This window comes from Nelumbo lutea, chromosome 6 (genome assembly GCF_056320005.1).
Source record: "Nelumbo lutea isolate HS-2025 chromosome 6, American lotus-T2T, whole genome shotgun sequence".
NCBI lineage: Eukaryota > Viridiplantae > Streptophyta > Magnoliopsida > Proteales > Nelumbonaceae > Nelumbo > Nelumbo lutea.
Window position 1 is genome coordinate 59,936,376 of NC_142689.1, and position 144,179 is coordinate 60,080,554.

At 42.0% G+C, this 144,179-nt stretch overlaps 1 protein-coding gene, 2 long non-coding RNA genes and 1 pseudogene across 4 annotated transcripts; 2 read left to right on the plus strand and 2 right to left on the minus strand.

The window, feature by feature from the left end:
* Positions 1 to 21,116: 21,116 nt before the first annotated feature.
* Positions 21,117 to 55,435, plus strand: LOC148849122 (SH3 domain-containing protein 2-like; annotated as a pseudogene). Its single transcript, XR_016101412.1, has 10 exons — positions 21,117 to 21,313; positions 34,297 to 34,416; positions 34,502 to 34,571; positions 34,677 to 34,828; positions 49,254 to 49,355; positions 52,916 to 53,116; positions 53,229 to 53,291; positions 53,438 to 53,590; positions 53,690 to 53,764; positions 55,182 to 55,435. The product of XR_016101412.1 is annotated as an SH3 domain-containing protein 2-like (transcript).
* A 612-nt stretch (positions 55,436 to 56,047) lies between these two features.
* Positions 56,048 to 81,625, plus strand: LOC148849123 (uncharacterized). The gene is made up of 3 exons (XR_016100330.1): positions 56,048 to 56,257; positions 56,447 to 56,579; positions 81,394 to 81,625. It is a non-coding gene; the product is annotated as an uncharacterized LOC148849123 (long non-coding RNA).
* A 1,830-nt stretch (positions 81,626 to 83,455) lies between these two features.
* On the minus strand, positions 83,456 to 112,364 carry LOC148849124 (squalene synthase 2-like). Its single transcript, XM_088948307.1, has 14 exons — positions 111,598 to 112,364; positions 111,328 to 111,370; positions 108,907 to 108,996; positions 108,568 to 108,643; positions 105,398 to 105,467; positions 98,197 to 98,340; positions 98,011 to 98,115; positions 97,695 to 97,841; positions 88,216 to 88,291; positions 86,506 to 86,594; positions 84,084 to 84,175; positions 83,954 to 83,999; positions 83,771 to 83,846; positions 83,456 to 83,666 (listed from the first exon to the last, which is right to left on the minus strand). Exons 1-13 carry the CDS (start codon positions 111,790 to 111,792, stop codon positions 83,772 to 83,774), a joined length of 1,248 nt encoding a protein of 415 aa, XP_088804433.1. The 5' UTR covers positions 111,793 to 112,364; the 3' UTR covers positions 83,456 to 83,666; position 83,771.
* A 28,170-nt stretch (positions 112,365 to 140,534) lies between these two features.
* Positions 140,535 to 141,211, minus strand: LOC148849125 (uncharacterized). The gene is made up of 2 exons (XR_016100554.1): positions 141,023 to 141,211; positions 140,535 to 140,904 (listed from the first exon to the last, which is right to left on the minus strand). It is a non-coding gene; the product is annotated as an uncharacterized LOC148849125 (long non-coding RNA).
* Between the last annotated feature and the right edge of the window lie 2,968 nt (positions 141,212 to 144,179).

Below are 144,179 nucleotides of genomic sequence, written 5' to 3' on the forward strand. Positions count from 1 at the left end.
TCAGTTATGAATCTTAATATTGTTTTTCTTTGCCACCAATTGGAAAATGGCAATTGCTTTCATATTGATAAATGATAATTTTTGTTATGGATATTATATTATTGATGATTTTTCTTTTTGTAATGATATATTTTTTTTTCATTAAATCTGAACCTCTTAAATCTTAAGGTATGAAAATATATTTCTGTTTTGATTAGTGAATGTTAGATGGTTTGCAATTTTATGTTTTTATTTTGTATTTTATGTATTATATATCGTAAATTTTAGACTTTTTAGCTACTTATACAAGTGTATATATTATATTTTATTTTAAATTATTTTAATTATGACATCATGGTTTTACTTATTTGACCCACACGGTCAAACCAATGACCCATGACCTAGAGGCAAAAAGTTTAACCTCCAAATCAATTTTGAATACATTGGGAAGTGATACTACCTTGAGCACATGACCGCAAGAGAAGACACTATAATGGCAGCTAAGTATTTAGGGCACAATAGCCCGAGTAATGAATCGTAGAATACTACAGAACATGTTTAACACTATGCCTGCGATAGTCTGTGTGCTATCACATCTACTTCACTGCCCAATCAAACATTGCAAAAGACCACTAAGGTGACACCCAATGCAATTGCGATACTCATGGTGCTATTCTTAGACAGACCCAATGCAACACGTAACCACATGTGAGAACTCTTGATCCTAAGAGATCCTCATGGACTCGTGGCAAAACCCTAAATCGTTTACTTATTTTAGACCTAACAAACTCTAAATGCCTTTCCAAAGTGGGAAAGTTTCCCTCCATTGTATTCCTCATTTCCTCTTATAGCTGGTCCCTCTTCCTCTATAAATAAGAGAGGCTCAAAGCCCTCCACACGAGATCATCCTGAGGTCGCTAGAGAGCTCTAGCACTCTAGGCCCTGCTTGGCAATGTTCTCACATGTTTATGTTCTTTTAGAAATTCCTGCTATAAAACAAGAATTTTATTTCTTGCTCTTTGGGAATAACAGATGTGTTTGGTAATTTGTTCTTTGAGAATGGATTTTTGTTCTATAGAAACAGAAACAACATTGGGATAACAAAACTATTTCTTAACATTAGTTATGCAAATCCATCCCCATTAAGCCTAAAATTAACAAAAAGAACAAGTGTAAAATGAACCATAAATACCCCAAATTCACAATGCTCTTAACTATCAAATGAACCTGGAAAAAAGAAGACCATAAATTCACATAAAAAATTCGGCCATTTATTAGCCAATGAACAACATAACTATCAAATTCACAGTGCTCTTTCTTTTTTTGTAGGAGAGGTTACTAAGGGGAATTTCACACAAAAATTTGAGATTGTTCCAAGTTTTACAAAGAGTTGTAATGCAATCTATATAATCTCAGAGTAGCTCTTCCTTTCTATTCTCTTACTATCTTTTTAGAATACTGTTTCTTTCAGATTCAAATATAATGAAACAACTTTTGGATTCATTCAGAAAAATTGGGCAAAAATTCATAAAAAATAAAAGAAAGATGGGTAAAGAATTTCTAAGCTTAAATCCTATATGTTTGATGAAAATCCACAACTCAACTGTGGAGTCAATAAATATTGTAATTTTGGTTAGAGTAAAAAATCAGTAAGTTAAGGACATCCAATATTTTGCAGCATCCACACAAAAAAAAAAAAGGAAAAAAAAATCAGTGAAAATCCACCTCTTTTTTTTGTAGCATCAAGAAGAAATTTTAACTTTTCTATCAAGGAGATTCATCAAAATCACCCTTTTCTCGGTTGGATCTAGTGAATGTAAATACCAATTGTTGTAAAGTCTGAACCATTCAGTCTTTCCCTATTGTTATTTCATTAGCCTACTAAATCATCCAAAAAATAAAATTTGAGATTTTACTTGGTTGATATTATAAACTAGAAATAATGTTGACCAGTACCAGAGAAAGCTATCAAGGAGTTTGCAATATGATGGTAATATTCGGGTGGTGTCCGAGCTGGCCTAGGATGTCAAGTTTTGTGGCCGCCCTCTTTGGTGTGTATCAACACTGCCATCTGAGACTACATGACAGAAGAGTGCACTCAAGAGAAAAGTTTCACATGGTTAAGGAAACTGATTCCATCGAAGAAAGGGGAACTCGCCAAGGACCTCAATAGATAACCTCACCCCAACAACTCCAAAAGCCCAATCCGGCTATGACATGGATGCTCGATTATATATAGGCACCTCTCACTCAAGGTAAGGACTTTGGACTCTCGACTCACCTTTGCTCCCCTTTATCCATCACATTGGCTTGGACCAATGTTGTTTTACTTTGCTTGACCTGACTGACCACTTTCTCTTACTAACTTGAGTGTTGGAGTACCTACCCGGGGAATAACTCCTCGGCCCTCTGACCCCTTCTGTGGTTGCAGATCTCTTTGGTTTATGGCTTCATCCTTCCACCTCAACTTCGTCCAGTTGGTAGGATTAGTTGAGGACGTCCTTGGTTCAAGCCACTTCTGATCGGACAACATTAGGTACAACAATGAGATTCATGGGTATATTGACGTTGGGTATCAGTTCCAACACGAAAACAAAACCCCACATTTCAATTCAATACAACAAACTAAAAACAAAATCCCACTTTTCGTATTTTTCAACAAAAAAAACAAAAATACTATGAAGGAAGGAATCTAGATCAAATAGGATCGAAGCTCAGCCATAGGTAGAGAAGAGAGGGTTGTCGGAGAACTCAGGTTGGTAGAAACAAATGAAACAATCACAAAATAGAGCCTCAACATGTCTAAAAAGAAGAAACATCAAGAAGGAAGACAACCCTACTTGTGTAAGTGATTATGGCTAGTCGGAGATGTGTTTCTAGTCATTCGCCATCCAGACTAATGAAGGGTGATTTGGCACGACCTAACAAGAAGGGGACACGTAAGCACGATCTGATTGAAGGATGAAGCCTCATCCACGTACCACCCTCCTCCAAAAACAGAACCAACCTTATCTCTACAACCCGGAGAACCCAGAGCTCTTTCGTGAAGCCCATGTCTACTCCAGTATATAAAGACACAAAACCTCAAGGAAAAGGTATGCATGATTACTCTACTCTATAGCACTCAAAGTCCCAAGCATTCAGCTCGCATTTACAGCATACTTATTGACTTAAGCATCGGAGCGACTTCATCGGGTTAGCTACCGTGGGTTCTTTGATAGACTGTTTTGTAGATCAATCCAGCTCGCCATCCATCTAGAGTCTGGATCGTCTGTGGGAGTTCGATCAAAAGGTCATTCCTATCTCTTTGCAGTTTCAAGTTCAACTTCAACTTCAATGGCATCCTCCAGCCCACCGAGAAAAGCATCGAGATGAACACCACCGGGGGGCAAGCCCAGCAGCCAACCTTCCCCCAAGCTCCTATGGTGTGCATCATTCAGTTCACCATTCCACTCACAACGTTTGGAGTCCCATCGCTGACTACACCACCGAACACCACATAGGTGAGCGCCCCAATTCCCCCAGTGGCAGGCGCAACTTTCTCTGAGCCCTTCGTGGTTCCTCCCAGAGTGGGGCATTTCTAGTTCCACAACCTCGTTCAATGTGTTCGGGCTATTCAAATCCAGATGCAGCAGGTCCAATAGTATTACTTCTACCAGCAATATCAACACTAGTTCCCTCCACTACAGCCAAACCAGCAGTTGGTTCCACCTTGGCAACTAGGGCCCCATCACGGTTAGAACCCGAACTGCCTTGGGATTAACCAAAACATCAGACAATCCCCCCATCAAGGCGAAGAGAACTCACAAGCACTGATTCCTCTCAGGAGTCAGGTCTCACCCCAAGGGAGGAGAGACGGTCAACACACTTCGCCAGCCTCACAAGGAAATGTCAGAAGTAGGTCCAGGGATAGTCAACCTAATCCGCCTCGGTACTCACAATGAGAGAATGACAGCTCGCGAGCAGACAACCAGGTTGGGGTTCGAGGTGCGAACTCGAGACAAGGCCTCTCCGCCCCTCATGATAGCCAACCCCAAAATCCCTCGAGAAACCAGGACCTGCCTCATGACAGGGCCACAGTACTAGATCAAACTGAAGTCAGTAGCACTAATGCTGAGCTGGTAAAAAAGCAGCAATAGAGACGTCGCAAGACACGCCGTACCTCGGTCAAGAACAGTGCGCCAACAAAGCCAAGCCAACGAGAAGAGCAAATCAAAGGGAAGGAAGAAGCGATTTCGGTGGCTACAAAGACCGCACCTCCACTACTTTGCAGTCATCTCCTCTATCTCCCGAGCTCTTGGTGACCCCGATGCCAAAAGACTTCAAGATGCCCTTGTTAGACAAGTACGACGGGTCCTTCGGTCCTAATGACCATGTGGACTCTTTCTACTCCAGACACTTTCTAGTCCCAGATGCACCTAGCTAGGGCTGATGAGTCTTGCATGTGTGTAGCCTTCTCTACTACCTTTAAAGGGATAGTTCGAACTTGGTACCGAAACCTCGCGTCAGGCTCAACCAAAAGCTTGTCGCAGTTCACTGACTTTTTCACTACACATTTCATCACCAGCAAAACGTGTTTGAAGTCCTAGGAAAGCCTTCTCAATGTGGTTCAGAGGGAAGGAGAATCGATCAGGAGCTATATCAAACACTTCAACGACACTTGCCTGTAGATACCAGACCTCAACCCTACAGTAAGACTCACTATAGCCAAGAAGGGAATTACCCACAAGGAGTTTAAATGGCATGTTGTAGCAAACAAACTGAAGAATATTACTGAGTTCCTTAAGCTAGCAGATCAGTTCATTAGCACCGAGGAGGAGATCAATCAAAAGGTCAATAACCCACCACCAGAGAAGAGAAGAGAGAAAGTGAAGGAATGAGCAGTGGCGGATAGAAGAGGAAGAAAAACAAGTCCCCGAGTAGGGGAAGAAACAACTCTAGAAGTTGGTCCCCCTCGTGGTCTCGTAAATCAGATCAGCGCTCCAGGACCCCACCTGTGGAGAGAACAAACTACACATCCTTGAATTCTAAAAGAGGAGAGATCCTAATGGCCATTAAGGACTCCTCCTTCGTCAAATGGCCTCCCAGGCTAAGGGGAGACCCAACAACAAGGAACCTGAATGTTTATTGCCACTTTCATCGAGATCACGAACATAGTATAGAGAACTGTAGGAACTTTCACGATGAGATCGAGGAACTCATCCGACACGAATACGCGAACAAGGGAGACACACAAATCAGCAGCCAGACCGACAGAGAGACCAAAGGAGGAATGCCCCAAAATCTAGCAGGTAGAATGAGCAACCGCCACGACAGTTGCCAAAAGAGAGACCAATCCGTGGGGTAATTAAGATGATTATCGGCGGGTCCATCACCGCGGGGTGTACATTGGCAGCCGAGAGGACCTCGGTCTGTGAGCTAGAAAATGAAGAGGAAAACCCGCCAAAGCAACCTCGACTTGAAGGACCGATATACTTCACTGAGGACAATGCACACGGGATCCAGTATCCTCACAATGATGCTTTAGTAGTAAAGCTGTGGATCAATGAATTCTAAGTAAAGTGGATATTGGTAGACTCGAGCAGCTTGGTCGACATACTCTTCAAGGAAATGTTTGATAAATTATAGCTACAGCAGAGCGATCTAAAACTGGCAAACACCCCTTTAGTAGGGTTTAGTGGCGAGGAGGTCAGACCTCTTGGACGAGTCACAGTACCTGTAGAGACCGGCACGTGGCCAATTATTGTGCGGTTTGAGCACATCTTCATGGTAGTCACGACTCCCTCCCCCTATAATGCCATAGTAGGTTGGCCCATCACGCATATTCTACGCGCAGTAGTATCCACCTACTATTTGGTGATGAAGTTCCCAACTGATTACGGGGTGGGAGTCGTGCGAGGTGATCAACTCGAATCGCACAAATGCTACGTAGTTGCTCTTAAAGGGAAGGTGAAGCTAGTAGAAGATGTCGAGCTCGAATGACCTGTAGAGTACACTGACGAGCGAGCTACTCCGACAGAGAAGATGGTCCATATACCGATCTTTGTTGATGAATCGACCAATATTCTCTAGATCGGTGCCTCGATCAACGAACCACTCTGCTCCCAACTAGTAAGTTTCTTACTCAAAAACTTAGATATTTTTGCTTGGTCCACGAAAAAAAAGCCCGGAATTGATTCAAAAGTTATAACTCACAAATTGAACACCGACCCTTTAGTTAGGCCAGTAAGGTAGAAGAAGCGCAACCTCACCCCGAAACATTGGAGGGTAGTTGATGAAGAGGTTGAGAAGTTCTTACCGGCAGACTTCATCAGGGAAGTCCACTACCCGAGTTGGGTGGCCAATCCGGTTCTGATGAAAAAGGCCAATGAGAAGTGGTGCATGTGCATCGATTACAGCGACTTGAATAGATCCTACCCAAAAGATTGCTTCCCGCTACCCAAGATCGACCGCCTGGTGGACACGACCTCAGGGCATGAGTTGTTGAGCTTCCTGGATGCCTATTCCGGTTACAACCAGATTAGGATGGACCTTGCTAATGAAGAGAAGACCGCCTTCATAACTAAACTCGGGTTATACTGTTACAAGGTCATGCCCTTCCGATTAAAAAATGCTAGGGAACCTTTCAGTGGCTTGTAAATCAGATTTTTTAGCCATTAATCAGTAATAAAATAGAGTGTTATGTTGATGACATGGTCGTGAAGACCCAGTTTTTGAATTTTTTATTGAATGATTTAAAAAGTGTTTTCCAAATTTTGCGAAGCTATAACATGAAGCTAAATCCAAATAAGTGCGTTTTCAAAGTCACCTCGAGCAAATTTCTAGGCTATATAATCAATCGACATGGCATCGAGGCCAACCTGGATAAAATAAAAGCCATTCTAGATATGAGACTACCCCAAAAAATAAAAGAGGTTTAGAGGTTGACTGGTCGAATAGTCACCCTAAGTCGCTTCATGTCCAAGTTGGCAGATCGCTGCCTACCCTTTTTCAAAGCGATAAAAAAGATTAAAGATTTTGAATGGATTGAAGAATGCCAGCTCACCTTTGACAAGCTAAAAAGATATCTAGGTACCGCCCCGGTTTTAACATGACCCGAAGAAGGGAACGTGTTAAAACTATACCTCTCTGCAAGCGATGAGGTGGTCAGCTCAGTGCTAATCAAAGAAGTAGAAGGGGTCCAACGACCCATCTACTATGTTAGTAAATTTTTGCAGGAAGCAGAAACCAGGTATCCATAAAATCGAGAAATTAGCGTATGCACTGTCATAGTAGCCCGCAAGCTTCATCCGTACTTTCAGGCCCACACTATCATCATTCTCACCAACAACCCTTGAGGCAAATCTTGCTCAAACTTGAGGTATCTAGGAGATTGACGAAGTGGTCCACCGAACTCAGCGAATACGATATCCGATATGAGCCTCGTTCAGCAATCAAACCTCAAGTCTTGGCCAATTTTGTAGCAGAGCGCACGTTCAGCGCAGCAACCCTCGAGCTGACCGAGCTCGACCACACGATGTGAGCTTCGACCAGTGTGGCACCATTCCCAATTAGATCAGTTTACGTACAATTGTACAGGAAGTCTTTCACACTCCCTTACCTGTGCTGCTTGCGACCTTCAGAAGCCAAGCATGTACTTCGCGACATCCATGAAGGCTTGTACGATGGACACTTGGGGGGGCAAAGATCTCGCACAGAAAGCATTAAAGTAAGGCTACTTCTGATCCACAATGAAGGCAGATGCACTCGAGCTCGTCAAAAAATGTGACAGGTGCCAATGACATGCCAACATTCACCATCAACCTGTCATCGATCTAAAATACCTCACTAGCTCATGGCCCTTTGCATAGTAGGGAATCGACATCTTCGGTACTTTTCCCCCAGCAACAGGGTAGATGATGTGTGGCTCATTGTGACACTAGCAAGTGCACTAGCCGTTCAAGTAATAAAGTAGTGAGTGAAGTATCGTTCCCACGAGGATTTAGGAAACAATTACCAATACTAAATTGAGCACTTCTTATCTGATCAACAAATAAATCAAAACTCTAATGAAAGCTAAGAAATCCTAAATTAAAATCTATCTAAATCATTGGCCCAATTGCCTTCAATTCAGGTTAGAAGAGTAAGCAGTAAATGTCAATCTCAGAATTCAGCAATCTATCAATTTGGATCATTCGAATGAATCATGATTGAGCCTTGGTTTGGTGAAACCCCAAGGTCATGAACAGCCTCTCTCAAGTGCATGTTTGATGAACCTACAATTTATCTATATTTTATGAGGTTTTTGCATGAAATTTTATGATGGTTTAATTAAATTTTGCCCTATTTTAACTTGATTGCAAGAAAGATTTCAGGGGGAGCCAAATCAACAAAAAGAAGGCAAAAGCAAGAAAAGAAAACCCAAAATTTATCAAGTTCAGCCCGGCCCAGCCATGAAAGCAAGAGAATTTCATTCGGCCCAAGAAGAGCAAGTGAAACTCTTTGGAAAATCCAAGGGAAGAAGCCTAGCAAGAAGGAAATTTTGGCCCAGCCCATTTTTAGCCCAAATAACAGCCTAGAGTGTAGCCCACATGAGCTCAAAAGCAAGCTAAGTTGTAGCCCAAATAGCAGCCCAAAGGGAGCTAGGGGCGGCAACTTCTAGGAGTTTCTTGAAGAGAAGGAGGGAGCACTCTAGAAGGTTCATGAGGGGTGTAATACACCCCATTCTAGAGGCTTCAAGAAGGGGCAAGAGCCCCCTTGAAAAACTATATAAGGAGGCCTCTAGGAAGGGAGAAAGTTGTTCAATTGCTTGAGAGAAAGGCTCTCCCACTCTTAGAGGTTCAGCCACCTTGAGAGAAGAGAAGAGAAGAAGGCTAGGCGCAAGGAAGAAGAAGAAGAAGGGCTGAAGGAAGTTCAAGACAAGCAAGCTAGAAGAAGAAGGTGAGTTCGAATTGAGGGATTGTGATTCAAAGATTTTTTGTAATAAATCATTTGTAGTTTCATTCTCTTTTGATTTGAATTCAGTTTCTTAGTTATATGTTCTTTCTTCTTTCTCCTTGTTTCCATTCTTCCTTGATGTATTTCAGCTTGTAAAATTTCAGCTCAGCAATCTAATTCTTTTTGATTCATTCAAATGATCATGCATTGTACTTGAAGTTTCTTGAATAAGGGTGTGATTGCAGATCAATTCGGCCAACTAACCTTCAAAACTCAGATCTGAATTCTCAGATCTGAGATTGCAAGATCTGAATTGCTTGAAAGAGAATTCAGATCTGCAAATTTCAGATTGGGCGAATTAATCTACAGCTTGGAATTCCTAGAGTGCTTGAGAGAGACTCTAGGAATTCAGATCTACTATTCAAGAACTGAATTGAGTGCAAGGTTAGAGATAACTTGCACAATTCAGTTGGTGATCAATTCAGATTTGAATTGATGCCTTAGAAGTGTTTGAAGAAATGCATGCATGGGGATTAGATTCTTGCTAGAGATAGAAGAACCGTCACTCATGCATAGGATGAACATGCGCTTGAGAGAGGCTGTTCATGACCTTGGGGTTTCACCAAACCAAGGATCAATCATGATTCATTCGAATGATCCAAATTGATAGATTGCTGAATTCTGAGATTGACATTTACTGCTTACTCTTCTAACCTGAATTGAAGGCAATTGGACCAATGATTTAGATAGATTTTAATTTAGGATTTCTTAGCTTTCATTAGAGTTTTGATTTATTTGTTGATCAGATAAGAAATGTTCAATTTAGTATTGGTAATTGTTTCCTAAATCCTCGTGGGAACGATACTTCACTCACTACTTTATTACTTGAACGGCTAGTGCACTTGCTAGTGTCACAATGAGCCACACATCAAGTTTTTGGCGCCGTTGCCGGGGATTTAGAGAAGCAATATTAGGAAACATTGAGCATTCTTAATCTGATCTCATTCAGCATTGCATTCATAGTTGGGTTAATTTGCTAACTTTTTCATTTCAGCTTGGACTGCAACTGCTGTACTCATGTAGTTATGTTTCTTCTTTCTTAAGTAGATTACTCTCTTTTTCTGGTTTCAGTTTCATTTTAATAAAGGCATATTTGATTTCTATTCAATCTTGATGTTGTTCCCTTCAAAAAGAAAAAAAAAAGAAAAAAAAATTTCACAAAAAACATGAGTGTTGCAGATCTGAGTTGCATTCGGCACTCAGATCAGCAGATTTCAGATCTGCAGCACTCAGCTGAAAAGAATTGCTTGTGTTTCAGAATTTTATTTCTTTTTCCATTACAAAAAAAAATATATATATATATATATATAAAATGAAAAGAAAAAAAAGGGGGAGATCTTTTGAACAACCAGAGGAGCAATTGAGAATTCGGATCAGAACTCAGATCTGAGTTCAGATCTGAATTCTGCTATTGCAGATCTGCAACAGTTCAGATCTGAGTTCCTCTGAACTCAGACCTGAACTGATGAAATTTTGAGGGGAATTGGGTGTCATCACCACCCCAATTCACCCTAGGGCACTTCTGCTATTCCCCAAAAACAATTTGGTAGCAATAACTGAAGGTAAGGCAATTGAGAATTCAGATCCAAACTCAGACTTGAGTTCAGATCTGAATTCTGCTGTTACAGATCTACTCAGTTCAGATCTGAATTCCTCTGAACTCAGATCTGAACCGATGCAAGTTTGAGGTGAATTGGGTGCCATCACTACCCCAATCCACCCTATGATACATCCAACCTGCCTCAAGGGTGAATGGATAGCAAAGAATGAGAGAAATTCAAATCTGAAATGCAGTTGATATGATGTGAGGACTGAACTGATACAGAGCATTCTATGAATTCTGGGTGGACTGAATTCTTGGCTTTACCCACTTGTACCCAATCTAAATTTGGTGAGGATGTGTGTTTGGATTGAATAATTGTGATGCCTCACATATTCAATAAAAGCAGCAGTGCATTCCACTAGCATTCAGAGCTGTAGCAGGGCTGCTACAGTACAGCAATTAGCATGAAACTCCACTGCTGATCTAGTTAGCTCTCTTTCCCATTGTTGACCTACTTCATATTTGATTGTTGATTTAGTGTAGCTGGTAGATGTAGTTCTTCAGCATTGCATTCATAGTTGGTTTAATTTGCTTAATTTTTCATTTTTGTTTTGAATGCAACTGTTGTATTACTGTAGTTATGCTTCTTTTCTCTTTAGTAGATTACTTTATTTTCCTTGTTTCAGTTTAATTTTAATAAAAGGAGACCTGTTTTGCTTTCTATCTTGAAGTTATTACCCTCTAAAAGAAAAAAATCACAAAATCATGAGTGTTGCAGATCTGAGTTGCATTCGGCACTCAGATCTGCTATAGCAGAACTGCAGCACTCAACCGAAAAAAAAAAAAATTTAAAATGAGTTCAGATCTGAATTGCATTCATCAATCAGACCTGCACTCATCCAAAAAGATTTTGGTTGCATTGCTGTATTTTGTTTTAGATTTATAAAAAAAAAAAAGAAAAAAAAAATAGATAAAGAAAATAAAAAGAAAACAATGAAAAAATAGCATGTGAGTTTTCAAATCTGAAACTCAGATTTGAAGTTCAGATCTGAGTTCAGCCAGTTGCAGGACTGCATTCTGCTAGGTTCAGATTTGAGTTCATCTGAACTCAGACCTGAACCCACTCTATTTTGATGTGAATTCGGGTAGTGACAGCACCCAATTCACAATTTGATGCATCAGACTTGCCTCATTGATGAAAATTTAAGCCATGAATGGTAAAATCAGTTCTGAAGTGCATGAGAATCAGAGGCAGTATGAGTACATGATCTGAAATTTCTTTGAACTTGATGTTTTGTTATCTTTTAAATCACTTGCACCCAATCTGAATTGGTTGTATTGGATTAGGACTAATGTTTGTGAGGTCCAAAAAGAGCTTCATATTTTTGATGTAATGGTATTCAGATCTGAATCAAGGCTGCTTTCATTATAAAATTGCAGATCTGATTTCAGGTCTGAGGCATACAAGACATTTAAGTTGGGACTTGAAAGAGAAGTCTTAAGCTCTTGGGATCAAACTTATTTCAGTCTTAAGCTTTCATTATAAACTTATTTAAGTTGGGACAGATTTTAGACCTACTTATTGATATTAGGTTTGGAGTTTTTGTAAGTGACTGTTCTCAAAAGTCAAGTTCTAACCAAAAAAAAAAAAAAAAAATCAAAAACTTTGGTAGTGTGCTGATTTCAAGAACTCTTAGACTTCTAGGCTAGTTTCAATCTTGTAAATCACTTGTTTATCACTTGCATATCAGATTCCAAGAGATATTTATATTGGCTTTTGATCTTGTTTTTTTTTTTTTTTTTAATTTATTTATTTATTTATTTTGTTAGATAGAATTCAAACTTCTTGGCCTTGTAAGTTTCTGTTGTGTATTACAGACTGGTTAAATTATTTACATTGTTTGGAATTTTGTATAGTAGTCTTTTTATTATTTGGTTTAAATTATTTTTAGTTAGAACAAAGCTCTTGATCTCTCTTGCAAGTAAATTCTAGCAGAAGAGGCTCCCACCAAAAGAACTCTTGCATATCTGGAAATTAATCTTCAGGAAGTCCTCTATACACCTTTCTCTTTACTTGGTATTTCTCTTGTTTTTTTTTTGTGATCCCCTAACAATAGGAACATTGAGGACAATGTTCATCTTAAGTGTGGGGGAGTGAGCCCGAGGCTAGGGTATGGGGGCTGAAACCATGCACCTCATGCACCCCAACACACATATGCAGGCAATGACATAACAAAAAAAAAAGACTGGAACCCCTCAAGTTCATTACTATTTATTTGATGATTATTTTTAGGAAGGAATTCAATGAGTTGAGGGAGACTGATGTACTTGTTAAGTTTTTATTCTTGTGAATGACCCAATTTGATATATGCATGAGAAAAGGGGAGCTGAATATGCTTTTCAGCATGACTAGCCCTAACTATCTTCATGTGTATGGAAGCCCTTGATTTCATGGTTAATGGTCAAGAAATCTAGTGCACATCTGAAGTGTTGATTCTTGAGGTTCAATAATTGCAAAGAAGGTTCAAAAGCCCAAATTGACTCTGCTATTCTGAGCTGAATAGTAAAACTAGCAGCTTAGAACATGAGCCCTATTTACCTACCTCAAGCAAGTGACCAGTGTGAGATGGAGCATAAGATGCACTCACACCAAAAAAAAAAAAGAGAGAAAAGTGTGTGAGATGGAGCATAAAATGCACTCACACCGAAAAAAAAAAAAAAAAAAAAAAAAAAAAAAAAGAAAAGGGTGAGATGGAGCATAAGATGCACTCACCCCTAGAATTAAGAAATTGTGGTGATAGCTAAGGTTCAAAGGGGCACTCTAAAGTTGAACTCTCATTGAGATTCAGTTACAAATGTGAAACTTAGTGAAATTTGATTATTAACCTTGACAATTAAGGAGCTGATTTATATATGAATTAGGAGTGAAGGCTAGACTATGATGAAATTCATATTCTCCTTTCCTTGGATCTGATACATATCTTAATTGGTAATTTACAAGAATAAGAGTTGAGCACTTACAAAAGTTCCCCGACTACTCAATGCATTTCTATCTTAAAAAGTTCACCAGGTAAATGGTGAGAATAGAAGGGGGGAATGTTAAGTTTATGGCTGATGTCTTTGCTTGAGGACAAGCAAAAGCTTAAGTGTGGGGGTATTTGATGAACCTACAATTTATCTATATTTTATGAGGTTTTTGCATGAAATTTTATGATGGTTTAATTAAATTTTGCCCTATTTTAACTTGATTGCAAGAAAGATTTCAGGGGGAGCCAAATCAACAAAAAGAAGGCAAAAGCAAGAAAAGAAAACCCAAAATTTATCAAGTTCAGCCCGGCCCAGCCATGAAAGCAAGAGAATTTCATTCGGCCCAAGAAGAGCAAGTGAAACTCTTTGGAAAATCCAAGGGAAGAAGCCTAGCAAGAAGGAAATTTTGGCCCAGCCCATTTTTAGCCCAAATAACAGCCTAGAGTGTAGCCCACATGAGCTCAAAAGCAAGCTAAGTTGTAGCCCAAATAGCAGCCCAAAGGGAGCTAGGGGCGGCAACTTCTAGGAGTTTCTTGAAGAGAAGGAGGGAGCACTCTAGAAGGTTCATGAGGGGTGTAATACACCCCATTCTAGAGGCTTCAAGAAGGTTAGTTGGCCGAATTACTCTACAATCACACCCTTATTCAAGAAACTTCAAATACAATGCATGATCATTTGAATGAATAAAAAAGAATTAGATTGCTGAACTGAAATTTTACAAGCTGAAATACATCAAGGAAGAATGGAAACAAGGAGAAAGAAAAAAGAAAATGTAACTAAGAAACTGAATTCAAATCAAAAGAGAATGAAAGTACAAATGATTTATTACAAAAGATCTTTGAATCACAAACCCTCAACTCGAACTCACCTTCTTCTTCTAGCTTGCTTGTCTTGAACTTCCTTCAGCCCTTCTTCTTCTTCTTCCTTGCACCTAGCCTTCTTCTCTTCTCTTCTCTCAAGGTGGCCGAACCTCTAAGAGTGGGAGAGCCTTCCTCTCAAGCAATTGAACACTTTCTCCCCTCCTAGAGGCCTCCTTATATAGTTTTTCAAGGGGGCTCTTGCCCCTTCTTGAAGCCTCTAGAATGGGGTGTATTACACCCCTCATGAACCTTCTAGAGTGCTCCCTCCTTCTCTTCAAGAAACTCCTAGAAGTTGCCGCCCCTAGCTCCCTTTGGGCTGCTATTTGGGCTACAACTTAGCTTGCTTTTGAGATCATGTGGGCTACACTCTAGGCTGTTATTTGGGCTAAAAATGGGCCTTCCTTGCTGGGCCGAATTCTCCTCATAGCTAGGCTTTATTTTCTTGGGTTTTCTGAAGGAATTCACTTGCTCTTTTTGGGCCGAAGTGCTCTCTCTTGCTTCCACGACCGGGCTGGACTGAAATTGGTCTTTTTGAACCTTCTTTTCTTGTCTTTTTCCTTCCTTTTCTTGGATTGATTATCCCTGAACTTATTCTTAGCATTAAGCTAAATTAAGGCAAAAATTAATAAAACCGGCATAAAAATCCATGCTAAAGTCCTCAAAAATTATAGATAAATTGTAAGTTCATCAGTAGAGGAGGTTCATGGTCATAGCGGTAGATTACTTCATGAAGTGGGTAAAATCTGAGCCCTTGGTAGCAATCACAGCCCGCAATGTACAAAACTTATTCTGAAAAAATATAGTATGTCACTTCGGATACCTCGAGTGCTGATATCCAACAATGGGAAACAGTTTGAAGATATTAAGTTCCCAAGCTGGTGTTCCGAAATGGGGATCCAACAGAATTTTACCTTGATGGTACACCCCTCAGGGAACGGGCAAGCAGATGTCACTAACAGAGTGATACTTCGCAGACTGAAAGCTCTCTTAGCTCTAGCCAAGGGGTTGTGGGTGGACGAACTACCTAGTGTCCTTTGGGCCTATCGAACTACCATTAAGACTGTCAAGGTGCCCACACTATGGTTGGAGGCTTACGACAAGGAAACGAACGATGACGAGCTTCATACCAAACTAGACCTGATATAAGAGGTACGAGACCCAGTTTACATTTGAATTGCAACTTACCAACAAAGAGTAGCTCGGTACTAAAACGTCTGGGTCAGAAAATGACACATTCGCGTTGGCGACCTGGTTCTTCAGAAAGTTATGGTAGTAGAGCCTGGCATTAGCAAGCTTGGACCGAACTAGAAGGGACCATACTGAGTCAAACAGGTATTCGGGGGAGGTATGTATGAGCTCAAAACCTTAGAAGGGAAGCAGGTACCACAAGCATGGAATATTGATAACCTAAGAAGGTACTACTCATGAACTTGCAACCCAAAGATGACGGACTATTGAGAGGACTACGAGTCACTCCCAAAAAGCTATGAACTACGGTGCCGAGCTGACAGAAGACCTCGACACCGAGACAAGTCCTAGTCGCCTCCTCGTCATAGGCAGACAAGTCCTAGTCGCCTCCTCGTCATAGGCAAATAAGTACTAGTTGCTTCTTTCGCATAGGCAAACGAGTCTTAGTCACCTATGAGGCATAGACAGCTTGGGTATAAACCTTATGGTGTCTAATTTACCTCAGCGTAGAGTAACATAAGGTTAATCCCACATGGAGCCGAGCTTGTTAGCTCGACACTTAGGGATAACCAACACTTAGACAAATAAGTGACCCAGGCATAGACAGTTCGGGTATGTACCCTAGAGTGTCCAATCGTCCTGGCATGCAATGGTAATTATATCATTCTTAATAGTGTCGAGCTCACCAGCTTGGTAGCAACCTATACTTACGAAAAGTTCACTCCTATTTGGTTTAGCTCGATAGCTTGGGAGTAATCTACTCTTAGAAAATTTTTTACACAAGAAGATTGCCAAAACACATATTTCATTAACGTAGAATTCTGAGTACAAAAAAAAGAAACTACTATAACCGAGCTCGGAGGCCCGGGATAAACATTACATACAAAGAAGTCCAAGAAAAGAGGCAAGGTTATGCGTCCGAACTACTAGGTAGGTCAATTTTCATGCAATCCTCCTCCGTGTCCTCTAGGCCTACCTCTCCTGACGGCCCCACTTTAGGGACTTCATCATCGCTTTCCTCTTCGGAGGAGTTGGGTTCTTCGTTAGCCGCTTTTGCCTTCTCAGGAGTAACATCTGACATGGAAACAGTTCCGAGGTCGAGCTCGGGAAACTTCTGTCGCATCAGCCACTTGAAACAGGACCGATACAAGCTTGATCCGTACTCAACCTGGAAATTGTGAAACTCCGGAGACTCATTGAAATCTTCGATGGTGCACTCTCTCTCTTCAGCCCACGCCTCTTGGATGGCAGTTTTGAAAATCTCGGTGTGCTCTTTGATCATTGCATCGAGGTTCTTGTTCTCGCACTTGAGTTTCTCCTTCTCCTCCGTCAGTACCATGATTAGCTCCTGCTGGCTCGGAGCTCCCTTTTAGCTCGAAGAACCTCACCCCGAGCTAAATCCAGCTTGCGGTAAAGTTTCTGAATGTTCTCCTCGGCTTCCCGAGCTCACTTCAGGTGGATCTCAGACTGGTAGACAAGTGAATGATTGACAGAGTTCACCTGGCGAATAGAAAGCTGATGTAAGTACCATTAATAAATGAATAAGGAAATAGAATAAAAAGGCGAGGTACTCACCACCATGTAGTAACTGGAAGCCCTGCCCTCGAGCTGACTTGTGGGCATGTTAGCCCATTCCGCAACTTCAGCAGGAAAAATGGCGTCTTTACTTTTGAGGAGCCCGAGCCACGGGGTCATTATGCTCTCCTTCAAGAGCTAAGGCTCAGGCACTGAAGCACTCTTGGGCTCTTGAGGTGGAGCTCCCTCGTCCTGGTCTTCGTCCATGTCCACTACAAGAGGTTGGGGATGGATCTCCTCCTCCGGAAGCTCGGCCGAGATCGGCTCTGGCACAACGACCTCGGGTGGGGCGGGAATTGAAGGACCGGCCTCCCGATGATACTTCTTCCCTCTCTAGAAGCTGCTTAGAAGATTTTCTACATCAACGTCCGGCATAGCTTGTGCAAGAGAAAAAGGAAGGGGTTAGTCACGAACTGAAGTAAGTACAAAATGAGAGAGTAATATGAGCGCCAAGGTGGAGGCCTACCAGGAGGACTCAGCCCAGCTCGTACAAGCTTCTCCTCGGCCAATAAATCTTTCATTTTCAGGTCGAGGTTTTTCCAAGAGATAGCGATCGCCCTGGTCTCTGCATCTAGCCTCACCCCGGGGTCCTTGATGGCCACTCGCCAATGAGTTAGGAGGAGCCACCTCTCAGGGTTCCGAACAGAAAAGTACCTCCTCTTCCAGGCTGATACTTTGTTCGAGTTGCCGAACATGATTTTGAACCCAAGGCGGGGGGAGATGTAGTAACTCTTTTGGGTATCCCCACGCAGGCAAGTGAAGTTCTTCTTGATCGAACATATTGAACTAAAAGTGTCTAAGGAAAGAGGTTGGTTATACTAGTGGAACAAAGAGATCGTGCCAACTATGGTTCGGATGGAGTTCGGGTGTAACTAGTTGATGGTAATGTTAAAGAACTTAATAATTTCTATTATGAATGGGTGGAGCAGGAAGCGCAACCCAACTACGAGTTGCTCTTCAAAAACTACAAGCTCATGGTGACCATGAACCGAAGGGTACCGACCCAAAGGAATACTAAAAGTAAGCACGATCTGATTGAAGGATGGCAACTCAGTCGGGCAAGCCCTGTTTGCAACATTCGCAGTTCAGGTACCTAGCCACCTCGACTCCAAACCCGCCTCGGCGTAGAGGCACCTCAGGTATCCAGTCCAGTTCGGGACTGAAGAATCAGAGTTCCAACTCAGAGCTAACGGACCAAAGCATCGTATAACCAACTTTGAAGGCCTTCCCAACAAATCTCGAAGCTCTTGGGATCACGATGAGCCACCAAATCCCAAATCTCCCAAGGTCACGATAAGAACTTATCCCAGTTCTGGCTGAATCGGAGCTGGACGTACTACCCTCCTCTAAAAACGGAACCAACCTTATCTCTACAGCCTAGAGAACCCAGATCTTTTTTGTGAAGCCCACGGCTACTCCAATATATAAAGACTTGAAACCTCAAGGCAAAGGTACATGTGATTACTCTACTCTCTAGCACTCACGCTCCCAAGCATTCAGCTCACATTTACAGCATACTTACTGACTTAAGAATTGGAGCGACCTTGCCGGGTTTGCTACCCTGGGTTCTCTAATAGATTGTTTTGCAGATCGATCCAGCTTTCCGTCCATTTGGAGTCCAGATTGCCCTCCAGGTAGGAGTAGTTAGATCGCGTACCATCACAGTCCTTAACAATAGCAACATTCAACACTCTAGATTGTGCAATGGTAGGGTTGAGGTTGAACGAATGAAGAATCTTGTTCTAGAGCTTGAGTTTATCATTTTTTGTGAAAAATAACAAAATTGCAAATTCTCTCTTGTGGGAACGTCGCACATGTTTTCATAACTTACTAGGGACGTTGTGGGAACCGCACATTCTCTTTCTTTGGGTGTTGTTATCACGCGAGAATTACTCATTTTTCTCGCTTTTTTTTTTGCAAAATGCATTTCTATTCTGTGAAAATGGTAGGAAGAGGAGAAACACTCACATAATGTTACCAAATGGGGCCCTAACTTCCTACCTCTTTCAGTGTTCCCTTCTTTCCACTCTAGTCTTTGCCTTCGCCTCCTCACCCAACCCTCTAGTCATCTATTGCCTTTCTGGTAAACCCCTCACTGATTGCCTTACCCTTCAACCTATAGTATCCATAAACTTTTAACTAAAAAAAACTCTTAAACCTTTCTTTAGCCAAAAATGGATTTGTTATGCCATAAAAAATGAAATATTAATCTTAACTTAATAGGTCTAGGAATTAATATGGACATAATAGACATTCTATTCATCCCAAAAATGAGAGGAGATTTAAGGGCAGGCCAAAGTTGAGGGGAGATGAGGTTGAAGGTTAAAGATTTACCCTCATTTTATATGGATATATAGTATTTGATGATTGCAATGGCGTTCGGGGGGCTACACTATAGTGTGGATAGTTTGTGGGAAAGATTCGGTTTAACACACCTATGTTACATTGGTCAAACTACTCTTATTTTATTTAATCCTTTAATATATTAGAATTTATATAAAAATTATTATTTTTAATTATTTATTGATGATTAATGACAAATATATTTATTAATAATCATGTATTGTTGTTTTATTTTATCTGTTATTATTTTATATTATTATTTCAAATTATTTTTAGCTTAAATTATGGGTCTTTTTCATTCATGATCGTACGAATGCAAATGGGTCGGATCATGACCCGATCTCACCCGATCATATTTTTTCCATATTTGGGTAACCATACGTCATATTTTTGGATTAGATTGGTTCCGATTGAAAATTGGATCTGATTTAGATCACCCTATCCAATATGACATGATCAATTATATAAAATTATCTCACAAGTTGTACATAAGATGTATCCAATATGAAATATTTTTGCCATATTTGGGTAACCATCCATCATATTTTTAGATTAGATTGGCTCCGATTGAAAATCAAATTTGATTTAGATCGCCCTATCCAATATGACATGATTAATTGTATAAAATTATCTCACAAGTTGTACATGAGATGTATGGAATCAATTAGAGGTGTAAAACACCGTATCATGCCGTGGGCCAGGCTGGTCCGTGGGCCAAGCCTTGGGCTAGGCCAGGCTATCGACTGGGCCAAAGTTATTTATTTAAAAAAATTGAAAAAAAACTTAAAATTTTAATTTTATATAATATTTGATGTATGCAATTATTTATATGTACAATAATTAAATAACTTAGTATAATAAAATTGAAAACAATTATTTATTTTATTAATATATTATATACTATATATTATTATATAATTATAATTTATATAATATATTATATAAATATATTTACAAATATATAAATATATTTACATGATCAATTGAAAACAATTGCCTACGGCCCCATTTACACCTCTAGGTGTACAAGGAGTTGGTTGGGAACAAAGAAAAGAGATGAGAGGGATAGGGTGTAACATATCATGTTCATGCACATTTGGGCTTTGAAACACAGTTTTAGGCCCTGTTTAGATAGACTTTTATAAATTTTTTCATACTTTTGAAAGTATAAAAGTATGAAAAGTATGTATAGTATTTTTATATACCTTGTGCTTCTCCTTTTATATATTTCTAAAGTACAACTCCCCCTCCCCCCAAATCATGAACATACGTTTTATATTTCGTGCTTTCGTACGAATGGAAGGTGACATATGACCACCTTTTGATACAACTCTCGGCCCTGCCTCCGTTTGCCGCCACTGGTTGCACCATCATATCTGGTTTCAGCCACCAAACCATTGGAAACCGTTAAAAGTACGGACGAACGTGCAAAGCCAAATAGGAAATGGTTATTTTTGTTCATATTTTACAAAAATTTTTTATCTAAAACGGTTTTTAAAGCAAAAGCACCAAAGTAAAAATATTTTTGTACTTTATACTTTGGTACTGTTAAAACTTGAAAGTACAAAAAAAAGTCTGCCCAAACAGCGCCTTAATAACAAGTGCCACCAACCCGGTTAAACCCCATTTCATTTGAAAACCCCCTCCCCTTCTTTCGTGGATTCATCTCTATTTTACTCTCTCTGTCTCTGTCTCTCTGTTTCTTTTCAAACTTTCCTCTGTTTCTGATACCGAAACTCGAAACTCTCAGAGCCATACGTGGATGGAAGCAATCAGGAAACAAGCCACCAGACTTAGAGAACAGGTCGCCAAACAACAACAGGTGCGAAACCCTGGTCTTCTTCCTTCAGAAAACTTTAATTGCGCCTAATCTTATTGTCTCTAGGCCTATGCGATAGATCTCTCTTCCACCTTATTTTCCTTGAAAAAGACTTGTAATTTGTGTTGTCTCCTTCTCTCTCGTTAAATCGATTGGCTTTCGTTCGTCGATAATGTAGTCTGAGTGATCAGACAATTAGGAGTCTCTCTTTTATCCAGGTTTAGATATTGTTTGATCGATGGGTTTCGTTCGAGATTTAAATCCTGTGAATTTTCCCTCTTTTTTTGTTTCTATTTTACCAATCGTATTGATCATAATACAAAGGTACTATTAGTTTTCTTCTCATCTATTTCGTTTTGAAGGCGACAAGGGAGGTAAATTGGTTTTGTCAGCTTGTTGGTTTTACCAGTGAACTTTCGAACTAATTGACATGTTCAAGGTTCAAACAATACTCAGCGGGGATGGGCGTTTTGGGAAACTGGAGCACATTTGTAATTTCTGGCATGTGAAGAAAAACCAGAAGAAACAAACAAATCTGAGAATGAACCGAATAGATAAGTGAATCCGATTATAATGTGGGTATTGAAGCGGTAAATAAAAAAGCGTCCAAAATGGTGCCAATGAAACAAGAGTAGTTTGACTTTTCCATCATAAAGGAAACGGAAGGGTTGTGCTTAAAATAGAATTCTTTTTCGTGCCCTTGTTCTCGTGTAATGAGAATTAAGTGGGTGAATTGTTAAACTGTCCTTTGAAAAGGATAAAGTTGCCATCTTGTGCCAGGTTTTGCCCAAATCCTGGGCTTTATATTCTGACTGAGCAGTTTACAAGGATGAGTCTCAATTTCAGCTTGACCTCCTTTCTGGGTGGGTACCCATCCTAAAAACACCCTAGAGCATGGTCTTGAGAATAAAAAGCTAGAATGTGCTCAGTGGTTTCTGAGCTCGATGTCTAACTCTACCTCTGACAGAGACCAAACATTTATTAGACAAAACAAAAAGGTTAATAGAAGGAAAAGGACTTTACAGAAAAAAAAATATTTGTCTTTTAATGAGGTTGTGTTGCCTACCATTTGAAAGTGGTTTTGCCAACAAAAAGGAAGTTAAGAAGTGAGTTGTCTTCTTATTCCTTCAGAAAATTGCAAAGATGTTAGCATGTTCAAATATCATCAACTTCCTTTGGTTGCCAATGATTGGATATCAGGTGCATGTAGTGCATGAATCAAATGTTTAAATGATATTTTTTACAGCTTTTAGTGAGTAATCTATTTTGGTATTGGATGTGGAGGATGTAATCCATGTAGTGCCTGAGGAAAATAAACAGTTATGACCTCCTCCAGAAGAAGAACAAATGCAGCTTTATATCTCTCATCTCATGCTTGTAGTTTGTATCTTAGTGATGGGGAATCAGCTAATCATCTCCTTCTCCATTGCTAGGTGATGGAGCGCGATCCGGCCGGTCTTAGCTGTCCGCTGCCTTGCTTCCGAACGGGGTAGCAGGGAACCTGAAACGGAGGAGATGGGGAAGCTCCGGGGGGAACCCGGTGTAGAGGCTCCGAAGCTCAAGTTAGAATCCTTCAAAAGCAAGGTAATACCAGATAGCGCAAAGTTTGCATCCCTCTGTTGTCGGGGGGCAGGGGGCTCTTATAGTCACTTCGTGCACTCGTCCCGGGGCCCTTGTCAGGTCAAGTATGATTACCCTTGTGCTTGTCAATTCGGCCGTCGTCCTTTCTGCTGAGACAGAACCGTCACTGGCTAACCGTCATCTAACCGGAGATGGCGGTGTTAGTGGCGGTGGCAGGTGGCCGTTTAGGGTGCTCCCGCCAAACGTCAGATCTCAGTCAGGCACAGCGCCCTTGGGCACGAAATTCCTTAGTGTCAGGCGTGGTACGACTTGTTTGGTTTTGGTGCCAAGTGATGCGAAGTGCTGAGCGAGGCGGTCTTGAGCTCGGAGGTATCTATAGGGCAGGTCAGTTCGGCGAAGTGTATGCCGAGCTGTTACAAGGTAGGTCAGTTCGGCGAAGTGTATCCCGAGCTGTTACAAGGTGGGTCAGTTTGGCGAAGTGTGTCCCGAGCGGTTACAATGTTAGTTTGGCAAGTATAACCCAAGCTGTTACAAGGTGGGTCAGTTCGGCGAAATGTATCCCGAGCTGTTACAAGGTTGGTCAGTTCGGGCCCCCGGTAGGGAGTTCAGTCCGCTCGTGTCCCCTTGTTCTCGCCTAGGCTTGGCCCCTTTTGTCGAGCTGTTGTTTCTGCCACGTGCCACGTAATAGAGAGGTCGGGCCAAATCTTCCTTCATCAATTGCCCCCCACTCCTTGCGCCGGGGGTCTTGCCATGGTGCAGGGAGTTTTTGCGAGGTAGCAGGTGGATTTGTCCCGTCCTTCGAACCTTCACTGCACGAGATGCTTTTGCTAGGGTTCTTTCGGTTTCCGAGAAGGCTGGAAACGTGCTTACTCAAGAACGCTGGTGGTTGTGACAGTGCGCGTTTTAAATTTCAAACCAATTCGCGCCGCTAGGACATGATAGCGGGTCGTTTCAAAAATGCGCACCACTGCTGTACGTGCGCGGGCAGTCAGGGAGACGTGTGGCGCGCCAGTTTCGGAAAAGACGCGTGTCAAAGCGACGTCGGTTTCAAAAAGACGTGCGCTGACGTTTTGCTTTTTTCGGAAAGACGTGCGCCAATCACGTCTCGACCTTAAGGGTTGTGCGGTCGGTAAGAACGTGGGCCGTCGGATCGTCTTCGGCCTGCGCGGCCGATTCTTGGTTACTGTAGCTATAAATAGTGGGGGGCCCCAGTTGGTTTGTCACTTCTGCGGTTTGTCTACTAAGTTCGCGTCCAACCTTTCAGCTCGCGTCCAAGTCTTTTCCAGCTCGCGTCAAGGCTGGTTATACAGTCTTCACGATTCTTTGGCTTGTTCTTCAAACTTTCCGGTGAGTACTTTCTTGAATCCATCTTTTCCCCAATGTCTAGCTTTGATAGCTCAGACGATTCTTCGAGTAGGGCCGACGTAGGTTCCACCAACCGAGCCGTGTCCCCAGACTGCCTCAGTGATCCTGAGGTGGAGCTTGAGGACTATGAACCAGTGGGCCGAGTCGCTTCGGGCAGTTTGGCGTCTACCTCCCGCCGAGGTCGGATGCTAGACAGGTTTGGTCATTCGACCATGACGCCTGAGGGGCTTCAATCCATACTTCTGTCTTACAATCTTCCTGTGGGGTACACATATTTTATTCCTTCGGGTAGCTTTCCTTGGGAACACGGTCCCGACGAGATCGTGATTTTTCGAGAGCAGCTCGTTGCAGGGTTACGACTTCCTTTTCATCCCCTTCTCGTCGAAGTCATAAACCACTTCGGTGTCACCATTGGCCAGCTTCATCCGAACTCTATTCGGAACCTGGTGGGGACAGTTTCCCTTTTTTGCGAGCAGAACTTCCCCTTAGACTTAGAGATATTCTCCTCTATCTTGATGCTCAAGAGACAGGCGGGTTCTCTTCCTGGGGGAGACGAGCGTATTACCTTTCTCCTCGCCAGGGTTTTAAGCTTCTGCACGATCTTCCTAATAAGGTCCCGGCTTGGAAGCGGGACTACTTCGGCGTGCGAAGTGCACAAGGATGGCCCTTTCAGACCGGGTGGGGTGAGGTCGCTCCTGACTTGGGCGTAACTCTCGATAAAGAGACGGTGAAGGGTCTCCGGCAATGGGCACGACAAGGCTTAAAGTGCCACCACTACTTAACGGAGGCCAAGCTTATTGCAGCCGGCCTGAGTTCGGGTAGGTTTCTAGCTATGCGGTTTCTTGCTTGCTTTGTTATTTCATTTTTTCTGATGTCGAACTCGTTTCTACAGGTGTGATGGACGCGGAGAGAACTCGTGGGGGGCGTTTGTTCCAAGGTATGAAGAGGAGGAAGTGGGTCGCCAAGCGAACTCGTACCGAGCTACCCCTGGATGAGAGCCCCAAGCTCCAGACCATACGCTGGAGGATCTGCCCAGGGAGCCCGAAGTGACTCCACCGGTGCACGAAACTGCCGGGACGCCTTACGCTGAGACCACTCATACGGGTGCTCCTGCGTACTCAAGTGCTCCTGCTCACTCCGGGTCTGCTCATATGTGGGCTGGGCCCTCAGGCTTGGGAGCTCAAGGGGAGTTTAGGAGCGTGTTGTCGCCGAACTACGCTCTTCAGAAGAGTAGGGACGCTACTTTCCCCGAGGAGGTCGCGGCGTGGACCGATCTTCCCTTGAATCAGGTTGCTTGCCGCGCCGTAACACATGCCATGGTGGTAAGTTAGGTTCTGTCTTCCTTCTTTATTCTGTTGCTTCTGTTGTTATTTGCTCACTTGTTTCTTTTGGTCGGTGAATTCTTCAATTCATGCCTTGGCGGCCCAAGTGGAGAGGAGCTCGCGACAGGCGCGAGCTGCTGAGGCTGCTGCTCATGCTGCTGAAGAAGCTTTCCGTGCTGCAGAGGCAAATACCCGGGCTGTTGAGGCGGATGCTTACGCTGCTGAAGAGGCTGCTCGCGTCGCGATGGCCAGGCAGGCGAGGTCTCAGCGTGACGCCGAGACCATGGGGGTAGTTGTCAAGCATATGGCGGACTTGAAGTTGGATTTGCAACATCAAGTCGAATATCTTCAAGGGGACATCAGGGAAAGAACACAGATTTTTTCCCAAGGCATTGAAGACGCCAAGAAGAAGGCAGTTGAAGATTACATAGCCTCTCCGCGTTTTGACTATCTGATGGTGGACTCTTACAGGAGGGGGTTCAAGTTGAGCCGGTGGATGATCCGGAATACGTACCCCGACATCGATGTAAGTGCCATAACCATTTCGCGTACAACTCAGGAGATGGCCCATGCCGCCGATGGCGAGCCGGACTCTGAAGGAGAGGCAGGGCTTTTGGGTGTTGTTGAAGTGCCTTCCGATGGCGAAGTGGCTCCGGGCATGTAAATTTTTTTTTTTTTGCTAATGTACTGTTTCTTGCAATGGAGTGTCTTTTTCCCCTTGCTCATATTCCCCGAACTGTTTCTTTGCCGGGTTATTAAATTTTCGCGGTCTTTTATGCTGCGAACTGATTTTTTGCCAAGCTGATAATGTGCTCCTTTGTTTGTCTACGCCGAAGTTCATCTTGGCTTGCCTTGTGGCACATAGGGCCTGATTTCGTCCACTTCGCTTGGTGGTTTATAGGTAGTATCGCCTTAAGTTCACGATGTTCCACGTTCGAGGTACTCGTTTGCCTTCCAAAGTTTCGAGTTCGTATGTGCCCCGAGCGCTCTTTTTACTTTATAGGGCCCTTCCCAATTAGGTCCAAGCTTGCTCATGCTGGGTTCGGGCACCATAATCTTACGAAGGACCAGGTTGCCGACTCGGAAGCTTCGTTGCTTAACTCTACTATTGTAGTAGCGAGCTACCTGCTGCTGGTATGCCGCAGTTCGGATGTGCGCGAGGTCCCTTACCTCGTCCAGTAGGTCGAGGTTGGTACGTAGCTCGTCTCCGTTCGTCCGATCGTCGTATGTTTCTTATCGCAACGTTGGTATTTCGATTTCGGCCGGGATCACTGCTTCAGTGCCGTAGGTGAGGTTGAAGGGGGTTTCTCCCGTTGCTGCTTTTTCGATAGTTCGGTGAGCCCATAAGACACTTGGTAGCTCTTCGGCCCACAATCCCTTAGCTCGATCCAGACGTGCTTTCAGTCCGCGCAAGATGGCTCTGTTCATTACTTCAGTCTGACCGTTTGCCTGCGGGTGCACGACTGACGTGAAATTTTGCCGAATCCCCATGTTCTAGCACCACTCTTGGAACTTGATATCTTCGAACTGTTTGCCGTTGTCGGAGATTAGTACCCGAGGTAACCCGAACCGACATACTATGTTCTTCCAAAAGAAGTTCTGTATGTTTCGAGCCGTAACAGTTGCCAGAGGTTCGGCTTCTATCCACTTCGTAAAGTAATCTACTGCAACAACTAAGAATTTTCTTACGCCTGTTGTTGGTGGGAATGGCCCTAGGAGGTCGATGCCCCATTGTGCAAAGGGCCAGGGGTTGGCGAGGTATTTGAGGTCGGAGGCAGGTTGATGGTGGATGTTAGCGTGCTTCTGACACTTGTCGCATTTTCTGACGAGCTCGAAAAATTCTGCCTTCATCGTTGGCCAGTAGTATCCTTGTCGAAGTGCCTTTTGGGCGAGTGCTCTGCCCCCCAAGTGTCCGCCGCACAGGCCTTCATGAGTGTCGCGGAGTACGAACTCGGCTTCGGTAGGTCGCAGGCAACGCAAATAGGGGAGCGTGTACGACCGTCGGTATAACCGTTCGTCTATTATGACGTATTTGGCCGCCTGGCGCTGCACCCTCTTGGCCGCATTGCGTTCTGTAGGGAGGGTTCCGACTATCAAGAAGCTCGCGAGTGGATCGATCCAGCTCGGCTCTGCTTCTAAGACGGAAGCGACCTCCTCTGTCCCCCCGAGAATACTAGGCCAAGGTAAGTCCTCTATGTACACAGTTCTCATGTTGTTGTGACTCGTACTGGCTAACCGGGACAGGGCGTCGGCCTCAGTGTTTTCTGACCTCGGGATTTGCCTGATGATGTGTGACCGGAAGTTGAGCAGGGCTTCTTTTACTTTGTCCAAATATGCGATCATGGAGAGATCGCGTGCTTCGTACTCACCGGTAACTTGGTTCACTACGAGCTGAGAATCGCTGCAGATGACCAAGTGTTTTGCCTTTACCTTTCGCGCTAGGTCCATTCCGGCGATCAGTGCTTCGTACTCTGCCTCGTTGTTGGATGCCGCGAACTCAAAGCGTAGTGCGTATTCTATCTTTGTGCCGCTCGGGCCGCACAAGACTATTCCAGCTCCGTTGCCTTGCCGGTTCGAGGAACCGTCCACGTGAAGGATCCAGGGCTCCTCATCCCAGTTCGCGCTTCGCTTGACTAGGAGAGATGCCACACTGGCTGCTACTTCACGGGGTTCGGACTCTATGGGCTCAGGAGCTCTGGGTTCGCCCGAACTGGGGACCTCGGGCTCGACCTGTGGGGCTTCGTGGCTGAAAGTGCACTTGGCGATAAAATCAGCCAAAGATTGGGCCTTGATAGCGGTTCTCGGTTTGTACTAGAGGTCGTACTCCCTGAGTTCGATGGCCCATTTTGTCAGTCGACCGGAGACCTCGGGTTTGAGTAAAACTTGTCTAAGAGGTTTGTCAGTTAGGACGATGACGGTGTGAGCCTGGAAGTATGGGCGGAGTTTCCGAGCTGCTATTACTAGGGCGTATGCTAGTTTTTCTATCTCCGGGTACCTCGCCTCTGCTCCCTGCAAAATTTTACTAACATAATAGATGGGTCATTGGACCCGGTCTGTTTCTTTTATCAGTACCGAACTGACCGCCTCGTCGCTCGCCGAGAGGTACAATTCTAAGACCTCGCTCACCTCGGGCCAGGCTAAGGTTGGCACACTAGCGAGGTAACTTTTCAGTTCGTCGAATGCGAACTGGCAGTCCAGGGTCCACTCGAACCCTTTGCCTTTGATTGCCTTGAAGAAGGGTAGGCAGCGATCTGCTGACTTAGACAAGAAGCGGCTTAAAGCGGCTATGCGGCCGTTTAGCCTCTGAACCTCTTTTACTTTCCGAGGTGGTTTCATATCTAGAATGGCTTTTATTTTGTCCGGGTTGGCCTCAATACCGCGCCGATTGACAATGTAGCCTAGGAATTTGCCCGAGGTGACACCGAAGACACACTTGTTGGGGTTCAACTTCATGCTAAACTGACGCAGGATTTGGAAAACAGAATCTAAGTCTTGTATTAATTCTTGTGAAAACTGAGTCTTGACGACCATGTCGTCTACATAGCACTCTATCTTCGTACCAATCAGGGGCCGAAATAGCCTATTTACAAGTCTTTGGAAAGTCGCTCCGGCATTTTTTAGTCCGAAGGGCATGACTTTGTAGCAATACAGGCCGAACTTTGTTATGAAGCTGGTTTTTTCCTCATCGGATGGGTCCATCCTAACTTGGTTGTAGCCCGAGTAGGCGTCCAGGAAGCTTAGCAACTCGTTTCCCGAGGTCGCGACCACTAGGCGGTCAATTCTGGGGAGGGGGAAGCAATCTTTCGGGCAAGCTCGGTTCAGGTCGGTATAGTCGACGCACATGCGCCACTTGCCGCTTGCCTTTTTTACCAACACCGGGTTGGCCACCCAGCTCGGGTAATGGACTTCCCTTATGAAGTTTGCTGCGAGGAGCTTCTCGACCTCCTCGTCGACCGCTCTCCAGCGTTCTGGGGCTAAGTTGCGTTTCTTCTGTCTAACGGGTCTGACTACAGGGTCAGTATTAAGTTTGTGAGTTATCAGTCCGGGGTTAATGCCGGGCATGTCAGCCGCGGACTAGGCAAAAATATCTAAAATTTGAAGTAAAAAACTCACCAGTTCGGCTCATAGGGGGTCTTCGATGGAAGCTCCGATGCTTAGTGTGCGAGCTGGGTCCGTAGCTGAAGTCGGGATTGCGACAGTTTCCTCCGTGGGCGAAGCTCGTTCCTCACCTTGCTCCGCAGGCCGCTCCAGTTCGAGGTCGTCGGCCGCCTTGGTTTTCCCTTTAGGGCGGCAACGTAGCACTTGCGGGACTCGAGCTGGTCGCCCCGCGCTACCCCTATACCGAAGTTCGTAGGGAACTTCATGGCCAAATAGTAGGTGGAGACCGCCGCCCGTAGGATATGCGTGATCGGCCGCCCTATTATGGCATTGTATGGGGAGGGGGTCGCGACTACCAAGAAATCATGGTTGAGTCTGACCGCATAAGGCCATGTGTCGACTTCCACAGAGACAGTTACTTTTCCGAGGGGCTTGACTTCCTCTCCGTTGAAACCCACCAGGGGAGTGTTCGCGGGCTTCAGCTCGCTCCTCTGTAACTGCAGCTGGTCAAATGCTGATTTGAAGAGGATGTCCGCTGAGCTGCCCGAATCTACGAGTACGCGCCTGACCTCGAAGTCGCTGATCCTTAGTTTAATGACAAGTGCGTCATCATGGGGGTAGTGGACTCCTCGCGCGTCGTCCTCCGTGAAAAAGATTGGTTCTTCGGTCTTTGGTCTCTTTGGGGGGCTTCGTTCTTCAAGGGCCGCTTCGCGAACTGAAGTCCGGGCTGCTGCCGAGGTACACCCCACTACCACCGAACCTCCCACTATTACATGGATGGTTCCCCGAACTGGCCTCTCTTCCGGAGGCTGCTTCTGCAACGGTTCGGCAGGTCTGTTGCTAGACTCGGGGGCATCCTTTTCGTGCTCCCCTTGCCGACCTGCTTTATTGTTATTGTTGTGCTGTACAAAGTTTCTCAAGTATCCGCGACGGATGAGCCCCTCTATCTCGTCCCGGAGGTTATTACACTGTTCGGTGCTATGACCATGGTCTCTATGGAAACTACAATACAAATTCTTATTTCTCTCGTTCGGATTTCCCTTTAGGCGAGGTGGCCACTTAACGTACGGAGCGTTTTTGATCGTCATTAAGATCTCTGTCCGCCTCGTGTTTAACGGCGTGTAGTCCGTCCGAACTGTTAGGGAGGCCCGGAATGACTGGTTCGGCTTTGGCTCCCGGGTCGGAGAGCTCACCTTCTCTCTTTCTTTTCTCGTTCCCGCCTTCGGTTCGTTGGTTGATTTCTTCCTCTGTCCTCATGAAATTATCCGCGAGTTTGAGGAATTCGGCCACGGTTGCGGGCTGGTTGGCCACCATGTGCCATTTGAATTCTTTGTGCGTCACCCCTCTTTTCGCCGCCGCGAGCTGCACTGCAGGGTCCAACCGCGGTATCTGCAAGCATGCTTCGTTGAATCGCTTGATGTAGCCCCGAATAGATTCTCCTTCTCTTTGGACTACTCCGAAGATGCTTTCCTCTGTTCTGGGGCACCGTTGGCTGGTGACGAAATGTGTGGTGAAGACTTGCACGAACTGGGCCCAGCACTTTATCGACCCGGGGGCCAGGTTCCTGTACCAAGTGCGGGCTACCCCCCTGAGGGTGGTGGTAAAGGCCACGCACATGCACGATTCGCTGGCCCTGGCGAGGTGCATTTGCGACTGAAAGGCGTCAACGTGGTCGTTGGGGTCGAAGGACCCGTCGTACTTGTCCAGAGGTGGGAGCTTGAAGACTCTAGGTAAGGGGACCGCCAGGAGTTCCGATGCGAGGGGGGAAGGAACGGAGAGAGCCGGGGCAGCCCCTACCTCGTCCGAGCTCATGTCTTTGCCTCTGAATTCCGACAAGGTGGGGGTGGTGGTTCGGCGACTTCGGCGGCGCCTTCGCCGTTGAGCGGGCTTTGTACTGGCGCTGCTGGCCTCCGTGTTACCGAGCTCGATGGGCCCGGAATGCTGGTAGTCTGCCGCCAGGGCGCTGAATCGGTTTTCGGTGAGCGGGAGCTCGGGCTCGGAGCGCCGGGGTGCCGACCTCGTGGGCGAGGTTCCCGACCCGCCCGCGGGTTGCGAGGCGGGGATGACATTTTTCTCTCTTCGGCCTGGGGACGAGGCCTGGCTATTGGGGTGGTTTTGGGGCCGGGAGGCCTTCGCCTGGTGGGGGCGCCCATCCTGCGGGGAGGCCTTGACCGGTCTCGGAGCGGGGTGGCGAGGCGGAAGTAGTGGTTGGTTCACTGGCAGTTGGGGGAACTGCTGTTGATAGTGATACTGGGAGATGTTGTGTAGTACTTGGTGCTGGTGAAGCTGGTGCTGCTGGAATTGTTGCATTTGGGCTTGCATTGCCCGCATGCACTGCATCAGGTCCTCCAACCGGTTTTGGCTAGCTGCCAGGGGGACGGCAGCCGGTTCAGTGAAGGTTGTCTTAATGGGGAGAGGAAAGGGGATGCTTGTGATAGGAGGGTTTACGGGTGCCACTGCTTGTGGCACGTTCAAGCTGGGGATCCCATCCGCCGAAAGGGGGATGGTGAACTGTCCAACGCACACCACGGGGACTTGAAGTTGTTCCCCGGTGGCGTTTGTTTCTGTGCCACGTCCGGTGTTGCTGGAGGAGGCCATGAGTGTTGGGTTTTTTGAAGAAAAGGGGTTATCGAAGTTTGGAGGGAGGCTTTTTGAAGCGTTTTCCCACAGACGGCACCAATTGATGGAGCGCGATCCGGCCGGTCTTAGCTGTTCGCTGCCTTGCTTCCGAACGGGGTAGCAGGGAACCTGAAACGGAGGAGATGGGGAAGCTCCGGGGGGAACCCGGTGTAGAGGCTCCGAAGCTCAAGTTAGAATCCTTCAAAAGCAAGGTAATACCAGATAGCGCAAAGTTTGCATCCCTCTGTTGTCGGGGGGCAGGGGGCTCTTATAATCACTTCGTGCACTCGTCCCGGGGCCCTTGTCAGGTCAAGTATGATTACCCTTGTGCTTGTCAATTCAGCCGTCGTCTTTTCTACTGAGACAGAACCGTCACTGCCTAACCGTCATCTAACCGGAGATGGCGGTGTTAGTGGCGGTGGCAGGTGGCCGTTTAGGGTGCTACCGCCAAACGTCAGATCTCAGTCAGGCGCAACGCTCTTGGGCACGAACTTCCTTAGTGTCAGGCGTGGTACGACTTGTTTGGTTTTGGTGCCAAGTGATGCGAAGTGCTGAGCGAGGCGGTCTTGAGCTCGGAGGTATCTATAGGGCAGGTCAGTTCGACGAAGTGTATCCCGAGCTGTTACAAGGTGGGTCAGTTCGGCGAAGTGTATCCCGAGCTGTTACAAGGTGGGTCAGTTCGGCGAAGTGTATCCCGAGCTGTTACAATGTTAGTTTGGCAAGTATAACCCGAGCTGTTACAAGGTGGGTCAGTTCGGCGAAGTGTATCCCGAGCTGTTACAAGGTTGGTCAGTTCGGGCCTCCGGTAGGGAGTTCAGTCCGCTCGTGTCCCCTTGTTCCCGCCTAGGCTTGGCCCCTTTTGCCGAGCTGTTGTTTCTGCCACGTGTCACGTAATAGAGGTCGGGCCAAATCTTCCTTCATCACTAGGTAACTAGGAAGATTTGGCACCACTTTCTCAACTTGATTGAGTATAGTTGTGTTACTGCTGAGCAGATTGTAGATTTTTTATGGCAGTGGCAAGGTAGTGGGCTTAGCAAAAGAGGTCGATTTTTTTGGCAAACAGTTAGTCATACTGTGATGTGGGCAGTTTGGGGAGAGAGATATAACAGAATATTTGAAAACATGCCCAGATCTCAGGAGGATTTGATTTCACACATTACCCATAGATGCTTTTTGTGGATCACCAACTCCGAGTACTTCAAGGGCATCTCAGTTAATGGGAAGGGGTGATGACTCTTAATTTTGATGAAGTGCTCTTGGTAATCCAGGTGCCGTGGGAATTGGAAAAGTAATCAGCAGGGGGACAGGAGCTTATGTTGGGCTTTTTAGTGGACTGCTTGGGATTTCCAACTCTACAAAACGAAAAAATGTTGGCTGCTCACTGGCGTACATGCTGCTAGAGACTTGGGTTTATTGTGTCAAGCATTAGAGGAGATTCTGCAAACACTATCAAGTGGCTGGGAGGAAAAGAGGGCAGATCGTGGAGACTAGTTCATTTCCTGTCTGAACTCTGAAGCCAGGGATATTCTGGATCCCTAGGGAACAAAATTCAATTGCAGATGGTCTAGCTAAATCTGGTGCTCAATGGGGCTAATTTATATGGTGATAGATTACTGCCTGTGTAGCTTATGTGTTGTGGTTGTTCTATTTCTGTTCCCCTATTGTACATCACCTCTTGTACTTCTTCCTTTAATTGAAATACAGTTATTTTTTATTTTTTCAAAAAATAAAGGATTTATTCCATGTTGCATTTCTTATGGCTGCATGCAAATGTTGAACACATTGTCTACTGTCACCATGTGTATTTATTTGCTTAATTTTATTTTGATCTTGTACTTTTGAGTAATCAGTTTATTTCCAAATGCTTCTGTTTTCAAACTGCTCTACCTGACTATTATAAAAATGGCGCATGCATTTCAATCATGAAATCAAGTTTTTGATTTCACATTACTTTGGCCTTGCTGGGATCATGCTTGTTTCTTCTGTTGAATTTTGCTTCAGGCTGTCTTCAAGCAATTTGGTGGAGGATATGGAGGTTCAGATAATATAGTTACTGATGAGGCAGAACTCCAGCAGCATCAAAAGCTTGAGAAGCTTTACATATCAACTCGTGCTGGCAAGGTCGTTCACCTTTCTTTAGCTTTACAATTTTATGAATTCATTTCCTTCTTTCTTAACCAATAAATTCTGCTGTCTTCTTTACCAGCATTTCCAAAGGGATATAGTTCGTGGTGTAGAAGGTTATATTGTCACTGGATCCAAACAAGTTGAAATAGGTTAGATTGCGGCTTTGATACGTTTCTACTGTTATTTCATTTTCACTTCTTATGGCTGCCATTCTGCTTTTACTAAAACAAACTTAAATCCCAAAATCTTGATAGGTACAAAGTTATCAGATGATAGCAGGAAATATGGTGCTGAAAATAATTGTACCAGTGGCAGTACATTATCAAAAGCAGCATTAAGTTATGGACGTGCTCATGCTCAAATAGAAAAGGAACGTGGAAATTTACTGAAAGCCCTTGGTACACAGGTTTAATCAATCTTATGTCTCAATGGTGCCAAAACAGAAATCACTAATCCTTTGCAATATGAATCTTTATAAATTCTGAATGAATGAACAGTAGCTAGTATCCAGATGTTTCTAGCTTTTATCCTTCATTGGGCTTCAGTTGGAACTACATCCACTAGCTTTACCAGATGAGCCAGATGGAACCTTCATATGCAAATGTTACTACTTCCTGAACTGCAAGTGGCCTCCTTGGTTTCCTGATCTCATGTAATGATTATAAGAACAACAGCAACAAGGCTGCCAAATCAGTGGATAGCTAAAAGCCTCGACCAAAAACAGCAACTGCAACCAATAACACAAATAAGTCAAAAGGGACTCTTGCCCATTATCCAGTATAAATCTGGTGTCTTAGTCTCATGTTGAGACTGGAATAGAATTAGATAGTGGAGCAAGATGTTCAATTTGGAGGCCGAAGCACTAGCCTTTCTAATGGAGGGTGATTTGGCCCGACCTCGTAGCTCAGGTACATGTAGGCGTGACCTAGCTCAAACAGTGACTCAGCGTGACAGCACAACGGACAAGAGCACAACTCAGTGGGGAAGTCCCACCGAGTTCAGCACGGCAACTCGGCAGGTAAACTACTCGCCTAAAGCTGCCTCGCCCGCACCTCCTCCCCGGAGTCAAGGGACTTCGGGCGGTCCCGAGTTCGGGGCACCTTGACCCCTTTTGAGACCCGAGCTCCTCTCAATGGACCTTGGGCCACTCCCAAGCGAGAATGCACCGATCCTTCTTTGGACGATCTGAGGCACAAAGACCTCGGGTCGGCTAGCTCGGCATAACCGCAGCCCGCCACTTAAGGGACGGCCCAGCTCAGGGCAATTCGCAGGAGAACAGCTCGGTATACCATAGGAGGGCTTCCTGCCCGACCACCGTACCTGAGAAACCTGTGAATTGCAGGCATGTCCCCTCGCCGCGCTTGCCACCTTTAGGAAGGCGTTCCACACCTGACAGCCCTGACTGTAGTGGCTGTGGCAGACTGACAGTGGCGGTTATACCTGCCCTGTCAGAAGTTAGAGGGCTGGGAGCAACGAAATTCAGCTATAAGGAACTTACCCTCAAGGAACAAGGTATCTGAAAATCAGTAGCGCAACCAACACTCTTAGCCTTCGTTCTCTCTTTGCTTCCTGTATGCAATACTAACTTAAGCATCGGAGTGTTTCCGCCGGGAAACCCCCCGGGAGTTCTTCCTCCTTCCTCTCGTTTCAGGTACATCTCAGGAGCCACGCGAGTGCCAGCTAGGAGCGACCGAATTGTGCTACATCATTTGGCGCCGTCTGTGGGAATCACTTCAAAAAGCCTCTCTCTCTAAACATTTCCAGTTCCTTCTTCTTCCTTGAAACAATCCAAAGCTCATGGCTTCCTCTAGCAATGTCGGACGAAGCATGGAGATAATAACTCCAGGGAACAACCCCAGCTTCCTACTGTCTGTATCGGACAGTTCACCGTGCCCCTCTCAGCGGGCGGAATCCCCAGCTTGAACGTGCCTCTCACAATGGCACCTGTCATCGCCCCACTCCTTGCTACAGTCGGAACGACGTTCACCGAGCCTTCGGTTGTGCCCCCAACGGTCAGCCCGAACCAGTTGGAGAACCTGGTGCAGTGCATGAGGGCCATGCAGGCTCAAATGCAACAGTTCCAACAGCTTCCACTTTACCAACAACACGTACTGCACCAGGTCTCCCAGTATCAGTATCAGTAGTAGTTCCCCTAGTTGCCCCAACCTCCGCTTCAGTAGCCTCAGCTCTCGCCTCAGCACTTAGCTTTGCAGCAAGCCAAATCTCGCCGCCAGAGCGAGCACTCCGGCCGAGGACAGGCCCCCCAAAATCTCCCAAAAAGCCAAGCCTACCCCCACGGCAGACGAGAGAGACTGGCTATCTCGATCTCGCTGCGAGCGGACAGGTCGGGAGGACCCCGGCTCGGCAGGTCTACGTCGCCTCGACAGTCGAAGTTTGGAACCCCGATCCTTAAAAACCAGTTTGTAGCCATCACCAGCGAACCGGGCTACTCCCGGTGCAAACCATTCTGGATAGTGCGTAGGTGAGCAGCACGAACGCCGAGCCCATCAAGAAGCAGAGACGCTGCCGCCAAGCTCGCCGATCTGTCACCCGCGATTTGCCCGAGCCTATGGGCAAAGAAGAGGTAGGCTCGGCCAAAGCCAAAGCTCCCCTCCTATCGGTTCCGACCCCCTTGTCTTCCGAACTTCTAGCAGTCCCGATGCCCAAGGATTTCAAGCTCCCCCCTCTTGATAAGTATGACAGGTCATTTGACCCGAATGATCATGTAGATGCTTTTCAGTCACAGATGCACCTAGCGTGAGCCAGCAAGTCGTGCATGTGCGTGGCCTTCACTACTTTTAGGGGAGCAGCCCGCACGTGGTACTGAAACTTGGTGCTCGGGTCAATAAGAAGTTGGGCGCAGTTCGCACAAACTTTCACGTCCCACTTCGTCACCAGCAAACGCTGCCCACGAACTGAAGAAAGCATCTTCAACGTAGCACAAAGAGAGGGAGAGTCCATTCGGAGCTATATCAAGCGGTTCAACGACGCTTGTATGCAGATATCGCGCCTGGACCCCGCCGTACGCCTTGCTGCAGCCAAGAAGGGCATGATGCACAAAGAGTTCAAGTGGCACATGGTCGTCAACCAGAAGGGCGAAGGCGCACCTGAAAAAAGAAAGAGAGAAGGAGAGCCTTCTAGTCAAGGGGACACCCGAAGAAAAAAGGAAACAGTTCGGGGAGCAAAGCCGGGTCAGCTGTTCCGAGCTCCTGCTCCGGACCGAGCTGATTACACTCCACTAAACGCAAAGTGGGCCGAAATTCTGATGGTGATCAAGGATGCCCTGTGCGTGAAGTGGCCACCCTGTCTGAGGGGGAATCCCAATGATAGAAATAAGAATTTGTATTGCAGTTTTCACAAAGACCACGGTCACAGTACCGAGAGTTCTTAAAACCTCCGCGACGAGATAGAGGAGCTCATCCGTCACGGATATTTGAGAAACTTTGTACATAATAATAATAATAATAATAATAATAATAATAATAATAATAGAACAGGTCGGCAAAGGGAGCATGGTAGAGACGCTTCGGAGTCCAGCAGTAGGTCGGCCGAACAACCGCAAAAGCAGCCTCCGGAGGAGAGGCCAGTTCGGGGGACCATCCACATGATAGTGGGAGTTCGATCGTTGTGGGTTGCACCTCAGCAGCAGCTCGGACGTCAGTTCGTGAGGCTGCCCGGGAAGAGCAGAACACCCCAAAGCGGCCGAAGAAGGGAGATCCAATTTTCTTCACAGAAGACGATGTGCGAGGGGTCCACTACCTCCATGATGACGCACTCGTGATAAAGCTAAAGATCAACGACTTCGATGTAAGGTGCGTACTCGTGGACTCAGGCAGCTCAGCCGACATCCTCTTTAAAGCCGCGTTTGACTAGCTTCAGTTGTAGAGAGCGATCTGAGGCCTACGGACACCCCTTTAGTGGGCTCTAACGGAGAGGAAGTTCGCCCCCTTGGGAAAATAACAGTACCTGTAGAGATCGGCACATGGCCTTGTGTGGTCAGATTCGAACACAACTTTCTAGTGGTAGCGACCCCCTCTCCCTACAATGCCATAATAGGTCGACTGATCACCAATGTCCTACGGGCGGTGGTCTCCACTTACAACTTGGCTATGAAGTTCCCAACAGATTTCGGTGTGGGAGTAGCGCGGGGCGACCAACTCGAGTCCCGCAAGTGCTACGTTGCCACCCTAAAGGGGAAAACCAAGGTGGTCGATGACCTCGAATTGGAACGACTCACGGAGCAAGGCGAAGAGCGAGCTGCGCCCACAGAAGAAACAATCACGGTCCTGACCTCAACGGCAGACCCAGCTCGAACACTTCAGATCGGCGCTTTCGTCTAGGAGCCCCTGCGATCCGAACTGGTAAGTTTTTTACTTCAAAATTTAGATATTTTTGCATTGTCCGCGGCAGAAATGCCCGGTATAGACCCCGAAATCATAACTCACAAGCTAAACACTGATTCTGTAGTTAGGCCCGCTAGACAAAAGAAACGCAATCTAGCCCCGGAATGTTGGAAAGCGATCGACGAGGAAGTCGAGAAGCTCCTCGCAGCGGACTTCATAAGAGAAGTCCACTACCCGAGCTAGGTAGCCAACCCCGTCCTGGTAAAGAAGGCCAGCGGCAAGTGGCACATGTGCGTCGACTACACCGACTTGAACCGGGCTTGCCCGAAAGACTTCTTCCCGCTTCCCAGAATCGACCGTTTGGTGGACGCGACCTCAGGGCATGAGTTGCTAAGTTTCTTGGATGCCTATTCGGGCTATAATTAGATCAAGATGGACCCGACAGACGAAGAAAAGACTGCCTTCATCACGGAGTTCGGCCTATACTGTTACAAGGTTATGCCCTTCAGGTTGAAAAACGCAGGGGCAACCTTTCAAAGGCTTGTAAATAAATTGTTTGCGCTGTTAATTGGCAGAAAAGTAGAATGCTATGTAGACGATATGGTCGTCAAAACTCAATTCTCACATGAATTAATACAAGACTTGCATTCTGTTTTTGAAATTTTGCGTAAGTTTAACATGAGATTAAATCTGAACAAGTGTGTGTTCGGTGTGACCTCAAGTAAGTTCCTGGGATACATTGTTAACCGGCACGACATTGAAGCCAACCCGGATAAGGTTAAGGCCATCTTAGACATGAGATCACCCTTAAGTTAAAGGAGGTTCAGAGGTTGAATGGCCGCATAGCCGCCCTGAGCCGCTTCATGTCCAAATCGGCGGACCGCTGTTTGCTGTTCTTTAAGGCAATCAAGAGCAAAGGGTTCGAGTGGACCCGAGACTATCAGCTCGCATTTGACGAGCTCAAGAATTACCTCGCTAGTGTGCCGATCTTAACCCGGCCCGAGGAGGGCGACGTTTTGGAACTGTACCTCTCGGCGAGCGACGAAGTGGTCAGTTCGGTACTAATAAAGGAAGTAGATCGTGTCCAACGACCCATCTATTATGTTATTAAAGTATTGCAGGGAGCAGAAACGAGATACCTGGAGATGGAGAAGCTAGCATACGCATTGATACGCATTGATAATTGCATATCGTGTCCAATGACCCATCTATTATGTTAGTAAAGTCTTCCAAGCTCATACTGTTATCGTCCTTACCGACCAACCTCTCAGGCAAGTCTTGCTTAAGCCCGAGGTCTCTAGTCGGTTGACGAAGTGGGCCATTGAACTCAGCGAGTACGACCTCCAGTACAAGCCACGAACTGCCATTAAGGCCCAAGCCTTAGCGGATTTCATAGCCGAATGCATATTCAGCTCCGAAAGTTCCCAGTCCGGTTGAGCGCGAGGCTCCCACCTCGGGTGAGCCTGAAGCTCTCAGATCGGTCGAGTCCGAATACTGTGAAGTAGTAGACAGTGTGGCACCTCTCCTAGCTCGGCCAATCGCGAGCTGGGATGAGGAGCCCTGGATCCTTCACGTAGATGGCTCCTCGAACCAACAGGGCAGCGGTGCCAGAATAGTTCTGCACGGACCAAGCGGCATAAAACTAGAGTACGCGCTATGCTTCGAGTTCGAGGCATCCAACAATGAAGCAGAATACGAGGCGTTGATAGCTGGACTAGCTTTAGCCAGAGAAGTAAAAGCCAAGCACATCGTTATTTGCAGTGACTCCCAGCTTGTGGTCAACCAAGTCACCGGCGAGTACGAAGCTCGCGAGCCAACCATGATCGCCTACTTAGCCAAAGTCAGAAAGACCTTGCTCAACTTCCAGTCACACTTTATCAGACAAATCCCTAGGTTAGATAACGCTGAGAGTGACGCCCTGTCCAAGTTAGCCAGCACCAGCGACATCACCATGAGAACCGTATACATAGAGGACCTGTCTCGGCCTAGCATTCTCAGGGGGGCAAAGGAGGTCGCTCCCGTCGTTCAAGCAGAGCCGAGCTGGATTGATCTGCTCACGAGCTTCTTACTACACGGGACCCTCCTTGCAAACCGCAATGCGGCTAGAAGGGTGCAGCGCCAGGCAGCCAAATATGTCATGATAGACGAACAATTATATCGGAGATCTTACACGCTCCCCTACTTGTGCTGCTTGCGACCTACCGAAGCCAAGCTCGTACTCCGCAACATTCATGAGGGTCTGTGCGGCGGGCACTTGGGGGGCAGGGCCCTCGCCCAAAAGGCACTTCGACAAGGGTACTATTGGCCAACAATGAAGGCAGACGCTATTGAGCTTGTCAGGAAATGTGACAAATGCCAGACATGCCAATATTCACCACCAACCCGCTGCCGACCTCAACTATCTCACCAGCCCGTGGCCCTTTGCGCAGTGGGGCATCGATCTACTCGGGCCATTCCCGCTAGCAATGGGTGGAAGAAAGTTCTTAGTAGTGGCGGTGGACTATTTTACCAAGTGGGTAGAAGTTGAGCCCCTCGTGACGATCACAGCCCGAAATGTCCAAAACTTCTTTTGGAAGAACATCGTATGCCACTTCGGACTACCTCGGGTATTGATTTCCAACAATGGCAAACAGTTCGAGGACATCAAATTTCAAGATTGGTGCCGAGACATGGGGATCCAACAGAACTTTACTTCAGTTGCGCACCCTCAAGCAAACGGTCAGGCAGAAGTAACGAACAGAGCCATCCTCCGCGGACTAAAGGCACGGCTGGACCGAGCTAAAGGATTGTGGGCAGATGAACTACCCAATGTCCTGTGGGCCTACCGAACCACGGAGAAGACCGCCGTGGGAGAAACACCCTTCAATCTCACCTACGACACCGAAGCAGTGATCCTTGCAGAGATCGAAGTACCTACACTACGACTAGAAGAATACAGTGATCAGACAAACGAAGATGAGCTACGTACCAACCTCGATCTACTCGACGAAGTAAGGGACATCGCGTACATTAGGACTGTAGCCTACCAGTAGAGAGTAGCTCGGTACTATAATGCCAGGGTCAAGAAGCGGAACCTTCGCGTTGGCGACCTGGTCCTTCGTAAAGTTATGGTACCTGAGCTCGGCGCTGGCAAGCTCGGGTCTAACTGGGAAGGTCCTTACCGAGTAAAACGAGTCCTCGGGGAAGGAACATATGAACTCGAGACCCTCGAAGGGAAACAAATACCTCGAGCATGGAATATTGTCAACCTAAGACAATATTATTTGTAAGAATCGAGTAGGCCACGAGCCATTCCCCAAGCCTAAGGGCCAGAATACCGAGCTAACATGACCTCGGCACATATGACCCAGTCGCCACTTCGGCCTGGTTGAAATCTAGGAGCGGACTACGGGTCCCTCCCTAAGCCTAAGGGCCACAAGAAGACCTCAGTCGCCACTTTGGCCTGGGTGAAACCTAAGAACAGACTACGGGTCCCTTCTTAAGCCTAAGGGCCACAAGAAAACCCCAGTTGCCACTTCGGCATAGCAAACTGACAAAAACCTGGTTATCTCTAACCTTTAAGGGAAAGACAGCTCGGGTGTGAACCCTACAGTGTATGTACCCTTGCTACTCGACGAAGTAACACAACTTCACTCAGTCACCCTTACCGCCAACTCAGTGGCTTGACAGCTCAGGTAACCCATACATTAAATTGACCATCTTGGAGTCCGCTCACACTTAGAAGTATTTTTGCACTCAGAGATACTCGAAAGAAACTATATTTTATTAGAAGGAGAGTTCAGGTACAAGAGTTTTTACCCGAGCTCGAAGGCCCATGATGGTACATTCACAGTTCAGAAAGAGAAAAGATTAAGTTACAAATATAAGGAGAAAACTACTTCGGGGACTCGCCGCCTCTATCAGGGACCCCCTCGGGGACATTGTCTGGACCGGCGTCCTCTGCTCCATCTTTGGGACCTTTATCCTTGGAATTGGGGTCCTGTTTTGACTGACGCACGATGTCGTCAGTGATCTGCGAAGTAGTGATGGCACTCGTGTCTAGCTCGGGGTAGAGGTGCCTAATCAGCCATCGACTGAGCTTGAAGCCCTTACGGTAGGCCTCCGTCATCACATCGTCGAATCTCGAAGACTTGACGTAGTCAATGACGGCTTGGGTCTTGGCCTCCTCAAGAGCACCTTCGAAGATTGCAGTCTTCTCCCTTATGTCCTCCTGGAGGTACCCCACTTCATGCTCCAGCTTCCCCTTCGCCTCCTTGAGGCCTTGCACCTCGAGCTTCAAGGCATCCCGCTCAGCCTTGAGGCCGCTCACCTCGAGCCCTAAGGCCTCTTGACCGACCTTAAGGCCGTTCACCTCGGCCCTCAACTTGTCCTTGTCTCGGGCCAGCTCCCCCTTCTCTGCCATTAACATCTCGACGAAGCTCTTTTGAGCCAAGGCGTCACTCTCCAGGCGGTGAACCTGACAACAAGCTGCCCTCAACTCAGTATGGGCTGCGCGAGATGACTTCTCAGCCTCTAGAGCCCGCCTCAAGTGCCGATCTGATTGGAGGGTCAAGGCGCGAATGGCAGTGTTCACCTGCGAAAGGGAAACCAGTCAAAAAAAAAAAAAAAGAAAAAAGAGAAGGAAAAAGAGAAAAAGAAGAGAAACTCACCACCATAGTGTGAGTGGCAGCTCGGGCGCCGAGCTGACCAGGAGTGAGTTCGGCCCACTCGCTGACCTCCCCCGGGTATGCAGCAAGCGTACTCTTCTTCAGGCTGCACTTGGGGTTTAGGACGGATTGGCTCCCCTGACCCTCCGAGCTGGAAGCCGTCATCTCCACATCGTGAGTGGAGCTCTCAGAGGTCTCGGCGGCATCTTTAACAGGATGAGCCCTGGTAGTAGCGGCGTTAGCCTCGGTGATGCTTTCCCTGGCAAGTCGGGTAGGCTTAGCAACGGGCTCCGCCGTCACCTCGGGCCCCTTCGGCACAACCCCCTCTTCCAGGTCTATGACGGGCACGACTGCCACCTCGGGCCCCGAGGCAGAGGTCTGCGGAAGTCGAGGCTCGGCTGGAGCTGGCAGGGACCCAACGCGCACCTTCTTTACCACGCGTTTCTTCCTCTTCATCTGGTGGAAGAGTCTCTGGTTGTCTATCTTTTCCGCCTCCATAGGACTTGCGGTGAAATACGACATTAGTAACTCGAAGCAAATATATGAGTAGAAAAGCCGAAGTGGGAAAAACCTACCCGGACTTAAGCCCGCTCGGACGAGCTTCTCCTCAGAGGTGAAGTCTTTATAATGCAACCCGAGCTTAGCTAGTGACTGGAGCTCCTTCTTGGTCTTCCCGTCCAGGATGACACCAGGATCTTGAATGGCTATCCTCCAATCGGTGGGGAAGGGCCATCCCGTGCTGCTTCGAACTACGAAGTAGTCCCACTTCCAAGCTGGGACTTTGCTCGGGAGCTTGTGCATGAGTTTAAAACTTAGGCAGGGGGACAGGTAGTAAGACCGCCTATGCTCGGGGAGAGTGCCCGAAGCGCTCTTCTTTATAGCAAGATCGTGCTAAGAACATCTAAATCTATGGAAAGAGAACAATCAAAACAAAGAGAAATGGACCCCACCACATTCTGTATGGAGTTTGGGTGGAGTTGGTCCAGAGTAATGTTAAAGTGTACCAACACCTCAACGATTAAAGGGTGAAGTGGAAGTTTGAGCCCGACTATCAGTTGCTCCCTGAAGATCACGATCTCGTTGGGACCGTGCTCCCATGGGAAGTTGCCGGTGGGAAGACTATATGAGTACTCGCTAGGGAGGCGGAACCTCTATATGAGGTCCTGAAGCCTCTCCAAGGTCATTATGGAAGGCCCGAACTGATCTGGTTTTCGACCTCGGTGGGAGGTATATGCCAAATGACCTGAAGCCACCCGTACTTCGGATGGATGGGTAGTAGGGGGGACATCCTGAGCCGAGGTACCTACCTCGGGCTCGTCGATGAGATCATCTACACTAGACGACATATCGGACTAACAGAAAGAAGCGAACTAGAAGGGAAAAGGAAGCTCGAGAGGATTCACCAAAGAAACGCAACCGGACTGGAAGAACAGAACGTACTGAAGGACCCGAGCTAAGAAACCCCTGGCGCGAGCTCAAACGCTAACGATGAAGGCTTTGTGGTGGAGAAAATGGCCAAGGCACCCCCTATTTATAGTCGCAACCGCGGGTTCTTCGAGGCGAAAACGATTTAGCGCATTTTTGACATCCGCGAAGTCCAAGTCGCGTGAAGTCCACGCGTAACCCGGACGCGACCCGAATCTCTTTTCGGTCGAGCCAGGCGCTAGACTGGCATAGCTGGACGGAATGCGTGACGACGCAACACAAATACCGATGCCAAATCCACCTGGCGCGTCATGACCTCCCCGCATTGGGTCACCGCCGCCAGCGCAGGCAGTGGGGGGCAATTGACGGAGGGTGATTTGGCCCGACCTCGTAGCTCGGGTACACGTAGGCGTGACCTAGCTCAAACAGTGACTCAGCATGACAACACAACGGACAAGAGCACAACTCGGTGGGGAATTCCCACCGAGTTCAGCATGGCAACTCGGTAAGTAAACTACTCGCCGAAAGCCGCCTCGCCCGCACCTCCTTCCCGGGGTGAAGGGACTTCGGGGGGTCCCGAGTTCGGGGCACCCTGACCCCTTTTGACACCCGAGCTCCTCCCAATGGACCTCGGGCCACTCCCAAGCGAGAACGCACCGATCCTTCTTTGGACGACCCGAGGCACAAAGACCTTAGGTAGGCTAGCTTGGCATAACCGGCTGCAGGCATCCCGTCACTTAAGGGACGACCCAACTCAGGGCAATTCGCAGGAGAACAGCTCGGTATACCATAGGAGGGCTTCCTGTCCGACCGCCGTACCTAACAAACCTGCGAATTGCAAGCATGTCCCCTCGCCGCGCCTGCCACCTTTAGGAAGGCATTCCACACCTGACAGACATGTACCCTGCACGACGGCCCCGTGCGTGCCACCTCAGCCCTGCCTGTAGTGGCTGTGGCAGACTGACAGTGGCGGTTATACCTGCCCTGTCAGAAGTCAGAGGGCTGGGAGCAACGGAATTCAGCTATAAGGAACTTACCCTCAAGGAACAAGGCATCTGAAAATCACTAGCACAACCAACACTCAGCCTTCGTTCTCTCTTTGCTTCCTGTACGCAATACTAACTTAAGCATCGGAGCGTTCCTGCCGGGGAACCCCCCGGGAGTTCTTCCTCCTTCCTCTCGTTTTGGGTACATCTCAGGAGCCACGCGAGTGCCAGCTAGGAGTGATCGGATTGTGCTACATCACTTTCCAATGAAGTAGGAAAGATGGCATGGGCCTTTTGCAATGTGCAGCATTCAACTAATCACTGTATGTAATCACCTCCAACCACAACACTCTCAGCACCAAAGATAGAAATAATCTGATGCCTTGTAACAAAGACCCAATAAGTGTGGTCATAGCACCATCCCACTCCTATAGTCTTATATCAATTAAGATCACATCCTCAGTGTTCCCAAAGTTCATCCCATACCTGAAGGACCCAGGTTTCCTGGCAGACTTGTCTAGGCCCTGTCCTGATTACACAGATCTTGTGCTTCTGTTCCAAATTTTAGGGCCATATATAATGTTAAATCACAAGTCCTCAAGTCTTTTCATTATCTCAGTCTTAAGGATCATTGTTTTTTTATATTACCAATAATAAATTAATAACCATCTAAATAGATGGATATCATCTTCCACATGGAAGAGACCAGGGTTTAAAACTATGGTAGAGTTTGGTGAATTCCCATTGTCCTAAGTGGATAATATAACTTGGTTTAGCTTTGACGAGTCCATAAAAAAGGAGAAAAAGAGAGAAATGTGAATGTATTCTGTATTTGTATGTTTTTTTTTTTGTAGTAGGATCCCAAATTGTTGTTTTTGAGTAGCTTTGTTGACAGTTTGGGTCCAGGGGTATTTTCGTCATTTTATAATTCAGTTTCTAATTAGGGGCAGTTGGGTGCATACCTGTTGGATTTTCGTCTCTTGGGTCTTTTTATAACAAAAGTTATCTTTTGGGGGTTTGTTTATAGTTAGTTTTGCTCTTAAGGAGTTGTTTGTGAAAGGAAAACATTCTAGGGGCTTATGTGTGAATATTTTAATTGGCTTCTTGAGCAAGCCATTGAGTCTTATAAAAAAGAAGCGTGCTGTTTTTTTGTAGGGGCCTTTTGGTTCTTTCTCTCTTGTTTGAGCTGTAGCTCAGCCCCAGTTAGGGTTTTTAAGTATTAGGAGCTTGGGTTTTGAGGAGTCAACCCATTTTGGCACCTTCCAATCCCTCTATTGCTGCGTGCCCACACAGAAGGCCAGCTTGATGCCATTGTTACTGTAGTGGAACTGTTCCAAGAGGAGTTCTACTTCAAATTGAGGTTTGAAATCCCTAAAAATCCAATTTGTTTTGTTGTTTTAGCGTTTCTTGTGCTTATTGTTGTACACTTGAAGTGCTACATGTAATTGGTTTTTTTGTCCACTTGAAGTGGTATTAGAGCAAGTTCTTTTTTTGGGTTTTCTTGAAAGTTCATCCCCTTGTTGTGTTTTTCCATATTATTATTGATGCAAGGGGTGGACGTGGTAGGGGTGGTAGAAAGACCACAACATGTCTCTATAGAAGTTCTCTAAGATGCTTTAAGAGGACTGTAAGAACAGATTGAGCATCTTGCTCAATTTGTAGCTCAAAATGCTGCTAAGGATGATGATGTGGCAAGTGATTTGGGGCTGGTGAGAACAAGACAAGCTCCTAGAGTTGTTTAACAGCTCACTGACATCATTAGTAAAGAATCAAATGAAGAAGACATTGAACAACCTTAAGGTGATCAGCATGAAAGGAATAACAACCGGCGAGGGGAAGATTGAATAATCCATGCTTTACAATCCAATCATGGTCATGGTGTTCAACTTCATACTAACAAGTTTGATGGTGAGTTGGAGATTGAAGAGTTTCTAGATTGGTTGGACAACATTGAAAATTATTTTGATTGGAAGGAAATGAATGAAGAAAGGAAAGTTTATCTTGTAACAACAAAAATGCGTGGGACAGCTTTGGATTGATGGAAAAGTTATCAAAGGGACAGAGAAAGGAAGGGGAAAAGAAATGTTAGTTTTTGGGGAAGAATGAAAGAGAAGCTGAAATACAATTCTTACCTCCAAATTATGACCAAACTCTTCACCAAAAGATGTAGAATTTAAGGCAATGGGAAAAGAGTGTAAAGGAGTACAAAGAAGAGTTTAATAAATTGATTCTTCGGAGTAATGATTGAAACTGAACAGAAAAATGTTTGTAGATATAACAATGGTTTAAAGTTGCCAATACAAGATCAAGTCAGCTTACATTGCTCGTATAAGGTAAACTGAATAGTAAAATGTTTGTAGGTATATCAATGGTTTAAGGTTGTCAATACAAGATCAAGTCAACTTGCATTGCTCGTATAAGGTAAAGGATGCATATCAGCTAGCTCTGAAGGTTGAAGTTCAATTGAGTCGGAGCTCAAGGCGGAAACTGAGTGGTGTCCAAGGTACATCTTCATCAGTAGGTCGAAGTGTTGGGGCTGGTAGTAGTCGTGTGATCAACAAAACACGACCTAGAGTCCAAGGGATCTCAAATGCAACAAAGAGCAATCAAGGGCAGCCTACTATTAGATGTTTTAGGTGTATGGAGTTGGGACATCGTTCCAATGAATGTCCTAAGAGAAGGATTGATGGGCAAACACATTTGGTTGGTGAAGTCATTGATGAACAACAAGATGATATAGGCCATGTTGAGGATGGACAAGTGGCTGAAACTACTGAAGCTAATGCATTAGAGGAAGAGAACTTGGAAGGGGACTTTGACGATGAAGCTCTAGTGATACGACACTCCATGGTTGTACCTCAAGAAAGAAACAAAGTAAATGCACGAGTGTGATATATTAGGATAACACTGTATGAAAAAGATAGGTTCTATGTGATATTATCCACGATATACAAAATAGTCTAAATCCACTCCCTAAGATAACCTTTCTAAACTCTCAAAATCATGTAAGTTCAAAACCCAGTCAAGTATAAATGAGCTTATGTTTGGATAATATACCTGATTGAACGTTTATCCCATTAAAATTCTCAAATTCTTTCCTCCTAAACCTCCTAACATATGCAAAAGGATAAAAGTCCAATGAGTTTTTCCCTAGGTGCCCCTGAAGAAACACAAGTACCTGGTGATTCTTCTGGTACTCTACTTGATGAACTTTTGATATGGAGAAATGGAGATCTGAAGGATGTGTGCCTCACTGTGTCATGTATCTTACTTTTGTGGTTTGTTCTATGCTCCGTTGTTATATGATTAATTACTTTCAGTTCATTCACTTCTAGATTGTATCATATTCCATTTGAATTTTCAACTTCCCTGCCTTTGTGCTATTCTCAATTTCTAAAAATGTCTCATGTTCAACTGTTATATAATTCCAGGTTGCAGAACCATTAAGGGCAATGGTAATGGGTGCTCCACTGGAGGATGCTCGGCATCTTGCTCAACGATATGATAGAATGCGACAAGAAGCTGAAGCTCAGGTTGCATTGGATATGTCTGATAAATATGTGTTGTCTTAAGCCATATTCTGCCTTGCTAGTAGTATCCTTTGATTTTCATGTATTGAATATTGATTGCAAGTCAAAAAAAAAAAATCATGTACTGATCTCCAATCAAAAGATCTAGACCCTGTACAATGAGATTCTGTACAAGGGAAACTGATCTGACCAACTTAAAGTTGCAATAAGCCCTAATACAGCCAAAAATATTCTTATAAATTCCTTTCAATAAGAAAGTCCTGATAAAAAATGTCTCTTTTTGAACAAAGAGTGATTTTCCAACCAAGAAAACTCGATGCCCAACACTTTTCTGAGGACCTCTTCTTTTGAACCGTCTCCCCTTCAATATTCTGCTATTCTTTCAAACCACACTGCCCATAATACCGCTGCAGGGATAATGCTCCTTGCTTAAATCCCTTAGATACCATGCACCCATGAATCCATTCACATCAGCTGGGAAGCACATCCTGACTCCAAACAGATCCAGCATACTTCCCCAAATCCAATACACAAAATCACAATGAATTGATTAATGGTTTGTAGTTTCCACACATCTATTCTATTACACATGATTCAGCCCTCATCCGCCACTTCTATACCTCTTGGTTCTCTTCTAACTAAGCTGTCCCTAGCCAGAATCTTATCTAGCACAGCGGACCAAACAAAGAAGGCTAATTTAGATGGCACATTTCTGATCCATATCCTGTCACTTGGAAATTCAATATTATCCTCCCTAGTCAAACTGTTATGAAAGGATTTAACAGAAAATTCACCTGATTTGTCAAATATCCACTTCCTTTTGTCTTCCCTTAGTCCACTCATCCTTCTGTTATACAAATTCTGCAACAGGCTGATTAAGGAAGTCACCTCCCAATCATTCAAGTTCCTCTGAAATTGGGGATTCCAAACACAACACCTGTTCTGGATTTCCATACACTCAACCATGGTTGCATTCTTATTCACCGCAATCTCATAGAGATCAGGATACATGTCCTTAAGGGGGCCATCAACACACCCTTCCAAAACTGAGGCTGGATGTTCTGAATTGCCTTCCATACTGAACATCCATAGGAGGATCTTACATCTTCCTGTCTTCCAATATCTGCTACTAGAGTGATACTTGGATACATATATTCTTGTCCATAAACTATTTGGCCGCTCAATAAATCTCCACAATCACTTCCCTAGAGGTGCTGTGCTGACGTCCTTTGGCTTTCTAATCCCTAAACCCCCTTTATCCTTGGATCTGCATAGTGTCTTCCAATTCACCAGATGACGTTTATCTTCTCCTTCCACCCCTTGTACAAAAAATCTCACTGCTGCTCCAAAACAGCAGCCGTCCTTGCTAGGATTGGGAACAAGGACATGTAATATACAGGTAAGGATGTCAAAATGCTTTTAATTGGAGTGACCTTGCCCCCTTTTAAGAGATATTTTCTCTTCCAAGAAGCCATCTTTCTGTCTACTTTTTCTATAATAGTCTCCTAAATGGATTTAGATTATAATTATGACCCAGCAGCATGCCCAAGTATTTGGTTGGAAGTTTGTTGACTCTTCAACCCCATTCAGCTGCCTATTCCTCCAAATTTGCAACTTACCCCACAACCATAATTTCACTCATGAGGATATTAATATGCAAACCAGTAACCACTTCATACCATCTCAGTACAGTCCTAGCATTCCAGAGCTGCTCGGCTGCTCCTGGGTTGCCTCACAGAAAAAATGGTTGTCATCTGCAAATTGCAAGGGAGGTACCTCTACTTCCCTTCCATCTACTTTGAAGGCCTCCATCAAACCTGCCTTGCTAGCTCTTTCTACAGTTTGAATAAGCTTATGTTACACAAATGAATAATAAGGGTAACAGGGGGTCCCCTTGTCTTAGATCCCTTGAACTCCGAAAAAGTCTAAATGAACTTCCATTTACAAGCACCAAGAAAGAGGGAGATGATGTACAGATTTTATCCAATTTCTCCATCTCTCACTAAAATTTACTCTCTTTAATATATAGTCCAAAAAATTTGAACTTACATGGTCATAAGCCTTCTCCACATCATCTACTTTACACATTAAACCAGCTCTTCCACTTCTTTTCCTTGAATCAATTACTTCATTTGCAATAAGCACCCAATCCACAATTGGTCTCCCCCCAATAAACGCTCTTTGGAATTCAGATACCATTTCTTTCATCACCTTAGATATTCTGTTAGCTAACAGCTTAGCTATTCTAAAATGCTGATGAACCTAAAATCATTCAACTTCACCATACCTTTTCTTTTTGGAATTAAAGTGATGAATATGTGGTTTAAATTTCTTTCAAGAGCACCCCTTTCATGAAGATCCTTCAGAACCTTCATTAAGTCTTCTTTGACTATTCCCAACATTTCTTGTAGAAAGAAGAGTGAAACCATCAGAACTCAGAGCCTTGCCCCCCTCTAGATCTTTTAATCATCTTCCACATCTCCTTCTCAGAGAAAGGATTTCTAATTCCCTAGCTTGCTCTTCCGATGAAATTTCAAATTGGAGATCATCTAAACCAGGTCAGTGAGGCCAAACTTCCTTATACATCCCTTCATAAAACTTAGCAACATGATTCTTTATCTGTCTCTCTTCAATTTCCACCCCTTGAATCTCTATTTTCTTTATTGTGTTCTCCATTCTCGCATTTGCCATTTTGTGAAAAAATTTTGTATTGTCATCTCCTTTAACCATAAACATCTTGAGTTCTTGACCTCTACCTCTATTTAATCTCCTCTATATATGCAAGTTTGTCAAATTCCCATTTGGCCAAATCCCTTCTTTTTCTCTTATCCCTTCCATTGTTTCCATTCTCCTCTGCCCTGCCAGCTTCAGAAATCACATCAAAGGATCTTCTCTTCCTATTTTCCACCCCTTAAACACCTCTTTGTTCCAATCTTTAATCTTTAATTTCGGACCTTTCAACTTTTTGCTCATTATATGACTTGTGGATCCTTCAAAAGACATTTAAGCCCACCATTCAGCAACAAAATCAACAAATCCAATTTTCTCTACACCCCTTGCATTCAGTGGAGACCACAAATCTATCCAATTTTACTAAAGTTGCATCTTCCTGGTTATTTGTCCATGTGCATTTACCCCTCAGCATCGGCAAGTCAATTAACTCCCACCTTCTCATGAAATCTGCAAACCTTCTCATACCCCTTCTATTTTCTCTACACCCCTCTTCTCAAACACAAATATAATTGTGTTGAAGTCCCTTCCAATTACTCAAGGCTGACTCCACTTCATCCAATTCTTCCCAAAATAAATCTCTCAGATCCTCATCATTTGGTCCATATACTGTCATCAGTACCCACTCCCAGTCATTAATGGGAAATTGGGAATATTATACCAACATGTTTCTGTAACTTGTAAATATTTTGCAATTATATCTTTTTACCTGTCATTTAAAACAAACAAGAGGAATGAGGAAATAGGCCAAAAGTAAAAAAAAGGAAAGAAAAGAAACAAGGATGCCCCTTGAGTCATGAATAACATAATTCATGGTTCCTTCCTACTGATAGGCTATTGAAGTCCTCAAACGCCAAGTGAAAGTGAGAGAATCTGGAGGTAATCCTGATAATATTTCAAAGTTAGAAGCTGCTGAAGCCAAGCTACAAGAGCTCAAGTAAAATATGGAAATATTGGGAAAGGAAGCTGCAGCTGCAATGGCTGCTGTGGAAGCTCAACAACAAAGATTAACACTCCAGCGGTTAATTGCTATGGTAATGCATCTGCTCCATTTTGAATGAGTGCACTATGCATGTTTGCATGTCCAATCGTTTTAGGAAGTTCGGTTTGAAAATGAATCGATTTCCCTTTTTCTTTGCACTGAAGGTGGAAGCAGAACGTACATACCATCAGAAAATCATACAGATACTTGATCAACTAGAAGGAGAGGTATGGGATCATGTGAAAAGTCCTCAAATGATAGGGACATTTTTTTCTCATGCAGATGGATCTATACTCATTTATGAATTTGACATAGCTCAACCACCTCCTTAAAACAAGTCTGTAAATTTACTATAATTTGTGGCAAATAGCAGATGGTATCAGAACGCCAACGAATTGAAGCTTCTCCTAGCCCAACTGTGGACAACTCCATGCCACCACTTCCATCATATGAAGAAGTTAACGGTGTCTTTGCTTCTCAAACATTTGATGGTTCAACAGACAGCATGGGATACTTCTTAGGAGAGGTAACACATCTTTTCCTTGTGTCTTAGTTTCCACTGATATGCACCACAGGTTTTCAATGTCTATTTTCTTTCTGATTTACTCTTTTCATTTTCTTCTAGGTTATGCATTCATATCAGGCCGAGTCAGATGTGGAGCTGAATTTGTCAGTTGGCGACTATGTTGTTGTCCGAAAGGTTTTCCTTTCCTCCTTTATAACATTATTTTATTTGACTTATCTTCTAGTCTATATCCAGCCGACAACCAATGCTAAAACCAAGTAGCATATTTTACATACCTAAATGAAGTCTAAGCCTCACAAGGGCACAATCTATAATAGATAAACGACTGAAAAGTATAATAGAGTTAGTTGGATAAAGTGGAGATGTGCTTCAAGAGTGCAGTGCAATTGCCTTACACTATTCATCATATACTGAAGTGAGAGTTTTGTATGATCGAATGCTTTAAATGAGAAGGTGAAGGCTACAAGGAAATTAGGTCAAATGGTGAGACAATATTGCCAGATTCAGACCAGACCAGACCAGACCAGACAGTGAACCATTTAACTGCAACTCAGTAGCATATTTTGGTTTTAGAAAGTTCCTTTTTTCTTTTAATTTCTAATAAATCCTTTTAAACTGCTGTTGATCTAGGCACTAGATGATAGTTATAAAAATGATGTTATGAAGTTTTGAACCTGAATTTTCTGTTTGTAAGTTAAGGCACCAACCGCTGGAGCACAAGTCCATTTTTGTATAATGGGCTTTCTAACCCAGTGAGTGAACAATATGGTTGACCATGTTGTTGAACACCCCCTTAGTGATATGCATTGATTGATGACATGTTTACTCTTGATTAGGTTTCATAGCCCATCATAAATTCCTTGTTTGTAGCAGATTCAAAGTCCATGCAAACATGCATATCTCATGTCCATGTTTGCCTAAAAACTCTATCCATGTGAAAATGCAAGTAATTGCAGATCAACATGTTGTATATATATATATAATGTTGTAAAAATCCAGTCATGTTTCTGGGTTGGGAAGGTCCAAGTCTGACAATATTGTGGTGAGATTTATTAGATCATATTTTAACAGAAAATCCAATGTGTAAAAGGAAACAGTATTTAAATGTATTGTCGAGCTTATGACCTTCCAGGGTGTCAAATTAATCCTATTTGCCTGTTAAAAATGTATAAAAACGAGCTTGTTAAGTTCATAATGCACAACATACTGTTTATGTTCTTGGATTCATTGTAATCTGCTATAAACTAGATGTGTATAATGGGCTTTCTAACCCAGTGAGTGAACAATATGGTTGACCATGTTGTTGAACACCCCCTTAGTGATATGCATTGATTGATGACATGTTTACTCTTGATTAGGTTTCATAGCCCATCATAAATTCCTTGTTTGTAGCAGATTCAAAGTCCATGCAAACATGCATATCTCATGTCCATGTTTGCCTAAAAACTCTATCCATGTGAAAATGCAAGTAATTGCAGATCAACATGTTGTACTTGTTCATCTAATACCCATATTAAAACAAATTATTTTTCTCTCTTACTGATCAAATTCAGATTTCTTTAGAAGGTGTTGACAGGTATGCTTTTGACAGGTATCAAACAATGGTTGGGCCGAAGGAGAGTGCAAGGGGAAAGCTGGTTGGTTCCCATTTGGATACATTGAAAGACGAGAGCGTGTTCTTGCAAGCAAAGTGGTTGAAGTATTTTAGGTGTTGGGCATGTTGGGTTTCTTAAACCATGTCCAGTTAATTTTTGTAGAGCATGCTTTCTTTAATGCAAAGGAAACCTACTCTTAGTTTGTATTATAAGAATGTATAAAGTATAATGTTCTGTCTACTTTCTCTTATCTGGATTTCTTTACATCTTGAGCTGTTTTGAAGCTTCCTGCTGCACATGACCCGTTAGCATAGGTGTGGGGTAATATGTGTCGTGTGTAGAAAGCTTAAAAACAGCCCAGGCTGTTTTTCCCGAACAGTCTTTTAAGTTTTTCTTACATACTTTGGTTAGTGTGAAACTCTATGCTCACTCATGCAAAATGACGAATCGACAAGTGAAGGCGTTTCTCTTTGGGAGTTTCCTTACGTCTAGTTTGCAGCATCACTATCCTTATCCTTATAAGAAAAATGATATCATGAATTCACGACATGTTTTTCGTATCTACATCACAAACAAGGAAAACCAAAACTGACTTTTAAGATTTACATAGTGCAACTTAAAACATAATTGCTTTCATTTGGTCTACAAAATAGGATGCCAACCTCTTCCATTCCTAAACATGAAGTCCTCATAAAAATAAGTCTTCTTCCTCAATGTAGCAAAATCGTCTCTTATGCACTATCAATGCATTTCCTTTCTTCTCAACCTTATGATCTGTTTGGTTGCCAAGAAAAGGATGGAAAAGGGAGCATATTGGTTGAATGTTTCCTTTTTCAGTTTGTTCTGAAGGAAACATTGGGATGGGAATAAAAAAACGTGGGACATGGGATCCCAAAATCAAGGATCCAGGATCACACCAAAACAATGAGACCCCAGTGAGAAAAGTAAAACAAAGGCATTCTGAGAAAATTTTATTGAGCCTCCTCAGAGAGATATCAGCTCCCTTTTCATCCTCTGTCTACACTCCCAATGGTTGGATCTTCGGCGGCATCTCTGGCGATTTTGATCGATAGTAAGTTTAGATCTGTCATCCTCTTGCGATTTTGATTTATTTTTGCACCATTTTCTCCTTTTTTGTCGAGTTCTTCCCCTCTCCCAACCCAACGTCTTGCCCCTCCTGATCATTTGGACCATGTTTTCTGTCACTGACCATGTTTTCCGTTTTTAGCACAAGTGTTCTAGATCTATTGTTTCTGTACAGGGATTTGCCCCCTAGGTTCACATGCGGCGCCATCTTCGTTTGCTGGTTGGGTTCCTGTTTTAACAAGCAATGGTGTATGGGTTTGTCCCTAGCAGTAGTCGTAAAAGAGGATGTGATGTATGAACTGCCATGGGTAAAAAATCCATCTCTATCTTAATAAATCTTCTAGCTTACTTATTGACCAATGGTTCTTCTATTTTGTTGATTATCTTAAATTTTATGGTTTATTTCACTCTTTATTACTGCAATCTAAGTCATTCATGTTGTGAATTGTAGAATATGATCACCCTAGTTGGCCTTGGAAGGCTGAGTGCCTGCAGTTTCTAACCCATTCTATTGCAATTCAATTGTTCTTTACTGGTGACTCAATCTAGTACTTATCGGCCTTTTGAGGACATTATATTGAATCTATGAAAAGTAAATTATGACTGTTCTTAGCTGATCCACAAACTCAAACTTAAAAAATTAAAACAAAGTGATATTGCTCAAGCTTTTTAGCATCTATCACTGATGAAGGATGATTTGACCCAACCTATGAAATAGTGACACGTAGGAGCTAACTTAGCATGAGTGACAGCCCAGCGTTGAAGCCCTGTGCGACCAAGTGATGGGCCCACAAAGCAATCCACTACGTTACAGCTCACGAGGGGAGGAGTCTGCCGCAATGTGAACTCCGAGTTCCCCGTGCTATCTTTGAAGAGATACTCCGAGGCAACTACAACTAGCGAGCTAAAGTTATTAGCTCGCTCGAGCTCCCTAGCAGACAAGTCATTCCGAGGACCAATTCCACTAAGGGTAATCCTAGAGTATTTCAAGCTCACCACAAAATAGCTCACGAACGAGCCGCACTAGCGCTCTTCAGGAAGCTTCAGACTGACAGACTGTACCAGACAGACTGTGCCATATCCTCTACTAACGACGCAATCTCAGTCTTTTTGACAGTCTACGCCCACGTCTCTCAGCAGGCAAAGGCGTGCCTACCACTTTGGAAACGTGTCACTCACCTGGACGAGGCATACGCCACAACGGCCACCTGCGCAGCCCTGGCAGGTAACGGCTGTGGTAGGAGCCCAGTGGCGGTTATGCCCGACCTAATGTGGGTGTCCCTATAAAATCCCTCAAGGTAGAAGAGAAACTTCTTCTTGAATCTTAGACCTCTTGAGTATAGTGGTAACGCGCTATCTACACTCTTAGCCTTTCACCTTTTCCTTGCTTCTACCGAGTACTGACTTAAGCATTGGAGTGTCACCGTCGGGCAGCCCCCCAAGGGATTCTTCTTATTCTTCCCCATCTCAGGTGTCTTCCAGGAGCCACATGAGTGCCAGCTAGGAGTGACCGGATTGCGCTACATCATTTGGTGCCGTCTGTGGGAAACGCTTCAAAAGGCCTTTCTCTCTAAACTCTCACAGTTCTTTTCTTCCTTGAAAAAATCCAACACTCATGGCTTCCTCTAGCAACATTGGACGAAGCACGGAAATGGATAACTCCTAGGAACAACCCCAGCTTCCTACTGTTTGTATCGGACAGTTCACCGTCCCCCTCTCGGTGGACGGAATCCCCAGCTTGAATGTACCTCTTACAGTGGCACCTGTCGCCGCCCCGCTCCCTGCTACAGTTGAAGCGACGTTCACCGAGCCTTCGGTTGTGCCCCCAGCGGCCAGCCTGGACCAACTGGAGGACTTGATGCAGTGCATGCAGGCTATGCAGGCCCAAATGCAACAGTTCCAGCAATTTAAGCTCTATCAACAACACGTACTGCACCAAGTCTCCCAGTATCAGTATCAACAACAGTTCCCCCAGCTGCCTGAACCTCAACTTCAACCGCAATTCCCGCCTTGGCACCCAGCCTCACAGCAAGCTAAGTCTCGCCACCAGGACGAGTGCCCTGCTGGCCAAGGAGAGGCCCCCCAAAACCTCCCAAAAAACCAAGCCTCCCCCCGCGGCAGGCGAGAGAGACTGGCTACCCCGGTCTTGCTGCGGACGGACAGGTCAGGAGGACCCCAACTTGCCAAGTCTACATCACCTCGACAGTCAAAGTTTGAAACCCCAATCCTTGAGAACCGGTTTGAGATCATGGCAACAGACTCCAAGAAAGACCCCTCTGTCCATAGCCATCACCAACAGATCGGGCTACCTCCTGCACAAACCATTTCGGATAGCGCAGAGGTGAGCAGCACGAACGCCGAGCCCACCAAAAAGCAGAGACGCCACCGCCGAGCTCACCGATTTGCCACCCGCGATTTGCCCGAGCTCATGGGCAAATAAGAGGTAAGCTCAGCCCAAGTCAAAGCTCCCCTCCTCTCGGTTCCATCCCCCCTGTCTTCTGAACTTCTAGCAGTCCCAATGCCCAAAGACTTCAAGCTCCCCCCTCTTGACAAGTATGATGGGTCGTTTGACCCGAATGATCATGTAGATGCCTTTCAATCACAGATGCACCTGGAAAAAGTCAATGAGTTGTGCATGTGCGTGGCCTTCTCCACTACTTTTAGAGGAGCAACCTGCATATGGTACGGGAATTTGGCACCTGGGTCGATAAGAAGTTGGGCGCAGTTCGCACAAACCTTCATGTCCCACTTCGTCACCAGCAAACGGTGCCCGCGAACTAAAGAAAGCCTCCTCAGCATAGTGTAGATAGAGGGAGAGTCCATCTGGGGCTATGTCAAGCGGTTCAATGATGCCTGTATGCAGATACCGCGCCTGGACCCCGTTGTACGCCTTGCAGCAGTCAAGAAGGGCGTGACACACAAAGTGTTCAAATGGCACATGGTCATCAACCAACCAGCGACCATAACCGGGTTTCTGAAGCTTGCGAACAGGTTCATAGCCACCGAAGAGGAGATCAACCAAAAGGGCGAGGGCGCGCCCGAAAAATGAAAGAGGGAAGGAGAGCTTTCCAGTCAAGGGGACAGCTGAAAGAAAAAGGATACAGTTCGGGGAGCAAAGCCGGGTCAATTGTTCTGAGCTCCTGTAGCAGACCGAGCTGATTACACCCCACTGAACGTGAAGCGGGCCGAAATCCTGATGGCGATCAAGGACACCCCGTACGTGAAGTGGCCACCCCGTTTGAGGGGGAATCCCAATGAAAGAAATAAGAATATGTATTGCAGTTTCCACAAAGATCACAGTCACAGTACCGAGAGTTGTAAAAACCTCCACGACGAGATAGAGGGGCTCATCCGTCGTAAATATTTGAGAAACTTTGTACAAAACAATAATAACAGTAGTAATAAAATAGGTTGGCAAGGGGAGCATGGTAAGGATGCTCTCGAGTCTAACAGCAGGCCAGCCAAACAACCGCAGAGGCAGCCCTTGGAAGAGAGGCCAGTTCGGGGGACCATCCACATGATAGTGGGAGGTTCGATCGTCGCGGGTTGCACATCAGCAGCAGCTCAAACATCAGTTCGTGAGGCCACCCGGGAGGAGCAGAACCCCCTCAAAGCAGCCGAGGATAGAAGAGCCAATCTTCTTCACAGAAGATGATGCGCGAGGGGTCCACTATCCCCATGATGACGCGCTTGTAATAAAGGTAAGAATCAACGACTTCGAGGTCAGACGCATACTCGTCGACTCAGGCAACTCAGTCGACATCCTCTTCAAAGCTGCGTTTGACCAGTTTCAATTGCAGAGAGGCGACCTGAAGCCTACAGACACTCCTTTGGTGGGCTTCAGCAGAGAAGAAGTCCGGCCCCTTGGGAAAGTAACAGTACCTATGGAACTCGGCACATGGCCTTGTGGGGTCAGATTCAAACACGACTTTCTGGTGGTCGCGACCCCCTCCCCCTACAATGCCAAAAGAGGTCGACCGATCACCCATGTCCTACGGGCGGTGGTCTCCACTTACCATTTGGCTATGAAGTTTCCAACAGACTTTGGTGTGGGGATAGCGCGGGGTGACCAACTTGAATCCCACAAGTGCTACGTCACCGCTTTGAAGGGAAAAACCAAGGTGGCTGATGACCTCGAGCTGGAGTGGCCTATGGTGTGGGGGTAGCGCGGGGTGACCAACTTGAATCCGACCTCAGTAGCAGACCCAGCTCGGACGCTTTAGATCGGCGCTTTTGTCCAGGAACCTCTACGATCCGAACTGGTAAGTTTCTTACTTCAAAATTTAGATATTTTTGCATGGTCCGCGGCAGAGATGCTCGATATAGACCCCGAACTCATAACTCACAAGATAAATACTGTTCCTGTAGTTAGGCCTGTTAGACAGAAGAAACGCAACCTAGCCCCGAAGCAATGGAAAGCGGTCAACAAGGAGGTCGAAAAGCTCCTTGTAGCTGACTTCATAAGAGAAGTCCACTACCCGAGTTAGGTAGCCAACCCCGTCCTGGTAAAGAAGGCCAATGACAAGTGGCGCATGTGTGTCGACTACACCAACCTGAACCGGGCTTGCCCAAAAGACTACTTCCCGCTCCTTAGAATCGACCGCTTGGTGGACGCGACCTCAAGGCACGAGTTGCTAAGTTTCTTGGATGCCTATTCGGGCTATAACCAAATCAATATGGACCCAGCAGACGAAGAAAAGACTGCCTTCATCACAGAATTCGGCCTATACTGTTACAAGGTTATGCCCTTCGGGTTGAAAAACGCAGGGGCAACCTTTCAAAGGCTTGTGAATAAATTGTTTGTGCCATTAATTGACAGAAAAGTAGAATTCTATGTAGATGATATGGTCGTCAAAACTCAATTCTCACATGAATTAATACAAGATTTGCATTCTGTTTTTGAAATTCTGCGTAAGTTTAATATGAGACTGAACCCAAACAAGTGTGTGTTTGGTGTGACCTCGGGCAAGTTCCTAGGGTACATCGTTAACTGGCGTGGCATTGAAGCTAAACCGGATAAGATTAAGGCCATTTTAGATATGAGACATGGCTGCATAGCCGCCTTGAGCTGCTTCATGTCCAAATCGGCAGACCACTATCTGTCATTCTTTAAGGCAATTAAGAGCAAAGGGTTCGAATGGACCCAAGACTACTAGCTCGCATTCAACGAGCTCAAGAAATACCTCGCTAGTGTGCCGACCTTAACCTGGCCCGAGGAGGACGATGTTTTAGAACTGTACCTCTCGGTGAGCGATGAAGTGGTCAGTTCAGTACTAATGAAGGAAGTAGATCGGGTCCAACGACCCATCTATTATGTTAGTAAAGTATTGCAGGGAGCAGAGACGAGATACCCGGAGATGGAAAAGCTAGCATACGCACTGATAATCGCAGCTCGGAAGCTCCGCCCGTACTTCCAAGCTCATACTGTTATCGTCCTCACCGACAAACCTTTGAGGCAAGTCTTGCTTAAGCCCGAAGTCTCTGGTCGGTTGACGAAGTGGGCCATTGAGCTCAGCGAGTACGACCTCCAGTACAAGCCACAAACTGCCATTAAGGCTCAAGCCTTAGCAGATTTCATCGCCGAGTGCACATTCAGCTCCGAGGTTCCTAGGCCGGTTGAGCACGAGGTCCCCGGTTCGGGTGAGCTCGAAGCTCCCAAGCCAGTTCAGTTCGAGCCCCGTGAGGTAGCAACCAGTGTGGCATCTCTCCTAGCTAGGCCAAGTGCAAGCTGGGATTAGGAGCCCTGGATCCTTCATGTAGATGGCTCCTTGAACCAGCAGAGCAGCAGTGTCGGAATAGTTCTGCACGGCCTAAGCGGTACGAAACTAGAGTACGCGCTACGCTTCGAGTTTGCGACATCTAACAATGAAGCAGAGTATGAGGCGTTGATAGTTGGACTAGCCTTAGCCAGAGAAGTACAAGCCAAGCACATCGTGATCTGCAGTGACTCACAACTTGTGGTCAACTAGGTCATTGGCGAATATGAAGTTCGCGAGCCGACCCTGGTTGCCTACTTAGCCAAAGTTAGAGAAGCCCTGCTCGACTTCCAGTCACACTTCATTAGACAAATCCCTAGGTCGGAGAACGTTGAGGCCGACGCCCTGTCCATGTTAGCCAGCACTAACGACATCACCGTGAGAACTGTGTACATAGAGGATCTGTCTCGGCCTAGCATTATCATGGGGGCAGAGGAGGTCGCTCTCGTCATTCAAGTAGAGTCAAGCTGGATTGACCCGTTCGCGAGCTTCTTGCTACACGGGACCCTCCCTACAGATCGCAATGCAGCCAGAAGGGTGCAGCGCCAGGCAGCCAAATACGTCATGATAGAGGAGCGGCTGTATAAGAGATCCTACACGCTTCCCTATCTGCGTTGCCTGCGGCCTACCGAAGCTGAGCTCGTACTCCGCGACACTCATGAGGGGTTGTGTGGCAGGCACTTGGGTGGTAGAGCCCTTGCCCAAAAAGCACTTCGATAGGGGTATTATTGGCCAACAATGAAGGCAGATGCTATTGTGCTCGTTAGAAAATGTGACAAATGCCAGAGACATGCCAATATTCACCACCAACCCGCTGCCGACCTCAAGTATCTCACCAGCCCATGGATCTTTGCACAGTGGGGCATCGATCTACTCGGGCCATTCTCACCAGCAACGGGTGGAAGGAAGTTCTTAGTGGTAGCAGTGGACTATTTTACCAAGTGGGTAGAAGCCAAACCCCTCGTAATGATCACAACCCGAAATGTTCAAAACTTCTTTTGGAAAAACATCGTATGCCGCTTCAGATTACCTCGGGTATTGATTTCCGATAACGGTAAACAGTTCGAAGACATCAAATTCCAAGACTGGTGCCAAGATATGGGAATCCGACAGAACTTTACTTCAGTTGCACACCCTCAATCAAATGATCAGGCATAAGTCACGAACAGATCCATCCTCCGCAGATTAAAGGCACGGTTGGACCGAGCTAAAAGATAGTGGGCAGATGAACTACCCAGTGTTCTATGGGCATACCAGGCCACGGAGAAGACCGCCATGGGAGAAACACCCTTCAATCTCACCTATGGCACTGAAGCAGTAATCCCTGTAGAGATCGAAGTGCCCATGCTGCGACTAGAAGCATACAGTGATCAAATGAACGAAGATGAGCTACGTACCAACCTCGATCTACTTGACGAAGTAAGGGACCTCGCGTACATCAGGACCGCAGCCTACCAGCAGAGAGTAGCTTGGTACTATAATGCCATGGTCAAGAGGCGGAACCTTCGCGTTGGCGACCTGGTCCTTCGTAAATTTATGGTACCTGAGCCCGACGCTAGCAAGCTCGGGTCCAACTGGGAAGGTCCCTACCGAGTGAAGTGAGTGCTCGGGGAAGGAACATACGAGCTCGAGACCCTCAAAGTGAAACAAGTACCTCGGGCATGGAATATTGTCAACTTAAGACAATACTATTTGTAACAACCGAGTAGGCCACGAGCTGCTCCCAAAGCCTAAGGGCAAAAATGCTGAGCTAACACGATCTCGGCGCAATAAGACCTGATCGTCTTTGAGGCATGGGCAAACCTCAAAAATAGACTATAACTCACCCCTAGAGCCTAAGGGCAAAGAATGCCGAGCTAACACGATCTCGGCGCAGTCAGACCTAGTCGTCTCCATGATAGCTTGTCAAGGTGAGGAGTGTAAGCAGCTCAGGCTTAAACCCCACCAAACGTGGCTTGTCCTAGTACAATGATCGAAGTAAAGAATAACCAATGGACAAATAATTTGGGTACACGTGGCAATCGACTTGTGCACCATGGAGATGCCTTACTTCGGGTAAATAGCTCTAATAGCTTAGGTATCGAGATCGCCTTAACAAAGATACAAAGAGCCCATCATATTTGGAAGAAGAAGGAAAGAAATTTCATTATCGTTTCAAAAAAAAAGTGCAATAACCGAGCTAAACAGCTTGAGAAAGTCTGACTACCACAGGGCATAACCACCCAACCAAAGACTTGTGAAAGACCAGGTTTACGGCACCCAGAAGCCACCTGAAGTTCAGAGAAACACCGCCTCAAGGATCTGCCTCCTCATCCTCTGGGGAGTCAGGCTCCTCTTCCTCCGCTTGGTCCGCCGCCTCAGGAGACAGACCCTTCATAGTAATGCCATCGAGGTTGAGTCTGGAGAACTTCTTCTGAACTAGCCACCGGCAAAGCTTAAACCCAGAGCATGAAAGAATGGTAGGATCCATCTAATGGACGCTATGATGGTTGTGGAATGGGTGGGCGAATTTCAAAAATTTTCCTACCTTCTCCCAACTGAGAATCATATTCCCTAAATTTAGAATACAATATTCAAGGATTCTACTTGAACCATAATCGAACCAGATCTGAACCAAAAAGAAAAAGGGAGGATTATACTTGATCCAGAGAAACAGTATCTCCCAAAGTTGGTGTTCATGCCCAAAGAATACACCAAGATCCGCTCCTGCTGAAGATGACATAGCTGTGGGTGGAACGGAACCAGTAGGGTGCGTCCTACACACTGGATCCTTCGCAAGAACCCTCTGGAAACTCTAAACACCGAATCTTTTTCAGTCTTTCTTGCAAGACTGATGTCAAGAATTGATTTCTTGACTTCCTATTGCAGCAAAGATCAAATCTTGCAAAAGGGAATGGCGGCGGCTTGATGAGAACTCCTGGGACGAAGATGGCTGAATTGCTTCTCTTCTCTCTGGAGTCTGTATGAGATATAATCTAAATTCGCAGGATGCTTTCTTGCTTACTCAAAAAACCCTAGTTCGAAATCTGATGTATTTCTCTTAGGGTTTCTCCTCCTTTCTTCTTGATTAAGAAAACCTCCTAATTAGGAGTTATCCCAATCCAAATCAGTATTTGGATAGGGGATTATCTTAATTCTATCTGCAGATTAAGTTAGTTTACTCTTGATCTTATCAGGAGGTTACCAGATTCAAATCTAATTTGAATATGGTCTCCCAAAGTGGATTAGGTTAAAGGCCCAATCCTTTTACTAACATTAATCTCAGATTCGCCCCATAGATGGTTGATCATATCAGCCCAGCTCGTAATGGGCTTTTGGCCCATTAAGTGTTCAATGTTTAACTAGTTTCCAATCTGCTGCCCAGTTGGGCTTCTTTGTACGGTGTAGGACCCAAGCATTGATCTACACACCAGCCACATGGGTTCGGCCCAGCCGAATTCATTGAAAAGCTCAGTGAACCCCTGAGCCCATCACATGGACCCTATGGGTCCAACACTTACTGATGAAGGAAGATTTGGCCCGACCTCACATTTATGCGACACGTGGCAGAAACAACAGCTCAGCAAAAAGGCCAGCCTAAGGCGTGAACACCAAGGGGACACCAGCGGACCGAACTCCCTACTAGGGGCCCGAACTCACCCTTGGCCCAAAACCAGAGTAATCCGAACTGGCCTACCTTCAGTTCGGGATATACCTCGCCGAACTGGCCAACCTTGTAATAGCTCGGGATATACCACGCCAAACTGGCCAACCTTGTAACAGCTCAGGATATACCTCGTCGAACTGGCCTGCCTTGTAATAGTTCGGGATACACCTCGCCAAACTGACCAACCTTGTAACAGCTCGAGATATACCTCGCCGAACTGTCCTACCTTGTAACAATTCAGGATACACCTCGCCGAACTGACCTGCCCTATAGATACCTCCGAACTCAAGACTTCTCCTCGCTCACCACTCCGCATCACCTTCTGGGCGCCAAAACCAAACAAGTCGTACCATGCCTGACACTGAGGAAGTCTGTGCCCGAGGGCGCCGCACCTAACTGACTTGGGGTCTGACGCTTGGCGGCCGCACTCTAAACGGCCACCTGCCACCGCCACTGACACCGCCATCTCCAGTTAGAGAGACGGTTAGGCAGTGACGGTTCTGTCCCAGCAGAAAGGACGATGACCGAATTGACAAACGCAAGGGTAATCATACCCGACCTGACAAGGGCCTCGGAGCGAGTGCGCGAAGTGATTATAAGAGCCCCCTGCCCCCAACAAACAAGGTATGCAAACTTTGCACTATCTGGTTTTATCTTGCTTTTGAAGAAATCTAACTTAAGCTTCGGAGCCGTTACACCGGGTTCCCCCCCGGAGCTTCCTCATCTCCTCCATTTCAGGTTCCTTGCTATTCAGTTCAGAAGCAAGGTCGTTGACAGCTAAGACCGGCCGGATCGCGCATCATCAATTGGCACCGTCTGTGGGAATGCTTCAAAAAGCCTCCCTCCAAAATTCCATAACCCTTTTTCTTCAAAAGCCCCAAAACTCATGGCCTCCTCCAGTAACGCCGGACGTGGCACGGAGACAAACACCACTGGGGAATAACTTCAAGTCCCCGTGGTGTGCGTTGGACAGTTCACCATCCCCCTTTCGATGGATGGGATCCCCAGCTTGAACGCGCCACAAGCAGTGGCGCCCGTAAACCTTCCTGCCACAAGCATCCCCTTTCCTCCCCCTATTGAGACAACCTTTACTGAACCGACTGCCGTCCCCCTGGCAGCCAATCAAAACCGGTTGGATGACCTGATGCAGTGCATGCAGGCAATGCAAGCCCAAATGCAACAGTTCCAGCAACACCAGCTTCACCAGCACCAAGTGCTGCACAACATCTCCCAGTATCACTATCAACAGCATTTCCCCCAACTGCCACTGAACCAACCACTACTTCCACCTCGCCACCCCGTTCCGAGGCTGGTCAAGGCCTCCCCACAGGATGGACGCCCCCACCAAGGAAAGGCCTCCCGGCCCCAAAACCCCCCTAACAGCCAGGCCTCGTCCCCAGGTTGAAGAGAGAAAAAAATCATCCCTGCCTTGCAACTCGAGGGCGGGTCGGGAACCTCGCCCACGAGATCGGCACCTCGGCACTCCAAGCTCGAGTTCCCGCTCATGGAAAACCGATTCGACGTACTGGCGGCAGACTACCAGCATTCCGGGCCCATCGAGCTCGGCAACACGGAGGCCAGCAGCGCCAATACAAGGCCCACTCAACAACGAAGGCACCGACGAAGTCACTGAACCGCCACCCGTGTCTTGTCAGAGCTCAGAGGCAAAGAAGAGATGAGCTCGGACAAGGTAGGAGCTGCCCCAATTCTCTCAGTTCCTTCCCCCCTCGCATCAGAACTCCTGGCGGTCCCCTTACCTAGAAATTTCAAGCTCCCACCTCTGGACAAGTACGACGGGTCCTTCGACCCCAACGACCACGTTGACGCTTTCTAGTCCCAAATGCACCTCGCCAGGGCCAGCGAATCGTGCATGTGCGTGGCCTTCACCACCACCCTTAGGGGGGTAGCCCGCACTTGGTACAGGAACTTGGCCCCCGGGTCGATAAAGTACTGGGCCCAGTTCGTGTAGGTCTTCACCGCACACTTTGTCACCAGCCAACGGTGCCCCAGAACAGAGGAAAGCATCTTCGGAGTAGTCCAAAGGGAAGGAGAATCCATCCGGGGCTACATCAAGCGATTCAATGAAGCATGCTTGCAGATACCGCGGTTGGACCCCGCGGTGCAGCTCGTGGCGGCCAAAAGAGGGGTAATGCACAAAGAATTCAAATGGCACATGGTAGCTAACCAGCCCGCAACCGTGGCTGAATTCCTCAAGCTCGCGGACAAGTTCATGAGGACAGAGGAAGAAATCAACCAACGAACCGAAGGCGGGAACGAGAAAAGAAAGAGGGAAGGCGAGCTCTCCAACCCAGTCGATAGGAAAAACCCGGCCCGGGAGCCAAAGTCAAACCAGTCGTTCCGAGCTCCCCTAGCAATTCGAACGGATTACATGCCATTAAACACAAGGCGGACCGAGATCTTAATGACGATCAAGGACGCCTCATACGTGAAGTGGCCACCTCGCCTAAAGGGAAATCCGAACGAGAGAAATAAGAATTTGTATTGTAGTTTCCATAGAGACCATGGTCATAGTACCGGGCAGTGTAATAATCTCCGGGATGAGATAAAGGGGCTCATCCGTCGTGGATACTTGAGAAACTTTGTACAACACAACAATAATAACAATAAGGCAGGTTGGCAAGGGGAGCACGGAAAGGATGCCCCCGAATCCAGTAGTAGACCTGCCGAACCGTTGCAGCGACAGCCTCCGGAAGAGAGGCCAGTTCGGGGAACCATCCATGTAATTGTGGGAGGTTCAGTGGTAGCAAGGTGTACCTCGGCAGCGGCCCAGACTTCAGTTCGCGAAGCGGCCCTCGAGGAACGGAACCCCCCAAAGAGACCAAAGACCGAAGAACCAATCTTCTTGATGGAGGACGACGCGCGAGGGGTCCGCTACCCCATGATGACGCGCTTGTCATTAAACTAAGGATCAGCGACTTCGAGGTCAGACGCATACTCGTAGATTCGGGCAGCTCAGCGAACTTCCTCTTCAAATCAGCGTTTGACCAGCTATAGTTACAGAGGAGCAAGCTGAAGCCCGCAAACACTCCCCTGGTGGGTTTCAGCGGAGAGGAAGTCAGGCCCCTCGGAAAAATAACAGTACTTGTGGAAGTCGGCACGTGGCCTTGTGCAGTCAGACTCAACCATGATTTCCTGGTGGTCGCGACCCCCACCCCATACAATGCCATAATAGGGCGGCCGATCACGCATATCCTACGGGCGGTGGTCTCCACCTACTATTTGGCCATGAAGTTCCCTACGGACTTCGGTGTGAGGGTAGCGCGGGGCGACTAGCTCGAGTCCCGCAAGTGTTATGTTGCCGCCCTGAAGGGAAAAACCAAGGCGGCCGATGACCTCGAACTAGAGCGGCCTGCGGAGCAAGGTGAGGAACGAGCTTCACCCACATAGGAAACGGTCGCAATCCCGACTTCGGCTACGGACCCGACCTGATAACGCACAAACTTAGTACTGACCCTGTAGTCAGACCCGTTAGACAGAAGAAACGCAACTTAGCCCTAGAACACTGGAGGGCGGTCGACGAGGAGGTCAAGAAGCTCCTCGCAGCAAACTTCATAAGGGAAGTCCATTACCCGAGCTGGGTGGCCAACCCGGTGCTGGTAAAAAAGGCGAACGACAAGTGGCGCATGTGCGTCGACTACACCGACCTGAACCGAGTTTGCCCGAAAGATTGCTTCCCCCTCCCTAGAATTGACCGCCTAGTGGACGCGACCTCGGGACATGAGTTGCTAAGCTTCTTGGACGCCTACTCGGGCTACAACCAAATCCGGATGGACCAATCCGATGAGGAAAAAACCAACTTCATAACCGAGTTCAGCCTATATTTCTACAAGGTCATGCCCTTCGGATTAAAAAATGCTGAGGCGACCTTCCAAAGACTTGTAAATAGGTTGTTTTAGCCCCTGATTGGCACGAAGATAGAGTGCTATGTAGACGACATGGTCGTCAAGACACAATTTTCACAAGAATTAATACAAGACTTAGATTCTGTCTTCCAAATCCTGCGTCAGTTTAGCATGAAATTGAACCCCAACAAATGTGTCTTCGGCGTCACCTCGGACAAATTCCTATGGTACATTGTCAATTGGCGCGGTATTGAGGCCAACCCGGACAAGATAAAAGCCATTCTAGATATGAGACCACCTCGGAAAGTAAAAGAAGTTCAGAGGCTAAACGGCCGCATAGCCGCTCTAAGCCGCTTCATGTCCAAATCAGTAGACCGCTGCCTACCTTTCTTCAAAGCAATCAAAGGCAAAGGGTTCGAGTGGACCCAAGATTGCCAGCTCGCGTTTGATGAGCTAAAAGGTTACATCGCTAGTGTGCCGACCTTAGCCCGGCCCGAGGAGGGCGAGGTCTTAGAACTGTACCTCTCGGCAAGTGACGAGGTGGTCAGTTCGGTACTAATAAAAGAAACAGACTGGGTCCAGCGACCCATCTATTATGTTAGTAAAATTTTGCAGGGAGCAGAGACAAGGTACCCGCGGATAGAAAAGCTAGCATACGCACTGGTGACAGTAGCTCGGAAACTCCGCCCATACTTTCAGGCTCACACCGTCATCGTCCTGACTGACAAACCTATGAGACAAGTTCTACTCAAACCCGAGGTTTCCGGTCGACTGACGAAATGGGCCATCGAACTCAGCGAGTACGACCTCCAGTACAAGCCAAGAACTGCTATTAAGGCCCAAGCTTTGGCAGATTTTATCGCTGAGTGCACTTCTAGCCACGAAGCCCTACAGGTCGAGCCCAAGGTCCCCAGTTCGGGCAAACCCGAAGCTCCCGAGCCAATAGAGTCTGAACCCTGTGAAGTAGCAACCAGTGTGGCATTTCTCCTGCTCAGGCGAAACGCGAACTGGGATGAGGAGCCCTGGATCCTTCACGTGGATGGTTCCTCGAACCAGCAAGGCAGCGGGGCTGGAATAGTCTTATGCGGCCCGGGCAGCACAAAATTAGAATACGCACTACGCTTTGAGTTTGCGGCATCCAACAACGAGGCAGAGTACGAAGCACTGATAGCTGGGCTGGACCTAGCGCAAAAGGTAAAGGCAAAGCACTTGGTCATCTGTAGCGATTCCTAGCTCGTGGTCAACCAAGTTACGGGTGAGTATGAAACATGCGAGCTCTCCATGATTGCATATTTGGCGAAAGTAAAAGAGGCCCTGCTCAACTTCCAGTCACACTTCATCAGGCAAATCCCGAGGTCAGAGAACATTGAGGCCGACGCTCTGTCCCAGTTAGCCAGCATAGTCACAACAACATGAGAACCGTGTACATAGAGGACTTACCTCGGCCTAGTATTCTCGGGGGGCAGAGGAGGTCGCTCCCGTCCTGGAAGCAGAGTCGAGCTGGATCGACCGACTCGCGAGCTTCTTGATAGACGGAACCCTCCCTGCAGAACGCAATGCGACCAAGAGGGTGCAGTGCCAGGCAGCCAAATACGTCGTAATAGACGAACGGTTATACCAACGGTCCTACATGCTCCCCTACTTGCGTTGCCTGCGACCTGTCGAAGCCGAGTTCGTACTTCGCAACACTCATGAAGGCCTGTGTGGCGGACACTTGAGGGGCAGAGCACTCGCCCAAAAAGCACTTCGAAAAGAATACTACTGGCCAACGATGAAGGCAGAAGCTGTCGAGCTCATCAGAAAATGCGACAAGTGTCAGAAGCATGCCAATATCCACCATCAACCTGCCTCCGACCTCAAATACCTCGCCAGCCCATGGCCCTTTGCACAATGGGGCATCGACCTCCTAGGGCCATTCCCACCAGCAACAGGTGGAAGAAAATTCCTAGTTATTGCAGTAGATTACTTTACGAAGTGGATAGAAGCTGAACCTCTAGTAACTGTTACGGCCCGAAACATACAGAACTTCTTTTGGAAGAACATAGTATGTCGCTTTGGGTTACCTCGGGTACTAATTTCCGACAACGGCAAGTAGTTCGAGGATATCAAGTTCCAAGAATGGTGCCAGAACATGGGGATTCGGCAAAACTTCACATCAGTCGTGCACCCGCAGGCAAATGGTCAGACGGAAGTAATGAACAGAGCCATCCTGCGCAGATTGAAAGCACGTCTGGATCGAGCTAAGGGATTGTGGGCCGAAGAGCTACCAAGTGTCTTGTGGGCTCACCAAACTACAGAAAAAACCGCCACAGGAGAAACCCCCTTCAACCTCACCTACGACACTGGAGCAGTGATCCCGACGAAAATCGAAGTACCCACATTGCGACTAGAAACATACGATGGTCGGACAAACGGAGATGAGTTACGTACCAACCTTGACCTATTGAACGAGGTAAGGGACCTCGCGCACATCCGGACAGCGGCATACCAGCAGCAGGTAGCTCGCTACTACAATGCTAGAGTAAAGCAACGAAGCTTCCGAGTCGGTGACCTGGTCCTTCGTAAGATTATGGTGCCTGAACCCGGCGTGGGCAAACTTGGACCAAACTGGGAAGGGCCCTATAAAGTAAAGAGAGCGCTCGGGGGGGCATACGAACTCAAAACCTTGGAAGGCAAACAAGTACCTCGAGCGTGGAACATCATGAACTTAAGGCGATACTACCTATAAACCGCCAAGCGAAGTGGACGAAATCAGGTCCTATGGGCCACGATGCAGAGCCAAGAGGAACCTCGGTGTAAACAAGCAAAGAAAAGTCAGGCATATTATCAGCTCGGCAAAAAATCAGTTCGCTGCAAAAGCCTTCGCGGCAAAACAGGTCGCAAAAGTATAATAATCCGGACAAGAAAGTGGCATATTCAGTTCGAGGAAAAGGAACACTTGGGCAAAAAGATTATCTATTCCGTAGCAAGAAACAGGAGTACATTGGCCAACAGAAGGTACTTCCAAAAAAAAAATCTTTACATGCTCGGAGCTACTTCTTCGCCATCAGAAGGCACTTCAACAACACCCGAAGGCCCTGCCTCTCCTTCAGAGTCCGGCTCGCCATCGACAGCATTGGCCATCTCCTGAGTTATACATGAAGTGGATATGGCACTAACATCGAGGTCGTGGTACGTGTTCCGGATCATCCACCTGCTCAGTTTGAACCCCCTTTTGTAAGAATCCACCATCAGATCAACAAAACGCGGAGAGGCAATGTAGTCTTCAACGGCCTTCCTCTTGGCATCTTCAACGCCTTGGGAAAAAATCTGTTTTTTCTCCCTGATGTCCTCCTGAAGAAATTCGACTTGATGCTGCAAATCCAACTTCAAGTCCGCCATGTGCTTGACAACTACCCCCATGGCCTCGGCATCACGTTGAGACCTTGCCTGCCTGGCCATTGCGACGCGAGCAGCCTCTTCGGCAGCATAAGCGGCCGCCTCAGCATCTCGGGTATTCACCTCTGCAGCACGGAAAGCCTCTTCAGCAGCATGGGCGGCAGCCTCAGCATCTCGCGCCTGTCACGAGCTCTTCTCCACTTGGGCTGCTAAGGCATGAATCGAAGAATTCACCTACCAAAAGAAACAAGTGAGCAATAACAGCAAAAGCGACAGAAAATGAAAAAGGTAGACGGAATCTGACTTACCACCATAGCATGTGTTACGGCGCGGCAGGCGACCTGATTCAAAGGAAGATCGGTCCACGCCGCGATCTCCTCAGGGAAAGTAGCCTCCCTACTCTTCTGAAGAGCGTAGTTCAACATCAACACGCTCCTGAACTCCCCTTGAGCTCCCGAACCCGAGGGCCCAACCCGCGTATGAGCAGACCCAAAGTGAGCAGGAGCACTTGAGTATGCAGGAGCGCCCGTATGAGTGGTCTCAGTGTAAGGCGCCCCGACAGCTTCATGCATCGGTGCAGTCACCTCGGGCTCCCTGGGCAGATCCTCCAGTGTGTGGTCTGGAACTTGGGGCTCCTCATCCAGGGGCAGCTCGGTACGAGTTTGCTTGGCGACCCGCTTCCTCCTCTTCATACCTTGGAACAGACGCCCTCCACGAGTTCTCTCCGCATCCATCACACCTACAGAAATGAGTTTGACATAAAAAAAAATGAAGGAACAAAGCAAGCAAGAAACCGCATAACTAGAAACCTACCCAAACTCAGGTCGGCTGCAATAAGCTTGGCCTCCGTTAAGTAGTGATGGCACTTTAAACCTTGTCGTGCCCATTGCCGGAGGCCCTTCACCGTCTCTTTATCGAGAGTAACACCTGAATCAGGAGCGACCTCACCCCACCCGGTTTGAAAGGGCCATCCTTGTGCACTTTGCACACCGAAGTAGTCCCGCTTCCACGCCGGGACCTTATTAGGAAGATCGTGTAGAAGCTTAAAGCCCTGGCGAGGAGAAAGTTAATACGCCCGTCTTCCCCCAGGAAGAGAACCCGCTTGTCTCTTGAGCATCAAGATGGAGGAGAATATCTCTAAGTCTAAGGGAAAATTTTTCTTGCAAAAAAGGGAAATTGTCCCCACCAGGTTCCGAATAGAGTTCGGATGAAGTTGGCCAATGGTGACACCGAAGTGGTTTATGACTTCAACGAGAAGGGGGTGGAAAGGAAGTCGCAATCCCGCAGCGAGCTGCTCTCGAAAAATCATGATCTCATCAGGACCGTGTTCCCAAGGAAAGCTACCCGAAGGAATAAAATATGTATACCCCCTAGGAAGGTTATAAGACATAAGTATAGATTGAAGCCCTTCAGGCGTCATGGTTGAGGGACCAAACCTGTCTAGCATCCGACCTCGGCGAGAGGTAGATGCCAAACTACCCGAAGCGGCTCGGCCTATTGGTTCATAGTCCTCGAGTTCCACCTCAGGATCGCTGAGGCAGTCGGGGGATACGGCTCGGTTTGTAGAACCTACGCCAGTCCTACTTGAAGAGTCGTCTGGGCTATCAAAGCTAGACATTGAGGAAAAGAGGTGGATTCAGGAAGGTACTCACCGGAAGAAAGTTTTGAAGGCTCCGGAGACGGGAACAAGCCAAAAAACCTTGGAGGCTATGTAACCAGCCTAGACGCGAGCTAAAAAAACTTGGACGCGAGCTCAGTAGGCAAACCGCAGAAGTGACAAATCGACTGGGGTCCCCCATTATTTATAGCTACAGTAACCAAGAACTGACCATGCAGATCAAAGACGATCCGACGGCCCACGTTTGCACTGACTGCACGTCCCATAAGGTCGAGACGTGATTGGCGCACATCTTTCCAAAAAGAGTGAAACGTCAGCGCACGCCTTCTTGAAACCGACGTCGCGCCGACACGCGTCTTTCTGAAACTAACTGCGCCGCACGTCTCCCTGACATCCGCCCATGCACGTATAGCAGTGGCACCCTTTTTTCAAGTTTGAATGACCCGTTGTCACGTCCAAGTGGCGTGAATTTTTGAAATTTAAAACGCGTGCTGTCACAACCATCAACGTTTATGAGTAGGCACGTTTCCCGCCTTCTCGGAGACCAAAGAACCCTGGCAAAAGCAACTCGCGTAGTCAAGATTTGAAGGACAGGACAAATCCACCTACCACCTCGCGAAACTCCCCGCACCAGGGCAAGACCCTTGGCGCGAGGAGTGGGGGGCAATTGATGAAGGAAGATTTGGCCCGACCTCATAGTTATGCGACACGTGGCAGAAACAACAGCTCAACAAAAAGGCCAGCCTAAGGCGTGAACACCAAGGGGACACCAGTGGACCGAACTCCCTACTAGGGGCCCAAACTCATCCTTGGCCCAAAACCAGAGTAATCCGAACTGGCCTACCTTCAGTTCGGGATATACCTCGCCGAACTGGCCAACCTTGTAACAGCTCGGGATATACCTCGCCGAACTGGCCTGCCTTGTAACAGTTCGGGATACACCTCGCCGAACTGACCAACCTTGTAATAGCTCGAGATATACCTCATCGAACTGTCCTGCCTTGTAACAGTTCGGGATACACCTCGCCGAACTGACATGTCCTATAGATACCTCCGAACTCAAGACTTCGCCTCACTCACCACTCCGCATCACCTTCTGGGCGCCAAAACCAAACAAGTCGTACCATGCCTGACACTGAGGAAGTCTGTGCCCGAGGGCGCCGCACCTGACTGACTTGGGGTCTGACGCTTGGTGGCCGCACTCTAAACGGCCACCTACCACCGCCACTGACACCGCCATCTCCAGTTAGAGAGACAGTTATGCAGTGACGGTTCTGTCCCAGCAGAAAGGACGACGGCCGAATTGACAAACGCAAGGGTAATCATACCCGAACTGACAAGGGCCTCGGAGCGAGTGCACGAAGTGATTATAAGAGCCCCCTGCCCCCAACAAACAAGGTATGCAAACTTTGTGCTATCTGGTTTTATCTTGCTTTTGAAGAAATCTAACTTAAGCTTCGGAGCCGTTACACCGGGTTCCCCCCCGGAGCTTCCTCATCTCCTCCATTTCAGGTTCCCTGATATTTAGTTCAGAAGCAAGGTCGTTGATAGCTAAGACCGGCCAGATCGCGCATCATCACTTACATTAAGTGTTTCCTGGACCAAGCCATCTTATAGAAACCCAGGGACTGTGGGCAGGTGCAAGATTAGCCCTTCAGGTATTATCCTAAATGGTCTTACACTTAACCTCTCAGCCCTTAATGATCAAGCACTGCCCGACAAGAGAGGACCTCTCCCTCGACTGCAAGGAACAGTGCCGCACTCTCTACTCACATGGATCCCGGGAATTAAAACCATTTGCAAACATTTTGAAATCGTACATATACATGTATATATATACATACAATATATATATATATATATATATATATATATATATATATATATATATATATATATATATATATATATATTAATTTTGCAAAACAAAATTCCAACGATTGAAATCAACTGCCGGCAGTTTGGTTTCCATCAGAGAGAGTGCATTCCCGATCATTACCATTGTCTGACAAAGGGGCTGATCCTGTCACCATGATCACTCACTCAGATGAATTCTCAAACTGCCCCAACATGCCCAGGTTTTGACCCCCGCTAAGGATCTCACTGAATGACATATCAAAGACAGCCCGATCCAACACCTAGTGAAGTGTCATAATCGAGTCTAGGGGTCAGGTGTAACTTTCCAGTTTTGCCCATCTGTCTCCAAGGTCCAGGGCTATACTGGAAATCTGGTCCGGTTCAAGGATTCAAGTAATCCCATACTGCATGTGCCTTGGGTCTTACCCTGGTGGCCGAGAGAGGCCATCCCAGCACTTGGTGGCACACCAGTATCAGCCTTGGCAGGATAAATCTCCCCGGACTTATCCAATGGCTGTGAACATTTAAACTAACACGTGTCTCTATAAGTGTCCAGTTTTAGGGTCTTACACAGAATTATACCAAACAATATGAATCAAACATGCACTAAATAACAAAAATACATCAAATCGGATTGAAGCTAAGGGCATACAAAATTGTCTAACAACTCCCACTTGCACTTAGGTCCAATCTGGTACAAGCCGGAGTCCCATACTTTCCACGTGTTTCTCAAACACCTTCTGTGTCAGTGGCTTAGTCAATGGGTCTGCCACATTATCCGCTAATGCTAACTTCTGAATTAGGACATCCCCTCTATCAATGATCTCCCGTAGTACATGGTACTTCCACTCGATGTGCTTTGACTTCGAGTGAGCCCGAGGCTCTTTAGCCTGGGCGATCGCTCCATTGTTGTCATACAACAACGGGATGGGTGATGTGCTGGATGGAATCACTCTCAATTCGTGTATGAATTTCTTCATCCACACGGCTTCCTTGGTAGCTTCACTTGCGGCAATGTACTCGACCTCGGTTGTGGAATCTGCAGTGGACCCCTGTTTGTTGCTTTGCTGCTTTTCCAGCAAATAGCACACGATCCTATCGTGAAAACATACCTAGATGTAGACTTTCTATTATCTAGATCCAACTAGAAATCGACATCAGTATACCCTAGAACCTGTAGTGAACTACCATCGAATACCAAACAAAACTCTTTTGTCCTTCGAAGGTATTTGAGTATGTTCTTCATAACAGTCCAATGCTCCTGCCCTGGGTTGGCTTGGAATCTACTTACCACACTTACCGCCTGAGCAATGTCCGGGCGAGTGCACAGCATGGCATACATGATGCTCCCTACGGCTGAGGCATAGGGAATGTCTCTCATGCCCTCAATCTCCTCAGAAGTCTTGGGAGACATCTTCTTGGAGAGAGTGACTCCATGCCTGAAAGGAACGTTCCCTTTCTTGGAGTTCTCCATGCTGTATCTTTTGACAATTTTGTCAATGTAAGCAGCCTAGGATAATCCAATTATCCGCTTCGATCTATCTCTATAGAGTCGAAGACCCAGTATATATGAAGCTTCTCCAAGATCTTTCATGGAGAACTGCTGTGATAACCATACCTTGACCGAAGTCAACATTCCTACATCATCCCCCATGAGTAGGATATCGTCCATGTACAACACCAAAAAGGTGATATTATCCCCACTGGACTTCCTATAAACATAGGGTTCATCCGGATTCTGCTCAAAGTCAAACGTTTTGACGACAGAATCAAAATGGATGTTCCAACTCCTAGAAGCCTGCTTAAGTCCATATATGGATCTATTGAGTTTGCATACCATGTGTTCCTGACCAGCAGCAATGAAGCCTTGCAGCTGCTGCATGTAGATATCTTCACTAAGATCTCCATTCAGGAACGTGGTTTTGACATCCATCTGCCAAATCTCGTAGTCATGGTACGCTGCTACAGCTAGCAGGATCCTAATGGATTTAAGCATGGCCACGGGCGAAAAAGTTTCCTCATAATCGATTCCTTGTTTCTGAGTATACCCTTTCGCCACCATACGAGCTTTGTAGGTCTCAATCCTGCCATTGGGGCCCTTCTTCCTCTTGTAGATCCACTTGCAACCAATTGCTTTTACCCTGGAGGGCGGATCTACTAGAGTCCAAACCCTATTGGTCTCCATTGAGTCCATCTCAGCTTTCATGGCCTCCACCCACTTCTGGGAATCTATGTCTAACATAGCCTCTGCATTAGTTATGGGATCCTCCTCACTAGTCAAGGCTTCCACCAGGTAACTATCTTGGTCATAACCATATCGGACTAGTGGCCTGGATACCCGAGTGGATCTTCTAGGTTGGTCACTACCTGGAACCTGTGGGACATCTCCCACTACTTCTGAGCTCTCATCATCAAGAACTATTTCCTGACGATGGGTGTCTAGGATGTATTCAGTTTCTAAGAATTGAGCGTTTCGACTGCAGAACACTTTCTTCTCACTTGGGTCATAGAATAAATAACCCACCGAATCTTTTGGGTAGCCTATAAATAGGCAACGACTGGATTTGGATTCCAACTTTCTCCTCGACCAAGTAGTCCGAGCAAAGGAAGCCTACCGACACCCAGGACAGCATTGTTTTCTAAATTTTAGGGTCTAGCTCGGCCCCGGGGTCCTAGATGGGGCCCCTCCAAGCAGTGGGGAAGGGCCACCCCTCGGGGTTACAGACCACAAAGTAATCCCTCTTCCAGGCGGGAATCTTATTTGGCAGTTCGTACAAGAGCTTATAGCTACGACGAGGAGAGAGGTAATAAAAGCACATCTCCGGAGGAACCCCAGGAGCAACGTTCTTTATACAAAGGATAGAGACAAAAATATCAAGGTCCAAAGGAAGGTAGTACTCGTAACACAGGGATATAGTCCCAACCATGTTTCGAATGGCATTGGGATGAAGCTGGTCAATAGTGACGTTGAAGTGATTTAACACCTCCACTATCAAGGGGTGTAGGGGAAGACGCAAGCTAGCCTCGAGCTGTTTTTGAAAGATTACAATGTCATTGGGACCATGCTCCTAAGGGAAGTTGCTAATAGGGAGGTTGTAAACCAGGTCCCCGGGGAGGCGAAAGTAGCGGATCAGAGACCTGAGTCTCTCCACTGTCATCAAGAAAGGGCCAAAGGTATCAGGCTCCCTCTCCCTAGAAGTAGACGTTATGTCGCTAGAGGCCTCCCGAGCCTCCGGGATCTACTCCCAGGCTCCCCCCGAGCTCGAGGGAGCATCATCATCCTAGCTATCGCCCCTGTAATAGGTGTGGTATGGGTACCCAGACATGGCTGACAGTGATTGAGACTCACCAGAAAAGACAGAACGAAGCAAACTGAGGAATTCGGGTAGACTAGGTGAAGTGCGCGACCTCAAAATCCAAAGAAAGCAAGATGGTGTGGGAGAAAATGAGGCCCGAGGGAGAAAATGAGGCTCGGATCAAAGCAGATCCAACAGCCCGCGGGCGCCCTGACCGCACGCCTTCTAAAAACTGAAGGCGATTGGTGGCATGTCTTCCATAATTAAGGAAGTCATAGCCGCACGACGTTCGGAGTTAAAAGCCACCTCAACACGTTTTCGGAATCCGAAAAGTCAGGAATGTCAGAAAATCTCTTGATTCCCGCAAATGCATTTAATGAGGGCAGTCAATCAAGTTTGAATTTCGGTCAAATCAATCCATCGTGCTTCATAGACTCCTCGCGCTAAGGCAGTACTCTTAGCTCGAGGAGTGGGGGGCAATTGATGAAGGATGATTTGACCCAACCTATGAAACTGTGACACATAGACGATGACTTAGCATGAGCGGCAGCCCAACATTGAAGCCCGGTGTGACCAAGTGACGGGCCCACGAAGCAGTCCGCTACGTTACAGCTCACGATGGGAGGAGTCCGCCACAACACGAACTCCGAGTTCCCCGTGCTTTCTTTGAAGAGATACTCCGAGGCAACTGCAGCTCGCGAGCTAAAGTTATTAGCTCGCCCGAGCTCCCTAGCAGACAAGTCATTCCGAGGACCAATTCCACTAAGGGTAATTTTGGAGTGTTTCAAGCTCGCCAAAAATAGCTCACGAACGAGCCGCACTAGCGCTCTTCAGGAAGCTTCCGATTGACAGATCGTACCGGACAGACTGCGCCATATCCTCTATTAACAGCGCAATTCTATTCCTTTCGACAGTTTGTGTCCACGTCTCTCAACAGGAAAAGGCCTGCCTGCCACTTTGGAAACGTGTCACACACCCGGGCGAGGCATACGCCACAACGGCCACTTGCGTAGCCCTGGTAGGTAACGGTTGTGGCAAGAGCCCAGTGGCGGTTATGCCCGACCTAATGTGGGTGTCCCTATAAAAGCCCTTAGGGCAGAAGAGAAACTTCTTCTTGAATCTCAGACCTCTTGAGTATAGTGGTAACGCACTATCTACACTCTTAGCCTTTCGCCTTTTCCTTGCTTCTACCGAATACTGACTTAAGCATCGGAGTGTCCCCGCCGGACAGGCTCCTAAGGAATTCTTCTTATTCTTCCCCATCTCAGGTGTCTTCCACGAGCCACACAAGTGCCAGTTAGGAGTGACCGGATTGCGTTACATCAATCACTATTCTGTTTTTCTGACAAATCTATCAGAGAAGGGAAATACTAAATCTTGATTACTATGGCTGAATGTAACCATGATACTAAACCTTAGTTAGATGTCTGATTTGGAGCTCCAATAAGTAACATAAATCCATAACAGGTAAGATATTTTTTCATGGTACTGTTGGTTTGTTTTGTGTGATTCATTTTTGTTTTTCAGATTGTATTTATTATATTGCAGATTGTGTATCTTTCATTTATTACCAATATTTTCTTTTCCTTCTAAATGTTTGATGCATAAATAGTAAATTTCTTTTTGTTAGAATGAGTTGTCCAATCCTTGTTTATCCGTGTCCAATCCCTATGTTCTATTTGGATTTATGTTTTTACCCATATTTCAGTGACATGGCTGTAAAGAATGCAACTGGGAAGATCATGCTTCTGAAACACTGCAATTATTAAGGAGGAAGCTGTTTTATGTCTGAATGCTATTTTATTTTTATGGAATTCACACCAAATTAGTGCTGCCACGTGGCAAAATCTCACGCCCATATATGTCATATCATTGTGGAAGATGGTATGAACAGTTGAACATTAACAAGCATGTGAAAATATCAAAATGGATTTAACTCATCCTTCTTGTTAAATTTTCTCAACAATCAAATGCTGGTAAATGAATTTTATGCATATTCTTTCTCAGGAAACAAACATGCGATGCAAAACTGAGAAAAAAATCTCATCCCATACCTTCTCATCCTTACTTTCTTGGCAATCAAACGGACCACTAAATTCAAAATATCACAATGTATCGTACCCATCTTATGAATATGTATCGGTTTTTTAACCGACCAAAACGATTTACATAGGGATTTAGGGGGTTTAATTGTATTTATTTATTTGTTTTTTGAATCCTAGGGTTTTCTTTATGTTTAAGCATTAGAACCCCTCATGTTTATCATTGAAATACTCGAATAAAAAAATAATAGAAAAAAGTATGGTCCCTTTTCATTCACACGATATACAATTTGTGTGTTGTGCATGCCGCTTGACCTGAACTACCATTGTTCCATCTGTTATAAGTACAATAGGTTGGAAAAAGAATGTGTCTATGAAACAGTGATGATGAATCAATATTCTTGATTCACTGTGAAGCAGTTGAGAGGTTGGGGCAATCAAGCGAATCACATTTCTAATTATCAAGGACAAAACATCCCATCTCATCTCTGCAACCAATAAAGATAAGATCGTAAGTGAACAAATATCTATCACAAATTGGACAAAATAGAGCCAAACCTTCATAGTTGATTTCACAACATGCAAATTGGACCGCAAATTAAGCATTTATCAAAAAGGAACGACCTGACAAAAATGTATAGATGGGTACATCATGTATTCATTTGCAGATTTCTCAATAGATGATGATTTGCAAAGGAAGTGAAAGGATATTGCAACATCAGCCCCAATTAAGAACGTCTTAAGTTCTTGGATTCCTCTACCTCCAGGTTTCACTAAACTGAATTTTGATGGAAGCAGTATGGGCAATCCAGGGCCCTCTGGAATAGGGGTAGTTATAAGGGATGAAAAAAGGAGGCCATGTTCTCTGGTCCAATCAGGGTGGGAGATTCCTTGAGGGCTGAGATACTTCTAACTCTAGAAGTAGGGGGTACAAAGGGCTAAAGACATGAACATAACAAACTGCTTATAAAAGGAGACTGAGATTGTGGCGGGCTGTTTAAAACAGAACAACTCTAAGCTTTGGAACTACGGTAATGAAAAAAGGATATTTAAGTGACTGACTAAAGACATTGACGTTCAATGCACATGGGGTAAAAAGAAGTGCAAACTCTTTTACAGATAAGCTAGCTAAGCAAGGGGTGAACAGGAACTCTATCTATTTTTTGGGCTTTGTTGTAAACGCTGTTCTGATTTGGGAGTATGCTGGCCGGTTCTGGGAATTAAGATATATCTCTTTTACAGATAAGCTAGCTAAGCAAGTGCAAACTCTTTTATATGCTCTTTCCATTTCAATGGTATTTTAATTTTAATGCCATCTCATTCTTGCTTTGACCAATCAACCTTGCCCAGCAGAAGGTGCAACTCGTTTATTTATTCAGCCAGTGCTCCGTTTAGCAAATGAAAGTTTTATCTTTCTGTAATTAAAGTAACAATCACGGAGTGGTATTCCCACATGTCCTAATAGCTCAAATAGCTTTAAGATAATGCCTAAGAGGTAAGCTATGGGTATTTAAAATCAAAGAAAACAACGTTTGGTAACGTGGGCAGGAAAAGCAAAGAAGCCTCAAGATAGAGAAACAGAAAGAAAAAAAAAAAAAAAAATTGATAGAAGCAACCTTTCAGTGGTCAAAAAGTGTTGAATCTGAGACCCAGTAAAATTTCCGTCGGTTTTCTTTTGTGCGTGGCGCATAAAGGTTTCATTCAGCGAGAAATGGCAACATATATCTCTGGGATTAAAAGAACCCATACGACTTGCATTGCTTGCATTCAGAGAGAATTATCACACTATCACTTTTTTAGGGATATACTTGTTGCAGTGTTGGAAGCTAAAGAACAATGTTACTGTAACAACAACAACGCGGTAGATTCTCAGTAAAAAAGAAAGACCCAGTTTTGTGATCTGCCCATCCATGTTGACAGGATACCCAGAAGGAAAGTTCTACAGAAAAGAACAGCATTTCAGTATTTGATTAATAAATAATTATGGTTGAAAATTAAAACAGGCTAAGGAAAAGATAAATAACTCAAATTACACCACTTAACTCTAATCTGAATGAATTGGTAGTTTAGTGGAGAGAAATGCAAGGAAGATCGAGAGTAGGATGAAGACTGCAATTATCTGCATCAAAGTATTCTATGCTCAGTTTTGATAAAAAAAATGTATTTTATACTCGGTGGATAGTCTTCATTTGAAGTCAGTAGAACAAATAAACAAAAGGGACTCACCGCAACTGAATTATAACTTGGTTTACTCTCAACTATATACGTACTCCTGGTTAAAGACAAAAGGCATTGTCACTAAAATTTTGAAAACAAGAGAAAATAATCACAAAGAACATTTAGAACATCAGCAAACCTTTTGTTCAGCAACCCAGAGTTTCTGCATGTCTTCTGTATTGCTTCTATTCGGCTTAAAGTTTTTGTGGCATTTGGATCGTTCTTCTCAACCTGCAATAACCACAAGACAAAATAGCTTAGGCTATTCTATGTCGTAATTATGGCAAAATATGATTTGGAATTTTCTCTTTACCCAAAAATAAAAAAATCATTGATCTACTCATGAACCACTAAAAATGTATATACATGGATATTTCTAAATAATAACTAGAATTCTGAAGAATTAAATCACACGCTAATGGTCAACAAGAATAAACATCATAGTAATTTTATAGTTTCACTCATTTTTCTCAAACTAGCAAAAATAATTATCCAGATAACCCAAACCCCAAACTAATGGTATAGCAGTAATTTACTGCCATTAAATTCATTATTAAAAAAGCTACCATAAAACACTACAGAGAGTGGGCCTCATGGTTCCAATACAAGTGAACCAGAATGCTTTCATGAGCCAAGGTGGCAGAAAGACTTAAAACCCCTTCAGTAACAGGCACACTTTTGACACAACAAGAGTTGAAACATGGATAAGGGATTTGTCAAGTGAGAATTTCATAACTGCACTTCTGAGAATCAGGTGTGCAGGAGTTAATCATTGGCACTGAGTCCAACCTGTACAATGTCAGACCTAAATTTTGCTAGAGAAAAAAAACCTGGGATCTCTGTGAAAGGTGATGTATAATGTATTAAGCATAAAAAAAGTGTACACCCCCCAGTACAAAGAGATTCTGTGCACCAATGCCACCGGGTTAGAAAGAGTTGCCAAAAAAAATCTATGGGTAGAAAAGGATGACTAAAATATCCAAAAAGTTGCAACAAATAGACAGCCAAGCCCTAATAAAGTCAAAATATGAATTAACCACAGCTTCAACAGGACTTTTCTTCTGCTCAAAAGTTCTGATTTCTGATATTCCTTTCTAACCATATTACCTACATAACGGCCATGGGAACACTGACCAGACAATTCTGCCCTTCTTATTCATACCAAGAACCTGTCATTCACTGAGAAGACCAACCTATTGTAAGTTATCAACCTAAATATTTTTGTCTCCATATCTGTATTAGAAGGGCAAAACCTTCTATGGATGGGCAGTCCAAACTCTTAAACTGACAAAAACACCCCATGCCTAGCCAAGCAAAAGAAAGTGCTTGTGGAAGGATGATGTAACCATCCAGATTGCCCACCTCAAATGTGACATTGTGGATCTCCTTAAGTCCATATGACTCCTGCAGCACCTGTAAGTTATTATTACTTTTAACGGAACAGATAAATAGCTTCTTTTTGGTTATTGACTGAGATTTCTTGAAAATTTCCACAAGGAAAAAGGAAATGTGGTGCTGTGGAACCCTTTCAGGCAAAACCTACCAATGCATAATACATCAGGTCTTCCAAACCCCTCATTTAAGACTAAGAAACCACCCCCCCCCCCATATTAAAGAGAGCTTACAAGAATATGTTAAGAGTAACCAAGCTGTATGTAAAGCAATTGTAACAATCTTCAATCTTGAAAAAACTATATTATCACAAAAGAAACATTATATGAATAAATTGCAAGCCAAAGTCATTATCATCATCATCCATGCCTTATCCCAACTATATGGGGTTGGCTACATGAATCCAGTTTTCTGAAGCTGTTCTATTTAAAGCCTGTATCCACCATTTAAATTATTAGTACTTAAATCATTTCTTACTACTTCTACCCATGTTCTTTTTGGTCTACCCCAAGTTTTCCTAGCCCCTTCAATGCGTAACAAATCACTTCTTAACCATCTTAGTCTACTCACTCTCATTTTTTATCACCTATTGGAGCCACTCAGATTCCTACCGATAACTTCATTCCTAATCCTATACTTGCTAGTTTTCCACTAAACCATCTTAGCATTCACATTTCTTCCACATTCATTTTCTGGATATATTGTTCCTTGACTGCTCAACACTCTACTCCATACAACGTAGCTGGCCTTACTATTGTTTTATAGAAAAATGGCAAGCCAAAGTATACACAAATTATCTAATAAGCAAGAGAACATTGTAACAGAACATCAATATGGTATTATCCAGAACAAGGCCAGGTCATGTTGAATCACAAGTCCTTCAAGTCAAAGGCACATGATGAATTTCATTTATAATTTGAGCAAAGATATTCTATGATTTTGTGTAAAATATAAAACACTCTCTAGTTACTTGTTATACATGCAGTCAATAGAGCAGTTAGATGTATAGTGTTCAATCAGACTAGTAGGCAACCTAGGGCTCCAGATACTCTTCCCTTATCTCAAATGAAAGTATTTGTTGTTATTTTGACACAAGCAAACAAGCACATCATAACATGTTGATTAACTTCAGCTAATGTAGACCACCTGGTAAAACTTAAGCACCATACCTTCATCTTGAGCAAACAAGAAAAATCAAAAAAAGCACCATAGACATCAGACATTGACTTTGTTCGATCAATAACTTTAGCAGTAAGACCTAGAAAAGAACCACAGTGAAAAGGAGCAAATATTAATCAGAAAGAAATAACCCAATGTTATTATGAACATAACCATGATATTTGCATGTGACAAAAATAACACAAAAATAGCATAACTATTGATAGAGATTTCAGCCCCAAACGAGACCAAAAGTAAGAACTAATGGATCATGGTACAACCAATACTCAACAACCACTTCAAGTAGCTGAGTATTGGTTGAATAGCTATCAACCAAAATAAACAGTTAGCATGGTAAAGTATTATCTTATCAGAGTAACAATTGATGCTACCAATGTAAACCCATATCTAAAGCCAGAAAGGCTCCCTTCACCTCTCGTTCACTGATTCACAAAATTAAAAATGAAAGAGGATATGGCTATTTATAGAGGAAAGGCTCCCTTTACAAAAAGAACCCTAATCCTAGCTAGCTACTCAAAAAATCTAATAACATAAAAAAAAAAAGAAAAAACAAAATACAGAAAAACAAATATCTCTTAAACATCTTTAGAATACTCTCTTATTAGAATCTTCTTCTAATTCAGGCTTGAAGCATTGGTCTCCACAAAGAAGGGCTTACTTTGGGTATGTGACAAGAGGTTTTGAGTTGAAATTGTCTTATGAAAATAAATTGGGGGGTGGAGGAAATACAGAATCACTTCTCCAGATGGCAACTGGCAAACTTGTGCCTGTCGTGATATTGAATCTGTTTTGTAACAACTTAGCTCATATAAGTGTGCACTACAGAAAGAATCTACTTCGGATAAACCTGACATTCATCAAAAAAATCAAAATATAAGTGCTGGCATGTATCTAATCTGACCATGATCTCTGGCACTGTCAATTTTCAAAAAGTGAAAGTGGTTTTCTCAAACACCCACACACACACAGAATATTACCTTAATCAATTGCTCTTACATAAAGTGGCTAAAGCAAGTCGACCAATAAAAATGAGAAAACAATGTTTATGGATTTAAGTTCTAACAAATGGGCCTTCCTGTCAAGGTGGTCATTGCTAGCCCAGCCCATCCCAGGCCCATGTAGGCTTTTCTGGGCCTAGCCTTACATGAAGCCCATATATGAGGGGCCTTGCCCAGCTTGGCCCATGATCATGCTGCCACTAAAACAAAAAATTAAAAATTAAAAAGAAAGGATTTATCAAACTGTAATTATGCTATTCTGACCATCTTAGTATTCTGTTAGTTTATGAAAAATTTGTGACCATCCAAGTTGGCAATACTGAACATGTAGAACTGAAGGAAAATTTCACTTCGATGAAATAAATTAACACCAAAAATACTTTTTCCATGACGTAGCATTTTCCATATGCATATAGAGTGTCAAACTCTGTCTAGAACTGCCCAAGTGTCCCAAGTCAAGTTCCAACAATCTTGTCTTGCAACACATTTTGAACTTCAAACCGCCTTACCATCCAAGTCACTCCTTATTCCTTGTTTCATTAATGTTAAGACTATTGTCATATCAAGAAAATGAAAGGAATAAAAAAAGAAAAAAAAAGAGCATGAAATTTTATCAGACCAGAATGGTTAATATTGTAAATAAATTTTGCTCTGTATACATCAATAAGACAACAAAAGAATTTCAAAGTACAGCTTTGTTACCACGTCTCATTTTCACAACTCCTTTAAAGACTTCAATGTTGTTATAGCATAATGCTATTGTTCCAATTGCCATAATCTGATACAAATGGCACAGATTTTCAAGTCAGAATCCTGGAAGAAAGCTTCCTCCCAAGTACGTCCCATGACCATTCATTAATAATGGCATAATGATATTGAGTTACTGACATGTTAAGAGATGGAATCAAGAGTATGGAGTTGGACTAGTACCAACTAGTTACTATATCAGAAGTCATAAAGAGCTATAAGAACCAAAAATGAATGAGATACATACTGTTGGCCAACTAAAAAGATCCCAGATGCAATAACTTCGAGAGCTTGAAAAGTGGAAAAGTAGGATACCAAAATATAAATTTAGAATTGTACAAGACATAAATAACAAGTCACTTTCTCTTTATATCATTGATGCCGATCCTTAAGGAATTACGAAACCTATTCCATTTGTGCAACTTAGGATATTAATGATGTTGTTGATTCCTTTTTACCATAGCTTTGCTAATTGTCTGGTCATTCTACATAAGATGAACCCATTTTCATATTTGCAATTAATGCATGAAATCATTACCTTATCAATAAAAAGGGATGCCTGAAATGGAAAATAAATTTATAGAGTTTCATGTGTCAACTTAAATCCCAAATATCTGGAAACTATGGAATATGAAAAGTTAAAGCATTCAAATGACCTAATAATCCAATCAAAAGCATAGCTAGTAACAGCAAGGGACAAGAAAGAAACTTCTGAGTTTTAATCATTAGAAGAAAAATTGCTACTCAAAAATGTATCAAGTTTAAATAGGAATACGAATTCACCTGGATAAATTCAGGAATTAAAAATGTATAGTCCAATTTAATACAAATTTAAAAAAAAAATAGAAATGTCAGAGAAACAAAGGGGCCCTCAGAGTGTTCCATAACTAATGTGGTCCTGGATATTATATCCCATCAGAAACTACTGTGCTGTATTTAGAATCCTCTCGCTAAAGTCAAGACCACTAATGAGCACATTGACTAGTCTAGTATCAACCAGAATAAGTATAAAATAACTACGTTAGCTAATATTTATTGAGGCAAACTACATATAAAATGTAAATAAGAACTTATAATATAATTATAAAAAGTGGAGTAGTGTCTTGGATCTGGAGGCACAGGACCTGTATACAGGTCTGGAGCCCCCATAATTTGCCACCTGTCCCATTTCTCAAGAATCAGATCCGACCATTGAATGGATCACACATAAAACTATTCTTGTACCCAAAAAATAGTTTAACCAAATGGGTTTTAATGATTTGATTTGTACATTATTTGTAAAACTACCTCTTAACTTTAAGAAATTCCACCATCCATTTTAAGTTAAGTAATACCAGAGGGTTAGACTCATCTATACTAGATGATTTTTCCCAGCTGATTATCTAAGTAGAATCTGTAATAAAGTTGTCAAGGCGACGACGCCTAGGCGACAAGGTGCCCTTGGAAGCTCGCCTTGCCCACTCGCCAAGCAATTTTGTATACTTTCTCTGCTACTAAAATATTCATTATTAAACAAAAATATTCATTCTTTTTTATTTTTTTGAAGGGGTATACAAAGGGGGGTAGCCCATCCCCCAACCCAGGTGCAGGCGGGATTCGATCCCAAGTATCTGCTACGACCAGCAGGAGGCATTACCAACCAGCTGGTTGGCACCTTGCAACAAAAATATTCATTTTTTATGTTCATAAACTAATTTCTTTTTATTATTTTCTTATTATAGGGTTTAATCAACACAAACACTGCTAACTGCTGTATTGAACCCTCAAAGACTTTAAGGGAAGAACTTAAAATTTTGTCTAATCAACACATTTCTTCCTCCACCATTTCTTTTCTCTTCCTATAACAAAAATAGGGGTCCAGCCCCTATATTTTTTTAATTTTATTTTCTTTCTTCTTTTTCTTCTCATAAATATGCTGATTCTCTAGACTTAAACATGAAGTTTATACTTCTTATGAAAATCATGGATGGTTATTAAGGAAAGATGGTTATGGAACCTAGGGGGCTACCCTAGGATATGTAGTTTATACTTAAAAAAATCTGACACCTAGGTGACCAGGTGACAAGGCACTCCCATCACCTAACCTTGCCTTGGTGCCTTGAAAACTATGAATCTGTCTGATGGTGTATTATGATGTTCCAAACCTAGGATAGATTACAAGCTAATGGCGGCCCCAGAGCCCAGATTTGGCCCATAAAAGATTATAAAAGTGGAAGATTATAGAAGGATTCAAAGGTGGTGATAGGATGGTTGCATAATTATGAAGAATCTGTTTGGACCTATAGAAATGAAATCAAACAGATCAGATGGATGATAAGAAATGTGGAATTAAAACTATAGGTTCATAGATTGGCTAATTTGATGGCCGATACACTTACTGAGCAAGGAGCACTGAAGGATCAGGGGTTTTGGGCAGTGTTGTATATAGAGAGAGATGGCAACCTCTGTAAACATAGACTGTAAAGTGTACAGTAAATTATACTTCTTAATGAAATTCCTGTTAATTATCAAAAAAGAAATGGAAAATTATATTACTCATATGTTAAGGGAAAGCTCATAATGAGTAGCCAATAGTATCGACTGGCAGAGACAGAAGATTAGTAACTAGCAGTAACATTGGTCACCGCCATGCAACAACATTATTATGATGCAGTGTCAGGTAAAGTCATTGCATATTTGACGTTGGTAATGATATTATTCAGAATGAAATAGTTTTTTATTCCAATTTGCAGTTTTTTACTTTTTATAAAAGATTATTGTTCCCTTCAACAATTCTGTGCCTTGTTTTAACAGTAAATATGAAAATTAAACAATTGCATGTGAAAGGATTAGGAAAATAATAAATTCTATGCCAAAAAAAATCCAGCTTACTCCCTCTCGACCAAGAGAAAAGAAAATGACTTTGGTAGTGAGCATTTGACAAAATCATGAAAGTATGGATTGTGTAAAACACTAGAAGAAGTTCAGAAAAGTGTGAAAAAGAAAGGGAGAAGTTAATGCAGGGGCTGAAGAGCCAAATTTGGACTTTTCTGAGATTTTCTGTATTTTTGTATATTTGGACAGTATTGGTATTTTCGTCATTTTAGCTAGTCCTATGGGGGCCTGGGTTATAACATCTTGTTCCTCTAGTTTAGTAGGGATTGTCTTTCAAATTTCAGTTTGTTTGCATTAGTAGATAGAAAGTTATTGTGTTTGTTGATGCACAAGACAATGAGTGGCATTTTTGTAATTATGGTGAAAAATAATCGGGCCACACAAGTCACTCTATAAATAAACGTATTCTCTTCCTTTTGAAGCTAATGAATGAATGAAGATTTCTTTTGAGCAAGTTTTCTGTATGGAGTGATTCCTACTCCCTCCCTCTCTCTCTCTCTCCCTCTCATTTCTGTCTTCTGATAGTTTGTTCCAGCCCTACTGCATCAGTTATGGTATCAAAGCTAATGGTTAGTCACCATGTTCTCACAAAGTGACCGATTCTATAGCCTAGGGTATCATTTAAACAATCTCATGGGTCTAGAATCAATGATAATAGGGTTTTTTAACCATATGAAGGGTCTATGGTTGATTTACTTGAGAAGTTAGTGGAAGAAAGTAGATCTAGTAATGCCCTCTATAGGAGTAATTTCTATTATTCCAATTGTTCTCTAAGCTTCTCTGCCATATTTGATAAATTTCTTATAAAATGGCTTAGTATATTAAGCATTAAGGTTGTTACTGTGTCTGATACAGGCTGACCTTGACTTAAAATCACATCTCCATCTTCTTCCCATTTAACAGTATCGAGGATATAATTTCTTTCTGCTTTAGTAAGGTAATTAGCCCACCAACCTTTGAGTTGTCCAAAGAAAGACTCTGTGATGACGGTTGCTATTACCTTTTCATCATTACCAGCCAATTTGCTAGCACTGGCATACATTGCTATGTGATGTATCATTTCATGAATTTGATATTCAGATTTTCCATCTAAATTCCATTCATAAAAGGCATTCCAATTATATCCCACTTGTGGCTTCACTGGCTCTTCGAACAACAGGTCCACCAGGGTGTGCATATGGTAATAAGGCTTTTTACTTTGATAAGAGAGCTTATTTAGCTCTAAACCTTCTATTGATCTATCATCCATAACTGATTCCTGATCTGATTCTTCTGTTAAGAGATTGATGGAATGGGAGTCTGAGGATTTTGAGGTTTCCCTCTTTTCCCACTTTGAAGGGGATACTAATTTGGCAACCATCTTATTATAAGTTACCTTTGACAGATCTACTGGTGCTGTTTTGAGTTTCATATTGTTCGGAAAGCTTGGCACCGCGACCATGGGTCTTTCTTTAATTATTGTTCTAGATTTAGAAATTTCTAATGAGCTTGGTAAAGATTCTATTCTATTGGTTTGTTTGCCTAAAACATTAAGGCATACATTGGTATAATTACTTTGTTCTATAATTTGAGAACAATGTTCCAGACTAATATTTTCAGATTCTTTTATTGTGGTAGAATTTTTTATTAGGCTGACTATCAGCTCGTCCTTTCCTATCTTTATTGCTTCTAATGGTGGATGGATTGATTCCACGATTTTTCCTATTGCTGCTGTCTTCTAGGCTTTAGACAGTTTTTCTGTGACACAAAGTTCCACTTCTTCAATGGAAGGTTTTATGTTTTTGAATTGCTTTTGTTGTGAAAACCAATCCCAAAATGGAATGTTTTCTTTGTTTTATCATGTCATCATACCACAATTTCCTAATACGGTCTCTTTCTGTTTTAGAGAAAGTTTTAAAGAACCATTATTTTTTTATGAGTTGTGCATTAAAATCCAACCTTATAAGGTCTTTATCTATTTGGAATTCTTCCTCTAATTCCATCATGTTTATTTCAAAGTTTGCCTCTGTATTGACCCTGGCTAGTGGGGTGGAAATACTAGAAATCTCCATTGTCTCCATATCCTAATCCTCTTTTAATCCTTTCGTTGTACTGTTCGCTATTATTGTTCACTGTTTCACTGTTATACTATTTTGGTATCAAAGCCAATGATCCCAAACCCTCCATCCTTGTTTGACAGACCAAATTTGTTAAAAGCTTGAACCTATTTCCACCCCACTTAGACCTTTGTCTACTAGTAAGCATCCGAGAACCTTTGGCTAGAACCCAAAGACTATAGCTTCTTCAGAGATATCATTGGGCTAGAACCCCAATTGGACAGACTAGACATCTTCCAGTTTTACCAAATTTAGAACCCTTGAGCCAAGGTCGAAATCGCATTGTAGGCTAAAGCGTTTAAAGACGTCTTAGTTGACTTACTGTATTTGGTGAAGTACAAGGATAAGATGAAGAAGTTATTTAAGACTCCCTCTAGCTCAGGCAACGATTCTGAAGAAGGTAGTGGTAGTTCATCCTTGACCAAATCCCTATCGATAAAAATCATAGAAGAAGTAAATTATGATAATATAGAAAAATCTCTGCACAATTGGACTATTCCAAAAATTGCACCATCTGAGATCTATAAGAAAGGAATATTTAATTTAAGAATAGACATAAATGTTAGGACTGTAGAGAGAACTATAGCACTAGGGAATGAATCAGAAACCTTCTCTCTCATAGACAAGAAAGTAATAGAAGTCTACAAGAAGAGATCTGACTGCAATTTTATACATTTTGGCCTAATACAAGTAGCCATAAAACCATTAACCAGATTGGGACTACAAATAGTTGCTTTAGCTTGTTTGATAGATTCCAGACATAATAAATTCAATGACTCTTTATAAGGAGTCATAGAAGGAAGTCTCCACCAAGGACCTATCTACTTCAATGCTTTCCCAAACTTTTCAGTATCACTAACGGATCTAGGGATACATGAAGCCTTAACCCTTAGGCTTCAGACCCAGAGTTTCGACATGAAACCAGGATCGGAGAATATAGCGTTAATCTATAGGGTTTATTTTAAGACCATGAATACTATTTGTCCTAATACTAGGATAACTGGAACTAGGGGAAAAACTACACTGTTCCAGACCAATGCTAGGAATAATGTTACAATTCCTAGGCAAATTACTTGGAAAGAAGTAAAGTTGTCGGATAGTTGGTCCATCTCTAAAGCTGAGACTCCCCGACCCAGTGAATCCATTGAACTAGCATCTATATTCAGTGAACAATATGGATTTGTAGAATTAAGGTTTAGGAGAGCCTCAACCTCTTCAAGGCCTTTGTACTCCGAACCAGTGGACTTAAGATCTTCTTATTCTAGAAGATCGATAGATTTAACAGAATCTGCACGTCCTCCCCCAGGTATTATTTATGCCACCTATGAAACACTTGTAGATAATATCTCATCCTCGGATTATCATACAATCCAAAAGGGAAGCCAGTCGATAAAGTCTTATGAGCCTATAGAGGCAGACTTTGAAATAAACATGATGTAATTAGAGGAAGAATTCCAAATAGATAAAGACCTTATCAGGTTAAATTTTAATGCACAACCCATAAAAAAACAATGGTTCTTTAAAACTTTCTCTAAAACAGAAAAAGGTCGTATTAGGAAATTATGGTATGATGACATGATAAAACTAAAAGAAAATGTTCCATTTTGGGAATGGTTTTTACAACAAAAGCAATTCAAAAACATAAAACCTCCCATTGAAGAACTAGAACTTTGTGTCACAAAAGAACTCTCTCTCTCTCTCTCTCTCTCTCTCTCTCATTCTAGGCCACACAAGTCACTCTATAAATAGATGTATTCTCTTCCCTTTGAAGCTAATGAATGAATGAGTATTCCTTTTGAGCAAGTTTTCTGTATGGAGTGATTCCTACTCTCTCTCTCTCTCTCTCTCTCTTGTGATAGTTTGTTCTAGCCCTACTGCATCAGTTTTGGTATCAAAGCTAATGGCTAGTCACCATCTTCTCACAAAGTGACCGATTCTATAGACCTAGGGTATCATTTAAACAATCTCATGGGTCTAGAATCAATGACGACAGGGTTTTTAAACCATATGAAGGGTCTATGGTTGATTAACTTGAGAAGTTGGTGGAAGAAAGTAGATCTATTAATGTCCGCTATAGGAGTAAGGTTTTCAAGAATGTTAGAAGAGAAAGGGAAGTGCCCACTTCAAGCGAAATGAAGACCGAAAAGCATTCTTTGATTGGACTACTAAACTAGAAGAATATTTCGATTGGCATGATATGTCTGAAAAGCAAACATTTAGATTTTCACGCATGAAGCTTGCGGGTCATGCTATATATGGAAAGTCAAGAGATGTCATTGACATAAGAGATGTCGTTTCTAGTCTATCTCTTTCTATTTCTAAATACGGAAAGTTAAGAAATCATCATATAATAATCGAGAAATTGCAATAGAAAAGAATAAAAAAGGGAGGTTTGTGATGATTTTAAAATCTTTTCTACTAGGTAATCTATTCTCCTTATGCATGAAGATAATCAATTCAGTCGTTGTGCTCGGACTCTATTATGGGTTTCTAACTACATTCTCCATAGGGCCCTCTTATCTCTTCCTTCTCCAAGCTCAAGTTATGGAATAAGGAACCGAGGAGGTATCGGCAACAACTGGTTTTATTACGGGACAGCTCATGATGTTCAAATCGATCTATTATGTGCCTCAGAATCTAAAATTGGGTAGACCTCATACAATAACTGTCCTAGTTCTACCGTATCATATGGTGGAGAATTCTTGAGCAACTAGAAACTAGAGGTGGATTTACCACACAGGCAGAGATGAAGAGGTATCTGCAAGAAAAGTACATTTCAAAATACTTACAATGATGATCTATATGTGGAGTTGACTAATCACAAGCAAGGTATGCTATGTGCAGTTCAATATATGCATGAGTTTAATGAATTATATATTAGATGTGGCATTACAGAAAGTGAAAGGCACAAATCAGTTCATTTCATGAATGGACTAATGGGTGATATCAAGAATGAATTGTCTACAATTCAGATTCATGACTTAGACCATGCCTTTGATTTGGTTCTCAAGAGAGAGAAGAAGCAGTTGGTCACAACAAAGAATTTGAAGCCAGAGAAAGTAAAAAGGTGAAGATAAAGAAGATGATTTCTTGCATGTCGATGACCCCCATCCTAGAGCTAAAGTTGTGAATGAGGAATTTCAACCTATAGAAGTTGTAAACATTGAAGATCAAAAGGGTGTGGGCCAAGAAAAGATTAGAATTGTTGAAGAATAAACTTCCAACACCCATGGTCAACTTGAGGTTAATGATCAAGAAGAGATAGAAGTGGAGAAAGTTGAAGAAATTCAGGTGCAAGATGCAAATGTGTTGGTTGTAGTAGATGATAGTAAGGAAGTAAGTCTTGACTTTATCTTACAAGTTTCAACTAGAACCAGTTCAAGAATTACAAGTTGACATAGTACAAGTTCCACCAACATCAATAACGGCAGAAGTTCAATAGTTTGCTGAAGAACCAAGGGGAACTGAACACATAGAGATGGAGATTTCTCAACAAGGGGTTGAAGGAAAAGTTCCACATGTTACAATTGAGATTTTGGATATAAAAGTTCATAGTGATAAGCAAGGGAAAGATTCACCACAAGACAGGCTGATTGATGATGTATATGTTCAAGAAGCTAATGTTTTTGAAAGAAGTTCAAGCTTTCTTTTTTTCTTTTTGATAAATAAATGAACTTTTTATTAATTTGGAAAAATTAGCACATACAAGCAGCCCTTGGATAGGCGCGAGCTCCAATCTCTCCACTAAAGAATTAAACAAAAGTAATAAATTACAGTTGTGCCCAATACAAAACTTCCCTAGCTGCCCCTTGCTTGGCTAGACAGTCCTCCATAGCATTTGCTGATCTCCCCACCCATTGTATTCTTAGGTCCATGTCTCTTGTCGGCACCTTGAGCTTTTTGTAATTATGGTGAACAGTATCCCGGGCCATACAAGTCACTCCATAAATAGATGTATTCTCTTCCTTATGAAGCTAATGAATGAATGAAGATTTCTTTTGAGAAAGTTTGCTGTATGGAGTGATTCCTACAAACCCTATAGTGATTCCTTGGGACTCTCTCTCTCTCTCTCTCTCTCTCTCTCTCTCTCTCTCTCTCTCTCTCTCTCTCTCTCATTTCTGTCTTCTGATAGTTTGCTCCAGTCCTACTGCATCAGAAGTGCAGTCAAGGTAGAATCAAAAAGGAAGAAGAAAAGTAGAAGAAAATGTCTTCCAAGAGAGAAGATTTGAAACTGTTCTCCCTCTCTTGTCGACCCAAGTATATTTAAGTGACAGAAAATGCAGAAATGCCCTCCATAAGTTACATGCAAAAGATAGACTAGAAGTAAAGAAAAAGAGACAGCCTTGCCACACTAGACTTCAACAAGAATATTGTAGGATATTTCTCAATTCTAGTTTTGGACAGTGGTGAACATGTTCAGTCCAATTTAAGACAGATCAGAAATAAACTTGGAAGATCTCATACCTGAGGAATAGCACAAAACCGGAACACAGCAGGATCCCGCAAAGCAGACATATATTTCAGGCAATCTTCCACATGCAACAATGCATTTGTGATCATATCATTTAGACATTCCACTGCTTTAGTGGAGTTTTCATCATACTTCAAATCCTGATACATTACCAAAGGAAGCAAACAAAATGGAATATAAATTCATCTTCTGGTAATAGAATTTAATAAGCTCAACTTCTAAACATAGATTGAAATAATTCCAACAGAAAGAGTAAATAATAAAAGTACAAAATGCAAAATTGAGAAGAAACAAAGAAAGTAGACAAACCTCAAGCTTATTGACATATTTACTCCAAATTTGCCGAGGCCAAAACATGCGTGGTTTTGGTATCTCATTTATATCTTCCAAGTAGTCTCGAATAATATTTGCTTTCTGCAAATCAATACATGCAAAAGATAAGATGTAAGAATTGGGACTAATAGTTATTATTTTGGTTGAGAAATAACAAGTTACCTGGAGAAAAAGACCCATTGAGTTTGAGAGAGAATCTGGAGCCAAATCTTCCAACTTGGAGGCATAAAAAAGCTTGGATAATCCTAATCCAACAAGCCCTGCTACATAGTGGCAGTACTCATCGTAATCATCAACAGTTTCTACCTGCAAAATAAGAAGAAATAAATTAGGGTCCTGCTTGATATGCAATTTCAACCAATGTTACGTGGACATGGACACAGAAATCAGAATCCAATGCATGTCCATGAGTCTGACTTCGTAAGACAAAAAATAGACTTGCAAACATGCCTATAAAAAATTATATTCTATTAAAATAGACCATAGATTTTCAGTTCCAGAATCATATATCTATAGGAAAGTCTAAAAGTTTATCTTTAATAGTTAGTACTTTTCTATAGAAAAAATGGCATTCATAATGTGCATCAGCTGCTCATTTATGCCAAATAAACAAATAAAAAGAAGAACCTTGTTTAGAAATATCACTCAAGAACATATGGAGTGTTGGAATCTGATACATGTTCAACATGGACAATAATGTACTCATCAAAAAAAACATGGACAGTAATGCATTTAGGAGAGACCATGCAATACTTTTGACTCTTTTATCTTACACATCTACCTACAACATGGATATACTTGTGCAGTCATTGCAGATGCAGCCCTAAGATAAGGGTGCTTCGAAAAACCTACTAGCTTCAAACTTCATAACTCATCATCATCTAAGCCTTGTCACAACTAAATGGGATCAGCTGCATCAATCCTGTTCCACTATTCTGTTCTGTTCAGTACCATATCTATTCAAAATTCACAACTATTGAATCTCAAATGTAAGAGTTGCTTCATTAAGTTGCAAATACTTGATGGTATTATGAGAATTATTTTTTTAAAACTAAAGTATTGTATTAAAGAAACCAAAATATTACATCCTTTTTTTATCAGAAACCATGAAGAGGAATTTCATTAAATTTTAAGAAAAAGATACAACAAGCAGTTGTGAACAACAAGCATGCCCAATAGAAGACACGCCACCTACAAAAGGCTGGGGAACTAGGGGTAAGGAAGCTGATGGTGGAAGGAGATTCAAAAGCTTGTTGAACCAGACTGAAAAGATTCCCTAGTACTTCAGAAATGAAGTCAAAAAGCTGAGGAGAATTACAAGGGATATGCAGCTAGTATTCCATTCGACCCCAAGGTCAGCCAATCAGTCTGGAAGATCAACTAGCAAAGCATGGGGTTGGCAGAGAACAGTGCTTCCGGGCAACTTTGTAAAGCTGAAAAGAGATTTTTTATGTTTTTTTATGCTTTTTTCTGTTTTCTGTTAATTTGTTTGGGGTAGCTGAGGCTACCTATGATCTGTACTGATTTTCTCCTTTAAATAAAAATTTCATGTTGCTGATCAAAAAAATAGGCACGCCACCCAACCCATATTACAATTTTTCCCAATACATTACCTGTCTTTGAATCCCTTGCTTAGCTAAGTTGTCTGCCAAACTGTCTGTAGATCTTCTAACCCAACACACTTGGATGTTCATGTCTTTTGACAGCCACAGAATCTTCTGAAATCATACCTTATCTGCCAAGTCACTCCCTCTCCTTTTTCCAGCCATCTCACAATTACCTTGGAATCCTCTTCAATAATCAATCTGTCAACTCCCAGTTCTTTGGCCTTCTCTACCCCCTAAGTCGCTGCCAAAAATTCTGCTTTCACCAAATCTCCATGCTCTGCCCCGTGAACCAAAAGTTTACATCAGCCCATGTACATTGAGAAGCTGTACATTGGGAATGTACGATATAGATTCTTTCATATAGATTATCAGACAAAAAGAGATTCAGTGTCAAAAAAGAGTTAAGGAGTACGCCTTCGTATGGTTTCTGTATGTAGAGCCATGAGCATAGAATGCTTTTTAAATTCCTTTTCACCAATGTCAAGTCCAAAATGCTTTTCCACTGCTGCTTAAGCCCTTGCGGCCTCCACCCTTGAAAACGAGCTAGCAGAGATTCTGGTAAGCATCCCTTCACTCCAAAGCAAGATAGAGCCAGAAACATACATGATATGAAAATTTACAGTGGATAAATAAGTGATTTGAGGATTCAGCACATTCTCCACACAAGACACATCTTTCATTATCCATGGTTTATGCCTCTTCTCAATAAGGTATCTGCTGATAAACATCTAATGCAGCTCTCCAGGCAAGAAAAGACACTTTCAATGGTACATATTTAGTCCAAATTTTGGACCAAGGGAACTCGTTGTCTTGGCAGTGAGTAATCTTGGAACACAAAGACTTAACTGTGAAGTGTCCTGACTTTTTCCGAGCCCATTTCTTTCATCTATGCCCAGAATGTTTGTTATTTCATTATGTAATAGACCCAGCAGGTTTGCCATTGGTTGAATTTCCCAAATACTTTAAGGCATTCTGAGATTATTGGGTACAATTTAAATATATTAAATATCAAGACCATTCCACAAAGAAAGGTTGTCAGGACCAGTACTGCAAACCCCAGTGAGGAAGTTAGAGATCAACCAAAGCAGTTGATCACAACCATCATTAGAGACAAGATGATTGTTATACCCTAAAACTTGACTAGGTTTAATAATGAATAGGAAAATCTGTCTGGAATTGTGAAGCACAAAACAAAAGAACATATACAGAACTGCCCCATGTGAGCAACCCTTGGCAGAGAGGGGTGAAGATGAATATGTGAGATACTATTTAATTTAAGAATACTTTTCAATATCCAAGAGAAGCATTTCCTTTCTTGTGAGCAACTTAATAATTTTGCCAGCAATAAACGTATGTCACTTGTCTTAAAAGAATCAAACATAGAGTGATGAACAAGGACAACAAAATCAATAAAGAACCTATTCATGGAGAATGGGAAATTAAGGATGCTTGTTCAATATCCAAGGGAAGGATCTTTTGCTTGCCAACAAGACAAGAACTCAATTATTTTGTTAGCAACAAGGATGCAATTGATAATATCTTAAAGTGAAGACTGATGATGCCTGTAGTGTCATGGAGAGGTTACATGGTGTGACACTGCTCCTAATACAAAGCAATGGAATTATTAATCTAAAGTGTTAATACCTCATGTGCTTGGAGACCATGAGGGGTGTATATATATATATATATATATATATATATTGATAGATAAAATTCAAATGATTTCATTAGAAGCAAATGATAAAAAGTTCGTTACAAGCATCCCAAAATGAGGCGCGAGGTGCAGCCTCACTCATTGATACAGAAACATCATAAATTTACAATTGGGCCCAGTACAACTGTTCCCTAGTTACCCGTTGTTTAGCTAGAGAATCAGCAAAAGCATTTGCCTCCCTCCCCACCCCAATTGGGCCCAGTACAACTGTATAGTTACCTCCATCTGCTGAGTTAACCATTTAAATTTCTTCAATTCATTTCTGTAAGCCCAGATCACTGAATTTGGGTTTTTTAACCAACCCACCACCACCTTGGAATCTGATGTGGACGCGTATTGGGAGCAGCAGCAGCAATGATCTGGTGTTCTCATCCTATCCAATTCGGCAGCAACAGTCTTATCTAGTCAGCAGATTAGATTAAACTATCTTGTTATTCTTATCTTATTAAGTTAGTAGATTAGATTATCTTATCCTATTAGATTATAATTAAGAGAGACTTATCTTATTAGATTAGGATTAAGAGAGACTTATCTTATTAGATTAGGATTAAGAGAGACTAATCTTATCTTATCAGTCTTATCTTATCAAGATAGAGTTGGAGATCACCCTATTCAGCAAGGAGTCTCCCTAAGAGCAGGACTCTTGTAATCTCTTATTTAAGGAGCCACTATTATTGAATAAAGGCATCCAGATTTTCAGTCAAAGAGAAGAGTAAAGGAGAGTTAGGGTGATCTCTTGGACAAATCACCCCTTAGGTCGCCATGATAGGGTCTGCACGAAAAGGGAGGGGCAAGGGGAAACTAGAGGTTCTCCCCGTGGACCAACCCGTGACGAGATCCTACACCCGGGCCCATAACAGAATCCCCTTCTATCACCAAATTTTCCAAACCTAACTCTGCAATCTATACACCTTGTAGGGCTGTGTATAATTCTGCCTTTAAAGAATCGCCATTCCCCACTAGTCCTGAGAAGAGTGCTCTTAAGTTTCCTTGTCTTTGATGACCCCTCCTATTCCAATTGGGCCTAGGTTACCTTGACTACTCCCACCGAAGTTTAATTTTAGAAATCCTTCAACGGGAGGAGCCCAAACCAACCTTGCTTTAACCTTCTGCATTGAGCTAGAAGCCACTAGTGGCCAATTCCTCCAAATATCATCAAATGTGAAATTTTTTAATAGTTCCACTGTTTGTAGCCAGTGTATAACCCTAGTCATTACACACTCCACAAATTGTCATTTGCTCCTTTCTTTCTCTTGGAAAATTCCGGCATTTCCTTCTTCCCTCAAGGTCCATACTACTGCTGCTCTAGTGTACCTCCACATTACTCTTCCCCTCTTCTTCAGTAACACAAAGGTAGATGGGTCAAACAGCATTTTTATCTCCGTTGGCATATTCGGATATTCCACCTGCACCCAAACAAAGACAAAAACCAATCCCATATATCTTTAGGAAATGAATAGGAAATTAGTAAATGGTAACAAGATTCACCATTAGATTTGCATAGAGTGCACCAATTCGGGGAAATCACAAAAACGACCTCTTCTTTTGCAAATAATCTAGACTGTTAATTTTCCCAAGAGCCACTTCCCAACAGAAGACCTGAATTTTAGGGGGAATCAACAGAAACCACACTTCTTTCCAAGGAAAGGACAAAGAGAAAGAGGATTGACAAAGACCTTCAAAAAGGAGGCACAAGAAAAGGAACCTTTAGAACTTGGGAACCAAATTCTTCTATCTAGACAAGAAAGCTCTAAGCAAACACTATCAAACAAGTTGCTTCCTCATCCCTCAAACCCCTACGAAATCCAAGATCCCAATTAAGACTCAAAGGCAAAGAAGAAAGAACCAAAAAATTTGAAATGACCTTATTTTTATACAACGAAATAGAATACAAAGAAGGAAAAACCTCCTTTAAAGGCCAGCCACCAAACCACCAGCCACCAAACCAAGTGTCTTCCCAGAAACGAATTAAATTCCCTGAGCCAACATCATACCTGATGTACCTGAGAAACTAAGGGAGGAGGCTATGAATTGCTTTTCAAGGTGCTTCCAATGTAGCCCTACGCGATACACCAGCGTCCCAGCCATTCTCCAATCTACCATGTATACTTGCCACTACTTCAACCCACAAACTTTCTCTCTCAAGAGGCCATCTCCATAACCATTTCCCTAATAGAGCTGTATTCTTCTTCCTTACATTCCCTAGACCTAAACCACCTTCTTCCTTTCTTTTACACACAACCTCCCACTTTATTAAGTGAGCATGAGAGGTATATTCATAGCACTAAAAGGAATAGGAAGAAATACTAATCATGATGTCCATTCTAACCATCAATTACTGATAGAATACAAATTGGTATACTTTTTTTTTATTTCTTTTGAAGGGCTACACAATGGGGGGTAGACCATCCCCCAACCCATACCCCGCCCCCCCCAAAATCCAGGTGCAGGCAGGATTTGATCCCAAGTCTCTGCTACGACCAACAGGAGACCTACCAACCAGCTAGTTGGTACCTTTGCTACAAATTGATATACTTCACAAGATGACAGTGAAGCCAGTGAAAAGGGAACTAAGTTGTACCATATGATGAGGTGGTTCGAAAGAAAATCCATAACCACAACCTTTTAAAATGAAAATTTGTTAAGTCATCAATTTGAGATATTCAAGTACTAGGGCTTTAATAACTGAAATTTGGGTAAGTTAAGACCTTTATTTTACCAGTGGAGAGTTATAACCAAAATAACTTGCAAGTCATCAGTTTGGGATGTGAGGAGTTATCTGGTACAGGTTGACAGATTCTAGAAAGGCTAAGGAAATATTAAAAAGGGCGGACATTGAAGCAACAAGAGATCTGAGGATTCACACAATATAGCAAAGTATATGGACCTTGATAGGGTGCAATGGGAAAACGGTATTTCTGTAGCTAACTCCAAATAATTGTGAAAAGGCTTTATTGAATTGGGTTGAATTGATTAGGATTTTCTTTAGGTAATTCTTTGGTGGTCAAAGTGTTGCAAAATTTCTGAAGCAAGTCTTGGATATAATAAGTTAATTTTTTATCAGTAATGTAACTGTATCATATTAAAATGAGAGGAAATATATGCACTCTACAAGATATAACCATAAGGGAGAGGAGGTAAATAAAATGTGAAGGATAAGCCTCAACCCCAAGATTGAGGGAAGCCAAAACACCTCAAGGAAAAAAACAATCTAGGCATGGATGTATCAAAGCACAGAAGAAAAGAACCACCCAAAAATAAAGACCACCTAGAGAACCCCCAAATGTTAGCATCACTCACAAAGACCAAGAAAATACCAACCAATACCCAAAACCTGTTCATCCTAACAACTCGATTAAAGAACCTTCCTGGATCATCTAGTACTGCCTTAAGAAAGACCCCAGACATTCAAATTATAGAGCAGCAGAATTTCCCATCTACACCCTCTCCCTCCCTTTGTTTGCATTGCCTTTACCCCATCTTACCTTTGACGCCTTTCTTCCTTTTCTTGAAACTGATTCTTCTAAATTCTCCCATGGCAATATGGTTACCCATGTTTCTACACTGTCCTCTTCCATATTGTCAGTAGCTTCCATAATTTGTTCCTTCCCCTCAGTCAAATATTGGATGCTTCTAAATTGTTAGCTTGGTCTAGCTGCCCTATATCATCTAACATCTTAAAATATCAAGCAGCTCTTGCATCTTCCCCAAGAAAAGAACCCCAACATTTTTGCTAAATGCCACCTGTTGATGTCCCAGATTCTCTTTTCTAGTGTCTATTCTTCTAATCCTGTGAACACTATATCTGGTAGAAACCAAGGTTTTGTCAGCTAACTACATGTCTAGTTAACTAAATTACTAGATAACTCTGATAGCAAATCTACTTATTCAGGTAGACCATGTCTACCTCATTGAAATCATTGAAAGCAAGAATTACAATGTCATAAAATTATCAACCAAAGCAACAGAAAAAAATATCCTTTTAATATATGCATCCCTTATGGTTAAATTTTACAAGATGTGTTACAAGTACATAACAAACCTCCTTGCATATAAATTTTGCCATTCCTGCACCCATCCTTTTGGTGATATCTTCAATTGCCTCTTGATAACTGCATAGTCATTCAAACAGAAATAAAAATTATTATATAACTAATGCAGGAGCTGAAGAATCAAATTTGGAATTTTCTTAAATTTTCTATATTTTTGTATATTTGGGAATATCGGTATTTTTGTCATTTTAACTAGTCCTGTGTGGGGCCTAGGCTACATCATCTTGTTCATCTAGTTTAGTAGGGCTATTGTGTTTCTTGGTGCACAAGACAAGGAGTGGCATTTTTGTAACTATGGTGAACAGTTTTCCGGGCCACACAAGTCACTTTATAAATTGTCTTCTCTTCCTTTTGAAGCTAATGAATGAATGAAGATTTCTTTAGAGCTCTTGGTATCAGAGCTAATGGTTAGTCACCATGTTTTCACAAAGTGACCAATTCAATGGGTCTAGGTATCATTTAAACAATCTCATGGGTTTAGAATCAATGATGATAGGGTTTTTGAACCATATGAAAGGTCTATGGTTGATTTACTTGAGAAATTGGTGAAAGAAAGTAGATCTAGTAATGCCGGCTATAGGAGTAAGGTTTTCAAGAATGTTAGAAGAGAAAGGGAAGTGCCTAATTTCAAGGGAGATGAAGACTGCCAAGCATTCTTTGATTGGGATGCTATACTAGAAGATTATTTCGATTGAAAAGACATCTCTGAAAAACAAAGATTTAAATTTGCACGCATGAAGCTCGTTGGTATTGCTAAAGTATGGTGGAAAACTCTTGAGCAGTGACTAGAAAATAGAAGTGAATATCCTATTACCACATGGGCAGAGATGAAGAGGTATACATTTCAAAATACTTCCAATGATGATTTATATGTGGAGTTAACTAATCACAAGCAAGGTATGCTATGTGTAGTTCAATATATGCATGAGTTTAATGAATTATATATTAGATGTGACATTACAGAAAGTGAAAGGCACAAATCAGTTCATTTCATGAATGGACTAATGGGTGATATCAAGAATGAATTGTCTACAATTCAGATTTATGACTTAGATCATGCCTTTGAATTGGTTCTCAAGATAGAGAAGAAGCAGTTGGTTACAACAAAGAATTTGAAGCCAATGAGAAGAAAGTAAAAAGGTGAAGAGAAAGAAGATGATTTCTTGCATGTTGATGCCCCCATCCCAGAGCTAAAGTTGTGAATGAGGAATTTCAACCTATAGAAGTTATAAACATTGAAGATCAAAATGGTGTGGGCCAAGAAAAGATTAGAATTGTTGAAGAATAAACTTCCAACACCCATGGTCAACTTGAGGTTAATGATCAAGAAGAGATAGAAGTGGAGAAAGTTGAAGAAATTCAGGTGCAAGATGCAAACGAGTTGGTTGTAGTAGATGATAGTAAGGAAGTAAGTCTTGACTTTACCTTACAAGTTCAACTAGAACCAGTTCAAGAATTACAAGTTGACATAGTACAAGTTCCACCAACATCAACAACGGCAGAAGTTCAATAGTTTGCTGAAGAACCAAGGGGAGCTAAACACATAGAGATGGAGATTTCTCAACTAGAGATTGAAGGAAAAGTTCCAAATGCTGCAGTTGAGATTTTGGATATGAAAGTTCATAGGGATAAGCAAGGGGAAGATTCATCACAAGATAGGCCGATTGGTGATGTAAGTGGTCAAGAAGCTAATGTTATTGATTATTTAACAATGAAGGTTATGGAAGGCAGTATTTCAGACATACATTGCTTTGAAGATCCGTTTATAGCTATGTGTTTGGCATCTACTCTACAGTCCAAGTATGTTGAAGTAGCTATTGGAATTACTACATTTGTCATCGAGGTACATCAACTTTTCATCCTCAAGTTCTTCAAAACTCAATGACAAGTTTTTTTTGAACCAGGGGAAAATAATGCAGGAGCTGAAGAATTAAATTTGGAATTTTCTTAAATTTTCTGTATTTTTGTATATTTGGGTATGGGTATTTTCGTCATTTTAACTAGTCCTGTGTGAGGCCTGGGCTATAACATCTTGCTCATATAGTTTAGTAGGGCTATCTTTCAATTTTCAGTTTATTTGCATTATTAGATAGAAAGTTATTGTGTTTATTGATGTATAAGATAAGGAGTGGCATTCTTGTAATTATGGTGAACAGTATTCCCGGCCACACAAGTCACTCTATAAATAGATGTATTCTCTTCCTTTAGAAGCTAACAAATGAATGAATATTTCTTTAGAGCTCTCTTGCAAGTTTGCTTTATGGAATGATTCCTACAAACCCTAAAGTGATTCTAGGACCCTTGGAGACTTGGAGTGATTCCTTGGGATTTCTCTCTCTTTCCTCTTCCTCTACCCTTTCTCCCCCCCCCCCCCTCTCTCTCTCTCTTCCTCTCTTTCTGTCTTGTGATAGTTTGCTCCAGCCCTACTGCATCGGTAACTAAAACCAAAAATAGAAAAAGATATGTGAGTTTAATTAATAGAATAAAAAAGGAAATGTATTAGAAAGATTGTGGAATGACAAGAGGTCCTTCTGCCAGCAGTCAACAATTTAGAATATTAGATTGTTACATATATTTAAGAGCCTAGTCAAGTGAAGCAAGCTTTAATAATTGACATTATTCCCACAAGCCTGCTGAAACTAATCCCTCTAACAGTTGAGAGAAAAACTTTTTTTCCTTTTTCTTAGAAAAACCACTCCTCTTTCCTTTCCTTTTCTCTTTTAGTCTTTAGTTACTCATTGGGAAAAAAGAATATATGTGTGTGTGATATAGATTAGGGATAACATCACTCCCTACCCCTAGGTTTATTGTTAATTGATTGCATTTGAACAGGAGTTTAACTCCCACCCTCTGGAAAAAAGATACAAAAATATTATGTACATGCGTACACAATATAAATTCCACCATGTGATTTTCTTTCTTCATCAGATTCCTCAACCTTTTACTTACCAAAATCTAAACATGAAGCTTCTATTGAGTTTCTTTCCAAGCCTAAATTTATATTCTAGAATCATTTCATACAAATTCTAAAAGAAAATCTCTAATCAGTTAGAAACAAACATATGAACTTGATCAGTTCACATGAGCAATGAATATGCGGACAATTGGAATGGATACTAATATCTGTATATGCTCCACAAGAATGTATTTCAGTATTGACCTTCTCCCAAGCTCTAGAAAAGCAGTTGAAACAAGATGAAACTGGTCCATTAGAACTTTGTAGTCCTTTGTACCACCTAAACACAAAACCATCACCATGATTAGTATGTGCCAACACCATGTACCCCTGCTTCTTTGAATAATTTCTAGGCATATCTTTTTACTCATACTAATAAGTTCTTTAATCTAATTGCTGACCCAAAAAGAAAAAAGAAAAAGAAAGGGAAAAAAGATTTTACATATGATGATAACAAGATTCCATAATATGTAATTCAGGGAAGACAACAAAAAGAAATAGAATAAAAAGGAAACACTACAACAAGTTTTTTCAAACACTCACATGAGAAATGCCAGTCACCATCATATATATGTTGATGAAAATTTTTCAGAATAGGTACTTTGATATCAGAAGCTATGCTTGTATCATCCTCTGCAAACCGACAACCAAGTTACAGAATTAGGTGGAAAGGTACGCATTTATTCAAACAGTACTATATGTCAGAGAAACAAACAAAAATAGAAAACAATCACAAAACTGCAAGCATTACTTCATCATATGAATCTAGTCAAGCTATAGTCAAGCTATAAGTTCATAGTTTCAGATATTTTGAAATGAAACCAATTTATAAGCAGAGGCCCCATCTATCTATCTATCTATCTATCTATATATATATAAAGAGATTTAATTCAGCATAATTGGCAATAGTAAACAATCAAGTTGCACACCTGTTAATCTGTTGGTATATTAACAAGATCGATTGTATATATATATATATATAAAGAGATTTAATTCAGCATAATTGGCAATATTAAACAATCAAGTTGCACATCTGTTAATCTGTTGGTATATTAACAAGATCGATTCCTTGATCTCATGCTGACAAAGTAGCAATGCCCCCCCCAAATCCCCCAGTGAATATCTCATTAAGCTTAACTTAGATTGGTGTTTCCTTGGTAATTTTAGGCATTTTGGGATTAGAATGTACGGAGACAGTCGTGGAGCTTTGATATTGGCTACTCTGGTTCTGTGGGTGATAAAGATTCAGGAAGAGAGCGGCTACTATCCCTCCTATAGGACCTTCTATCCATGGACTCTGATGCCTGATGACTCTGAATGATTCCTAGATAGTTGCTGAATCAACTTGGACAGATGACCAAATTACTCGTGGGTCTGTGGAACACTGGACCATCTCTTTAGGATGGTGAGATCATTGGGAGTCAAGCCATACTCCTTGTTCAACTGGACCCTTAGATTTTCTTTTTTTTTTTTCTTTTTTGAGAAAAGGTAAGGTGTTGTATTGATATCCACTATTAAAATACAAGTGAGCCTTATAGGCACTATGTACAACCAGGAACTATACATCACTAGGGCCAAAAAAATCACACCCCTGCCAATAGAGGATGGCTCAGTTGGTATGTTAGGTGGTTCGATCCAGCATAGATGCGGATTTGATTCCCACAACCACCAACAGGAAGGGGGGTTATTAGTGATGTGTGTCACCAAAAAAAAAATCATGCCCCTAAATCAAAACCCAAGACCCCTTCCAAAGGGAAATACTCCAGTGAAGCTTTACATACTAGCAAAATAAAATACTGGGTTCAAAAAACTGATGATGAGGTAGACTTCTGAACTGCTCATGGACAAACAATCAAGAGTGTATAGTTGTTGTAGCCCAATGCAACACTAATACATCATCATCAGAGCTCCTCTTGGACTCAAAAACACTATAGTTCCCTTCCAAATAATCCAGCTGATTACTAGGGGAATCATACCTACAGATCTTTACCCCTCTTGTTAAGCCCCACCAGCTTCCAAACTTTTAGCAGGTCGCACAAACTCCTTGGAAGACACCAGCTGACATTAAGAAGCTTACATAAATGGTTGAAAAGCAAAACCATGACCTTACAATTCAGGATCAAATGATCCACTGATTCTTCTACCTGACCGAACATTGAACATTCCAGATATTCCAACCCCATGCCCCTTCTAGCTAGCTGGACATTAGTTAGCCACTTCCCATTCACAGCAGATCGCACCAAGAAGCAACTTTAGTAGGGACAAGGGAAAACCAAATCTCATTCCATAGAATTTTTTTTTTATTATTTTGATCAATAACCTTCAGCAGAAAATTAGACTCCCTCCCTTCAGAGAGGTTCTTGTAGAAAGACTTGACTGTAAGTTTTCCATCCTCAAACAACTTCCAAATTCTTTTATCAGACTGGTTAGGGGGATGTTTATACTCTTGAAGCTGTAGCAGCAATCCAGTCAAGTCTTCAATCTCCCAATCATTCAACTACCTCCTAAACCTTGGGCACCATAATCCTTCTCTGCTCATCCCAAGGGTCAGCCACCTGGTACTCCTGTCTTCTGCCACTAAAAGTAGGGATGCATATTTTCCAATTCAACTGGACCCTTGGATTTACCAACTCAGGGACACATTTTTGCTAGAGGGGGTGAGGAAACAATCATTGCATCAGGATTCCTCTGTACTGAAATAAGGTCAATGATCTGTACCTCATGTATTTCTTGTATTTGGAGCCTATTTGTTTTCCCTTTTGGTTTGAGATCCTCTTTCTTTTTCTTTTTTTTCTTTTACCTTTCTGCTCTTATTCATAAAATTTTTGTTGCAGATCAAATGAAAAGAATCGAGCATGCCACATCTGACAAACCAGAATGAATTATTTAAAAAATAAAAAAAAGATTACCATAATAGAGAAGATCACAGCATTTACACAAAGACCAAGAATAATGGGAACTAACCAACAGTATCAAGGGCTCTCAGAACCAAATAGAAAATGCATACCTGAAAAGAGGAAATAAGAAATCAAATGAACGGCCTAAGCATTATAAAGGTAGGAACGAATCTAGATAAGAAGAAAATGCAATAAGAAAGAAGAATAATTAAATATATGCTATCCTAGAGATTTTACATCTACGGGAACTAATTCAAAAAGCAAACACACAAAAGAAGAAAAATAACTTCTAGAACAATAATGACAATTAGAGTGCGAGGAGTGAAGTGTAGCTTACAGCGTTGCGGAGCTCAGGACCGAGCTGTTGAATAACAAGAGAAAAGCTGCGAGAAACCTTATGAAGCATCTTATAGCAAAAGCCCCAGTGTGGTTCAGGTGGAATCTGCTTCCCCAGGTTCCTTGCAGCCATCTTCAGTTTGAAAAGTGGGTAGATATCATCTGGGTGCTTCAGAATTGTCCCCAAGCTCCCCATTTCTTCCTCGCTTGTGCTTTCAATCGAATCCGGAAGAAAAAACCAAAACAGGAAGAGGGAGAAACAAAAGGAAGCACAGAGCAGATCACTTCGCCTTTGCGATGGCCGGCAACTACAATTGGTCTTACAGGGTATAGGATGAGGGAGAAACAAAAGGAAGCACAGAGAAGATCCCCTCGCCTTTGCGATGGGCAACTGCAATTGGTCTTACAGGGTATGAAAAGAAGAACGAAGTACCATTTTATTTAAGTCTTGAGTCTACCAACCCTGGCGAGCTTGGCGTGAATAGCGCTCTGTGGAGTAAATCCGGATTCATGGCAATGACGATGGCAAACCACAACTGGCTGGAATGGTTAAAAACAAAGAACATGCTTACATAAATCGGATTTGGCCCAACGCGCTTTACAACCAACCTCTCACATCACATCGCAGCGCTGCATTGAGAATATCTTCTCATGAATAACAAAATCATGTACGGGAGATATAATCGGTTACAGTGGAAAAACAGCATCCGTTGCTCTCGGCCATCAGGACTTTGAATATTGACAAGATGACAGAAATATAATGGTTTCATTTGTTTGCTCTTTCTCTTTGTTTTTTAGTGACTTTTGAGTTCCCAGCAGCCGAGGGCACCTAAGTCCTCAACTCAAAGTCCAAGAACTCCGACTAAATCCGGCCCACACTTTTTTTCAAACCCAATTGTTTTATGTAACCTAACTTGTAGGAAATTGACTTAATCTATTCTTTATAAATTATCTTTTTAAGTATTTTAGGTTTTTTTATAATTGACTAAATCTTTCTCTATCGTTAATCAAATAGCCTGGCCCAGCCCGGCCCGTTCTAAATCGGGTTTGAACATAATTTTAGGCCCCAAGTTTGGGCTTAGGCTTAAAATATAAATAATAAAAAATATATTTTTATTTAATATAAAATATATACAATACTTTTTCTTTGTACTTCTTCTTTTATAGTGAGATTTTTATTATTTTTGAGTTTTAGGGGGTTTTAATATAAATAAAACACTTTTTTATTTATAAAAAAGAAAAAAATGTTTTCAAATTTCTAGCCAGGACGTTGGCCTGATGGTCGGGCTGGGCTCAAGCTCGGGTCTGAATGTATTCTATTAAATACATAAACAAAGCCCCTCCGGCCTATGAACATGTCTAATAAAATCTGTTCACATATGGCATTATGTGACTCATATAATTTTCTTAAATTCCAATAATACCCTTTTATAGTCAAAATGCCAACAAAGTCATAAGCACTTAGTGCATAGCAATACTCACAAATGTCAAAACCAACGACCATTGATGGCTACCCAACATCAACCTAGCTACTCAACGACCATCACATCAATAGAAGGATAGGAGTGCTACCCAACATTAATAGTAGGGAAATATAACATCAACGACAATGAACACCGATGGAATTATTGTTTTTAGGTAATATACTTGGTTCAAAAAAGGGAAATGCCTCCATTGCACATACTAATAAGTTCTTTAAAAATTTACCTTATAAATAGTATTTATTATTGGTATCTATTAAATTCCAATAATACCCTTTTTATAGTCAAAATGCCAACAAAGTCATAAGCACTTAATGCATAGCAATACTCACAAATGTCAAAACCAACGACCATTGATGGCTACCCAACATCAACCTAGCTACTCAACGACCATCACATCAATAGAAGGATAGGAGTGCTACCCAACATTAATAGTAGGGAAATATAACATCAACGACAATGAACACCGATGGAATTATTGTTTTTAGGTAATATACTTGGTTCAAAAAAGGGAAATGCCTCCATTGCACATACTAATAAGTTCTTTAAAAATTTACCTTATAAATAGTATTTATTATTGGTATCTATTAAATTCCAATAATACCCTTTTTATAGTCAAAATGCCAACAAAGTCATAAGCACTTAGTGCATAGCAATACTCACAAATGTCAAAACCAACGACCATTGATGGCTACCCAACATCAACCTAGCTACTCAACGACCATCACATCAATAGAAGGATAGGAGTGCTACCCAACATTAATAGTAGGGAAATATAACATCAACGACAATGAACACCGATGGAATTATTGTTTTTAGGTAATATACTTGGTTCAAAAAAGGGAAATGCCTCCACTGCACATACTAATAAGTTCTTTACAAATTTACCTTATAAATAGTATTTATTATTGGTATCTATTAACAGTATATAAGGACACGTGTTTGTAATTTTTATTTCTAGTGTTTCAAAAATGTTCTAATAATTAATAGTAATTAACAATAATAGTAATATTTATTAACAAATTTTATCAAAATTATAATGATTAACATTATTTATTATGGTATTCATATAATTTAATTAAGAATATAACACTATTAAATATATATGTATGCATATATATACATATATACACATATATGTATCTATATATGCATATATGTATGTATGTATGTACGTATGTAGGACATTAATTTCCCCATACTTAGTATGAGGTCATTCACTAGTGTGTATGTAAAAGGAAGTAAAACATGTCTAAACATTAACTAGCACTTGTTCGATGAAAATAATATATATATATATATATATATATATTAAATTTTATTAATGTTTTTACGAGGTTGTTAGGGACCATGTAACCCTATTTGAACTGCCAACATGAAGATTATTTGTCCATGGTAGACTTGGAGAGTGCATAACAACTGAAGCTTAGAACGAAAAGATTGAGAACGCTGGATGCAAGTTTTATGGTTGCCCCTATTATGTAAGTTAAATTTAGGGGCTATATAAATAATTTCATAATATGAGGAGGAAATTTGATAACTTTTACTTGGTTCTTCGTAATAGGTCTCAGATAGAAGATGCAACTTCTTATTGGAAAGATGAGGCCAAGATATGTCCATATGGAATTGGGGTTTGTAGAGCATTTACATCTACATGGACTGGCACACAAGGCAAAGAGTTTTTTGTTTGTGCAAAGCCTTAAGTAAGATAACATTCACCAAATTATTATTAAATTAGAATAATCAATCTTATATATTGAATCTTATTTTATTATGTAAGAGGAAGGTGGATGAAAATTCTTCTCATTGATATCTTTGGTAAAGAGGCCTATTGTCCAACAGTAGTTTAATTTGAGAAGGACTAAACTTAGACAAAATGTCTAAATGGTATGATAAATTATTGAAGCATATAAAAAATTCACACATCAGAGATGTATAATATGTTTTATTAATGTAATTTTTGTAAAAATTGGTTAGCATAGAACATTTGACCTTTTGTGTTATATAGATATATTGTTGCGGTTTGTTTGTTAAGCTCCCATAGACCTCTTGTATTACACATAATTGTGCTTCACCACCACATAAGATGGAATCAAATCACTTGGTATTTAAACCCAAATAGATTTAGTTGTTTGCTGAAAATTTTCATTTACAATTGTTAAACAAAATCGACAAATTACTTATTTCAATGTTTCATTTGTCAACATAGTAAGCTCAAATAGTAAATTTGTGCTCTAATTAGTCATGAAAGTTTATTACATGAATGCTTTCTAGTTGTAATTAAAAAGGAGAAAACAATTCTTCACTATGTTTGATAATCTTCCAAAGGTATATATACAACTATGTATGAGATCAACCTCATGGTCACAATTCATTGCATGAGTCCAACATTCAAGCCCATGGCCCAAAACCAACCTCAAATCAAGCTCGTTTTCACAAACTCAAACTTGACTGAGCAAAGAACTAAGCCCCTTAATATTTATACTTTTCATACTTTTGCTTATATATTTATAGCATATGTATATGCCCAACTAGTTTGAATTCTTCTTTTTTTACCTTAAAATATGGCCTCTCCTCTAGTAAAAAATGTATAAGTAAGATGAACAATAGAGAGTCTATCACTAGGTTTTAGGGGTGTCAAAGAATGAATTTAACCCCCACCACCAAAGAGCCCTTATTATATTATCAATACTTACAAGTAAGCCTATATGAACTTAAAGAACTCACAAGAAAGCCCTTATGGGCCCAAAAGATTACAAGAAAGCCCTTATAGGGTTGATAGAGGAAAAAAAATAAAAGATACAATAGGCAAGGGTTATAATATCAAAATACATCAATACTCTCTATACTCCCCCTCAAACTGATGCCAAGTCATAAGCATTAGCTTTCCTACAAGAAATAGATGTCTTGCTCTCATCATGGCCTTAGTAAAAAATATCAGCAATTCGCATATTTAAGGCCACATGAGGAAGAGAAATAGACCCAACAAGAAACATGTCTTAGATAAAGTGACAGTCCACTTCAATATATTTAGTCCTCTCATGAAAAATGGGATTTGAGAAAATCTTGATAGCACTAGTTTTGTTAGCATAAAGAGGAATCGGAGTAGGAAGATGAACACTAAGATTATCAAAGAGGGATTACAGCCAAACAATCTCACTATAAACAGATGACATAGTTTTGTACTATGCTTTTGTAGATGACTTGGAGATTATTTGTTGTTTATTGAATTTCCAAGAAATGAGAGAATCACCCATGAAGATGCACCACCTTGTAGTAAAGCATCTGGTGTCAGGACAACCTACCCAATCAACATCAGGATAGGCCCTCAATTGATTTAGAGAGGAGGAGGAAAAGAATAGGCTCTAGGATAACGTTCCATGAATATATCGAATAATCCGATGAACAATAGTCAAATGAGGCTAATGAGGGGAAAAACAAAGTGAGTTACAACCTGAATTGCATGGAAGATGTCAAGGCAAGTCATAGTAAGATAAATGAGAGAACCCGTAAGTTGTTGATAGAGTATGGCATCAAGCAATAATGGACCTTTTGTTTTGGATAACTTAGCATTCAATTCCAAGGGAGTATCAACTTGCTTATCATCAATAAGATCAACCAACTTGATAAGATTATATGCATATTTTTGTTGACATATGAAATATCCTTGATCACATCGTTGAACCTTAAGTCCTAGGAAGTAGGTGAGAGCACCCAAATCCTTCATATGGAATGAATTATGATGTAGGGATTTAAGTTTTCTCATTCCCTCATTATCGTCCCCTATCAAAAACATATCAACATATAGAAGGAGGATTGTGATTCCTTGAGATCTTATATGAATAAATAGATAATAGTTAGAAGAACTTTGACTATAACCAACAACAATAACAATACAACTTCTCAAACTAGGCTCGAGGAGCTTGTTTCAAGTCATTGAGAAACTTCTTTAATTTGCAAACAAGAGTGATTACTATAGTACTTGGAGAAGGTTTCATATACATTGTCTCCTTGAGTTGACCATGAAGAAAGGAATTCTTCACATCCAACTGATGGATAAACCAAGAGTGTATAACTAATAGAGCCAAAAGAACACAAATTGTAGTAATCTTGGCGATTGGGGTAAATGTCTCTTCATAATCAATACCATATTTTTGTGTGTACCCTTGGGTAACAAGGCAAGCCTTATATCGGTTTACAGAGCCATCAAATTTCAATTTAATTGTGTAGACACATCGACTCCCAATAACATAAGCATCTAAGGGGATAGGCACAAAATCCCAAGTATTATTCTCATACAAGGCATTGATTTCTGCATTCACAACCTCTTTCTAATGAGGGTTGCTACTGCCTCACTAGTAAGTACAAGGAATATTTGTAGAGGATAAAACAACGGAAAGGAACTATGATTTGAAAGAAAATCATAGCGGTAAGGAGGTTAAGAAATGCAAATAGAATGACGAAAAGGAATTGAAGCAAAGTAGCTACATGAAAGAAGAGGAGTATCACTTACAGGCACAACAATCAGATGATCTGAACTAGTAGGAAGAGGGGTCATATGAGTAGGGTCTAGAGAACGTAACCTCTTATAAGAGAAAACAAGGTCATTTATAACCATCAAAGAAGAAGTGTCATGTGAATCAAAGTTAGACAAGATAGAAATTGAATGAACAGGTAATTTAGTAACACCAACAAAGAAAGAAATATGTTCAAGAAAAACAACATTATGAGAAACACAAATACATCAAATAAATGAATCATAAGATAAAATTCTCTTATGGTTAGGACTATAACCCACAAAGGCAAACATAATAGATTGAGCAAATATATTGGAATGCTCACAAGATGGGAGATGCACAAAACATAGACAACTAAACACATGAAGAGAAGAAAAGTCTGATGGACGACCAAATAACTTCTGAAAAGGAAAAACATTAGAAAGAACAAAAAATAATGTAATCGATCAAGAACATAGTTGTACTAGCTACCTCCACCCAAAAGGAAAAGGGTGCATGCAACTTTTGTAATAAGGTCTTCACAACACTAAGGACATGTCAATTATTACGCTCGGCCACTCTATTTTATTAGGGAGTATCTGGACTTCATTGAACTTGTATCCCATTATTCTTCAAATGAGATAGAAAGTCTCCATCAGTGTACTCTCCCTATAAATCTAAGCAGAGGATACCTACACAAGACTGATTTGTGCCGAAGAAAATGAATTCAGATGTACCTAATACAATCATCAATAAATAGTACAAAGTGCTTGTATCCCAACCAAGAAGTTATAGAAGAGGTTCAAACATTAATATATATAATTTCAAATGGTGAAGTAGCATGCTAAGACTTATAAGAAAAAGGTAAAGTATGACCCTTACCCAAACAACAAGAAACACACGAAATATGAAATGTTTGTAAAAAATGAATTTTATTTCTTATAAAACTAGTCAAACAAAAACTTTAAGGGTGAATATCTTAAATTACCCTTACTGTTTAGCAAACTGACACACTGTACCCCTACTATTTAGCTATTGTCTTGCGCTACCCTTAAGTTTTCTGACAATTGTCCAAATCCTCCCTTACTGTTACTCGACCATCAGGTCCCATTTGCATGTGACACCACCTAATTGATAATTTTTCCATAATTCCCAAATTAACCTTTTACAATCAAAGATGCCCTTTTGGTTTTAGTTCGAGCTCACTAGCTTTGTTAGCATTGAACTAATTGGACCATTGTTACCAACATTGGAACTGTGGTGTAGGGCTCACCGGCGTCCTGTTGCTAGTAACCAGCACTGGACCGTTGTTTGTTAGCATTAGTATCGTTGGTGCGGTGGACGTTTTCTTAGAGTAGGGCTTGTCATTGACGTCCTCTTACAGAACGGCGATGGTGTCGTTTTAAATTGCAACATTGGCAGCGTTGACGCCGTCGTTGGTAACCCCAAGGAGGGTTTTGAAACTTGTAGTGTTTTGGAACTACGATGTGGGGGAGGATAATGACGGTAACCAATGCACTATGGTGTAGGGGAGGAGAGAGGAGAATAACGGTGGGATTTCGAATAGATGCGGTTATTGACTGCCATCTATTCGACGAAATGCCCAGCCCCCCTCCCCCGCATGCCCAACCCCCCCACCCCGTATGTGACATTTAATTTGTTCTTCTAATGATTGTGGGTACACCAATTGTGATCCGTCACCATGAATGTGGTGTGTCCATGTGGTGGAGAGTGTATCATTGTCTTAGCTAGGCATGGAAAGTATGAGAACATTGGCTGACAGTTCTATGGGTACCACTACCATGTAGGTTATCAATTTGGTAATTTTGCTGTAGTTTGGCCAACATGTTCTATGTTAAAAACATGTATTTTTTTGTAGTTTGCTCTCGATAAACAATGAAACTTTTTCTTATGGAAAGATGAAGCAATGATGTGTCCTTGTGGCATTGGGCTATGCCGATTGTTCACATCAAAAAAGCCTAGCAGCCAAGGAAAACGGTTATGGGTGTGTGCAAAGCCTCAGGTAAGAAAAAAATTTGTTATTCCATAATTGTTTTGTTTAGTGACTTATGAAAATTCAATTGTTTTTGTAGGATGCAGGTGGCTGTAAATTCTTTTCATGGGTAACACCAATGGATAGTGTAACCATGAAAGCAGATGATGGTTCAGGACCTTCCAGAATAAATGTTCATCTAGGGACACATTGGACAAACTAGCAGCAGTTGTATAATCTGAGAATGATAGTTTGGATAGGATGTCCGAATTTTGTGATAAACTATTGAAGCGTATCAAGGATTTACACATAAAAGATGCATGATGTGGCTTTCTAATTTTGCATTAGTGTTTGGAGATGTCTGTTTAATATGTAGGGATGACTCTCATAACTCTTTCTCTCTTTCATATGTTTTATCAAATAGTTGTGGACCTTTTTTCATATATTGTTAAGTAATACTATTATAGTATGTGTATTGTCCAATTATCATTCTAAAACAAATCGCTGCTATCTTGGCCATTAAATAAACTAAGCCATCGTGCTTCTATTGCATGAATCTTCATGAAATGTACAATTTCTTTCTGATGCACACCCATAACAAGATGTAATATATTTGACTTACACCCATAACCTATAAGAAAACAAATTGTAATATATTTGAACCTAATAATCCTTTGCTATACAGTAGGTAGCATGATGTGGACCTCTAAATAAACAAGCTATCTCTTGAATCCATATTCATGGGATGGAATAGAGTTAATTTAGAAAGCCCCTTTATTTAACTAAGTTGTCTTTTGAATAGTGAATAGTGATATAAACTGTTTATATCTCCACTATGTACCTGTAAATTTTGATTTGTTGGATGTCTCGTGGAGACAAAATGGACCAAAAACCAATCAAGTATAAATTTAAATTCTGATCTATTGAATAGAATAATAACACAACCATTACAACTAAGTGTAAGTTTAAATTCTGATATGTTGAATAGAATAATAAAACAACCATCACAACTAAGTATAAGTTTAAATTCTGATATGTTGAATAGAATAATAAAACAACCATCACATCTATGTATACATTTAAATTCCGTTCTATTGAATAGAATAATAACCATCACAACTAAGTATAAGTTTAACTTCTGAAATATATCACAACTAAGTATAAGTTTAACTTTTGAAATATATCACAACATGGGTGTGCCAAAATATATCAAAGTTCAAAATATACCAAAGTTCAAAAAATAACACAATTGAAAGTTATATGTCTGAAATAACCCATGTCATCATATGGGCCCTCTCACGATTGGGAGTATCTCAAATCCTAACTACTCTGTTCCTCTACCTATACACACCAATTGGAATGAAAGTTAGTACTAACCTCAGTTGAAATACTAAATTGTTACGATGACTAAAATGACCTCACTTGTCTTCCTAATGAAGCAATGTCTAGATGTTGCAAGTTCTCCATGTCAGCTCCACCACCTCTATCTCCCCTAACAGACTTCCCCCCTTGTTCTACCACCCCTATCAAACATTCCACTTGTACTACCATCTGCTGCTCTTGATGATGACCCAATTTGATGTTAGATAGTGTATGCCCTTAGCTCCAATTAGATTTATGTATTTTAACATTTATTGTAAATGAATAAAAGTACATAATTGATTCATGTTATATTTGGTATATTTATTTGTAATTACCCTTAAACTAGACACTTAATGAGACTCATTTTGGTTTAAAATGTTCCCAACTGTTGGATAGGCTTTGAAGTTTATCCTGCCAAGGCTGACAATAATGTGCTGCCAAGTCGGTTGGGGTGGCTTGTCTCAGCCTCTAGGGTGAGACCCGAAGAACATGTAGCGTGTGTTTATTTACAACACTCAACATGACCATTATGCCTTGGACCTTGGAGATTGGTGGGAAAAACCAGAAAGTTACTCCTGACCCCTAGACTCGATTATGGTACTGCATTAAGTGTCGGATTAGGTTGTTTTTGATATGCCAATCAGTGAGATCTACTAGGGTCAAAACCTGGGTATGTTGGGGCAGTCTGAGAATTCATTTGAGTGGGTGATCATGGTGACAGAATAAGCCCCTTTGTCAGACAAAGTGAATGATCGGGGAATGCACTCTCTTTGATGGAAACTTAAACTACTGGTAGTTGATTTCAAACTTGTTTGAGATTTGTTTTGCAATATATATATATATGTTAAGTGTAAGACCATTTAGGGTTTTTATACCTAATGGGCTAATCTTACTTGAGACCATAGTCCTTAGGCCTTCATAAAGTGGTTAGACTCAATGACCATTTAGTATAAATGTTAGGCCCATTAAGAGCCCATACTGATGGACTCAGGGGTTCACTGTCCTCAGCAGTGAATTCGGCCAAGCTTTGTAATAGAGGCTAGGCTGAACCCGTATAACTTTTGTGAAGATCAATGTTAGGGTCCCATACCATACAAAGAGATCCAAGTTAGCTAGAAATTAAAAGGGAAAGTGAGCATGCTTACTTAATGGGCCTAGGGCCCAAGATTAATTGGATTAATCATCATGGGCGAATTTGGGTTTTAATATGGGTTTGGGTAAGCAGATAAGAATAAAAAGATAAATTTTATCCACTTAAAGAGTCTAGATCCAAATAAAGATTTGGATTAGGAAACTCCTAATCAGATTAGGATATAAACTCTTTAAATAAAAGGGGAGTGCGAACTACTCTCAGTTCTCTCTCCTTTTGCTCTTTCCAACCTCACCCTATTCGATCTCTACTTTCTTGGATTGATCAAGATTGGATCTTGAATCTGATTTTTGCAAGAAAAATTAGATTTAATTCGTGCTCACCATCCCTTGCAAGATAAATTGCAGGTGCGCAAATCTTGGCGCCATAAAAGAATTCAATCCCCATCACACAGATAGCCCCATGTTATCTGTTTTTTGTTGTTCTTGATTGTCTTTTTCAGCTGTAATTAATTCAAATCAAATTCTTGATAATTAGATCTTGTATTTGACACCAAACCCTAGCCGAATTTGACCTAGTTTGGTCCAAACTGGTTGGATTGAACCCATGGTTCAATGGGGTCTATTCTTAGCCACATGGTTTACATTTTGGGTGACCCAAATTCGGTTATGGGCCAAGGGTTTGATGGCCCATTACATGATGCAATTCAACCCACTCCTGTAAAACCTTGTTTTACTAAGTCAAAGAAGCATTAACCCATTTTTAGTATAACTGCTATATGGGTGGAACTGCTTTTTGTAGTTTAGCCCATATACCTAGATGTTATTATTTGAGAATACATGGGCTTAATGGGCTGATAATGTGTTAACTTTAATTAATTAGGGTTTTATAGTTTATTTAATTGATTGGATCAATTATGTGGATGTGAATGTATGTGAGTGCTGAATGTGATTCACACATGGGCCATAAGTATTTGGTCCATGTTTATTCGTTAGTGGCTCTCTACGAACACTATGGTTGAATGCACATCATTGTCATAGTGTCCTAAAGATCATCGGATGATCTCCCTTCTGAATGGGCCTTAGATCAACTTCCTCCCCAAGAGGAATCGTGTTGAACCCTATCCCATTTAGGGCCCATTTGAATATGACTTTAAGAAAGTCAGTGGAAGCCACTTTGGTTTGACCTAAATAAGATCTAGGGACGTTTTAACTTGTTCCCTCTAGTTAATATAAGTGCAAGTGATAGGGAAATTCATATGATGAATTCTCTAAAGGCCTTCCATCATTAGCATGACGATGGGCTGAATCAGTAATGAGGAGATGCACCACAAAATTGGGTTATCTATTTGCTAGTCCACTTTGTTAGATTGCTTCATGAGATGATAGGAGCATCATAGACTGATGTAGGAGGGCCCTATCCTAAAATGGAAGACTCTCTCACGACACCTTGGGATCCACAATATAACGGGTCAATACTTAGTGGATAGAAATGTTTAACCTAAAATGGCAATGAACCTTGTCTAACAGAGGCTAAAGGGAAAGCTCATTTGATAAATAGATATGATCATTCACAGAAAGTGGTGAGGTTTTGTAACTGAAATAGTTGGCTCCATGCACTTATGTGATTTTCCACATTTCAAGAGATAACATCGTGTCTTCGTCATTGAGATAGGAGGAAAATCTCAAAGATGAAATGGAAATGGAACATAAATAAAAGACATTTCTATATAATTAATATGAATTAATTTTAGGTCATGAACTAATTTGTGTTGCCTTTTATCAGAAATGGCAAACAGACAATTCGACAAGTTGTTGAATGACAATAAGCTTAAGGGTCCTAATTATATTGACTAGTTTCGTAACCTTATGCTGGTTTTGACATTTGAGAAATTGGACAAGGTTGCTAAAAGCCCTGCATCGGAATATTCGGGTGATAGGGAGGAGAAAAACTCTCTTGCCCGGTGTTACATTGTAGATCTTTAGACAATCAGATACAAAGACAATTTGATAAGATCGAAGTGTCCAAAGATATCATGGATAGTCTAAAGACTATGTACGAGGAGCAGAATCGTTCTACCCGCCAAAAGGTCCTCAAATTATTGATGACCACCCAAATAACTGAGAATCAATAAGTCCATGACCATTATTTAAAAATGATGGGTTATATTAATGAACTGGAGGCTCTTGGTTCTTAGCTAAATGAGGACACCAAAACTGATGCTATCTTAAACTCTCTGCCTCCTTCCTTCAATTAGTTTTTCATGAATTACAATATGAACAAGGTAAATGTTAGTTTTTAGGAATTCAAAAATATGTTGTAGAGGGTTGAAGATCTGATTAAGAAGGATAAACCGATAACCATGATTATTAAAGGTGGAAAAGCCGGCAATGAAAAGAGGAAGGCTAAGAAGAAACTATAAAATAAATCAGGCAAGCCTAAAAAGTAGAAAAAAGACAAGGCATCAGATGCATGCCACTTCTACAAGTTGACCAGACACTAGAAGAGGAACTGTCCTTAATATCTGGAGACCAAGAAGAAAGAAGGTAATTTCGAATCTCTTGTCATAGGTACCAATATGTTGGTCACTTCTGCATCCTGATGTATTGACTCCAGGGCTTCTACTCGTGCATGTAACACATTGTAGGGGTTCAAAATAAGTAGAAGGCTGAGTGACGACAAAGTGATGCTTTACTTAGGGACTTCTGCAACAGTTGCAACTACAACTAGGGTTGTTCATGAGAAGGGCTAAACCGACCAAACTAGTCTGACTCGAATTGATATAGTCAATTTTTAAAGTATATCAATTTAGTTTCATTTTATAAACATGCATAACTCGATTGATCAGTTCGGTTTCGATTTATGTATTTGTAAATTGAAAACAACCCAAACCAAACTGACTATAAGTTAAAAAAAGGTAAAAATATATTTTTTCAATTTCCAATGTTCAAAATTCTCAATTTTCCAATTTGTCCTCCTTTCTAGTTTTGAAAAAAGGTTAGAATTTATACAAAAGTTGTATTTTCCAATTTTTCCTTCCTAGTTTCTACAAAAGAAGTATTCATTCAAAAGCTATCTTTCACTCCTTTTGAGGATTGAGCATTAATAACCTGACAAAAAAAACTAGGAAACTCTTAAGAGTCTAAGTATACTATCTAGCTGTCTAAGAAATAAAATGGTACAGTCTGAACTCTAAAATTTAAAGCTATTCAATTTTTTGATGTTAGTTGTTTGGATAATAGGTTGGTACAATCTCAATTTTTTGAAGTCGGTTGGATTTAAATCGATCAAACTGAAAAACCCAACTGTTCAGATAACATGTCAGCTTTTATGCTCATTCGGTCGGTTTTGATTAGTTGAAACTTCAACTCGAGCAATTCGGTTCAGTTGAGAAAATTATATGCAACCGAATCGAACCAACTTGTGTACAGTCCTATTAGTGGCTCATTATCCTTGTCTTTTGGTGATGTAGTGGGGGTCAAAGGGAGGACCACTTCACGACAGGCCAGAGTACTAGAAGGACCCTCTTCTTGGTGCGATGCCCCATGGCCTATTGGCTTTCCTTGACGACAGGCCAGAGTATTAGTGGCTCATTATCCTTAACGATAGGCCACTTCCTTCTAGGGCCTTTCCTTGCCTTCCCCCTTGAAAGCTTCTTTGTTGGCGTGGCCTTCTATTAAGCAACCTTGGCTTCAAACCCCTTATTTATGATCTTGCCTTTCTCAGCCAAGGTTGTCTTCCTTGCTGCTTGAACTAACATTTTCTTCTAGAAAGCATCCATATTTGTACAAATAGAGGATAGTCAATAGCTGAAAATAACTAGGCCCCCTTAGCAATAATCAAGATCTAAAGGAATGACTTTATTCAAAGTTGTAGGGCGAAGGCCGGCTTGTACCAAGGCTTCCTCCTTCAGTAGGTTATCAGCCTTGACCGACCCGTCATGCCAGAGATGGTTCAATAACACTTCTTCCTACTTGGAGAAGTACTTATGCTTCCAGGAATGGACAGATGACAGGTTGTTCAAAAGCCAAAAGAACAGGCATGAGGGGGTATAGAGGGAATTGAAGTCCAAACTACAAATAGTGCTCATGGACCCAAAACTCACCGTTCTTAGCGGATCAAGGCCTAGCACCGACACGAGGGATACTAACACTAAAATGACTAGGAATGAAGTACTTCTGATACAACCTCCCTATGTCTTCAAGGATAGGGATGCTATCTAGGTACAACACCACTACCTCGGCATCGGCCTCACCTTCCCCCTCATCCTCTATCCTAGATGCCTGCTAACTCTTGACCTTGGCATTGCCCCCCTGCCTAAATCGATCCACCAAATGAGCATGCCCTAAGGTGTTGCATTACTGATCCCTCAGTCTTAGTGACCTAGTATTCTCTTCCAGCGATGACCTAAAAGCCTAGTCGCGCTTGGCCCAACGATCAACAATCCTCCTCTATAGGACCTCCACCTTTGGAAGTTGAGAGGAGCTCTAAGAATACGAGTTGGGCTCCTGAGATGTGGAATAACTCTAACTAGGTGGGGACATGTTAGGTAGATCGTAAGCCTCTTTACTGAAGTTGGAGGTCATTGTCAAGGATGAAATCTTACCTAGTGAGATGAAGGAATGGTGACTTCAAGAAGTCAAGTGCAAAAAGCTGGTCAGGTTGGTTTAGAAGCTCCCAAGTGATAGCTCGAATGCAAATGATGAGCCTCCAATCCCTCGACTTCTCCTTTTATAAGGAAATGGACGACCAAGATCTTTTGCATCCTACAGTTACCATTGCCTTGACTTATCTGTCCACACTGATGATCACCATGTGGCAATGGCCACAATAAACAAAATGATGCCTTGAGGGCTAACCTTGTTCGTTTTCACCCACTGGGTCAAATGCCCCTAAAATGACATTTCCACACATTTTGAGCCATGACCTTTACTAACGGACAAAGACATGGCATAACACCAAAAGGACCGACAGACACAACCACTAAACTTTCTCTACTTCATTCGCCTGAAGCCAAGGTCTAGCACATTTATGGTAGGGTAATGCTCAGCCACATAGATCATGCCTTGATTGTCTTTCACTTTATGGCACCTGACATGCAAAGAAGTTATAACAACATTCACTGCCTTATACTAGGGCAACACCAACTATACAAGGGGCCCTAGGAACCTCTCTTACACAATCCACTACTAGCAATTGTTCTTGTTTTCTTGAGACCTTGGCCCCCTTAGTCCTCAGCAAAATTGACCGTCAGAATCCTTGCCTCTAAGACCACATCCCGGGGATTTTAACATCTTTTAACTATTCACAAGTGGGACCCTTGGCCTCATCACCTCGGAAGTGACAAAGCTCCCCTCACCCTCATCTTTAGGAGCATCATGTTTTGTTCTACAAAGAGAAAGTGAGAAGAAAAAGTGGTTGTTACTGAGATTGAATTGGGTTTGGTGGAGAAAATTGTTTCTCACTTCAAGACCAACAATGAATAATCCTCGTCTTTGTTTGCATACTCGTGGTGGATGATTTAGCTGAATGAGTGACTAGTTCACCATTTGTTGTGGGTGCATCAAACCAGTTGAAGTCTAGGAAGGTGGTGGCTTTAGGACCTAGAAATCGAGACAAGGAGGGGAACCACATCCCAATCTATATGTATGAGGGAGACACCATTCTCTTGCTTGAATATGATGACACCCAATTCAATCTTGGTGATAAAGTGTATGCTCTGCATGCCTTTTTTTTTTTTTTTTTCTCTTGCCCTCTTTGATCTCCATAATGATTTTTTAAACCTTTTTTCTCTATTCATTTTGGTACTATTTATACATAGTTGAAGATATCTTTGGGACCTTCAATCTATTAGTTTGAGAGAATTAGTGAACACCTAAACAGAGATAGAAGAATGTATAGGTGTTGAGAGGAGCAATGGCGAATAAAATTATAAGGATTTTAAAAGCTTGAGAGCCAAGAAATGGAAGGTCCAAGGTTTTAAACCTATCATTCCATACTATTTTTTCTAATTTTCTAAAAGTTTTAAATTATTTTTGTTTTTTAAGGAGTCATGATTGGTTAAATTTTGTACAGGATTGTATTTTTTGTATTTATCTCTAAAATATAACATGATTTCTTAGTTATATTCATAAAATATAAAACAAATAAAAATTAATTTTACAATTCTTATAGAATTAAAATTCATTTAAAAATAATTCAAATTAATAAAAATTTAATAGAATTAATAAAACTAAAAAAATATGAATAAAAATAAATTGCATGTCCATTTGGTCAATTGACTCTGATTATATTATAATATATATTGATTTTAATATATAGAATATATGTAATTATATTTAAATATAGTTGTATATTAAAATGACCAAGTTTGGTCAATTGACAAAATCAATACGTTTAAAAAAAATGCAATTAGAGTGAGCGGGAGATTTTTTTTTTGTTTTCTTAGGACCAAAATGCCCTTGACTAAAAGACTAGATGATGGGGCCCATTTTTTTCATTCTTGTTCTTTACTCTCGTGGGACCAAAAGCCAACAAGAAGAATCAAAATTTCAAATTCAAAGTTTAATTCAGAAAAAGATTTGGAAGGATGACAGTAGCAGCACCATCAAGATATGAGTAGAGACAACGAAGATGCAGTAGTGGAAGGGAAGAATAAAGATAGGGTGGAATGATGTTCAGTCAATATTTCTTGAAGCAATCAGGAACCAAAAAGAAAATTGGGACTCCTAGTGGAAACAAAGAATGGATGTTTCTCCCATGAGAATTGGTGAAGTTTTAGAAATTCAAGGAATAAACGAATCCATGAAAATGGTGCAACAAATTACCCTCCCATTAAGAATGTAAGTGCTCTTTCGGTTTTTAACTCTCTAACAATCCAAAGATTTTTCTTGAGTTGTGGATGAAGCATCTTGCATGAACAATATGGATTTAAAGTTTATTGTAGATGCTGATATTTTATCAAGGAGAAATTCACATTTTGACTTGAGATTTAAAGAATCTAGAATTAAAAGGGAACCTATTCAACCTATAAGTTTTTTATTTTAGAAGTCATCTCGGAGCAAAAGGAAGACGTGTAGAGAGTCATGATTCTGAGCTTGAGGAAAATAAGCACCATTATTTTACGCTGTAAAGAAATGATAGTTTTAATTTGCTAGTGAGAACTGTTGAAATACTGAAAAAAAAAAACCTAGAAATCATTGCTCTTTCTACAGTCAAATCATCAACAATCTAAGATGCTACCGTGATGGTATTTTGCATGGAGAATCTTGTATCAACTTGACAATTTCAAACAGATTTTGCATTGGGAAAACTTGAAAAATCTCCAATTGCAATTAGAGTACATGGTATGTTGAATCAATACTTTCTAAAGCAATTCATGATCAAGAAGATTATACGAATTGCCATGATGATAAACTGGAGAATTAAAACGCCATGATCCCAAACAGGAAGAAATAAAAGATTTTCCCTGATTTCTGATGCAGAAATTGTAGACATGCAACAATCTCCTTAAATGGGTGCTCCCAAATATATATATGTATGTATGTATGTGTGTGTATGTATATAAGTTTCTCTAGTAAATGCTGTTGAAATTTTGGACATACAATCAACCAATGGAATCACTTATAGTTTTAAAACACAAATTAGTGAATGGTAAGGGCAAAATGGGCATTTAGAGGTAGTAAGTAAGCCATTTATGTGTAAGTGAGGTGTAGATAATAACCAGGTAATGCAAAATGGTAATGGCAAAAGATAGAAGGCACATTCAAACATCTCTCCCCTCGGACTGATTGTGATGGAGGGTGATTTGGCCCAACCTCGTAGCATGGGTACACGTGGGCATGACCTTGTTCAAGCGATGACTCAGCATGACAACACAGCAAGCGCAACTGCAACTTGGAGGGAAGGGCCCACCGAGTTCAGCCTGGCAACTCGGCGGGATAAGCTACTTGCCGAGAGCCGCCTGACCTACACCTCCTCTCTGAGGCTAAGGCGTTTCGAGCTGCCTCCGAGCTCGGGGCCTCCTGACCTTTCCCAATGCACGAGCTCCTCCCAGTGGATTTTGGGCCACTCCCAAACAGGAACACCCCGATCCGCCTCTAGATACCTCAAGGTAAAGACACCTCGGGCCGGACAGCTCGGTGTAGCTTGCCACGAGTAGCTCGCCACTTGTGGGATAGCTCGGCATAGGGTAACTCGCGAAAGAGTAGTTCGGCATATCGCAGGAAGATCTCCTGCCCGACCACCATACCCGACAAATCTGGGGACAACAACCATGTCCCTCGTCAGACATTGTCGTGCCTGCCACCTTTAAAGGGTGCCTTACACCTGACAGGCACGTACCCTGCAATGACGGCCCCGTGCGTGCCACCTCAGCCCTACCTGTAATGGCTACAGCAGGATGACAGTGGCGGTTATACCTGCCCTATCAGAGGCTAATGGGCCTGATGCAACCAAATTTTGTTATAAGAAACCCAATTTCAAGGAACAGAGGTAACTTCCATATACTCACGCTATCTGCATTCTTAGCCTTCATCCTCTCTTTGCATCTTTCACAAAATTCTAACTTAAGCGTCGGAGTGTTCCCGTCGGGTAAGCCCCCGGGGATTCTTCATCTTCTCCATCTCAGGTACCTTTCAGGAGCCACGCAAGTGCTAGGTAGGAATGACTAGATTGCGCACCATCAGATTACATTTGGGATGCCAAAAAGTAAAAACTTCTTTTTCAATATTTAAAAAACATAACTAATTTTGTCAAATGACCAAACTTGGTCATTTATTTTGTAAAAAGCCCTATATACTTTATGGGAAAATCTATGATGCGGAAAAGATATGGTATGAGAAAAGTTTTAATCAATCAAAATCTGATTGGCTACCATGTTTATGATTCCAATTGATTGGTCAGAAAATTTTCAGATATCATATCTTTTTCATATCATAGTCGATACATAAATTTATATAATATATTTAATATTTCATATTTATTTGCTACGCATATAAATTAAAAAGTAATTAAATTTTTCCTTATTTAAAAAAAAAAGGAAGAGAAGTCGGATTAAATTTGAACGCAGACCTACTTCGATAGGATTTGAATTCGAACTGAGATCTTCAAATCCACTTGGATTTTGGTTTTTGGATAATATTCAGATTCCCCTTTTTGCTAATTGAATTGGATTCATATTTTCACAAATCCAATCTGAGTTTGACCCGTTTTATAGTCCTAGGTGTAATGGGTAAGGGTACGGTAGAAGTGATCATGTGTTGGGCCTGTCTCAGCACCTATGTTAAGGGCTACAACTTGGTCCCACTCTGTCTGGCAAAGCTGAGCTTTGAAAAGGGTTAGTGATGGAGCGCGATCCGGCTGGTCTTAACTATCCGCTGCCTTGCTTTCGAACGAGGTAGCAGGGATCCTGAAACGGAAGAGATGGGAAAGCTCCGGGGGGAACCCGGTGTAGAGGCTCCGAAGCTCAAGTTAGAATCTTTCAAAAGCAAGGTAATACCAGATAGTGCAAAGTTTTTGCATACCTCTCTTATCGAGGGGCAGGGGGCTCTTATAGTCGCTTCGCGTACTCGTCCCGAGGCCCTTGTCAGATCGGGTATGATTACTCTAGCGCTTGTCAACTCGGCTGTCGTCCCTTCTACTGAGATAGAACCGTCACTGCCTAACCGTCTAACTGGAGATGGCGGCGTCAGTGGCGGTGGCAGGTGGCCGTTTAGAGTGCTGCCGCCAAAACGTCAGAACCGTTCAAACCATTTGACTCAGATGGTCGAACCGCCAACCCAAAAACTGGTGCCCAGAATGGTTCATTTTCGGGTTAGTTTTTAAAACCTTGATAAAAGGCCATCAATAGCCCCCTTAAGAAGTAAGTTGTTACAAGTTGAAGGGGATAAAAGGGTTAAACATAAACCAAAAAGAACATGAGTGGAAGTAATAGGAAATAATTCTTTATTTTTTGTAGAATAGTAAGAAACTAGCGGAGGGGCCTTGCGAACGAAGCCGTCGACCTGTTGACCAGTCCCTGGCCAAAAATCATTAAATTGGTCAATGGCTCATTGACCAAGGTGGTCAAACTATTGACCCGTTCAATGGTTTTTGATCATTTTTTATTATTTTAATTTTTGTTATCAGAATGGGCCATCCGTTTGAACCAAATAGTCAAACCGTTGACTCGAAAATCGGTGGCCAGAATGGTTCCGTTTTCAGGTTGTATGAGTCACACGCTCAAATGACACATATGGTACTGCTTAATGGACCTCAAACACTCAATTTTTTGCATGTAAATTTTGTTGTTAGAACAGGTCATCCGTTTTTTTATTTTTTTAATTGGGAACCATCCAAGCAACCAGTTCCGTTTTACCCCAATACCGATCCTTGGCAAAAAACCGTTCAATCGGTCAACGACCCATTGACCTGAGTGGTCAAACTGTCAACTCGTTGACCTGTTCAATGTTTTTGACCATTCTTTTATTTTTTTAATTTTTGTTGTCAGAATAGGCCATTTATTTGAACAGGATGGTCGAACCATCGACCCAAAAACTAGTGGCGCTAGAATGGTTCCATTTTTGAGTCGTATGAGTCACACACTCGAATGACATAACATGTATGATACTGCTCAATGAACCTTACACACTCAATTTTTTGCTTGTAATTTTTGTTGTCAAAATGGGTTGTTCGTTTGAATCAGACAACCAAACCGTCAACCCGTAAATCGGTGGCCATAATGGTTCCGTAATTTTTTGTTGTCAGAATGGGTCATCCATTTGAACTGAATGGTCGAATCGTAGACCCAAAAATCGGTGGCCTGAACAGTTCCATTTTCGGGTTGTATGAGTCACATGCTCGAATGACATAACACGTCTGATACTACTTAATAGACCCCACAAACTCAATTTTTTGCTTATAATTTTTGTTGTTAGAATGGAGTGTCCGTTCAAACCGGATGATCAAAACATCAACCTGAAAACCAGTGATCAGAACGGTTCCATAATTTTTTGCTTGTAATTTTTGTTGTCAAAACAGGCCATCCGTTTGAATCGGACGGTCGAACCATCGGTTCTCAGAACATTATTAACAACATTTATCAATAATAGAAAGTAATTATACTATTTAATTAAATAATCATTAATGATAGTTTTAATAATATTATTTAGTTATTTTTAATATGATAGTAATTAATAAATTTATGAATAGGATTTATTAACAATATTCATTAAATTAAATAATTACCAAAATTAAAATAAATTGATAGTATTTATCAGTAATAGTCAGTAATTATAATATTTTACTAAATAATCAATAGCAATACTTTTAATAACATTTTTAATATAACAATAACTACTAAATTTAGTAATAGTATTTATAATTTTAATTTATAGTAAAACAAAAGTAAATATCTATTTATTAATAATATTTATAATAACAATAATTAATAATTATAATTACTAATTATATATTTATTAAATTATTGTAATAATCAGTAATTATTAAAATCAGGTTACTAAATTTATTAACAGTATTTTTTAATAACAATAATTATTAATTATAACCACTAATCATATATTTATAAACTACTGTAATAATCAGTAATCATTAAATTACTGTAATAATTACTCTCATGTGGGATCTACTCGCACGAGTAGATTCCATTTCTTGGAAGCAGAGAGCATCCATTTCATATATATATATATATATATATATATGTGTGTGTGTGTGTGTGTGTGTGTGTGTGTGTATGTATATGAGATGATTCAAGCGCCACTAAATAATTGGGATAAGACTTGGATGATGATGATGATGATAATGATGATAATGATGTTATTGGTGGGACAAATTAAGGGTATGACTAGAACCACCTAAAGATGTTTATCACTAAGAGTTTTCAATGAAAAAAAAAACCAACAACCTAATTGAAGGTTGGCCCTATTAGACCTACCCAACATATGGATTATGGAATAGCAACATATATAGAAGATTATTAAGGTGTTGTTTGCATGTCTTTTTAGGAAGACCTTCCAATATCTCAAATGGCCAAAAGACATAATGAGCTTTTGGGGTCGTGCCTTTAAAGATATAGACAGCATGGTAAGCATCCTAATCTGTCATGGTCTATCAGGCTATTAATAAAAGATTTTAGGCACAAAAAGATAGGAGAAGCTTTGTTTGAAACTTCTAAATTTTTTGCCACTTTGGGCTTTCATTAACTTTTTAGGACATAGGTCTTTCCATCTTCCAATCTTTCATTGCCAAACAAAGAAAAACCAAACTTTGATCTTCCAAGCTTTGAACAGCCCGAAACACCACATGAAAAGACTTGCCAAAATGTCCCCTAAGATTATCATCATCTAGATGCATGAATAGTATATCTATCTACCTTGCCAGCTTTCATACCATATTATTTTTTCTTTATCATCAATAGCTCCCAACTTTTCTCATTTGTTTCTTCTCTCAAACAAACAATGATTTGCAGGGTGATATAGGTGCATTAGGCTTGATTGTTACATTAATACTCAAGCTCAAGTTAATCAGCCGTGTCCTAGCTTCCTAAAAAAAACTAAACTAAGTCTCATAAGTCAATCTAGCTATTTTTTGTATTAATTTTAAATCTATTATCTATTTAAATTCCGTTTAAATTTAATAAAAAGTATTACAAGATTAGGCATTCTCACTAGGTATACAACTTGGATTTTGGTACTGTCTAAATTCCAAATATATAAAACAAAAAATAATGCTTGAATTGGACTAATTTGGCTCAATTGAGAATAATATAGAATTCCTTGTGCTTCAATTACGCTTATCAAAACTTGTGCATTGCATGGGTCCCAACTAGTATTAATAGAAATAGAATAAATAAAACTAACAAAGAAAAAATATGATAACACTAAGAAATATCCTATGGCGTGACAATTAATCTAAGGCATTCATCATAACCTAAGGCTGTGTTTGGTAGCAATGCAAATAAATTTATACTGTTGCAAAACTATGGCAGTGCAAGTGATTTGAGTATAAATTCTGAGATATTTTTGTTTCAATTTTTAACTTATTTTATTTGGTTTCAGTACAAATGAAGTAAATTATGACATGAAGCAGAATAAAGTAAAGCACAAAACAAAATTAAATAAAAATTTACATTTTTTTTTTCATTTGCACTTCCATGCATTTGTACTAATACAAATAAAATTGCATTGTAACCAACCTGGTCCTAAACTTTGTCACATTTTGATGCTTGCATGCCAACTCGTGACCCAATAATTAAATACATAAAATACATGTTAATATAATAACGACTTATGGGGTGGGACACCCAAATGATCCACCCCATTGATGCAAAATAAAAAGAAAAAAAATCGGTCCCCTTGATTCTTACGCCATATATAGAATGATCATTAAATTGACATCTTGAATATCTGCTTACTAGACATATCTTTATTATATTATGCTGAAACTTGTTTTGGATCACAATGTAAAAAATAAAAATAAAATAAAAAACATTAACATTCCTCCCCCTCTCATCACTCTATTTACGCTTACAAAATGAATACGTATTTGTTCCTCACAAAATGTGCCTCACACCAACCTTATAGGATATGCAGCCATGCATTGGGAACATCTTCCCATGAATGATAAAATCAAATATGGGAGATGCTCTCAATATACGGCTGAAAGCATTGTGAAGTTGGTGTGAGACACTATGAGGAACGACTCCAAATTCTACAACCAAGGAAATCAATATAAATGGTTTCTTGGTAATGGTGGGAAACAAGGACATTAGGACAAAATAAATGGGATGAGCATGAATGGTGGACCTCAAGTGCATGGTGCGTCAATGCTGTCCCCGCCCATTATCCATATATATAGAAAGAGGAAAGAGGAGATGTGAGGGGTCCTCTCACCATAGAGCTCTCATGTACCTCCTCTTCTCATTTCTCACACATACATGTGCATATTTATTTTTAAGTTAAATTAAATCATTAAAAATATAACAAGTCAAAATTAAAACTCTTATGGGTATTCAAAATTAAAACTCTCTCTCTCTCTCACACACACACACATGCACACACACCCCTTAAGGTCCAATTCTAAATATGAACCTTAGCTTAGACTCAAACTAAATGGGGTGAACCAGTTCTTCTTTTCCCACAAAAGTCTAAAAAAACCATTGCTCCATTCCATGGGTTATCAGGCTTTTCTTTTTTCTTTTATTAATTCAATGTAGATTTTTTCATGGATTGTTCAGGTTCAATAAAAAATGTAGTATAAAAGCACTTAGGGCCACCCAATCCCCTAGCCTTAGTGATGGCAGCAAGATTTGATCTCAAGTCTCTACTACAACTAGCCAAAGAACATACCATAAGCCACCATTTTATGTACTCATAATATTTAAGCTATATAAAAAGGAATAAATTCAAAGCTTGGTAACTAAAAAAGTAAAGAAAATTATTTTTTCTACTATTTTATATGTAAAGAATTGAAAATATATAAAAACTTTGGTGAATCATTGCTACTATATTTTCTCTTAAAGAAATACATTTTTGAACAAAGTCACATGAACCTCCTCCTCTCATTTCTCACACATGTGGTTATTTATTTTTAAATTAAACGATAAAAAATATAAAAATTCAAAATAAAAACTCTCTTGAGTCCCAATTGTCTCAAATAAAGTCAATCATTACTATCTTCAATAAGATCATTCTTAAAACTCTCTTCTTCTTCTTCTTCTTCTTCTTCTTCTCTCACTCTCTCTCTCAACCCTCTTTTTCTCTCAATAAATTAAATGGATTGCATTAGGTTAAGGGCTAATTAGGGTGTCAACGTTATTCGAAAATCCGATTTCAAATTCGAGATTCAACATAATCGAATCGAATTCGGATATGATTTGATTCGATTAAATAAATATCCGAATTTGACTAATTATTTAATTCTTATATATAATATATGAAATAATTAAAATTTTTATACTTTATATAAATAAAATATTTATTTTATATATTTATTAATTACCTAAAATAATTAATTGGTAGAATTTGAATCAAATTCAAATATAAATTTTCAATATCCATCAGATATTGAATCAAATTCGAATATCAAATTTTCTAATTGGGTTCGAATTTGAATATTGCTTGATTTGATTCGAATTCGATCTGTTTACACCCCTAGGGCCAATACATAACTAACTCTAAATGTGGAACCTAAATTTGCCAACCAAAACTTAACTTGTGCCCAATTGTAAATATGGACCTTAGCCTAAACCAAATTAATGACAAACCTAAATTTTCCAACCAAAACCTAACTTTTGCCCAACTATAAATATGGACAAGAATTGTTCGATCCATTCCAATATGAGTCCATTATAGATGGACTAGGTCCAATCCAATTCGATGAATACTTTGGACCATTTCGGACCAGTCCAATTCAATGTCTGGACCATCCAATCTGTTCAAATTGGTTTTAATATAGATTGGTTCCAATCGAGAACTGGGCCATTGACACATGTATTCTTATCTTCTATCAAGGCACTAGATATTGGTTCAATTTGGCTCAATCCAATATAAATCCAGTATGGATAGACCATAGATAAATAAGTCACTCAAAAATTAAATTATTAAATTAATTAACAAAAAGTCAAACATAGATAAATAAGTCACTCAAAAATAATGTTTGGGTTTGGACTCATGTCAACGAATCCATAAATAGTAAAAAATAACTTTGTAAGTAGTAAAAAAATAAATAATAAACATCATAAATAATAAAAAGTAATATGAATTTTAAATACAATATTTTTTCCTAGAAAAATATATTCTAGCTTACAATAATTTGAAATTCAAAATGCATTATTGTACGTTGACTTAGATTAATTTATGGTTTATTCCACTATTTTTTTCTAGGGTGAAAGATTTAAAGTTTACATAAGAGAGAGAGAGTTGAACTGTTGAACCATTAATCAAACCATGGCCCATGGAAGAAGAATACTCTCTTTGGCCATTAATCAAACAATGGTTCCCCAAGGAATCTCTAATCACAACACCCCTACGAGTCTTTCCTTACTGGCTCCATCAACTTTGGCCATGTTTGATTCAATTCTCATTCTTACTCAAGATGAAATTTTAAAATGGATAAGAATGGATAAAAATAGTTAGAATGAGAAAATATTGCTATGAACCAAACACTTTTTTCCTAAACATGAATTCTTTTCTAACAAGTGTTGTTCATTTTCATTCTTAAAAAAAATGTGTTGGTATTCATAAATCACCAGCCTTGGCATCATGGTTTTCGAACTACCATTGACCCAAATGGTCGGACCGTTTGGCTTGGGAACCGTCTAGGCAACTGGTTCCATTTTACTCCAAACTTGGTCCTTGGCCAAAATTGCTGAATTGGTTAATGACCCATTGACTCGGGCGATCAAATCGTTGACTTGTTCAACCCGTTCAACGGTTTTTGGCTATTTTTTATTTTTTAAATTTTTTGTTAGAACGGATCATCCGTTTGAACCGGATGATCGAACCGTCGACCTAGAAACTAGTGGCCAAAATAGTTCCGGTTTTGGGTCATTTTCTAAAACATTAGTTGGCATAAAATGTTTACTAGTGGATAGCCGTCAGTCAATGTTTACCTATTGGCATAGATGTTTTGTAAAAATACTTTTGTAAAAGTTCTTTCATAAAAGTACTACTATAAAAGTGCTTTAATATACAAGTACTTTTATAAAAGTGCTTTAATGTAAAGGTACTTTTATAAAAGTGCTTTTGTAAAAGTGACTTTCTTTCGCAAAAGTACTTTTCATAAATTTACTTTTATAAAAGTACTTTTGTAAAAGTGATTTTGTAAAAATTATTTCATAGAAGTGCTTTCGCAAAAGTAAACATCTATGACAACAGTTTTGTAGGCAGAGTTTTCTCAAAGAATGAAAATGAGCAAGATGGGGCATGATCAATGTTCAAAGTATTGACACGTATCGGCCCATACCAGCCAATATGTATCATTCCAGCACCCCACCGATACGCCCCTACAGTGGGTGTATCGGTGGTTTGACCTGTTCAGGGTGTGGCGAAGACCTAAACCGGATCCCCTGAACCTGTTGGCGAAAATAAAAAATAAAAAAAACCACCAAAAGGAGTATCAATTTGCCCGATATGCCCATACCGGCATATCGGGCGTATCGATATTTTGAAACTTTGGCATGACTATTTTTCATGCTTCATACTACTTAATTTTTGTGCTATGGAGCTGATTTTTTATTCTAAGAAGAATGTGACCCATGGCAAGAATTTTGTAACCAAACACTATAATGTTATTAATTCTTGCCCATTCTTACCTAGAATGAGCAAAAGTTAAAAGAATGAGGCGTAAAGCATTAACCAAACATGGCCTTTGACTTTAACACTGCCATTTCTGGAGGTGGAAGAGCCACGATCATGAAGATGTAAAACTTTTTTGAGACTAGCAATCGATGAAATATAGAAAGGTGAAGAATGTAGATGATACTGATAGTTTCAAGGTAATGGGAAAGCTACTTTCAGACGTCGTTAGATTTCACAAAGGTGTCTTTTTGGCAGCAGTTGGGTCTTTTGATGCTTGCTCTCCTCAAATGGCTTAAGCTTTAAGCTTTAACAATTAAGAGGGCGTTCCACAAGAATTTTTTTTTTCATTTGGAATCATAACAAAACAAAAAAAATGGAAGTATGTTCTTAAACTTTTTTTTATTTTGGTTTTGTTTAAAAAATGAGACATGTTTTTGGAACCAATAAAATATTGATTTTTAAAACAAAAACAAATTTTGTAGTATAAAAATTATATAATTTATGGAATATGTTTTTTCTTTCAGTTTTGAAAACAAAAACACACACAACCAAGAACATATTTTTTGTATTTTAATTTTAAGAAACAATCTGTTTTCAAATAACAAAGTTTTGATTTGTTTTTAGAACCCGCAATAAGAAAAACAACTCACCCCCAATGGTGTCGGTGCGTCATTTTGGAGATCATCTGAAAGTGGTAGTAAGCGATGGTTTCTTTTTTGATCAACGATGGTTTGGATAGTCGTGCTTCATTCTAAAGGGCATTTTGTTTTAAAGATCCATTTGAAAAGAGTGCAAATACAAATATGTAGAAGGCAAAACGTTCAATTTGAAAGGAATACAAATACAAATATGTACTATATAAATACATACAAAATAATACAAAATATAAGGTTTTACACTCTACAAATTTGTATTTATACTCCTTACAAACTGAGCCTAATGAAAGATGACAAGCGTTGTTTAGCATACCCTGGGATAGGAAATGTTGAAAGCCTTGCTGTAGCGATGGGAACTTGGGCAATGCTGCAACTGCAAACCACATTGCTATCCACCAAAATGGTTGGCAATTTTGGCGGAAGGGAGCAATGCTGCAATGGGCACTTGGGCAGGGTGTTCTTTGGGTCTCTTATTTGTTGTGTTTCTTGTATCTCTCGTGTCTCTTGTTATTCACTTTTTTTTACATTGCAACAAAAAAGAAAGAATGAAAAGGGAGGAGGAATAGTGACAAAAACAGTCCTATATCATCATTAACACTAGCCCAAGCCAAGTCATAAATAAATAACCGAGACATCATTGAATCATGCTTAGCACCTATCCCCATTGCTTTCCAACTCCTAAACTGAATTCACCACCAATGAGCCAAGACCCACTTGACCAAATGTGTGTTCCCTTGACAAGTAGATTTTTGTTTCCAGAAGACCCAAGAATAATATTACAATTCTATTATGTTTTCTTTTTTCTTTCTTCTTTTTACCATATTGGCAGCATCGATCAGCTCCAGATTATGCGACAGAAACAGTATCAAGAATTCAATGCCGGCTACTTCCACGATGGCCATGACCAGATAATCTCCGTACTTGTTCTTTCTTCTGCAATTAAATGAGAAAAAGGTTCAGGTACAAATTTCTCTGTAACAAAGATAAACTTGGATTTTTTTTTTTAAACTAATGAGACACTTCAAGTTTTTGAACTTAGAATAACATTTACAGGCTCTGTAGGTCTCAATGTTGATCCTCTTCTTATAAAGGCTCTTTGTCTTTCATTCTGTTTCTTTTTCTCCTCTGCCTTCAATTTGGAGATGCTAGGCCTGTAAAGAATCACTGATCGACCAATCTGACCTACTGCCACTGACCCAGTTGCTTGCTCCAACTGCTTCACCACATCAGCTAGCTCACCTGGGCAGCTGTTGTGTACTTTAAGCTGTTCGTATGATTCAAAGACTCATTTTAGTTCAGCAAAACAAATTGGTGTGCTTTTTATAAATGAAACAACACAACTGTGAGGAGCATTAATGACATAAATAAAAGAAATAATATTCTATTGAATAGGGGAAAAGGAAGATTTAGCAGAACCGAAAGCAAGAGGCAGAGCAATGTTCTCACAGTTCAAAAAGCATATTACTTTTCAGTTGAATTATCCTTTTAGCAATGTTCAGAGAACCAGACAGAGCGTAGAACTGGAAAAGGGAGAGAGGTTCACAGGTTAGAGGTTCAACCAAGGTCAAACCGTGATGACGCTACATATACTGCAGGTCACATAACTACATAAGTACTATTATCTAATATACTTTACAGACAATTACACACTTGAATGTGGTGGATAAATGGCTAGTTCCTTAATTTTTAAAGCAAATGACCAAGGTTCAAGCTTCAACTCACATTTTCTTTAAAGTACGTGTATTAAAGCAAGTGGAGAAGAAAGGACTCAGAAGGGGAGGAGAGGAGGGATCTCGAAGGAGGTGAAGCTAATAGGTTGGAAGCAAGCAGTTATTTAGAGGAAGCAGGTACAAAAGAAGAGAACAGTGGACCAGAAGTTCAAGAAGAGTGTTTAAGATTGAAGTCCTAGTTTGAAGGCTTGGAGTTGATTTAAGCCAAAGAAGGATTTCTGAGATCAAGGAAAGGGATGATGTTGCTCCAGAGACATTGAAGTAAGTAAAAGAATAAAGCAAGTTTAATCTTGTACATGTGTCAAAAGTTTTCTCATGTTTGAAAGATGGATTGGTTGGTGTTGGTTCTACTAACAAATATAAGAAAGCCTAAAATAAAAGAGGTTCAGAGGATAAAAGTTCAAAGATGATGAATGCTGAGAGTTCCAAGGAGCCAAAGGTCAAGACTCAGAAGAGGGGGAGTGGAGGTTGAATGTTTGGTTGATAGGGATGTTAATGTAGGCAAGAGCTTAGGTCAGCTTTTATTGGGCAGAGAGGAGTTTGCCAGAAGGGCTTTGGAACATTTGAAAAAAGCAAGAGGGAAAAAATTATCAAAAAAAAAAAAAAAAGCAAGAGAGAAAAGAGCTTGAAGATCATTGTTGAAAAAAGCAACAAGATAAAATGCTTGAAGAAGATATTAAAGATACTGTGTTCAGGGGCTTTCTTTTGTTCCCTCTTGTTTTGTTCTATTGATTTTGTTTTTGCTGATTGTTGGGCAGGTGTTATCTTAAAACCTGGATTTGCTTGTAATTAGCCTGTTCTTTTTATTTTTAATAAAAATTTCATTTTACCTTTCAAATAAAAATCACATCTCGACCTTAAGGGTTGCGCGGTTGGTAAGAACGTGGGCCGTCGGATCGTCTTCAGTCTGCACGGTCGATTCTTGGTTACTGTAGCTATAAATAGTGGGGGACCCCGGTTGGTTTGTCACTTCTGCGGTTGTCTATCGAGTTCGCGTCCAACCTTCCAACTCGCGTCTCTCTTCCAGCTCGCGTCAAGGCTGGTTATAGTCTTCACGGTTCTTTAGCTTGTTCTTCGAACTTTCCGGCGAGTACTTTCTTGAACCTATCTTTTCCCCAATGTCTAGCTTTGATAGCTCAAACGATTCTTCGAGTAGGGCCGACGTAGGTTCCACCAACCGAGCCGTGTCCCCAGACTGCCTCAGTGACCCCGAGGTGGAGCTTGAAGACTATGAACTAGTGGGCCGAGTTGCTTCGGGCAGTTTGGCGTCTACCTCCCGCCGAGGTCGGATGCTAGACAGGTTTGGTCCTTCGACCATGACGCCTGAGGGGCTTCAATCCATACTTCTGTCCTACAATCTTCCTGGGGGGTACACATATTTCATTCCTTCGGGTAGCTTTCCTTGGGAACACGGTCCCGACGAGATCGTGATTTTTCGAGAGCAGCTCGCCGCAGGGTTGCGACTTCCTTTCCATCCCCTCCTCGTCGAAGTCATAAACCACTTCGGTGTCACCATTGGCCAGCTTCATCCGAACTCTATTCGGAACCTGGTGGGGACGATATCCCCTTTTTGCGAGTAGAATTTCCCCTTGGATTTAGAGATATTCTCCTCTATCTTGATGCTCAAGAGACAGGCGGGTCCTCTTCCTGGGGGGAGACGGGCGTATTACCTTACTCCTCGCCAGGGTTTTAAGCTTCTGCACGATCTCCCTAACAAGGTCCCGGCGTGGAAGCGGGACTATTTCGGCGTGCAAAGTGCACAAGGATGGCCCTTTCAGACCAGGTGGGGTGAGGCCGCTCCCGACTTGGGCGTAACTCTTGATAAAGAGACGGTGAAGGGTCTCCGGCAGTGGGCACGGCAAGGCTTAAAGTGCCACCACTACTTAACGGAGGCTAAGCTTTTTGCAGCCGGCCTGAGTTCGGGTAGGTTTCTGGCTATGCGGTTTCTTGCTTGCTCTGTTCCTTCATTTTTTCTGATGTCGAACTCGTTCTACAGGTGTGATGGATGCGGAGAGAACTCGCGGCGGGCGTTTGTTCCAAGGTATGAAGAGGAGGAAGCGGGTCGCCAAGCGAACTCGTACCGAGCTGCCCCTGGATGAGGAGCCCCAAGCCCCAGACCATACGACAGAGGATCTGCCCAGGGAGCCCGAAGTGACTCCACCGGTGCACGAGACTGCCAGGGCGCCTTTCGCTGAAACCACTCATACGGGCGCTCCTGCGTACTCAAGTGCTCCTCACTCCGGGTCTGCTCATACGCGGGCTGGGCCCTCAGGCTCGGGAGCTCAAGGGGAGTTTAGGAGCGTGTTGATGCCAAACTACGCTCTTCAAAAGAGTAGGGATGCTACTTTCCCCGAGGAGGTCGCGGCGTGGACCGATCTTCCCTTGAATCAGGTCGCTTGCCGCGCCATAACACATGCCATGGTGGTAAGTGAGATTCCGTCTTCCTTTTTTATTCTGTTGCTTCTGCTGTTATTTGCT

Coding starts and splice junctions, on each gene's coding strand:
- LOC148849124 (XM_088948307.1), bottom strand. CDS start 111,792: ATGGGGAGCTTGGGGACAATTCTGAAGCACCCAGATGATATCTACCCA. Junction 98,116..98,196: donor CAATGGGTCTTTTTCTCCAG/GTAACTTGTTAT, acceptor ATTGATTTGCAG/AAAGCAAATATTATTCGAGA. Junction 97,842..98,010: donor AATATGTCAATAAGCTTGAG/GTTTGTCTACTT, acceptor GTAATGTATCAG/GATTTGAAGTATGATGAAAA.